Source organism: Cupressus sempervirens, chromosome 10 (assembly GCF_028749045.1).
Source record: "Cupressus sempervirens isolate cs-2001-9-10 chromosome 10, ASM2874904v1, whole genome shotgun sequence".
Taxonomy (NCBI): Eukaryota; Viridiplantae; Streptophyta; class Pinopsida; order Cupressales; family Cupressaceae; genus Cupressus; species Cupressus sempervirens.
The window spans coordinates 891,293,972-891,438,150 of record NC_143127.1 but is presented as its reverse complement, the minus strand read 5'-3'; the positions used below and the strand labels follow the sequence as shown (position 1 = coordinate 891,438,150).

Here is a 144,179-nt window from a genome sequence, read left to right as displayed (position 1 = left end):
CCTTGAACTCTTGGGGCAAGAGTTCTTTCGAAAGGCAAATGTATGGTGCAGGAGCACCTAGTGGATACTAGGACCACATGAAGACTCCATACATGGAAGAAGACATGAAGACACCTTTGAGGGTAATTGGGAATTTTTAAGGCCTATCATGGCCATTTGAAATGACAATAATGATGTAAAATCCATAAGTCCTAAAGGTCCTAATAAGGACCTTAGGACAAAATTGAATATAAGGGAGGCCAAAAGTTCCTAATGTGGTTAAGTTAGGTTATAATTGGTTTAAGGGGGTCTTAGATAGGTTAATTAATCCCTAAGATGAAAATAGAAACAAATTTTATTCAATTTGAATCAAATCAAATAAATAAATGTAAGTTAGAAATTTCAAATTTCAAATTCTAGCAGGTAGTTAGTTTTTGGAGGGAAAGTTGATTAGAGGGATTAAACACATTTCTAATGCTTTCTAATTGATTGGGATTAGTTGAGGAGGTTTAATTACATTCTATATAGCTTGTTCAAGGCATAAGGGCATGGTGTATGAAGGAACAACAAATGTATGGATTGGTTCACAAAGAGGCAACCAAAGTTCATTGTTTTGCAAATTTCTTGTGATTTGTTGATTGATTTCACATTATGTGGAATGATAATGGTTTAAGGACCTCTAAAGGTATATGTAGAAGTCATATTAATGTACTAAAGTCATTGTGAGTGTCTTCATTCATCAATTTGTTGCTACGATAAAATGAAATTGCCTTCTTTTATAACTAGTTTTGAGTTTTCAAATGTGTGGATGATCTATTCATGGATGTAGGAGCCTGATTCCCATGACTTCATCATGGATTTACTTGTATTATATTTCCCTAACAAGAAATTATAGGAAATTGAATGGATGTGTGATCATCATGAGTTTGATTATTTCAACAAACATTAAAATGGTTGGATAGGTATTGTAGTGAGATATTCTACCATTGGATGACTACATATTATGATTTAAATATTTGAATTACATGTAGGAGAATGTGAATAAACCCTTCTTGTGTTGCAAAAACATTGGGAGAAGTGACATTAAAGAAACCCTAGGTTTGTGAGGGGTCAAAGCCTAATTTGGGGTTTTGGAGTATAGGTTGCCCATAGGTCCAAATTGGTTCTAGAATCTGTTTATTATGATCATATTGAGATATTGTACCAATATCTAGAGTTAGGTGTTGAGTTTGAAGTGGGGTTCCTTTGTAAAAGTGACCTTATTTAATCCTTAAATCTGCCACAATCAGCTATTGGGTTAAGTTGGTCCAAAGTAAGACATATTGGACTTTTGATATGTTGAAGATGGAGCAAATGGGTGTCCAAATGTATAGTTTTATTTAGAAGACATTTGGAAAAAGTTGGAGATAAAATTTAATTACAATCGCTACAGGCCTAATGAAACAACATTTTGGCTTTTTCTTAAGGATTTGTTGCAGGAGCATTGAGATTGGATTTTGTGGACCTAATGGTTTGTGCAATTTGGGATGTGTTTGAGGCATATTGGGGAACCTTTTCTTAAGTGTGTGTGATGTTTGGAGTCATCGTCTTGAAGTTAGAGTCATTTTAGTAGTAGTTGGTAATGTGTTCCTATTTACTGATTGAGCTTTGGAGATTATATTTGTGAGCTTCGATCTATGGGAGTTGGCTTTTGCACTCTTGGATTTGGATAGTTGGTTGATACGTGGACCTATATCTAAGTGCACATATTATTATGTGGTATAATGAGTTAGTTATGCATTGTAAACTTGGGGCTTGTCCAAAGTATTTAATTTTATGTCATGTATTTAATGTTTGTTGCCAAGCTGACTTGTTTCTTGAAGGGTGTATTTAATGTGAGTATTTATTTAATGTCTATTATGCTAGGCCAACTTGTGGCTTGGTTTAGTATAAGTAGAGGATCTTGTGGAGTTTAGAGTCATTGTCATTCAACATGGAGAAGAAGGAGTAGCTGAGGGGAGCAAAGTGTAGCAGAGCTAGTAGCTAAGTGTGGCTTGGGAAACAAGAAGGTTGATTGGTTGCTTGCAAGCACAAGTTTAGAATTTCTTCAAGTTCTTTACCAGGTTACGGATCTAGGCTAGCTAGTGGTTTGGATCTTGAGAGATCTTGCTAAACTTTTATTATATTTATTGATGTATTTGGTTGTAACTTGGAAGGCCTTACAACCGGGCATGTTGGATGAAAATCTTATAATGAGAATTAGTATTGTGTGGATCTAAATCTCTACATTATTGTTTATATTTCATTGTGTGGTTTTTTTTGGGGGCTAGGAAATCTTCATTGGGGATTCTCCTACCTTGCACTATGTTAGATGGTATCAAAGCACAGTTATTCTTGAGCATGTAGATTGGTCACTAAAGTTGAGGTAGTTTGAACCAAGACCTTGGGTTGGAGAAGTTGATCTAAGGACTTGCAAATGGATCAATGGTTGCAAAGATGGAAAGTTGATCTTGTTGGAGCATGATCATAGAAAGTTTGTGTGAATTATGTGGCATATTTGTGTTCCTGGACTTGTGATTTATTCTTGGTTGTTCATGCAAGGTGGAAGGTTGCAATCTAACTTGCAAATAATGTAGGTTTGTCACAAGGTACATGGTAAATATTTTTTGCAAAGGGTTTATGAAGATCTTAGAAGATTCTTCTAAGAAGATTGGACCCTTGGTTGATTGCAAATATCTGTAATATAGTGGAGATGAGGATTAATAGATGATTACTCATGTGGATGATGTTGTGGATGTTTCTTTTTCTAAAAGAGTTGAAGAACCAAAGAAGAAATTTGTATGCTACTAGAGTTGGAGTCTACCAATCTAGAAGAGAGTTGTTTGGGCAATTAGAAGACTTGTTCGAGAACGAAGATGACATTGCAAGGTTGAGGTGGAGATTAGTTTTTTTGATCAATTTGTGGAGTCTGGTGTGAAACCTATAAAATTCTGGTTGTTGGTAAAGAGATTCCTGATCTTATTGATGTTGGGGTGGAGACTTGTTTTCATGATCAATTGGATGGATCTAACATGAAAATTGTAGAGCATCTTGTTGTGAGCAATGAGATCATTGGTGTTGTAAGTTTGGAATGTGTTGATGGAGATCTACATGTTAGTGTTGTGGATGTGGAGTTTGATGCTCTTGTTATTGATATGGATTTTGATTGGAAACCTTTGGTGAAGATAAAGATGGTTGCAAAACTTTCCTTGGGCATCAAAGTGTGGGACACACTTTTCTATTTACCTAGGGAGTTTGATGCATGAGCATCAAGATTGGATTTTGTGGACCTTATGGTTTGCATGATTGGGGGTGTGTTCAAGGAATATTGGGCAACCTTTCCTTAAGTGTGTGTGATGTTTGGAATCATTGTCTTGGAGTTAGAGCGATTTTAGTGATTGTTGGTAATGTGTTCCTATTTATTGGTTGAGATTTGGAGATTGTATTCGTGAGCTTCAATCCATGGGAGTCGAAGTGTGCACTCTTGGATTTGGATAGTTGGTTGGCACATGGACCTATGTTTGAGTGTGTTTATTCTTATGTGGTCTTATGAGTTATTTATGTATTGTAAACTTGGGGCTTGTCCTAAGTATTTAATTTTATGTTGTGTGTTTAATGTTTGTTGCCAAGCTAACTTGTGGCTTGAAGGGTGTATTTAATGTGAGTGTTTCTTTAATGTCTATTATGCTATATTGGCTTATAGCTTGGTTTAGTATAATTAGAGGGTATTGTAGAGTCTAGAGTCATTGTCATTCAACATTGAAAAGAAGGAGTAGCTGAGAGAAGTAAAGTGTAGTAGAGCTAGTAGCTAAGTGTGGCTTGGAAAATAGGAAGGTTGTTTATTGGCTTGTGAGCATGAGTTTATATTCTTCTAGAGTTATCTACTAGGTTTTAGATCTAGGCTAGCTAGTGGTCTGGATCTTGCGAGATCTTGCCAAAATTTTATTATATTTTTTGATGTATTTGATTGTAACTAGAAAGGCCTTACAGTCGAGCATGTTGGATGAAAATATGATTATGAGAATTGGCATTGTGTGGATCTAAATATCTGTGTTATTGTTTATATTCCATTGTTTGGTTTTTTTCTATGGGCTAGGACATTTCCATTGGAGATTCTCTAGCCTTGCACTATGTCAGGATGGGATATTGAAACTTGGTGCATCTATTGATCTGAGGAGTTTGAATTGGTAAAAGCATAACAAGCCTTAGAAGGTCATTGTGAAATAGGTTTTCATGGTTGGAATCCTTGAAGTCATTTGAAACCTTGTATAAAGGAAAGGTATTGAGGATAGGATAACACATTAATGGTAGATCTAGGGTAGGAAGTTGAACTTGTGGTATAGTTTGGTGTTAATGATATCTAAATAGTACATAAAATGGCCTTGCCAATTTAAATTGTGTTGCGCATCTATCTAACCATAAATAATACTTTTCTATTTTTATGCCTCTACTTTGCAAATATCCAAAAAATTATCTTAAAGTAATGCTTGACAAAATGTCTATCATAATCTTTATCATCACTAATGTGAAAGTGATATTTTTTGATAATGACTTGTGCTTGATATGTACTTTCAACACCGTCCATATCCAATTGTATGTGTCGATAAGACACCTAGACCATAATAGTGACCTACTTTATAAAGTGGTATTATGATTGAAGCTGTTTTTAAGAAATAAAAGAATAATTTTCTACAAATTTAACAACCAATAAAATTGTTCCAAGTGGGAAAGTTTATCTTAGTGTTTGGAACTATTTTACTTCCCACTTAGAAAAAAAGGCATGACATATATATGGTTGAATATATTTATGAAAATTTGACATAAATTCTCCAACATGTACCTCCTCCTCTACATATTTCAACCTTGGTGATTCTTTTCCAAAAAAATGTTTAAGACTTAATGTACTTGTATCCACATATTACCATCCTTGTCATGTTAGTACCTTCATCTCTAAAAGAAAATTTAGCCAAATTACCACATGTTTCATAGTTTCCTTATATGCAATCTATTTCACTTGTTGTATGATCATCTAATTTGTTACATAAGATTAATTCTACAGATTGGATTGGTCATTTAGCAAAAGCATTTTGAGAATCATCACTTTCTTCTATCATATTTTAGAAGCCTTAATAGTAGAGATAAAATTGAATATGATATCGATAACAACAATTTTAAAAATATTTATTTATCTTCACAAAATAAGGCTTTTAATCTTTCAAACATTATTAGTCCAATATTTATGTCACAATGTAAATTACAAAATGAGAGATACAGTTCATGTTGTGTGATGTCCAATAGTGTTTTTGAGTGTAGAAAATATTCCTTAGGCCCAATCCTCTTCTTGATAATATCTCTTCTATTTGGTGAATAACAATTATGATTAGTCCAAAATGTAGTAATCAAGTTTGCAATTATTTCCCCAATCCTATCAAAGCAAGGAGCTCTACACATTAGTGTTTGATTGTCTTCCAATATACTGTCATCCAAATTAATTATCCTTTCCATATAATGTGATATTATCTTCCTACTATACCCGATATGAGCTAAAAGTGAAGAGATTGATCTTCTTTGGGATATTTTATTGTTTAAAATAGATGTCAATATCACTCTTTGTGAAATGGACCTATCTATAAATCTAGTTGTTTTCCCAATGGAATGCAAGCCTTCCTTAAAACTTTTAACAATATATCTTTTTGGGTTATAAGTTCTACCATTTTTCCAACTTGTAACTTTACTCAATAGTTTAATGACTCTTTTAAATCATCTTTGAGAAGTTAAATTGATAATAGTTAGGTTTTTTCAAGTGTATCAGGATTGTCAAAATGTACAATTATTTCCTTAGACTTTTTATTTTAATTCCTTCTTCCTAGTATGTGTAGGTTGTTTAACATAAAAACTCAATTTTTCCACTTCCATTTCAATTAAATGATCCATGTTTTTAAAATTAATTTTCCTCTTCAACCTTTGAGCTAGATTAACATTCTCATTTGTTTCTTAAACTTGCACTACAACAAAAAATTTAAAAAATCTTAAGAGAGTCATAAGGAGACCTAGATGAAATAACTAGAAAAAGACTAATTATATGTAGTAATGATAAAGAGAGATGCATACTGTAAGAATTTGCCTAAGGGAAAAATTCACCCAAGAACTAAGAACTCAAACACAAGCATAATTGTAGACCAAAAATGGATATTGATCAATTAATCAGAGTATGTCCTAATACATTGCTCTGCTCAGTATATGATGTTCAAACATGCTAGGAGTGCCTGTATATAAAGGCCTCTCAAGAAGCACCTAGAATATCTCTAGAAAGAACTAGGAGATAAGATAAGCATCATGACAACTAAGCACATGTCTTATCCATCATTCTAGATGAGTGGATAAGAATGACAAGGTTGTAGACACCATGTGCTTAATTAGTGTGCTAACTCCTATGTTATAGACACCATGTGCATAAAAGAGGTGTGGACTCCTGTATTGTCAACATGACAACTCACAAGAGTAGGCATACTCCTAGGTGGCTAATAAATAAATATTAAAATAATGCATTAACCTAAGTAAACATAAGTAAGTGTAAATAGTGAATAAGTATTTACACCAACACCCCCCCTTAGGGCAACTTAGGGAAATGCCCTTAAGCTTATGAAAACTAGGATGAAATGCAGGATGGGTCCCGGCTACTAGGCCATGTTAGGTACCCATGTACATAATGAAAATGCAATCTCTCATAAAGCAGAGAAAGAGGGAAAACCTCGTGCAAAAAAACCTTCCCCTAAAAAAAGAGATGAAAGAGGATGCATGGATGGATGGAGTAATCAAGACCCCCCATTACGACACACATCTAGTTAATATATAAGAGAAAAAAAAGGAGAAGGAAAAAACCCCTTAAGAGAAAAAAGTCCCCCCCCCAAAAAGGAGAAGAAGGAGACAAGGTAGTCCCCCCCCCCCCAAATGTAGTGTGCCAATTAGTGAGAAATGCTTCGATGTAGAAGCTGATCCATGACCGTAGAATGATGTTCCGCCCCTTTGGAAGAAACAAAGGAAAGGGTACAAAGGAGATGTGTCCCCTGTATGGAGAAGGAATCTCTGTGATGAACATTATCTCTAAAACTTGTTCAAGTGTCCTTGTGTCGATGTTGATGATGGCTTCCTCCAAAACTACTAAGAAGAAGTGCAGATCAAACAAGGAGTGACGTAGAACCTATTTAAAAAAAACCAACAGTCTTCTCAAATGACAAAGAGACCTCCTGCAGAGGTTGTACATAAGTATCCACAATCACATCAGCTTGGAAAGACTGATGATGTAGAGAATGGACATGGGAGTTAGAGTGGGCCCTCGCAAAAATTGTAGAAGGATCGTTCTCAGCAAAGAGAGGCGGTAGATCATCAAAAAAGTCTTCTAAATCTATTTTGTGTGACTCCAAGAACAAAGTTGATATGTTAGACAAGAAGTCATCACCTGGAAGACAAAGTGTACCCTACTCTATTGAAGTACATGAATCTATCACTATGGAAATGAATGGAGTATTCACCTCAAAGAGAAGACGAATATCATCAATAGTATCTCCCACATCTTCAATGTGAGACTCCAAGAACAAGCCTGCAAGGGCAGGAAGGAAGTCATAGCATGAAGGTAGAGTAGGAAGACATAAAGGGTCCTGCTACACTGAATCTAAAGCATCTGTGGCTAAAACGGGATTAGTAGGAGCAACAGGAGCTTGAGGTATGATCTCATCTGAAGAGGAATCAACTACAACTTGAGGTAGAAGATCTTCTGGGAATGAAGGAATGTTTGGATCTCCATAGGTCTCCCAAAGATGCATCCAAAAAACATATGGATCAAATGACTTAATGTCGAACATTGTATCTAGAATGTTATACTCCATAAAGAGAAAGAGAGTACACCAAATGATGGCAGTCTGGTCAAGATGATAGTCAAGATCTGGTGCATAGGGCAGTACATTGTGCTAACTGAGATATCTGACAACAAGTTGACTCCATTCCTGATAGTTGTTTGGGGTCAAGTAAATCAAATATGCCTCTCCCATGATGGACCAATCAATGAAACCTCCAAAAAACAAGAATAATGAATGAAAGAACCCCCCCCTAATGTATGATTTAGGCACTTGATAGCCACTTGCCAATTTAGGGCCTATTTCTAAAAGCAATATTTATATCTACAAAACCTATAATATGATTATGGATCTAGAGAGTAGATTAAAAAAAATGCACTTTCAAAAAAAATTGAACCCGATTATGTGTCTAGATGAGCCCGTACTAAGCATTTTAAGTGGCAAAAATTGAACTTTGCAAGTTGCATAAACATTCAGGAATAGAGATCTCAAACCACCTGCACCAATGTGTAGATCATGAAATTCTACCCCAAAACAAAAAAAAATTGCTTACAAAAAGGAGTCTGTATGGGGGAGATATCACTGTTTGAAAATTGTTGTTGCTGTTATTTTTCTAAATGTCGCACGTCCAAAAAGCAAATGGCTCTAGATTTTGCCTTAGATGTCCGATTTGGATGAAACAAAATCTGATCTGGGGGTTTTTGGACCTTCTAAATGTGATGCAAATATCTAATTTGCACCAGCAAGCTCCAATCTTCACCTGCAAAAAATCTCTCCTATGGCTCTATGGCCAAAAAAAATTTAGAAAATAATGCAAATTCAAAAAAAATAGCAGAGATGCAAATAAAAAAATGTAGATCTAAAAATTAAATGTACAGATCTGAAATAATCATACCAATTCTGCAAATCAGTCCTTCGAGTGCTGATTTGCAAAAAAAATTGTCTCACGATCGACTTTGGCCTAGGGTAGGCAACTTTATAGCCGATTTTCATCGAATTAGAGTTTTGGATGCAATGGTGAGGTCAAATCTAGCTCTAGATTCTTCCAATTTCTATAGTATTCTAGATTCAAGCTGAGGTGTTAAAGCAATAATGGTCTCAAATGGCTATGTGATGAGAAAATCTCCAAGCACTCTGATACCATGTAAGAATTTTCCTAAGGGAAAAATTCACCCAAGAACTAAGAACTCAAACATAATCATAATTGTAGACCAAAAATGGATATGATCAATTAATCAGAGTATGTCCTAATACATTGCTATGTTCAGTATATGATGTTCAAACACACTAGGAGTGCCTATATATAAAGGCCTCTTAGGAAGCACCTAGAATGTCTCTAGAAAGAACCAGGAGATAAGATAAGCATCATGACAACTAAGCACATGCCTTATCCATCATTCTAGATGAGTAAATAAGAATGACAAGGTTGTAGACACCATGTGCTTAATTAGTGTGCTAACCCTTGTGTTGTAGACACCATGTGCATAAAAGAGGTGCGGACTCCTATGTTGTCAACATGACAACTCACAAGAGTACGCATACTCCTAGGTGGCTAATAAATAAATATTAAAATAATGCATTAACCTAAGTAAATTTAAGTAAGTGTAAATAGTGAATACGTATTTACACCAACACATACTTGTTTGACCTTGTGGTGACCCTTATTAAATAACCATTGCTTTAACTTCTATTTCCCCTTGTCCAACATTTTCTTCATCAAATGTTGCACAGAAAACAAAAAAAACAACTCTTAAGGGGAAAGGACTCCAAAATACATTGTAATCACAAATAGACTAAATAGAGAGAGAGAGAGAGAGAGAGAGAGAGAGGGTCACAATGCACATAAAACTAAGGGTTCTTATATCAAATTGGGTCATATTAGGTCATAATAGATCCTATTATGGAGATCTAAAAAATACATTAAAAGAGATTAAAGAGGGAGAAAGAGAGAGAAAGAGGATTTCTAAACCAACTATAATGAGAGTGAGAGCATCTCTAAAATTATTTATTTATTCATTTAGTTAGTGCAAAACTAAGGGTTCTTATATCAAAATAAGTAGAAAGAAACTAAAAGGGGGAGGAGAGAGAGAGGGATCTATGTTCAATAAGTACATCATATTAGGTCATAAAGTATTAAGGAGATTTAGAAAGATAATCTTAAGGGGATCTAGAGAGAGGGAGAGTCTTAAGGGGATGGAGAGAGAGAGAGAGAGAGAGAGAGAGAGAGAGTCTTATGGTGGTCTTGAGAGAGATAGTCTTAAGGGGATCCTTAGTTCAAATAGGTCATGTAGTGTGCAAAACTAAGGGCTCTTATATCAAATAGGGTCATATTATGTCATAATATATCCTATTATGACATGTAATAGACTTATTGTGCATAATATCTATCCTCTTATGCATAATAGGTCATATTATGTGATATAATGCAAAACAAAGGGTTGTCATGTCAAAATAGGTCATAATGTGCAAAACTAAGACTCCTTTATAATGAAAATCAGTTATCTACCCTATTATGTCATAATAAACCTTGTTATATGATAATATGCAATAATAAGGGTTGTTCATAAAAAATGTGTCATATTTTGTGGTAATGGACCCTATTATGTATCATAATACACCCCATTATGTATCATTATAGACCATGTTATACATAATAGGCCCCCTATTATACCAAAAAACACCCTATTATGCATAATAGATCATATTATGTGATAATAGACATGTATTATGTGATAATAGACCCTATTGTGCATAATACTATATGACCTAATTAGTGTTTAATAAGTAGAAAGAGACTAAAAGGTGGAAAAAGATAGATAGAGTGGGGATCCATGCTAAATAACTCAGTCATATTAGGTCACATAATATTAAGAGGATCTAAAGAAAGGGATCTTATGTTAAAATGGGTCATATTAGGTCATCATAGACCATATTATCTATCTATCTATTTATCAGACTCAGAGGTTTATTCAGCACATTTATCTCCCCATATTATTTCTATGGGGGTTTGGGGGCAACACCCCCAAGATAGGGTCAAGGGGCAACTACAAGATCTCAGGGCAGTGCCTTAGGTGTGCTCCCTGTCGTAGTATAAGGTGGGGTCGAGGGGCAACGCCCCTGTGGGGGTTTTCGGGAAAAGCACCCTCAAAGCCAAAAAAGACCTTATATTGTAAAAGGCATTAGCAACTAGTTTATTATTATTCTAGCCCTAATTTTGTAAGCAGTGAAAAGCTTGTATAAAAGGCTTAGGGTTAGGGATTTTCATAGTGTGTGATGCAAAAAATTGTTCTTGTGGTGATATTGAGTTGTAAGGGATTACGGATTGTAATCAGGTTGTAATCACTAGATCATAATAATATTGGACTTTTTGTTGGTGGATGTAGCCTAGGGATTGGGTGAACCACGTTAATCTTGGTGTCTTGTGTTATCTTCTATGTGATCTATTATTTTTTGATATTGGTTATATTTGCATGTAGCTATTACTTCTATTTGAGGTTAATCCTAACAAGTGGTATTAGAGCCAGATGGTCGTCATTTTTTTTTTAGCGATCCTCTACAGGAAAGTCTCATGGTTGAGTGGGAACGATGGCAGATGAGGGTAAATTGAAGGTTGGCAAGTTTAAAGGGCAAAACTTTCAGTTATGGAAGATACAAATGGAGGACTGTCTCTATCAAAAGGATTTATGAAATTTTTGGAAGGAAAAACTAAAAACCAAGGAACTATGATAAATGAGGAATGGGAGATTTCAGATAGAAAGGCACTTGGAAGCATTCGGTTATGCTTGGCACCATTGGTGACATTTAACATTACAAAAGTGAAGACGACAGAAGAGTTTATGGAAACCCTAGCGAAATTGTATGAAAAGCCCTCCTCTTCAAATAAGGTATTTCTCATGAAGCATTTATTTAATATGAAGATAGCAGAAGGTAGATCTGTTGCAAATCATTTAAATGAGTTTAATACTATTACTAGTCAGTTATCTTCTGTGGGTACTAATTTTGATAAAGAAATTAGGGCTCTCTTGATTTTGTGTTCTTTTCTTGAAAGCTAGAATGGCTTGGTAATGGTTGTGAGTAATTCTATTTTTTGATCTAATACCCTAAAATATGATGATGTGATCGGTGTTATTTTGAGTGAGGAAACTTGTAGGAAATCCTCAGGTGGATCTATAGCAGGAAGTGTTTTGAACATACAAAGCAGAGGTAGAACAACTGAGAGAGGAAATAATTCTAGAAATCATGGGAAATCAAGAGGAAAGTCAAAGGGGAAGAGGTCTCAATCCAGAGGACCAAGAGATTGTTGGTATTGTGGTAAACTAGGGCATAAGAAGAAAGATTGTTGGACTCAAAAGAACAATGAAGGAGATAAACCAAAAGGGAAAAAGGAGGCAAATGCGGTAAGTAACAAATTCAAAGAGGATACTTTGCTTCTTTCTTTAGAAAGTATTGATGATTCATGGGTTTTAGATTTTGGTGCTTCATCTCATTCTACACCCCATAGAGGTTATTTTATTGATTATGTCCAAGGGGATTTTGGGCTTGTTTATTTGGGGGATAATGAACCTTGTTAGATTGTTGGCAGGGGAAAAGTTAAGATTAAGTTGCAGAATGGGAATCATTGGCTACTATATGAGGTAAGACATGTTCCAAGGCTGAGTAGGAATTTAATTTTAGTAAGACAACTCAGTGATGAGGGTTGTGTAGTTACTTTTAATGATAAAAATTGGAAGGTTTCAAAAGGTTCCCTTGTAGTAGTAAAAGGTGTGAAAGTAGGCATCTTATATCTTTGTATAGGTCATATTGTTCCTTCTACTTTGATTATTTTAGAGAAAAATGAATTTTCAGGAATAGTTGCTCTAGTTGAGTAGGGAGAACAAATAGATATGGTAGATTTTGATACAATGTTGTGGTCCAATATACTTGGATACATGAGTGAGAAAGGTATGAAATTAATTCATTCAAAGCAATTTTTACCATGTCTAAAATGTGTTAATATAGATTTTTGTGAAAGTTGTGTATATGAAAAACAAAAGAGAGTGATCTTTGTGAAGATTGGGAAAGAAAATAAAAGTGAGAAATTAGAGATTTTGCATACAAATGTATGGGGACCATCTCAGGTATCTTCCCTTGGTGGCTCTCATTATTATTTTACATTTATTGATGATGCAACTAGAAAAGTATGGGTTTGTTTTCTTAGACTTTCAAACTTTTAAGAAATAGAAATGCTTGGTTGAAAATGAGACTAGTAAGAAATTAAAATGTCTCATATCTAATAATGGTGGTGACTATTTAAGTCATGAATTTGAAGATTATTGCTTTGCTAATGGTATTCATAGATAGAAAATTGTTGCAAGGACTCCACAGGAAAATGGAGTGGCTAAACACATGAACAGGACTATAATGGAGCATGCAAGAAGCATGAGATTGAATGCAAGGTTGTCCTTAAACATGTAGGTGGAGAATATCAATAATGTTGTATATTTCATTAATAGAGGTCCCTCTACTCCTTTGGGTGGTAGTATTCTAGAGGAAGCATGGATTGGTAAGAAAGTGAGTTATTCTTTTCTCAAAACCTTCGGTTGTGAAGAATTTTCTCATATAGATTCTAAAAATAGAACCAAGCTAGGAGCTAAGTCAAAGAAATGTGTATTTTTTGGATATGGCATTAATGAATTTGGTTATAGACTTTGAGATTTTTAAAATTATAATATTGTAACAAGCAGGGATGTCATATTCAATGAGAAAGTGTTGTACAAAGATTTGTTGCAGCAACATTAAAAGAAAGAAGATGATTATGTAGTGTTGGATGATACTCCAAAAATTGATGTTCTAGAAATTCCTCGTGATCTACAATAACAAATACCACACACCCCAATGAATGTTAGATAGTCGACAAGGCTAAGTAGGCCTCTAGAAAGTTTTTCTCCTTCCTTGTATTCTATTTTACTTACTGATGTTGGTGAAACTGAATGTTATGATGAACTTGTGCAGGTGGGTACAAAGATTTAGTGGGAGTATACAATGAAAGAAGAAATGGACTCTTTGCTAAAAAATAAGACATGAGATTTATGCAAGTTACCTGTAGGTAAAAACGCTTTACATAATAAATGGGTTTACAAATTAAAATAAGAGGATGGAGGTAAGAAACAATTTAAAACTAGGTTAGTGGTAAAAGGATTTGCACAGAGAAAGGGCATTGATTTTGGTGAGATATTTTCTCCTATTGTTAAAATGACTTCTATTCATACTATTTTAAGTATTGTGGCTACTAAATATTTACATTTGGAGTAGCTTGATGTTAAAATAACCTTCCTTCATGGTGATTTGGAGGAAGAGATATATATGGCATAGTCACAGGGATTTGAAGTCAAAGGTATGGAGAACTTAGTGTGCAGATTGAAGAAAAGTTTATATGGCTTGAAGCAAGCACCTCAGTAGTGGTATTTGAAATTTGATAGGTTTATGCATGAGAATGGATACAATAGGTGTGATTCAGATCATTGTGTTTATTTTAAGAGGTTGGATGATGACAACTAAATTATTTTATGTTTATATATTGATAATTTATGCTTGTAGCTGGGTCTAACATGGATCACATTAAGGGGTTAAAGGAACAGTTAGCACATTCATTTGCCATGAAAGATTTTTGGGCAGCAAAACAAATCCTTGGTATGAAGATTTATAGAGATAGGAAGAACAAGAAATTGACTTTATCTCAGGCTGATTATATTAAAAAAGAGTTGCAATGTTTCTTTATAGAGAATGCTAAAGCTATCAGCACACCTTTACATGGTCATTTGAAGTTGACTAAGGAGATGTGTCCAAAGACACAATAAGAGGAGGATAAGATGTATAAGGTACCTTATGCTTCATCTATAGGAAATTTGATGTATGCTATGGTATGTATGACGCTAGATATTTTACATGCAGTGGGAGTCATTAGCGAGTATATCAATCATCCAGGAATTGAGCATCAGAATGTAGTTAAATGGATTCTTAGATATTTGAGAGGAACATCCAATAAGTGTTTACACTTTGGGGGCTCTACTACTGATTTATAGGGCTATGTTGACTCATATTTGGCATGGGATATTAATACCAAGCGGAGTACTACAGGTTATGTATTTACTATTGGTGGGGGAGTAGTGAGTTAGGTTTCTCTGTTGCAGAAGGTTAATGTTTTATCCACTACAGAGGCAGAGTATGTTGCTGCTATAGAGGCAGCCAAGAGATGATATGGCTTTAGTTCTTCATGGAAGAGTTGGGACATCCATATAGGGATAATTATTTGCTCACAAATAGCTAGAGTGTCATTCATCTTGCAAAGAATTCAACGCTGCATTCAAAGACAAAACACATACAGTTGCAATAGCATTTCATTCAGCTAGTTTTGGATGATGGATAGTTAAAGTTGGAGAAGATACATATAGATGATAATTTAAAAAATATGTTTACCAAGGTCGTAACAAGGGAGAAGCTAAACTCCTCTCTAGCTTCAGCTGGTCTTCTAGACTAAACAAAATAAAAGAATAGCAAAGTCCAAGGTGGTTTAATATATTCCAGTGGGAGCTACAGGTTTAAGAGTGTTATGATCAATATCCAAGTGGGAGGTCATGATTGTGGAGTCTAATCAGTCTCCAAGTTATGATCAATCTCCAAGTGGGAGGTTATTATTGTGGAGTCTGATTAGTCTCCAAGTGGGAGATTGTTGTGATGTGGAGCCTAATCAGACTCGAAGATTTATTTGGTGCATTTTTGTCCCCATATTATCTCTATAGGGGTTTGGGGGTAGTGCCCCCAAGACAGGGTCAAGAGGTAGCACCCCTGTGGAGTCCTAGGACAGTGCCTTAGGTGCACTCACTATCGTAATACATGGTGAGGTTGAGGGGCAATGCCCCCGCGAGGGTGAAGCCAAAAATGACCTTATATTGTAAAAGGCATCGGCTATTATTTTTCTATTATTCTAGCCCTAATTTTGTAAGTGACAAAAAGCTTGTATAAAAAGGCTTAGCGTTAGGGATTTTCATAGTATGTGATATCGAAATTGGTTCCTTCGGCAGTATTGAGTTGTGAGGGATTATGGATTGTAATTAAGTTGTAATCACTGGATCATAATAATCTTGGACTTGCTATTGGTGGACATAGTTCAGGGATTGGGTGAACCACATTAAATCTTGGTGTCTTGTGTTCTCTTTTGTGTGATGTATTATTTTCTAATACTGGTTATATTTGCATGTAACTGTTATTTCTATCTAAGGTTAATCCTAACAATACACACAGACACACACATACACATACATACAAACATACATACATATACATATACATATACATATGTGTGTGTATACATATACATACACACACATGTGTGTGTATACATATACACACACACACACATGTGTGTGTATACATATACATGTGCATATATATATATATATATATATATATATATATATATATATATATATATATATATATATATATATATATATATATATATATATATATATATATACATATATATACATATATACATGTAAATATGTATACATATACAAATATATATACATACATGTATATATACATATACGTAGATGTGTATATTTACACACACATGTGTGTGTACATGTTTGTCTTTTATGCTTGTCTTTTGTTTGAAAAGTGCTCTTCTAAAATTTAAAAAAATAGAGAAAATACATGCCAAATGTCTTCCTTCTAAAAAAAGTGAATTAACTAGTAATTTTTAACTATATAAAATGAAAAAAAATGAATTTTTATTTATATAAGATCCCAAGTTGCCAAAAAAACATGAAATAGATTGAATTTTGCGTGATATTAAATATTTGGCTTGCTAATCATCTATGAACTCTAGAGTAGGTCGATCAGCCCTGTGATACTAATCATAGTCTGCAACTTTACTATGCCCTTGACTAACATAGTTTGAAAGATCAAGGTAGTTGATGTTGAGGCCCAAATGGATCTCAACATATGATTGTTTTTCAAAATATAGTGGATTTTGGTTGTTAAATTAGGATAATGACCATGTATTGCAAGACAATGCAAGTATATGAGCATAAGCATCTATGAATAAGCATACCTAGTAGGCCTTCACCTCAGCCTTCCCATCATAATATGAAAAAAATTCACATTTGATGATATCCTTCATGATATAGAGCTAGACCTTATCTAAGAACACATCACCCAAAATATCTACCCTCGACCTATAGAAGATATCATGTAATATTTTTAGGGTAAATGAGTTATGCACTCTCAAGCGATCTTTAAATCGCTCTAAACTAGTTAAAACTTTCTAGTAAATGGTTTTTATTTCCCATAAAAGGACTCTATGGTGAAAATTAGTTTATCAACCTTTGTATCAATGTAATGAAAAATCACATGAGTATTAGGCACATTGGACATGTCTAGTCTTGTGATATGAGCGAGATTGACCATCTAGGAGTAAGATGTTTTGTTACAAATTATGCAAGTATAATATGTGTTATGCCAATAGATGTGATATATAAAAATACATCATTAATTACTAACAATATTTAAATCTACAATTTGTACAAGTACAATTTTAAATGATGAAAACTTGCAAACTCAATCTATGGGATCCCCTTGTTGGAAATAAATTGCATAACCTAGGAGTGTGGTATACTTGGTGTAACTATTAGCAAGGGGTGAATAAATTCTATTGTAGGATTCAATTTGAACACTTTTTTGCCTGGATTGACACTAAGATATACATTTTTGAGAAAAAAAACCCACTTTCAAATGCATATTGTCATTAAACTATTACGAATGGGAAGGTGAAGCAAATTTCTCTCTCTCTCTCTCTCTCTCTCTCTCTCTCTCTCTCTCTCTCTCTCTCTCTCTCTCTCTCTCTCTCTCTCTCTCTCTCTCTCTCTCTCTCTCTCACTCACTATATATCTATTTTTTATTTCACTCTAAAATGTGTTGTTGAAAATTATTTTTTAAAGAGTGTAACTCTCTTTGTAGAGCATAATTTTTTTCCTAAATATAAAGTTAATTCTTTCAAATATAATTTTGTAACATCATATCTAATGTTTGAAATGGTTTTCATGACTATGACTTTAGTATTTCATATTTTATTAACATTTGAAGTCTACTTAACTATAATTTTGACATACATTTTGTAACTTGTAACTTGTTGTGTCTAGTTTTTTTATTTTATTTTATAGAAATAGGAATTCAATAGGTAATGCATAGATAATTTTCAAATGTTTTCTCTGATTTACTATTTTTCCATAATCTTTGTACAAAAAGGTTGATATATGGTGAATTATCTATGTTTAGTAAAACTAAAAATATGAAGTCATAAAAAACTTAATTTATATTAACATTATAATCATTGTAAATATCTTTTGTGTAGTACCATACTAAATAGATAGGTTCATTAAGAAAATTTGTTTGATCCTCCAAAAGATGAAGTCAAGGTTATTTTTTGCCAACATTTTAATAGGTGTGAAGGAAACTCTATTACATCAATGATTGAGGAGTAGAGAGGTTGTATAAAAATAAATGATCTAGGAAGTTTAAGTCTAACCATTTTTAATTGATTCCTTCAAATGGGACCTTTCAAGGTTTAAATCATCATTTTAAAAAAAAAACTTGATTTCAACAAAAATAAACATGTCTAAAAAAGTGTAACCAACTATAGTGGGGTTTGTGTAATGATTTCTTTAATTTTCACAAAGCACAAGTGGAAACTATTTAAAATTTGTTCCATGTTGTCTCTCTAATCACCACCCTATTGTAGGCGAGACTACTTAAAAGGAAGTTGTCACTTACATTAGACCTAAATCTAAGTTTTTTAAACCTTGAATGTTAAATTGTTTGAGTGTAAAGAAGTCCAAAATGTTGCCTTTATTATCAATAAACACAATTCATGGACATGAACTAAAGGCTCAACTATTGACACCTCAAACTAAAATACCCTCTCTTGGAAAGGGTCTTTCAAGTTGTAAGGAAGAATCTTTCACAAGATGGTAGATTACTCTAGTCATCCCTTCATAAGAGGATGGTGGTTGCAGGATAATGCTTGCAAAATAATACCTCTTTTATTGCTTCCATCTTAGACCTTGCTCATGCTGAGAAAAAATTTAGGACTATCTAAAATAATATGATTCATGGTACTAAAGCAAGGGCAAGAATTAACATGATTAATCATGGAGACAAATGATCTATTGTTTTTCCAATTGTTGATGAGAAAGGAGGCCAAGGAAATGATTGATAATGTCTAGAAAGATGGTATCAGATTCATTTAACATAAAGATATTGTGAAAACCTTCTTTTAATTCTATAAGAATTTGTTTAACTATGAAGATAATGGTATTAATATGGCTAATGATAGAAAAAAAATTAAGATTAGTATTCCTAAGAAAGTTAAACTAGATAAAACTAAGATGTTGGATAGAGAAATCATTGTAAAAGAAATTAACAATGCAATCATGTCCTTGGGAATGACAAAGGCCCAAGGCTTGATGAGTTGCCTAGTGAATTTTATAAACAAAGTATTCAATTGGTAAGAGAGGAAACATAGGAAGTATACAAAGAGTACTTTAAAAAAGGGTCCCTTGAAAGTAAGATAATTATAGCGATAATAAATATGATTCCTAAAGAGGGGGACACATCCCTCATACAAAAATTGAGACCTATAACTTTTTTGAATGTTTCACATAAAATATTGGCCAAGATCCTAGAAAAGAGACTAGTTGATATCCTACCCTCTATGATTAACCCCAACCAAACCAAGTTTCTCAAAGGTAGGCATATTTTGGAGGATTAAATTTTCTATTAGGAATCAATGAATTGGAAAAAAAGATTCTAAACAAGAGGCGTGCATGATGTTAATTGACTATGAGAAGACTTATATGGTAGAATTGGGTGAGAATTTGTTTTCATGATGTTGGATGGATTGGCGTTAACTAAAAAACCTTATCACATGGTGAGAACCCCTATAAAATATGCTAATCCTAAAGGTGATATAAATGGCTTCTAGATTGGTCCTATCATGATTTCTAGTTCTATTAGTCAAGTATGCATCCTAGCCCCTACTCTATTTGTCATTGCAATGAATGCTCTGTTCTACATCTTGAGGAATGACTCCATCTCCCCCAAAGTAGAATGTATTAAGTTTCCTAATGGTGAAGATAATGGAAATGTTCAATTTGTAGATGACACAACTATCCTCTTCACATTAGAGGATTTCAAACCTCAAGAGGCTTATGGATAAACTGGACTTGTTCTATCTTGCCTCAAGTGTTAATATCTCCATCTCAAAGTCCACCCTTATAGGATGAAAATACTCCCCCCTTCCTAGGTATCCAAGTACAAATTGACATGGGGAGACCCTAAATACTTAATCAAGTATTTAGGGACCCCTTTTCTATTTTCTTGGATCTAAAATATATTTTGTGTTGGGTCATGAACAAACTTGATATAATATTTAATAGAAGGAATAAGAAATTTTTATCTATAGTTGAAAGGTTTTAAATATACCAGAAGAATTTGTTATCATATAATACCTTAGTATGGATATTTGGCCCTCTCTTCCAAATGTATTTTAAAATTTATTCAAGGATCTGAGCCTTAGAAAGTCATTCTCGAGAACATTATTAGTAGGGTTAGTCCACTCAAAGGACCCTCTTGGAAAGGTCTTCATTTGAGTTATTTGGATACTAGTTCTTTCCTAGTTAAGGTGGTAGGATCAAGTGATTTTGAATCTATTTGAAAGGATTGGAAAGAGGTTAAGAATATTATAACTAAGGGTGACAATGTTTCAAATCATAACTCTTTATATGGTGAAAAGTCTATATGGTGGAACCTCACTCGCAAAGGAAAACTGCTAGCCTTGTTACGAGGATATTTTGTAAGGGTATAGGATAATAAAGGCATGAATATCATATATGTTATCATTAATAATGGATATATAATGGATTGAGATAGTACCAAAGACAAGTTTGATCCCCCCAATGATCATTTTAGGACCTATTCCAACCTTAAAGCCACTCAATGTATACTTCCCCTCCCCTTGAAGTACAAAACCATTGAAGTGATATTCCTCTCTATCTATTGGCCTAATGATGACCCTCTCACTAACATTAAGGCCAAGGACCTATAAATTTTCCTTTTTGATAATTCAATCATCCTTAATAACCTTAATCAATGGTTTTCCCTTGATCTAACCTTCCCTCAGTGGGACTCTTGCTTGGATAAGTTGTGACTAGCCTAATTATTCTAAAAAGAAATGCTTCTTTTGGAAGTTTTTATTGCATAAGCTTCATGTAAAATAATCTGATGGTAACCTCAATATTTTCTCAGTTTACAAACTTTATTATACTATTATGCATATTTTCTTTGATTGTCTAGTTATTAGGGAATATAAGCAATATTTAGCTTATTCGTGCATAAAATATTATTTATTTCTAATGTTTGGTAGTATTGCAGGTCTAAAAGAAGAGCTCAATATTGTTGAAGTTGAAAAAAACTCAACCCCATAGCTTTCAAAAATCACCTGCATGCAAACACTATTGGCAATATTACTGCTTATTCTAGCTTTGATACCACTTGTCAGAAATAGATAATACTAAGAGGGTGGGTGAATCAATATTCTACAAACTTTTGCCCATAACTAAATATTTTTAATTAATTTATAACTTGCATATGAAAGTAAACCAAAAATGTTGAAAAATAAATATAACCATGCACATAGATAAGTCATAACACCATTATTTGTTAACTAGGGAAACCCTAGTCAAGGGAAAAACCCAATAGGGATGATACCCAGTAGATGATTCTCTAGCCATTAAGATCATGTTAAGGATATTGATCCTATTAGGAGTCTATGAAGTACATATAGTGTCTCGAGTCCCTACTGAGAGACTAGGCCTTGTTAGAAGCCTCAAACCTATTAGGAGTTGGTAGAATAAATACAATGTATGCAAGAAGAGCCAACTTCCCTAACATGCAATAATATAATTCAGTTCTTCACAAGAATAGATATACATACAATACTTGTTGTTTGTTGTACTTTACACTTGTTTTGATCATACATTAGAATTCGCATCACATGGGACTCACATATCTTTCATGCAATAGTTCACATATCACTTGACACATGCTTGTCTATCATAGATAGCACACTTATCTTCACAAGATAAGATCTTTACTTATACCTCACATATTACAAAACTATGCTCAGTCAACCTTTATGTGTTCACACACTTGACATAATAATGTCCACATAGTTAGCTCATTATAACTTAGTAATTATTTAAAATAATTCCTAAGGTCTTACAATCCAATTCATTGTTAATAATGCTCTGTTCTGCATTGCTAAATACTAGCATTGGTATTTAAATCATAACTCACGTTGTACTATCCATACATATTTGTGCACTGGCATACGCCATCATGATATTTTCCTTAACTACACAAGAGCTTACTCTCAACGAGTCATCCGTACACTTAACATTTGTTCACTATGCTACTATAAGTTGTCTAACACTTAGACAATTTTCTATATCTGAATGCATAAATGAAATGTTGAATGTATGTTGCCATAAATGATAACCATTAAGAAATCTATCTAACCATATTGCCAAAAATCTCCCCCTTTGGTATTGATGAAAACATTTGGGAAAATTGGCTAAGTCCCAAAATGATGTCATGCATAAAAACAAAAATAAAGTAACTACAAAATTGCCTTCAAAACATAACAATTTTATTCATGTTTTGACAAAAATAAAGTACTAAAAAATTGCCTTGAAAACATAAAAATTTTATTCATGTTTTGATGGATCCATCAAAACATGAATAAAATTGTAATGTTTCATCAAAAGATGAATAAAATTGTTATGTTTTGAAGGCAATTTTATAGTTGCTTTATTTTTGTTTTTGTCATGTACGACATCATTTTGGGACTTAGTCAATTTTTCCAAATGTTGCCATCAATGCAAAAGGGGGAGATTGTTGGCAATATGGCTAGATAGATGTCTTAATGGTTGTCATTTATGGCAACATACATTTAGCATTTCATTTATGTATTTAGATATAGAAAATTGTCTAAGTGTTAGACAGTTTGCAACAACACAGTTAACATATGTTAAGTGTATTGACAACTCGTTGAGAGTTAACTCTTGCACAATTAAGGACAGCTTCATGATAGTATCATGATGATTTATGCTAGTGTGTAGATATGTACGGATAGTATGGTGTAAGTTATGATTTAAATACTAGTGTAGGTATTTAGTAGTACAAAACAGAGCATAGTAGTGAATTGGATTGTACAACCTTAGGAATTATTTTGGTTATGAAATTACTAAGTTATAATGAGCCAACTATGTGGACATTATTATGTCAAGCATGTGAACACATGAAGGCCAACCGAGCATAGTTTTGTAGTATGCAAGGTATAGGTAAAGATCTTACCTTGCAAAGATAAGTGTGCTATCTATGATAGACAAGCAAGTGTCAAGTAATATGCAAACTATTGTGTGAAAGATATGTGAGCCTTATGTGATACGAATTCTGATGTATGATCAGAACAAATGAAAAGTACAATAAACAACAAGTATTATATGTATATCTATTCTTGTGAAGAACCAAATTGTATTATTGCATTTTAGGGCAATGGGCTCTTCTTGCATACATTGTATTTGTTCTACCAACTCCTAATAGGTTTGAGGCTTCTAACAAGGCCTAGTCTCCTAATAGGGACTCAAGACACTATATGTACTTCATAGACTCCTAACAGGGTCAATATCCTTAACATGATCCTATTGTTTAGTGAATCATCTATTGGGTATCATCCCCACTAAGGTTTTCCCTTGGTTGGGGTTTCCCTCATTAACAAATAATGGTGTTGTGAGTTATCTATGTGTATGGTTATTGTAAGAATTTTCCTAAGGGAAAAAATTCACCCAAGAACTAAGAACTCAAACACAAGCACAAATGAAGACCAAAAATGGAGAGAGTATGATCAGAATAACAATGTATTCAATAATTGATACTTTAAGAGTACACTAGGAGTGCCTAAATATAAAGGCTACAGGAGAGCTTCTAGAATGCATAGAAGTTAGCACCATGAAGTGTCACACAACCAAGCACATGTCCACCATATATGGATTATCCTCCATTAAGCACAGAAGTAAGTGTGATGATGAGAGGATAAGCCTAGAAGGGTGGGACACGCAAAACAGTGTTGTAGACACCATGTGCTCAAATAAAGGTGCATACTCCTGTGTTGTCAACATGACAAATCACAAGGTGTGCAAACTCCTAAGTGTCTCATAATAAAAATAATAAAATAATGCAATATAATTAAATAATGAATTAACCTAAGTAAACTTAAGTAAGTGTAAATAGTAAAGTACTAATTTACACCAACACCTCCCCTTAAGTGCAAGTTAGGGGAATGTGCTTAAGCTTACGAACTAGGATGAAGATGCATAATGGGTCCCGACTACTAGGCCATATTAGGTACCCAAGTACATAATGAAAATGCAATCTCCCATAAAGCGAGGAAAGAGGGAAAACCTCATGGGAAAAACCCTCCCCCAAAAAGAGAGATAAAGGAGGATGCATTGATGGATGGAGGAATCAAGACCCCCCCATTACGACATACATCCAGTATATACAAAAGAAAATAAGAGAAGGAAAGAAGGAAGAGAGATAGAAGAGGCTCTCCCCCCAAAAGAAGAATGCCAACAAGTGAAAGCTGCTCCGATGAAGAAGCAGGTCCATGAATGTAGAATGGTGTTCCTCCCCTTAGGAAGAAACAATGCACAAGGTACTATCCTAAAGATGTATGCTGGCCCTGAAACCTGCTCGAGTATCCCTTTACTGATGGTAGAGTTCACCCCTTCCAACTGTGCTGAAAAGAATGAATGCAGATCTGGCAAGGATGTCTGTTGAACCTATTCCAATGAACTATTTGTCTCCTCTACTGATAAAGAGACCTCCACTAATTTTTGTTCATAAGGATCTACAATCATGCCAACCTGTGTAGATTGATCATGTAGAGAATGGACATGAGGGTCAGAGTGAGCCCTCGCAACAACTGTAGAAGTATCATCATCAATGAGAAGATGTGTGTCCTCGGGTCTGTCTCCCAAGTCAAATGAAGCTGGAGTTGGAAGATGAGATGTACCAAGCTGTGATGGACCTTTCACTGTGGCAATATAAGCACGTGGACTGGACTGATGTGACTTCACACTGCAACTATCAACAGAACCCCACATATCTAAACCTATTGAAGCACTATCGCTAGTGTCAGTATCAGTTTCCACTGTGTATGATGTGCGGAGAGGAGTAGAGGACAAGCTAGGAGAACTTTCCTCAAAGTGAACATCCTTCTCCACAAAAATCTCATGTGTCTCTAGATCCATTAGTCTGTAAGCCTTCACATTGTCTTCATAACCAATAAAGGTACAAGGCCTAGGTGTTGGTGCCTTGCAACTCCCGGAAGAAAGGTTTGCCCATGCTGGACAACCAAAGACTCTGAGGTGACTCACAACTGGTTTTCTCCTGCACCATGCCTCAAAAGGAGTTTTGCCATCTAAGGCTGGATGAGGAGACCTATTAAGTATGTGAGTATCACTACTAGTGGCTTCAACTTCAAGTGTAGGATCGAGAGACTTGGCCTTTATCATGCAAATTGCTATGGTCTTGAGAGTCCTAATCCTCATAGCTGCAACATCTATCTTATGCAGACTGAATGCTGGTGAGTTTTGAAGATCAATCCCCTCAATTCTACCTAAGTTCTTAAGTCTTCTGTCAACATATCTGTTCTCATTGTCCACTCTTAATACCTTGATGGCTTTCCTTGACTTGTGTTCAACATGAGTCTTGAAGTCTTGAAGCTTATGAACTACTTCATTCTTATGATGAAGGAAAAAGACCCAAGTGAATCTTGAAAAGTTATCAACAAATGTGAGTATGTAGCAGCCTTGGCTGACTGAAGTCACTGCAACCGGTCCTGCTAATACCATGTGAACTAGCTGAAGAACAACTGGAGCTCGAGAAGACTTCCCTTTATCATACTTCTCCTTGAGATGCATATCCACTGAACAAGATGAACACTCTCCCTTAGAAAAGCTAATGTTGGGTAGACCTTTGACCATGTGTTTTCAGCAAAGTTGCTGAAGAGAGCGGAAGTCAAGGTGACCAAACTGCTCATGCCATAAGTTGTTGTTTGAATGTGAGTGAGTTAACAAGGCTTGAGAAGAACTCTTAGGCACAAAGTGGGAGAAGGAATAAAGCCTCCTGTCATCATTAACTTTCCCAACTGCTACCAATGAATCATCTTTGAGACTTCACACCATCACTGAATTGGGAAGGAACTCAACCTCATGACCATCTCCAAGGTGAGTGATTTGGTAAATTGATAGTAGATTGGAGCTTAGATTTGGAACATAGAGAACATCTTTGAATTCCCCATCTTCCATTTCAACATGTCCTTTCCCTTCAACTTCCATCTTTGCATCATCTCCCATGAAGATGTGTGGTACCTTTGACTGCTTCAATGAAGAAAAGTCTTGCTTTGAAGAACCCATGTGGTAAGAGGCACCTGAGTCAAGTATCCATTCCAAAGAAGAATTTGAGTTGGCCATAAGTGCTTGACCTTTACCCTTTGAAGAGTTAGGAGTAGAATCCTTGGAAGTACCTGGCACTTGAATCTTGTTCTTCTTGAGTAGATTTTCTAACTCATCGATTCTTTTTGTTTTGCAATGATGCTCGTCATGATTTGGCTTTTTGCAATATGCACAAAAGAGTTTGTCCTTCTTTTCATTAGTTCCTTTCTTATTTGAAGAAGAACTGCCTTGTTGAGAGGAGTCATGTTGTGTCTCAGATTGTGTTTTCTGCTTCCACTGCTTCTTCTTCTTGTTGCTTTTTCCCCCTTGAGTTGATTTGTGATCATCACTAGCTACTAAGGCTTTGGTCTTAGATGTCTTGAGAAGTCCAAAATCCACCAAGTGAGATTGTTCAACAATCAACATGTCTGCAAATCCATCAAAGGAAGGCTTCTAGTAAGCAGATCCCATGGTCAACTTGTGAGTATTGAAGCTCGAAACAAAGTTGGCGTACTCAGTAGGTAGCTTTTTCAGGATGTGATGTATCAACCTATCATCCTTTATGGGATTTCCACAATCATTTAGAAGTGCCCTATACTCATTGATCTTGATGATATAATCCTGAATTGTGTCATAATTCTTAGGATCTAAGAGAAGTAGATCATCCTCAATCTGAAATCCCTTTTCTTCATCCACTTTACCATACAACTATTCAAGTTTATCCCAAGCTTCCTTAGATTCTAAACAATTTTTAATGTGGAAGAGAAGATCGCTATGTACACAACTTCTGATTACACCTAAAGCTTGTCGGTCATGAATTGTCCAATCAATGAGTTCTTTAGCATCAGTAGGTTTGGTAATTGTACCATCTACATAAAGACTATATCATTTTTCCATTAATCTACTCCATGCAATATCTTTCCATGTAGAATAGTTGCATGAAGTTAAAGGAGGACATTTAAAACCCATGATGCAGAATTGAAAGAGCACAAAAAAGAGACACAAGAACACAGTACACACCCCCCCTTTTCACTCAATCAAAAGACCCCCCCAAAAGAGATGATTTGGCACTTTATAATTAGTGCGTTTACAATGGGCCACTTATCAAAATGTACAAAGTGGACTTTCTGATTTGGCTTTTACAACTGCCTTATGAGGCTAAAATCTATCACTTAAGCATTGTAGCTTAGTTTTACAACAATTTTGAAAAGAATCAAAGCATTACAATGCCAAAGAAGGCCTAATTCTGAAAGTGAGAAATTGGTCCACACAACCCTATAATCTGACTTTAGATCTGGAAAGTAGACAAAAAAATACACACTTTCAAAAAAAAAAGAACCTGAAAAGGTGACCAAATGTGCCTGTACGGAGCTTCTGAAGTTGCAAAAGGCAGGATTATGTAGGTACAGTCACCAAAAAATGCAATTTCTACAAAATTAGTGCACCAAAACCAAAAAAAAATACCACCACTAGAAAATTCAGAAAATTCTACCTGATTTCAAAAAAAATTGCACCTGAATCGAAGTCCAGATGACCAAGATACGAGCTCGCAAAGTTAGGCTGCCAAACTGAAAAGCAATCTGGAGGAGAAACTGTGAGTCTAAATTTGACGTCCAAACAGCCGTCACAACAATTTAAAACTATCTTGGAATGACGGTCATACGATCGTCAAATTTAGGCTATGGTTTTGCTGACGTCAACAAAAACTGCGGCATTTGATGACATCACCTTGTACGGATGATGACGTCACTTGTAAGGAATGTATGAACAAAATGACGTGTCACCCGCGTGGATGCTTACATGGCGCATGAAGCAGTTCTGACGGGGCAATGATGTAGGCGCAGTTCCGTCGCTGACTGGGCGCTGACATGTCCTGTCCACTAGGCACCGACTGAGCTGGTAGCCAATGACGTGGCGGGGTGAACTACTATCGTCGGCAGTTAGCGCAGAGGTGCCAGAAGAAATTTTTTTCACCGAATTTGGTGTTATTTAGTCCCACATATGTGGGATTAGCGCTTTTAGCGTTGTATATAATGAAACTGTCACAAAATGTAAATAAACATGTGGCAGTGGCAAGAGTTCCTGTCGGTGTTGACGAACTCGCCTTGTTTGTATCTGCCGATGGACTGTTGGAATTTCGTCGAGTTTTGATTGTCAGCGGTTGCCTGAAAGTAAGGCCGCTGGTTGGTGAAAATTAATAGCCGCCAATCGGTATCTCGCCAGTGTTTAAACAGCTGTCTAGCCTGAAGTTTGAATGGTCGGTGCGTAATTTCGCAGGGTCTAGGCCGCAACTTATCCCGCAAAAATTATAAATAATTATGAGATAATAAAAACCTTGAATAAACCTACAAGATAAATAACAAATACTTCCACCAACAATACAGATCCGGTATTTGATCACCCGGGTCTGTAAAAAAAAAAAATTCTCTGTCTAAATTCGAAAAAAAAATTTGAGAAATAAATTGCAGAGAACAAATAATGTTCAGATCTGGAAAATAAATTCAATGGATCCGAAAAATCATACTCAAATTTGCAAATCGGTGCCTTCGGGTGCCGGTTTACAAAAAAATTTTTTTGCCTCAGAGTCGACTATGGGCCAAAGTGGGCGTGCTTATAGTTGATTTTCACCGGTTCAGCGTTTCGGATGCAATGGAGAGGTCAGATCTGATGTTGGACGCTCCCAATTTCTGCAGCACTCCAGATTCAGGCTGAGGTGATGAAGCATGCAAGAGGTCTCAAACAGCTCGTGATGAGAAAGTCTCCAAGCTCTGATACCATGTAAGAATTTGCCTAAGGGCAAAATTCACCCAAGAACTAAGAACTCAAACACAAGCACAAATGAAGACCAAAAATGGAGAGAGTATGATCAGAATAACAATGTATTCAATAATTGATACTTTAAGAGTACACTAGGAATGCCTGAATATAAAGGCTACAGGAGAGCTTCTAGAATGCATAGAAGTTAGCACCATGAAGTGTCACACAACCAAGAACATGTCCACCAGATATGGATTATCCTCCATTAAGCACAGAAGTAAGTGCGATGATGACAAGATAAGCCTAGAAGGGTGGGACATGCAAAACAGTGTTGTAGACACCATGTGCTCAAATAAAGGTGCATACTCATGTGTTGTCAACATGACAAATCACAAGGTGTGCAAACTCCTAAGTGTCTCATAATAAAAATAATAAAATAATGAAATATAATTAAATAATGCATTAACCTAAGTAAACTTAAGTAAGTGTAAATAGTAAAGTACTAATTTACACCAGTAATTATATTTATTGTTCGACATTGTTGGTTTATTTTCATATGCAAGTTATAAAATAATTAACAAGATTTAGTTGTGGGAAAAAGTTTGTAGAATACCAAGTCACCCCCACACCCCAGTATTATCTATTTCTAACAAACACTTGTCACAGAAAGAGAGAAGCAAAAGCTATGGAGGCTAAAATTTACAAATCCAAATAGGAGACATTCTTGATGAGAAAAAGGATAAATTGCTATTATAAGAAGTGAATTGATTATTACAAAGAAAGGTCATCCTTATGAAAGGAGATCAAAACCCTAAAAGGTAAAACCTAGGTTGCATGATAATAATTAATAAAAGAATTAATTATTATATGCCTAACATTTAGCTTAAGTAAAATAGAGTTAATTATAAAATATCTAATTACTCTAAAGCCCTCCTTCAAATAAACTTAGGGAGTAGCTAAAAAGTTAGTAACTACTACTAAAAGTAAATTTGGGTCTTGACAACAAAGCTCAATGAATTACCCAAGCACAACCAAATCTTTGTAAAGAGGAGAACTAGAGAAAACCACATGAGAAAACCCTTCTCCAAAAAGAGATGGAAAGAATGTCCCAGAAGATAGGAACAAAAGGATGATCATGAAGAACACCACTAAAGAATGTAGAAGTTGAAAAGCTCTGTTGAAAAGTAACTGCCAATGTGAAGAACCTCCACTAAAATAGAAGTGACCAGGTAGAGAATACTATAATCTACATGAGTGCTCTTAGAAGACACTACTTAGACTAGGAGGTACAAAAGGCAAACAACTGAACTTGAAGATATAGATGACATGAAACACCAAAGCCTGAAGAGCTAATTAATTGAACATGGAAGGTTGAAACCAAAGTAGGAATGAAAAAGATGAGTGTTTATATGGTAAATGATTCATCTCACCAAAATGCATAGGTACCCAGTGAGTGCATCTACCTAGTACATAGGAATAAACAGTGAATACATAGCTCGCTCTATTAAACCAAGGAAGCATAAAAAACAACATAAGAACCCCCCCTCCCCCCTCCCCCAATGAAGATAAGGGTGAGGTGATGGGTAATTGGAAAAGTGGGCCAAAAGAACTACATGTCAAGGAACCATGATCAAGATGCATAAAAGAATGCATATGTGTGTACTGAGATGATTAGTCTTAGACATGTCATGAGCCTAATGTCATAGAAGGGCCACTCACTAGATAAAGGAAGATGACAAACAAAGGAAAAAAATCAACCCCCATGGCACTTTAATCAAAGTAGTGCATGTACAATAAGGAACAAGATATAGTGAATCCCATGAATACATTAATCTATATGAGTGTCCTCAGATAGCATTGCTTGAATCAAAAGGAAAAACAAGGCAAAACAATTGAAATAAAAAAAGGAGGTTGTGTCTTTTTTTCAAAGGATTAAAGGAATACAAGAGGTTGTAGATGATGAGGGCTTATATGAGGTTCTAGAATGTATTCCACAAAAAGAATCCTTAGAACCAAATAATATGTTGTATGCTGAAGTTTCAAAATAGGAAGTGTTTCAAGCTTTGAAAGGGTTGGGTAGGGACTAAATTTTGAGTTTGGATGGGTTCCCTACAAGGTTTTTTAGAGCCTTTTGCGATTTTTTGGCCCTGGAGGTATGGGGGTGGTGGAGGAGTCTAGAAGGGGAGGTTTTATGTTAACATATTTGAATAATATTTTTATTGCTCTTATGCCAAAGAAGGATGAGGTAAAGAATTTTGAAGATTTTAGACCTATTACATTGTGAAATACTATATATAAGATAATCTCAAAATTCATTTCTAATCAATTCAAAAGGGTTATTGATGTGGTGATATCCTCAGAGCAAAGTGGCTCTCCTTGGGAAGGTCTATTTATGAAGGGGTAATAATTTCTCATGAAATGATTCATTCTATCAGGTTAAAAAAGTTGGAAAAAATGATGGTAAAATTAGACATTAAGTGGGATTACACTGAAAAGGATAGAGATTTTTTGGTAAATGTTATGGAGAAGTTTGGTTTTGATCCTAGATTGATTAAATGGGTTAAGAGTTACATCTCAATAGCGCATTTTTGTGTTTTGGTAAATGGAAGTCCTCAAGGTTTTTTTTAATTAGGGAAAGGTTTAAGATAGGGGGATTCCTTATTCCCATTTCTCTTCATCATTTTGGCAAAGGTTGTGGGAAGACTAATTGGTAAAAGAAGGGATGGCTATGGAAAGGAGTGAAGATTGTTGAAGGGGTGGAAGTTATCTCTCATCTTCAGTTTGTGGATGACACTTTCTTAACTAGGGAAGCTTTAGAAAGAGAAGCTAGGTTAATGAAAAAAATGCTTGATCTATATGGTAAGGTTTCAGGCCAGAAGTTAAAGTGGAATAAATTAGAAATTTTCTTCCTCCCAGAGTAAGCAAAGAGCTATTTGCAGGATCTTGATATTCGATATGGGACCTTGCCAAGTAAATGTCTTGGGATTCCTTTGTTTCAAGAAAGAAATAAGGCTGATCTATGGAAAGTTTTGATAAAGAAATGTTTACAAAGGATGGAGGGATGGAAAGGGAGATGGTTAACCTCAGTAGGTAAAATTTTGATGTTGAAGCCAGTTGTCTCTTTGGCTCCTATTTTCTCAATGATGTGTCTAAACATACCTAGAAAAGTTATTTGGAGTATTGACCAAAAAATGAGGAAATTCTTTTGGAATGACTCTCTAGAGAGTGACAAGATTCCTTTGCTAAGTTGGGATAAAATATTCCAACCTAACAAGTGGGGTGGTGCATGGTTAAGGGATTGGAATTTGATGAATTTAGCCCTTGGGGCTAAACTTGTTTGGCAGATTTATAGATACTCTAATCAATTATGGATTAAAATCTTAAAAGCCAGATGTTTAGATTCAAATGATAGGGAAATGGTTCTCGCAATTCAAAACACTATTAAAGGGTTAGCTATCTAGTATTTTATTATTTCCTATAAAGATGTGATCTCTGATCATGTCACATGGAGAATAGGGGATAGAAGGAAGTCTCTCTTTTGGGATGACTCTTAAAATGGTTATGCAATTCTCAAAGAGGAGTGTCAAGATGAGAATTTGAAGAGAGTTTTGAGTGAAAATAGGGTATTACAGTTAGAGATTATATGTTTGAAGTTGAAGGTCCCCTTGGGATAGAATGGAAGTAAAAGGATTGGAGAGTCAATGGGTTATCTTCTCAACAACAAGACTATTTGAATGCTTTGTTCTTGTCAAGAAAAGTTTGTCTACTTAATGGGGAGGACAAAGTTAAATAGTGTGCTTCATCTTTAGGGGAGTACTTAGTTAAACTTAGTTATGAAATGTTGGCACAAAGAAGGTTGGCTACCTTTGAGGTAAACAATTTATGTTGGCATAAAAATTATCTTCCAAAAGTTGGTTCCTTTGCTTGGCTTGTGGTGCAAGGAAGGATTTTAACAAGGGAAAGGAGGAAAATACTAGGCTTTTATGGCCTATCTATATGCTCTATGTGCCAAAAAGGAGAAGCATATGTGCAAAAAAGGAGAAGCATATGTGGATCACCTATTGCTAAATTGTGAGGTTGCTTCAGTGTGCTAGAGGTCTGTGCAAAGTAAGTTGTGTGACAGGGACCTTGGATGACTACTTTGCAAGATTTTTTTTTAATCTTGGACACAAATTAGACAAGGTGATATGCTATGAAGTGTGTGGAGGCTATGCCCTTCAATAGTGATTTGGGATATATGGAAGGAACAAAATAGACACATCTTTTAGGATAAGAGTGAGTTTGTAGAGGGGTTAGTTTGGAGAATTTATCATGCTATCAAGGAGGTTTTGGGGTAAGGCCACAATAATAGTTCCCACTTTTCATCACGAAGAAATTAGATGAAAAGTGGGAAAACTTTCTTCTAGGGGAAATGAAGCCGATGCTTCGAATGAAGCCCCCTAGGGCTTCATTCAAAGTCATGGCCCTAGGGGCTTGGTTCGAAGCCCCTTTTTGCCAACCACTTCAGGGGCTTCGAATGAAGCCTTAGGGCTTCGAGGGAAGCCCCTAGGGCCAATAGGTTGCTGAAAAGTGGGTTAGGAGGCTTCGTTTGAACCCCTAGGGCCAATAGGTGGTCGAAAAGTGGGCTAGGGGGCTTTGTTTGAACCTCCCCCCCTGGGGCCACTAGGTGGCCAAAAAGTGGGCCAGGGGACTTCATTTGGACACCCCTAGGGCCACCCAAATAACCCTTTAGGGGGCTTCAAATGAAGCCCCTTCATTCGAAGCCTCTCTGAGGGCTTCATTCAAAGGTTCCAAAATTGGAAATTTTACAAACTTACTCAAATTTCTATCAATTTTTTCCCTTTTGAGAGCTTAATCAAGGGCTAAACAGGTCCATATTCTAAAACTAAATATAGAAAATTATTATACTCTAAATAAGATTTCCAATGACTATTTTTAGTATATATTATGTTTATCATGATGTTTAATTTTTAGTTTTATTAAATATAGGTTGTCTATCCATTTCACAAATTTAGATTTGAAGCTTCCGGAAAAATAGATAATGAGAAAATTTAAAATTTTAAAAATATGTCCATCAAATATATGTGTGTTACCTTTCTAGAAAATCAATAAAAAATTCATTTTGATAAATACAACTCAAATTATATTGATAAAAAACAAGCCATGTCTAAGTTATCGTTAGCGTCACTTTGCCACTAAATAAAATCTATATTTTTTAATGAAATTGAATGAAACCAACTATAATTGCTAGATATTGATGTTATTATTCTATCTTTGAGAGAATTTTGTTGTTATCATTTTTAAAAAAATTATCTTGATCAAACAACTCGTCACTCTTAGAAAGGAGATGGAAAAATGAAAAAATGGACTCCAACTGAATTTAAAAATCAAAATAAAAATACTTTTAGAAACTAGATAGAAAATGTTAAAAATCACTAGTTTACATCATCATCAAATTATTTCCGATTTTGTAGCAATACGCATTTGAAAATCAAGTTTTTATTGAAAATATCTACTTTAGTGCAAACTTAGTCAAAAAGTGGGAACCATTAGCATGGCCTTAACCTTCGAGTGCAGCGGTTTGTATAATGGAATCGAAAAAGTGTGGTTTCTTAAAAGAGGGTAGAGAGATTAGAAAAAGATGGCTAGGGATAAAGATTAGGATGGTAGGGTGTAGAGAGGCAGATAAAGTAAAAACAAATGCTAGAAGGTGTACTCGGTGGGAAGCCCCAAAAGAGTGATGGATCAAAGTAAACTTTGATGGAGCAACAAAAAGAAACTAGGGTCCTTCAGGGTCAAAATTTATAGTGAGAGATCAGAAGGGAGCACCTGTGGCATTTGGGGGAGCAATATTAATGGAAGGATCAAATAATTTTGCAGAGTTTCAGAATTCTTTAATAACAATCAAAGGTGCTAATAGGTTCATTGGGCATAAGATCCACTTAGAGGGTGACTCTTTAATTGTGATAAAAGCAATTAGACATAACTAGATAGTGACATGGCATTTGTAAAATTATGTGATGACTATTAGAAGGGAGTTAGAGAGTTTGGAAAATTTTAAAATAAGCCATATAAATTGGGAAGACAATGTAGAAACAGACAAGCTTTCAAATTGGGTCGTGTTGTCACAAAAGTTTGCACCCCTATCCAAAGTTTTTACCTAAGGACAACCTTGTGAAACATGGAAACAACCTTTAAGCTATGGAACTTGAATTGTGAGTTGATTCTTTGGAGAAGGCCAATTTCCTATACTATTAGGGTGTACCTAACTACACTTGGAGAGGAAAAGGGAGAAGGAATGCATGAAAGAAGATCTACCTACTCTAACCTAAGGGGCGATGCACCAAAATGGAGTGTTTAACCTTATCTCTACCCATAAATGCACATTTAACCAATTATAACCTCAAAGAATACAAATTCAGACTTTGCTTAATTCAACAACCACATGTAGATCAGACAACAACAAAATGCTATAGGAAGAACCTTCACTTAATATCATTCAAATGTCAAAAGTCGATACAATCATGTAAATTGTAGAATATAGACAAGAACATTAACCAAAGGTAAAGAAATCTTACACAGTGTGTTAATGGCTAAAAAGAGACTCGATAGAGGATTACAATGGCTCGGAGGCATGGAAAAATACAATAGTACGCATAGAAGTAATACTAGAGAATCAGAGAAAAGATCAAACCTTACAAAGATTACAAAATTTGCCTTTATAGCTCAAGCATAATTGAGATATTTCTAACTAAAGTTACTCCATAACCACTATCATTAAATGCTCAGAGAATAATCAAGATGATCTAAACAATAGATTTTATTTGGTACACTTATAGAGGCATGAAAATCATGGAAACCTTGATAGAAGCAAACCCTATAGTGATTGAAACAATGCCACTCAATGCTAAAACTCCTCAAAATGGATGATTAGATGGTGGGAAGAGTGTCCATTGCATCATTTATAACCCAACATTAACTTGGAGTGGTTGAGATCGATTAGAAAGATTAGATCATGCAAGAAACCCAATTTTTCTTCATTTATGGCTTACAAATCAGCAAGGTCAATAGTCAAACAAAGTTCTACAACCAAGATGAGCCATGTGGATCAATATCATTATTTCCTTTCACCACCTCGTAAGGTCTTCATAAGTTTGACTAACCCCATTGGCCAACTAACCGCGCCGACGGCTTATGGAATTGTGACCTAACTGCGATGTGACTACAATGTTATTTCCTTAACTGGGCCCGCTGGGACAGTGGCCATTTGTCACTTGCCTGCATTACCTAATTTTTGAGGAAGTCCATAATGTGGGCAAGTGATGATCGTCGATCACCAAACTATCAATGATCAGAAAAGACTCCATTTATTACTGTGCTTTTTCTTAAAACTTTTAGGCCTACTAAATACTCGACATCCACCTCTATAAACACATAAATCCTTAACCAATTAGGAAGAAGTAGCTAATACATATTTTCCACTTGGCAACTACCTAACATTCCCTTCCAACCCTGGCAGGCCACACAGAAGAATAGACACACATGTCCACATGTCAAAACTTCGCTTTCCCTCGTTGTTAAAGAATCTGACAAAATACAAAATGTGGGAAAGTGACTACCAATAGAATTCTAGCCGTATTTCAACTCACATTGGCATGTTAGCATAGTCAAAAGATAACCCACAAACAAGATGCAAGGCCCCACCCTGGACGCATGGCAAAAGGTCGCTTCCCTACATTCATAAAAAACCTTGCATCTCGATAAAGTGGGAAAGTGCCCGTCGTTGACCTAGGAGATCTGACGATGAATGAAAACATGTGGGGGCTGAAAATAACTTAGGAAAAAATTGAAATATTATAACATTTTTATTTAATTTATTTTGCATTTCCATGGCATTTTTTAATATTAAAGGTTGGATGTGATTGTTTAACATTTGAATTCAAATATGGCAGTTTTGGTGGGAAGGCAAATTTGGCCAACAATTATGGCTACTTAAGGGGGATGCAACCCAGCTATGCATAAGACTAGTGGCCTTTAGCATCCATAGAGCTATAGAGCCGTAAAAATGTGAGTCTTGTGTGTTATGAAACCCTAAACCTACCTCTATGATAGCAAAACACTAAAAAATCTTGCCTCTGACTGCAAAACAAGAACTTTGTAACTGAAACCAGGAATCAAAACCCTCTGCAACCTCTACAAAATGCATGTACTTATGCACTTCTTAAAAAATAGGAAACCACAGGAAGGAAACTAACCTAATTATATACATGAAATACTCATCTTTTATTAGAAGCAAGATTTAAGATATATTCTATTAACTAAAATAGGTAGAATTTCACCATTAGGCTTGCTTAATTGAAAAGCATTGGCCTGTTTGCAACTGATAACCACACAAGGACCAGTCCATAGTATATCAAATTTTGAGTGCCTCCATGGTTTTTCCCTATCTGCATCCCATTTTAACACCAAATCACCTTCTCTGAAGGTTCTGACCCTGGCCTTCCTATCAAAGCTCTTTTTCATTTGTTGTTGATGTGCCTCCAAGGTCTGCATGACCTGGTTTCTTTTCTCTTCTAGCTCCATCAACTCTGCCATTCTTGTTGTTATGGCATCACTTTCCATTAGCTCCAGTTGATGAGCCAGTTCCAAATATGGGAATTCTAATGAAATTGGAAGCCTTACTTCCCTACCATATACCAACACAAAGGGTGAATTTCTTATTGCCCTCTTAGGTGTTATTCTATCAGCCCACAATGTTGTCTTCAACTTTTGATGCCAACACCTCCAATTATCCTCTATAGTCCTTTTCATAATCCTGATTAGGTTTTTGTTAGATGATTCAACCAACCTGAGGATAATAGTTTGAGGATGTGCTCAAGTAAATATTATGGTCAACTGCCCATGCACAAATTTGAGCTCCTACAAAAGATTTTGCATTATCTGAGATAATGGTTGAAGGGACACCAAACTTGGTCACAATTCCATCACGAAATTCAACAATTAAAGGTTTTGTGGCATCCTTTTAAAATTTTATTGCCTTTATCCTTCTAGTAAAGTAATCTGTAGCAACTAGGATCCATTTGTGACCAGAGCTGGAAGGAGGATTGATGGGGCCTATGAAGTCTAATCCCCACTGAGCAAACGACTAGTCCACCTGAATGGGATGAAGAGGAAGAGTTGTAAGTTTTTGCTTACCAGAGAAGAAGGCATATTTTTCACACTTCCTCACATACTTATGACAATCATGGAACAAGGATGACCAATAGTAACCAACTCTCATAATCTTCTTTATAGTTGTCCTCACTAAAAAGTGGCCACCATCAAGACCATCATGAAGCTCTTTGATCATTCTTTCAGCTTGGTCTATATCAATGTATCTCAATAGGGCTCCATTGAAATCTCTCCTTAAAAAGATACCATTGACTATGGCATAAGGAATTGACTACAACCTATATTGTCTCCTTTTAGTCTTATCCAACCCTTGAGGATATCCATTGCCTGACAAGAAGGTCATCATGTCATCCATCCAATTCCTTGGATTATCATTTCTTATTTCTTGTTGTTCTGTCTATATCAAGACAACTTCCTCATTTGACCCCTAAGATGAGATCATATGTTTGCACAATCCCTTCCCTCTTACCAACTTGGTAATATGGATGTCAACATCATACTCCATTACCTTAGTGATCCATCCAGCTCTCTTCTCACTAATATCTTTGCTTAAAAGAAAGTCCTTCACACTAGCATGGGGTACCAACAAATGGATCTTGTTATGAGATAGAAGGTGTCTGAATTTCTTATAAGCTCTTATGATTTCAAGGGCTTGCTTTTCTACATAACTGTATTTGTCTTCATATTCCTTAAGCCCTTCACTAAAGAAGGTAATAGGTTACTCCTCATCCTTATCATTTGCTTGAGTCAAAACAACAGAAATACTTGACTCACCACCTAAGTTATAAACGATGAAATCCTTCTCAAAATTTAGATTGATGAGAGTAGGGGTTGAGGCTATGGCTACTTTGATCTCTTCAAAACTTACCTTCCCTTCCTTGGTGCATGTAAACATTGTATTCATTTTAAGCATGGTTGTAAGAGGTTTCACCATGGTAGCTAAATTAGGGATAAATCTCCTTACAAAATTTAATCTACCAAGAAAACTTTGCAGACCTTTCTTATGACTAAGAAGGGAGAGAGCAAGTATTGCATTTGTTCTTTCTAGATCAATGGTTAAACCATCCTTTGATACAATGTGTCCTAATAATTTTCCTTGATTGGTGGCAAAGACACACTTTCTTGGGCTAAGGGATACCCCAAACTCTCTACACCTTATAAACACTTGTCTGAGATAACCAAAATGTTATGTTATATCCTTTGAATACACTATGATATCAAGGTAAACCAATACAAGCCTTTCAATCATGTTTTTGAAGGCCATCTCCATTTCCGTTTGAAATGTGGCACCTACATTTGTTAGCACAAAAAGAATTTTATTATAAGCATAGGTGCCCCAATTGATGGTGAATGTAATCTTGTATCTATCAGACTCTTTGACCAGTACTTGATTGTAACCAGAGAATCCATCAAGAAATGAGAACCTCTCTAAACCACTAACCTTGGAGAATATTCATTCCATGGAAGGGAGGGGATGATGATCTTTAAGGGAAGCTTGGTTAAGATCCCTAAAATCCATACATAATCTAATTTATCCATTCTTCTTCCTAACAGAGACGAGGTTTGCTACCCATGATGAGTACTTGATAGGGAAAACTATATTAGCCTCAATCAGCTAGGATAGCTCTTTTCTCTTTAATGGTTCAATTTTAGGATTCACTAGCCTATGTTTTTGTCTTACTAGTTTAACATTATCAATTAAGTCTATGGTATGCTAAAACAAACTTGGGTTAAAACCCTTTAAATCATCATATGTCCAAGCAAATATATCATTAAATTCTTGACATAGATGAATGAAATTTTCTTGCTCAATTTTAGAACATACCTTCCCCATGTTTAAGGTTCTCCCATTAGCAACCACAACTAGTATATAATCATCTTTGTCAGCAACTAGGTTCATGCCTCTATCTCTTGCTTGGTCATTAGGGTTGAAGGCACTCTCTAAGGTAATGAGACTCTTAAGCAACTTGTTGGAACTAAGATTGATGATTTGATCTCCATATTGGTCATGCAACGTAGATTGGTTTCTCTTTGAGAATTCAGCCTCATTCTGCAAGAAAATTACAATTTGTGCATCAAATTCAAAGACTTGCCAATTGGTGTTGTTGTCAAGAATTGCGAGTCTAACTACCACTCTGATTTGTTGCTTCTTCTCTTCCTCAAGATTCCCTGGCACATCGTAAGATGCACCAATGACTACAAGTCTATCAACATATATATTCTCCTTCTCAAGGATGCTCTGAATATTAAATGCATTGAAACCTTCAAGAAAATCCCATACACTATGCTTATAAGACTTGAGCAAGCCATTCTTAGTGATATTTTAGTTTCTTACCTGATTGACCACTAACTCACTATCTCCATATACACTCAATGTTTGAATTCCTCTTTTTTGAGCAAGTAGAAGACCTTGAATCAAGGACTCATACTTGACCACATTATCGATACAACTGAATTGGAGCCTAAAGTAGAAGTAGTACCTTAGTTGTGCAGGAAAAATCAACATCACCCCCACCCCTGATCCATTCTTGATCTATCAAAATACATACTTCATATCCAACTCATATCTTCTTTGGTCTTTACAAGGTTAGAGAAAAGAGCATCCTTCTCTGACATACAATATGTACCAAGACCTATCTCAAGGGTTTTTGATATGGGATCAAATTGATATGCATTAGCCCATTCATCTAAGAGAAAATTGGCTATATCTACTAGAGAAATGGTAGGCTCATTTACTATGTCATCCTCATCCATTTCTAGGATAGTGCAATTTATATTGATGAGATTAGGGGTGTAGGGCTCAATATGATGGAGGGATAGAGGCTCTACTCTGGTTGAAGCCTTGGTCCCATATCTTGTTCTAAAAAACATATATGACCAATCAGAAGATACGTAACCACCTATTTGGGCAATGAAGTCTATTGAAAGACAAATGGCAAAGTGTGGCTTGACCTCAACAATTGATATATCTTGAGTTGCAATACAACCAGGGTATGCATGTAGGGCCATTTCAATATTTCTAAGGATCCCTATAGTCTTGATAGTACTACCATCCAACTATAATACATCCCTAACAATGGGCTCATATTTCATTCCTAAAGCATCAGCAACACACTTAGGCATCACTGAACTACTAGCCCTTGAATCAATCATGCAATTGTGGACTAGTTTATCCCCTATAATTAGAGAAACATAAAATGGAGAAGGTCTAACCTTTTTAGTTTTTTCTACCTCCCTTGATGGTTGTACTAGGCTTTTGGAACTTTCCATGCTAGGTGGCTAATCCTTCGGTTCAATAATTTCTAATTCTTGTTGCAACGACCTCTTTTGCATGGGTATAGTAGCAACAACATCTCACGTGGAAATATTTAGATTTGTCTTCTTCATCTACTCTACCACACTGAATGAGGCATAAGGTGCTTTAGTAGAAGCCTTGGGAACTGCATGTGTAGGGGGTTGAGTTGGAATAACTTGGAGGCCATTCATATCTCCTTCATTATTATTCTATCTTTGTTGTTGAGGGGCATTGGCTTGATCATTCACCGTTTGTGCATGAGGTACTACATTTGATGTTGAAGCTTGATTAGGAGGAGGAGGGGTAGCATCTTCAATAGCTCTTCTTTTTCTCCTAGTGATGTCAGAAATGAAGTCTCGGTTTACATTACAATATTCCTCCACCTGATGATTCATGAAAGAGCAATCACCCTATCTTTGCATATGTGAGACATCTTTGGGTTGGTTCTCATTATATGATTGTCCTACTATAGACTCTTGGGTGGTCAAAGATAGATAGGATTCAGCCTTTTGACACATGCAATAGACCTAGGAGTAGTTGCAGGAGGGACAAAAGTCTTGATCTTGAGCCATATTGTTTTGAGGGACTATAGCCCTACTTTGATTTGCATTTGAGGTAGAAGCATGACTATTATGCCTACTCTAATCAAAAGAATTATTTCCATAATTATGATTTGGAGGCCTGCCATTATTCAAAGTTTAATATTACAGTTGAGGAGCCTTATTACCTTGATCTTGTTGTCTCTCCAAAGTCACCACTTTGTTGCTCACTTTCTACATCATAGAGAAGCTATCTTCCAACTTCTTCTCTTGGATTTGCAATCTCTTATCTATGTTCAACATCATAGACTACATCATCTCCTTGATTTCATCCATTCCATTCGAAGATGCGAAAGTTTGAGGGGCTAAAGCAAGGGGTTGTGATATGGAAGTTGTGGGAATAGGGGCTATTGTTGGTTGGTGATTTGGGATATCAGGGAAGAAAGGCATAGGAGGCCATAGAGCTAACTTTCCTCCTTGTATCAATATGTTTTTTTCCCTTATTGCTATTTCATAAGCATCAAGTAAGGTGTCTCCTCCCATGGTTTGGACTGCAACGACAATATCATTGTTAAAATCTCTAAGGTAATTTAGGAAGGCATTACTAGGGGCAGGTTTCACTGAAGTAGGTATTTTATCCCATGTCTCTTGAAATCTATAGTTGAAATTGGTCATACATTCATGGGGGGCTCTTTTTATGGTAGTTAGTTGTTCCAAAAGTGACAAGTAGTCACTTTTATCCTCAAAGTGTTTACATAGTCCTACTCCTAACCCATCCCAATCCATTATAGACAATGTGATAGACCCTTATACCATTGTAGGGCTTTCCCTTTTAAAGATGAAGCTAGGAATCTAATGATCACATCATCTTCTATAATACTACAGATATTGCAGACATTTGCAACCTCTTGAATGTGTTCTAAGGGAGAGATAGAAGTTTCACCAATAAAATTAGGTATACTTTTAAGTGCAGCTACTGGTATGTCATGTCTTTGGGCCAATAAAAGAGGACTTCCACCATTAAAGGTGGCAAAAACATGAGCTCTATTCATATAAGCAAGTAATCTACTAATATGAGCTGATGGCTTTCTAGGTTGAGATCTCACAACATGAGGAGTGGAGATTAATCTTGCAGGGGTATGTATTTCCTCTCTACTCCTAACTGGTGATAGAGACAATCTAGACTTTCTTTTTCTAGGATTTGAAAATGAAAGCTCTTGATGCTAAAATTTACCTCTAGAAGATGCCCTTGTTTCAGCTTTTGGCATGAATCACAACAACTTTGGTCTGGAACCAGAGATGAAGGGTGTAGAGTTACCAAGTTCTTTATGGAAAAGAAGGCTCTTAAAGGCCTAAAATACTGAGAGAAACACTATCTTCTCAGCATCAACTTTAAATTCTTCTCTCTTGACACCATTAGGCTTTGAAATCTTCTAAATATCGTCCCATCGGGCGTGCCAAAAATTGTTGTCACAAAAGTTTGCACCCTTGTGCAAAGTTTTTAAGTAAGGACAACCTTATGAAATATGGAAACAACCTCCAAGCCATGAGACTTGAACTGTGAGGTTGAGTCTCTGGAGAAGGCTATCTTCCTTTACTATTGGGGTGCACCTAACTACACTTGGAGAGGAAAAGGGAGAAGGAATGCATGAAAGCAGATCTACCTACTCTAACCTAAGGGGTGATGCACCAAAATAGAGTGTTTGACCTTATCTCTACCCATAAATGCATAGTCAACCAATTATAACCTCAAAGAATACATATTTAGACTTTGCTTAATTCAACAACCACATGTAGATCATATAACAAAAGAATGCTATAGGAAGAACCTTCACTTAATATCATTCAAATGTCAAAAGTAGATACAATCATGTAAATTGCAAAATATAGACAAGAACATTAACCAGAGGCAAAGAAAACTTGCAAAGTGTGTTAGAGGCTAAAAAGAGACTCAACAAAGGATTACAATGGCTTAGAGGCATGAAAAAATATATTAGTATGTGTAGAAGTAATACTAGAGAATCAAAGAAAAGATTAACCGTTACAAAGATTACAAAACTTTCCTTTATAGCTTAGACATAACAGAGATATTTCTAACTAAAGTTACTCCATACACACTACCATTAAATGCTCAAAGAATAATCAAGATGATCTAAATAATAGATTTTATTTGGTACACTTGTAGAGGCATGAAAATTATAGAAACCCTGACTAGAGAAAACCTTGAAGTGATGGAAACGACGCCAATCAATGCTAAAACTCCTCAAAATAGATGATCAAATGGTAGGAAGAGTGTCCATCACATTGTTTAAAACCCAACATTAACTTGGAGTGGTTGGGATCGATCAAAAAGATCAGATTGTGCAAGAAACCCAATTGTCCTTCGTTTCTAGCTTACAAATTAGCAAGGTTAGTAGTCAAATAAAGTTCTACAACCAAGATGAGCCATGTGGATCAATAGAATTATTTCTTTTTACCACCTCGCAAGGTCTTCATAAGTTTGATTGCCCCATTGGCCAACTAACCGTGTCACCTTCTAACCTTGACTGTGACGGCTTATGGAACCATGACCTAACTGCGATGTGACTGCAGTGTTATTTCCTTAATTGGGTCTGTTGAGACACATGGTCATTTGTTGCTTGCCTACATTTCCTAATTTCCAAGCAAGTCCATAATGTGGGCAAGCGATGATCATCGATCACCAAACAATTAACAATCATGAAAGACTCTAGTTATTACTGTGCTTGCTCTTAAAACTTTTAGGCCCACTGAATACTCAACATCCACCTCTGCAGACACATAAACCCTTGACCAATGAGGACAAAGTAGCTGACACATATTTTCCACCTAGCAATCCAACCCTAATAGTCCAAATAGAAGAATGGACCCACATGTCCACATGTCGAAACTTCACTTTCCCACATTGTTAGAGAATTTGACAAAATATAAAATGTAGGAAAGCGACTACTAATAGAATTCTAGTCATATTCCAACTCACATTGGCATATCAGAGTAGTCAAAAGATGACCCACAAATAAGAAGCAAGGCCCCACCCTAGACGCGTGGCAAAAGGTTGCTTCTCGCATTTGTAAACAACCTTACATCTTGATAAAGTGGGAAAGTGCCCGCCATTGATCCTGGGAGATCTGATAATGAATGGAAACATGCAGACGCCAAAAATAACTTAGGAAAATACAAAAATATTATAAGGTTTTTATTTAATTTATTTGTATTTCCATGGCATTGTTTAATAATAAAGGTTGTACATGACTATTTAACATTTGAATTCAATATGGTAATTTTGGCAGGAAGGCAAATTTGGCCAACAAGTAGTAAATCTCAAAGGAGAAAGGGATTTTTTTTTTGAATTATGTAGCCATTGGGAGGTTGATTTTGATAACTCAGTTATGACCACTATTTGGTTGAAGAGTTAGGTTGCCTTTAATAGAAAGACGAGTTTGAAAGGTGGAAATTTAATGAAAGATTGAGTGCATCAAAACATGTCATGTTTGGCGGTGGTGACAATAATTTTTCAATCACCCTAGGAGTAAATGAGTAGATTTGAGGTGTGTGAGTAGTTGTCTTGATAGACAGGTGACATGCTTTATGAAAGGACAAACTGTCACCTCATAAATGAAAGATAGTGTGGGGTGGCATGTGATGGAAGTATAATACTTTCCTTTAAAGGATTAAATAAATTGAAAAGGTTTAAATAATGCAAATAAAATTTGATAATTAACATTGGAAAGAAAGTGAAGTTGTTGTAATGGAGGCTACCTTCACGTTCAAGAAAAAGAAGCATCAAAAAACTTTTTATCGCCCAGTCAAAGATCATCACCTGAAACAATTGCTTCATTGCCCTTCAAAGGAGATTATAGATGCAGTGAAAGGAATGATGGGGATTGTTTCCAGATGCGACTCACCATTGGAAGATCACTATAGATATTGTAGCTATGGTCACGACTCGGGGTTTAGAATTGGGAACTCTGGAAGCTAATGTGAAGTAGGTAATGGAAGCCTTATTCTCAAAGGATTTGATAGTGGGTTTATATGGGATACTAGAATGGGTGTGGCTAGTGTTCAGATTTGATTATAGTGAATGTTTTGTGAATGTTTGGATTTGATTATAGGTGTGGATAGAAAAACCTACAAGGAAACGATTCTGGTAGAGTGAAGTAAATTGGTGGAAGAGATTGGAAGCTTCCAAGAGAGGCAAGGGCAATGAGTGTGTGGTTTAAATGTAGCACATCCTCATAGGTGACAGTCTACTAGACTTCATCGACATTAGATGGCGGTGAAGGTGGGATTTCTTGGAAGGGATTAAAGGGGTCGACTTGGTGCTGTAAAATTTTGGCATTGTTGAAATTCTTGGGTTAATGAATGCCAGAAGAATAGAGTCTTTTTGGAAACTAGCCTAATGAACATAGATGAATTTTTGACTAAAGGTTGTCAGGGATAGAGTTTGATGGAGGAATGAAGGTAAATCCAATGAATGCAGTTAGGAGAAAGACAAGACGATGTAGGATGAATGAAAATTATGGAATATGCTTGGGTTTCTTGTGGAACAAGTTGGCTGGGTGACTTTGAAAATCTGATATGACAAAATGACAACAAAGGTGATGGTTTTTGGCAAAAATAGAATCAATGAATAGTAAGCAGGAAAGTGAAGGCTAGAGAACTCAAATTGTGGTGGGTCTCCTTTTTCTTTGATGACGTCATGTGAATGACTATTCATGTATGGGCTTATAATCCCTATGTATAAAAATGAAGGGTGGTATATGGAGGTTGTTTATGATATGTAAAGGGAATTTGATATAAGTTGTAGGTTTAGATAGTTTGTTCAAGTCATGGGATGTAATGCCCAATTTTGATGATCTTTATATGTAATGCTCTCTTTTAAGATGAATAAAAATAACTCTTATTACCGACCAAAAAAATCCAACAATTAAAAACTTAAAAAATCAAACATATGTAAATAAATTCAAAACTTGATAAGAAACACAAAAATCTAAAAATACACAACATACATGTGTTATCATTGAACTAGGGTTTAGTGATTTTCTTAATTTTAAAAAAGATTTTGTAATAATTTTCTAAAATTATGTTATTTTATGTGTCTAATAATACAACTAGACACTACAAAAAAAAACCATATATACTTCCATAAATTTATTTAAAACCTCATAAGAGACTAGTAAAAAAAAAAAACACGCACCATAGAATAAAAAATAACAAAGAAAAGATAAATTTAGTACATACTTGGTATAGTAGTGCTAACATATAAGGTGATGTAGCACAATCAAAGTCGAAAATAGCCTCCTTAGCTAATGGGGGCTCACTAGAAGCACTATGGAGCCCATAAACTATAGTTAAAAGTGACGAAAGAATTGTCACCTCGGGGCTTTTATACCTTCCTCAAAAATGACAGTTAAAAGGGGTTTCTATCGAACACTCCCTTTGATCAAAGCTCCCCACATCATAGGCTTCAATCAAACCTACATGATAACATATGTTCAATCCTAGCCTATGATGCAGGGAGCTTCGATTGAAGGGAACCCTTTGATTGAAGGTTGTGTTTATATGACTTAAACGATCACATAATTTTTGTTTGTACGGCTTAAATGATCAGCTTAAACCCACTACTATAGGATCACCTAGATATACTATTGTGTATCATAAAGACTAGGTTGTATAAGATTGAGGGTGTTATTCAACCTTTTACGAGCACTAGAGAAAGAGAAAGAGGGACCTTCAAACATAACCTTCAAGAGAACTCAAATTAGGTTAGCACAACCCAAAATGGATGCAGGGGTGCCAATACCAAATTGAAGTCCTTTTGAATGTGTACACAAAAAATATCTTCTAGTGGTTGTTCTTTCCTCTTATTGTAACATAGATTAGTTATTTGTGTTTAGCAAAGTGATCTAATGCAAGTTGTTTGACTAATTAAAATGCAAGTTTTGTAAAAGCACATATGATAACCAAACACATAAAGAGATCTAATCCAATATGTCAAAGTAAGTGCTATGAGATGAAAAAAAAAAAGGAATCAAACTCACCTTGAGGGATAGTTGACGGTTCCAATTCAAATATGAAATTGGGTTGTCAAAGTGTAGAAGAATTTGGAACCAAGCAAGATCTGGAATCATGAAGTTGAAATCTATAGACCCTAAAAATATTGAAGCCTCAAGACAAGGTCAACTTGGAGGTAAAGGTTGACTTGGTGAGGTCAAGGTCAACTTGTACAAAGTCTTCACAAAATTCTACAAATTTGAAGCTCTGACATAAACATAGCCCTAGATCTACAATCCTTAATTTGTCAATCCATAAATCTACAAATATGCTCCTACCCACAAGAAAAATGGAAATTAATGGAGGGGGAGGGGGGTTTCCTTAGTCAAGCCCCCATTTAGGAATTAATCTTCAAATGAGAAAACATGCAAAAGTAAGACAAATGTAAATATTTACCTTATTTTTCAAACCTCTATGGATGGCTCTGAATCCACTATCCATAAAGATGTATGAATTCTTGCATGTAAACGTATGTATGACATCTCAATGGATCTACAAGTGCCAAATCATAGATCCACAGATATAAGTATGTTCCAATGTTCGAAGAGATGAATGCTTGAATACTTGTGCAATGTTGATGAATGCAAATCTCCTTCCTTAATGACCAACTCCATTATCTCCAATGAAGAAATAAGTTAAAACTATAGAAGGAAATGCATGATTGATGACATGAAATGAGGGCCTCTAATAAATCCTTGCTTGGTTGGCTTGAACTCCTTGAATGCACCTTGAAAGATTGCCTACAAATGATGGTTTGAATGCAAAATCACTTTAATTGAATTGTTCTCCAAAAAGTTTTCTTAAAATAATGGATGAAGTGAGAAAGCCCCTTTTTGTATTGATTTTGGGCATCAAAATCGAAAGGGGTGAGCACATTTGGGTGGGAAATAAATTAAAAGCTTCGAAATGGGCTTGAGATCCCAAGGCAAAACACCTTGGGTAGAGGTTGATCTCGATCTCAATCTTTGTTTCCTACATTGGGATACCCTCCAAGATCTCGAGGGTAGAGAAGAAATAATCATAAATAGACAAACATTTGCAGAAAAAGTAATAATTTGAGCATAAATGCATCCATGTTCTATGAGGTTGATAAAATGCACAAGAAAACTTTAGAGCTATCAAATTAATGGGTGCTAACTTTAAAGATGGTGCAGTTTGAACATCAATCCCTATACACATAAATCACCATCAAATTGGTGTCCCATTTTTCTTAGAGATTTCAACTCAATCCTTTTGTTTCTTATATATATCCCATCTTTTTGTTTTCACCCTCAAAATCAAAACATTGAAGACAAACAAGATCCAAAGTTCTTTCATAAATATGATTAATAGTATTTGGGTATGCATAATAATTATTTATGAATTAAAGATATTTCAATAGACTGTGTCTTGTAATAGTAGACACAATCCCACAAAGAGATTACATAGTAAACCTTTTACTAAAGTTGCTAAGAACACAATTCTTGCCTCATCTTTTATATTGTTAATAACCTTGCATGATCCCTATAGTACCTTTTATTTTATCGAGAACCTCATATAAGCCCCACCTCATTCTTTTTAGTGTCAAGAGTCTTGCACTAAACAAAATTGATTTTTGATGGCTCATTTCAAACCATTAATTTCATCAACCAAGAAAAGTCCCTATTAACTACATATTACTCCCTTGAAATAAATATCTTTAATAAATATAATAATACAATAAAATAAAATAATTTACGGGCGCAAAACCAAATAAAATCCTTTATTTATTTAATTATTACGTAAACTGCTTGAAAAATAAAAATAAATCCCAAGCGTAGTTGATATAGCGATTTAATTGAAATTTCAAAATCGACCACTTCAGGCTTCTTAACCCGCTTTCTTGCCATTGAAGGAGGACAAAAAGGGCCTCGTCTCCTTAGGAACTCAGTGACAAACAGAAGCAATGCCAAGTATACCAGCCATTGGGGAAGTCACAATCTGTGAAATTAATCGCGAACTCTGTGAGGATTTTTTAATACTCTTGATATTTTTCAGCACTATTCATTTTTAGTTACATTATCAACATGCTTACTAACTGTGTTTCTGATGCGCCACAGTTACTGCAAAGCATGACTCGGATTGCCAGCCCACTGATGCCTATGCAAAGATTTTGGTAATCTATTTACATTCATACATTTGTATTCACACTCATTGTAGATTTTGAATACTTTATATTGTCCTATTTTTGATATGTGTATTAAACGTGTATATTTATTCAATTACATATTGCAGATTCTATGTTTCTTTTGCAAGAGTTTTCAATACATTTCGATTTTTTTTAATCAAATACCCATTACAGGTTTTCTTGTTTATATTACAAGTGTATTATGTGTTCAATTTGACCAATTTAAACGATCATTGCGGATCCCCCCCCCCTTGTTTCATTCAGATACCATTGCAGATGTTTGTCTTTTATTACAGGAATTTTTTAATGTTTTTGGGTTATGTTTTAATTAGAAGAACCGTTATTTGCGTTTGTTGGTACTCTCCCAAGTCATTTTCCAAGGGTTTATTGGTACTTTCATATTTTTATTACCATTGTTTTTGGATTTCTTTATCTTCACCAGGGAGCACATTTTTCAATATTTGTTTTTGTTCAGAGAATTCTTCTTGCTGGGCGGATAGCCACTTGTCTTGAGTTTACTTTCATTCATGGAGTGTTGAGGGTTTTTAATTTAACAAATATGGTGAAATGGACTTTGGAAGGTTTATTTTGTTTTTATTTATAATTTCTGATAGAGCATAGTTATTCGGAAGTGACATTTCCAAATGAGCAATATATATTTTCTGCGATGTTTTTCAAATAACTTTGATGTTGTTTTCTGATATATAGAAAAAAATTTCAAGGCATGGCATGTCTGTTACCAAATAATGACCAATCTACGTATGCTTTTTGATTTTGAACTCGTTAGGGTTAGGGCAGAAATGCACATCCATGCTTATTATGATGCCCAAGTTCAAAGCTCAGCTGTCGAGAAATCCTCTACGTCCTGTCTACTATACCCGATTTTCTGAGAAACCAGCCCAGCATCAAAAATGAGGAAAAGCCAATAGTGTGTTTGTTCTATTTCGTATGTCCAGCAAGAGGATTCACCATACCCAATAGGATGTTGACTCCAAGAATTGTCATCTGGCCTATTTATTGATGTAGATATTTTCTGTTTTTTCTTATATGTTTGGGTGCGTTGGTACTCTCATCATCCATTCTCCATGTTTTAATTAGATAATCTTTGCTTCATGTTCATATCACCATTACTTTTGTATTGATTTATCTTCATCCTTAATACATTTTTCAAAATTTCTTTTCTTTTAGGGAATTCTCTTTGCAGGGTGGATACCCATTTGTCCGGCGTTTTCTATTCATTCTTCGAGTGTTGAGGGTTTTTAATTTAACAAATGCAGTCAATTCGAAGTGAAAAAACTCATTTTGTTTGCATTTATAATTTTTTTAAGAGCATAGTGATCTAACAGTAACATTTTTGGATGAGGAATATATATTTTTGGTAATAATTTTCAAATAACTTTGATATTATTCTCCAATATTTTGAAAAGCTTTGTAAGCATGCTCTGTTACCAAATAATGACCAATCTACGTATGCTTTTTGATTTTGAACTCGTTAGGATTAGGGCAGAAATGCACATCCATGCTTATTATGATGCCCAAGTTCAAAGCTCAGCTGTCGAGAAATCCTATACATCCTGTCTACTATACCCAATTTTCTGAGAAACCAGCCCAGCATCAAAAATGAGGAAAAGCCAATAGTGTGTCTGTTCTATTTCATATGTCTAGCAAGAGGATTCACCATACCCAATAGGATGTTGACTCCAAGAATTGTCATCTGGCCTATTTATTGATGTAGATATTTTCTGTTTTTTCTTATATGTTTGGGTGCGTTGGTACTCTCATCATCCATTTTCCATGTTTTAATTAGATAATCTTTGCTTCATGTTCATATCACCATTACTTTTGTATTGATTTATCTTCATCCTTAATACATTTTTCAAAATTTCTTTTCTTTTAGGGAATTCTCTTTGCAGGGTGGATACCCATTTGTCCGGCGTTTTCTATTCATTCTTTGAGTGTTGAGGGTTTTTAATTTAACAAATGCAGTCAATTCGAAGTGAAAAAACTCATTTTGTTTGCATTTATAATTTTTTTAAGAGCATAGTGATCTGACAGTAACATTTTTGGATGAGGAATATATATTTTTGGTAATAATTTTCAAATAACTTTGATATTATTCTCCAATATTTTGAAAAGCTTTGTAAGCATGCTCTGTTACCAAATAATGACCAATCTACGTATGCTTTTTGATTTTGAACTCGTTAGGGTTAGGGCAGAAATGCACATCCATGCTTATTATTGTTGATGCGAGTTTTGTGTCACTACATAACATATTAGTAATTGGATGCTTGATACAGAATATCAAATACACAATTCCTCTCTTGAAAAGTTATCTCTCATGGGTCATGAGTATAACTCCAATGTTCCTTACACCGTTGGATACTCGCTCAGTTTTATCAATGTGATTTGCTGGTAATCACGTAGGCGGCCTTACGTTTTCTTGTTTGAGAAAAATTTGGATCTTGGTGAGAAAATGGAGATGGTGGTTCGGTGTGAATGCTAGATGATGTTGATGGCGCGATGATGGCAATGTAGGGTGAATGGCGATGGAAGGTGAGAATGCCGATGTTTTGGTTTACTTCTCTAACTAACCTCTTCTAAGCATGAAATTTGGCTACTCAACTACTCCTACTCCTAAGAATGGAAGGTTAGCAGATGGACGGGGATCGAATCTAATGAAGGCTAACCAGCGGCCCTACCTTCATAGATGCAACGCTTCAAAGGAAAGTAAACTAGATCACCACACAAAGCCTCCCAACCAGCCGCTAGGATGCTAGTGGCCTAGTGTTGACCCCTATCAAACATCTACCAAAGCTACCATGCAACTATCCATTTTATTTTACTCTTACTCTAACAACTTGAAATGAAATTGCTTCAACTTGAAAAGAAAATTTAACTATGTGGAAGTAGAAAACATGCAATAACACCCAATGTTCTTAGTCAACATGCAATGAAAAAGAGAGCACTTTGGTATTATTTTCGCAACAATTTCTCCAACCCCTCCCTTTACAAATGAGAGCCAATGGCCTTATATAGAGGTCCAAAATACAATGGACGGTAGAGATCAAAACAAGATCGACGATCCAGATTGGATCGAAAACCCTAATTAGGGTTGCCATCCCATCGGCCAATGAGAAGATGCCACCTCATCAATGGACCAATGAAAAAAGTGCAAAAGTGGCAACCAATGAGAAGGCACCAAAATGGTGGCCAATCAGAAACAAACACTTGTCCCATTCTAGAAGAAAGAGAAAGTTGCCACTTGGGCTTACATAAGATGATCTTCTAATATAATTCTTCCTTTCTCTTTTGTTCTTTTAGCTAAGGCAATGAACTTAGCTAGCCTTTCGTTAACTTCTTCCATAGGAGGACAAGGTGTGTGCTTCGCTCGGAGTTCTGCTGACTTTGCCACGCTGTTTGCTGCTTGTAGTATCCTTTCGTGATCCTTCTCATATTCCTTTGCAAACCCAATAAAAGCATTGAGTGAGGAAAGGGTGTTCAGATGTTTCCTTTTGACGGCAGCCTTTCCGAACTCATCCAATCTCGATCCAAATCCTGTCTCACTAACATCCTCCTCTCTAATACCCTCAAAATCAAGCGCCACCCCAACGTCGCTCATCATGGTCGAAATGGAAGTGTCGACGCTTGGGCCATGTTGTGCAATCTCATCATGAATTTCTTCAAGTGTTCTGAATCTGGTAGTCAATGCGACATACCAAGATTCAACTATGCTCAATCCTCTCTCATCAACCAACCAGGCTCTTTCCAAATATGCCTCCGGTAGTCTAATGAACGCCTGCAGCCTAGGAATAACCAAATCCTTGATGGGAAGAAAATTCTTCCATTCCTCTTCAAATAATCTGAATTTGTTTCTAACAGTCACCCATGACTGGAATGTTGAGATGAAGGAGGGCAAGAAATTTCGCCCATCTTGGATTGTATCATAGATCCAACCCCTTACTTCATGTAACTGAGCTGATACCTCTTCTGAATTGCTCCCGCTGTCTTGAGGAAGGGCTGCCTGATGCAGCTGTTGGATTGGCTGGCAATCTCTCCAATATTTGTTTTCGGCCTCCAACTTTACTATCTTTTCGTTTGCCTTCCTCAATCTTTCTCTGATTGATGCTATGCCTTCCTGAACCTCCTCACATTCCATATCATCTGTATTTCTTCCCAAATTATGTTCTACTATTTCGTACTCCTGGGCTGCAATCTCATCCGCTGCCTTATTGACTGTTGGTATAGCAATCTGAACTCTTCGGTGACCATCGCTGTCGCTTCTGATTACCCTTGCCACCGTATTTGCCATCTGTTTTTGGTTCTCGCTATCATCCTTTTCTATTAGTCCTTGGATATCATCAACTGCGTGAGCCATTACCACCTCGCCTCTCGGCATAAGCATTCGCCTTAACCATAGTGGTGCAGTGCATCTCCCCAAATCCGGATTCGGTTCGACCAACAAAGCATCACCAACGGCCTTAGACGCCTGACTTATCTCTTCAATATCAATCGGCCCATCTTCTTCTCTACTAGTTTCTGCCATATTTCCTTGCTGGTTCTCCGAGAGAGGGGAGTACTCCGTACTTTCACTGTAGCCACTTGATTCCGAATCAGAGCTCACCTCCACTGCGGCCCCTTTATCACTCGAATTGACCTCTTGGCTTCTAGCCTTAGTTATACTCTCCCTTGATGGCGCTGCCCGTTGTCTCTTGGCTGGAGGTTCCGAACGTTCCTGGCTTTTCTCTACCTCCAAAGCCTTCTTCTTGCTATTTCTAACTGTCTCTGATTGCCGGCCACTTCCTTCACCCTTCTGTCCGATTGATTCTACTAGACCTTCCTTCGGTTTCATCATCTCATAAGTAAGGAGAACCTTTTGTCTTTGTAGCTTTCTCAACTTGGCATTATACCACGACTCGGTATGCAAATCTACTGTCCTTGTGACTGCCTCCAAGGAAGGATCCTGATGATCGTCCCAATCCACTGGATTCAACTCTGTTCCAACTACTGTCTCATAGTCTTCTCTCAACACACTACGATCATCCTCCAATTGATCGGGAATATCAAGGCCTCTCCATCTGATATCTCTCATCATGTTCACCGACAATCTCGAGAAAGCTAGCTTTCTCACGTGAAAATCATCCTTTGCATTGGCCCAAAAGTCCTCTATAGTGGGAACATGCTTAAATTCGCTTCCATGAGATGCCTTGATAAGACCAACAGGGTCGAATCCTTGCCTTGCTCTGTACCATCCTAGATGATACCACTCCAATTCCTTTTTCGCAGCCTCAAAGGTGGCCCGATTTGGGCAACTATCATTGCCAATTATAATTGAGAAGGAAACGCCTGTTTTCCCCTCATTCCTCATTACTCTATCATAGTGCTCAAGCTGCCTAGCCAATTCCATCAAAACTACCTTGTCGGGCGGGTATCTTGGAAGCCTCTTGGGACGAACTGTACTTCCTGCCACTCTAATGTATGTGAATTGCGGGAATTGGATGAACCAACTCCCAAACTTCTTAATCCTTGCTTCTGCTTCCGATGAAAGTCTCTTAGCAGGCGCCCCTTGTAATACCCTTACTGTCTTCATGGCGAATGCATCGCAAAACATCTTGTAATCCTTGTTATTGTGCAAATGAAGCTGCGGATAGCATTCATGCACCAAATATTGCCCCGGCCCATTACCAATCTCTCCTAAGGCCCTAAGTCCCGGACTCTCATACAATCTAGCAATTAAGTAAAACAGATAGGATCCCATGTAGAATTGCCTTTGGTTTTGAACTGTTCTAAGTTGCACCTCTAAATTTTCACTTATGATCCTAGCCCAATCAAATTTTCCTTTTCCCTTTTCAATTTCATCAATGAAGAAGTACATCCAGTTTTCGAATTGCATAGCTTGAGCTAGGCCCATGATCCAGCTGAGAAGAACAATGAGATCATCATATTCCGGCTTGAAATCTGCCACTGTAAGCCTTGTTGATTTGTTAACTCCTTTCCTTCCTTCGTGTATCCAATTCCGCTTTAGATGTGAGAAGTAGGCCTCTTAGTTACCTTGAAATGATTTGGCCGCCTGATCCACCATTACAACTGTCATGCCCTTGCTCTGGGGAATATTAAATGTCTCTTCAATTGCTTGTTCGCCAATGTTGGCCAACACTCTCTTCCCTTCGCCAAAAATGATGGATTTACTGTCTAGATCAAATCTGGATGCACACTCCATAATCAATTCCGGACAAGGCAAAGTAGGAGGAAAAGCTGTTGCATGTACAATTCCGCTCTTGTATATCCTCTTTGCCAAGGGGGATTGTCCTTCCTTTAGTTTGTCCCTCATCCGTATCATGTCCACTGTAGCGATATTAGTATCGGTTATTTTCTTCATTTTCGAGAAGAAGGAAGTTTTGGGCGTCATATCCTCTTTGTCTTTCTTAGCGTTTGCCCGCTTGGGATTCTTACTTGCACTATCATCCTCCATGCTCGTCGCCCTATTACGGGATGGTAGAGTGGTGGACCAAAAGGCAAGAAGAACCAAGTAGTGCAATTCTTAGAAAAGAGCGAAAGAATGGATGTCAGCTTAAGCACTCCTTGCAACTCTAGATGATGACTTTCACCTTAACTAATAATCTTACAGCAACTTTTCGGAACCCGGGATATGACATCAAAGAATTACAAATCCCTTTGCAAATTAGAAAACAAAGCCTCTAAGCTTATCCAACACTTGCCTTCTATGCAAAAATCAAACTTTCATATGTATCTCTTCTCCCAACAAAATTGCCCAAATCTGATATAAAAATTGCAGCCCCTCTAGAAAATCAGAATTTTGTCTTCCACAAATTTCGGCCCCCACAAAATCCGGCTCCCACAAAATTCGGCTAAGCATGAAAAAAAAATCTGCCCTTCCACAAAATTCGCCCAAGCAAAGAAGGAGCAAAATCTGTAAAATCTGCCACCTAGGGCACAAATCGCAGCCCACAAAGTGGAGCAAAAATCTCCAAAAACGCAAAAAATCTGGCCCTTAGACAAATCGCCCAACAATGGCAATGGAGAAATTGCCCAAAAATCACCAAAAAACTGCCTTCCACCAATTTCGGCCAAGTTTGGAAATCTGCCCTTGCTTCAAATTCGCCCAAGCATGAGGAGCAAATGAATTGATGAAAATGAAATGGGAGGGGACTCCCTTTATAGCAGCTTTCACCTTCCTCCCAGGCTGGCCGACTTGGTCCTATAGAGGAAAAAAAAAACAAAATTAAAGCTAAGTTAGTGGCCCACTTTAAATACTTTGCCAAAATTTTAATTTTTCTAAAATGAAAACTGCACTTTTAATTTACTAATTAACCACAAATTGCAAAACGAAATTGAATGGTGCCTTGGGGATGCTAAAAATTTCTATTTAATGAGGGTTTGCTAATTAATACATCTTTGAAGTTGAATTTTGGCTAACCAAAAGCCATTTCTTAATATTAATTTACCAATTTCATTAAATACCAAAAGCTTTCAAGGCAAATTTAATCTATTAAAGCCAATTTTTGCAATTTTCCTCTAAATCGATTTTGCTAAATAATTAAAATTTTATGACAAAAAATAAAATTGCCTCTAGAGTAAAAATCGATTTTGCAATTTAACTTCATCTTACAAAATTAAATTCTATTTCACCAAAAAAAAAAAGATTTTCCAAGAACCTAAGTCTAACGAAAAATTTCCTTATTTGAAAATCATTCAAATTTACAATTAAATCCAAATTTTCAAAAGAAATCGTCTAAGTACAAAATTCACAATCTTATCCTGCCAAGTTGAAATCAATTTTGAACTTATTCGGCCTAAGGATAGAACTGATAGCTCTGGAAAATCAAGTTGAAACCGGGCGAAAAATACATCTAACCTTCTCCACTGGCCCTAAAGGCGATTAAAAAGGGGGTCCCCAAGATTTTGGGGCGATGTGTGAAAACCTCACAACAATTATGATGCCCAAGTTCAAAGCTCAGCTGTTGAGAAATCCTCTACGTCCTGTCTACTATACCCGATTTTCTGAGAAACCAGCCCAGCATAAAAAATGAGGAAAAGCCAATAGCGTGTCTGTTCTATTTTGTATGTCCAGCAAGAGGATTCACCATACCCAATAGGATGTTGACTCCAAGAATTGTCATCTGGCCTATTTATTGATGTAGATATTTTCTGTTTTTTCTTATATGTTTGGGTACGTTGGTACTCTCATCATCCATTTTCCATGTTTTAATTAGATAATCTTTGCTTCATGTTCATATCACCATTACTTTTGTATTGATTTATCTTCATCCTTAATACATTTTTCAAAATTTCTTTTCTTTTAGGGAATTCTCTTTGCAGTGTGGATACCCATTTGTCTGGCGTTTTCTATTCATTCTTCGAGTGTTGAGGGTTTTTAATTTAACAAATGCAGTCAATTCGAAGTGAAAAAACTCATTTTGTTTGCATTTATAATTTTTTTAAGAGCATAGTGATCTGACAGTAACATTTTTGGATGAGGAATATATATTTTTGGTAATAATTTTCAAATAACTTTGATATTATTCTCCAATATTTTGAAAAGCTTTGTAAGCATGTCATGTCTTTTACTAAACTAAACAATCTACTTACATGTTTTGATTTTGAGTTTGTGAGGGATAGGGTAGAAATGCAAGTCCGTGCTTATTATGGTGTCTAAATGCAAAGCTCAGCTGTTGAGAAATTCTCAACAACCTGTCTAGTACATGTGACTGTTGGAAAAAAGTTGTCATTGATTTCAAAAGGAGTATGGGGTAAACCATTAAGGCAAAAAACATCAGTATGTGAAGAGTATTTAATATAAATCTTAGCTCACTTTATTATCTTGGCATTGGAATTCAGTAAACAATAAAGAAATTGTTATCATCATTGGGCCAACTCCTTGAAGGGGAGTTGCTTCTCATTTTGTCCTACTATTACGGAACTGCTACATTTGTGAAATTTAAGCAAATAAATAAAATAAATCAGATTTAGTCAACCACCTTTGGTGTCCAAGACAAAGCCATATAAATGATTAAATTCCTCAAGTTTATGAATAAATATATGTAGCATCAATGTGATAAAGGCAGCATTTTAGTCTGTAAAGGAACAGCAATTAAGATTAAGGAATCAACAAATAAAGTTTGTAAAGGCAGCGATTCATTATCAAAGACATCATTTATATTTATAAGGGCAGTGATCATGTTTAATCTTAAAAAGCAGTGATCAAGAGACATGACTACTTAATTGGAGATCTCTTTCTAAAGAGATGCATATCCTTAATTAGATATGAAGATATGAATGAAATAAGAAGAATATATAGGAATGAAATAAGAAGAATATGGAAATGTGTGAGGAGTAATATTGAAGATCTATATTGAAGGAATGTTGGAGAGTTATGACAAGATTTTGAACAGTCATTGAGAACTGAATTACAATGACGTATCAGTTCAATTAAGAGCAGACCTAAGAGCATAAAATTATGAAGAGTCTTTCAGATCCATATTAAAGAATATATGCAGCCCTTGTATGAAAAACATATACCAATACTTGTGAAGAATTCATTGCAGATTTATAACAGACAATGACTGATTTGGAGCCGGTTTGGGTCAGAATTTGGATCAGAAATTGCACTATTTTTGAAAAGACTTTAATGCAGATCTTGAATACAGATATAATGCAGATTTTGAGCAGAGATATGAGGTGAACTTGAGCAGAGAGGGCAGGTTTTGAGCAAAGATCAAAGTAGAGTTGGAGCAGAAATATGTGATGTTTTGGAGCAGATATTAGACAGGTTGGTGCCTTTAAATTTAGAGGTAATTGGTGTTTCTTGCTGAGTTGGTACTTAGTTGTGGGATTTGGTGACTAGGTTGGTGCCTATGAATTGTGGGGACTAGTGCTCCAGTAGATTGGTGCATATGAAGTTGTAAAGAGATTTATTTAGGCAATATTTTGCTGTATTTCTCCTGTAAGGGTTTTCGTGTAAAACTTGTGTTCTTGTGTTGCATAATTGTTAGATCTTATGTGAATGTTATTGTGTAATTGATGTTACTATTATTGTTAATTTGAAAAAGGTAAAAGATTGTTTTATATCGATTCACCGCCCTGCCATTCCTCTCAGTATAAGTGTGTGCTCATTACTGTTTGCGGGAGAAACCACCCCAGCACCAAAAATTGTGCAAAATCAATAGTCTTTTCTGTATGTCCAGCAAGATAATTCACCATACCCAATTGCTTGTTGGCTCCAAGAATTGTCATCTGGCTTAAGTGTTGTTAATTGTATTGATGCAGATGTTTTCTGTATTTATTAGAGGAGCTTTTTGTATGATTATGTTAAGAGTGTAAGTTGGTAATTTGATAATTTGCTTTCCATGTTTTAATTAGAAAAACCTTGCTTCATATTCTTATCAACATCATTTTTTGGATTCATTTATGTTCATCCCTAAATACATCTTTTTAATAATTCTTTTCATTTAGAGAATTGCCTTTGTAGGTTTGATAGCCATTTCCTCTTCAATTTGCTTTCATTCATATAATAAATGGAAGTGGGAAGAATTTTTTTGTTTGCATTTGTAATTTCTTGTAGAACACAATGGTCTGGAAATGGCATGTTGAATTTTCAGATGAGCAATACACATTCTTATCTATATTTTTAAAATAATTTGATCATATTTTGCAATATTAGAAAAGCTCTGTAAGCAGGGCATGTCTTTTACTGAACAATAAACAATCTAATTATGCTTTTTGATTTTGAGCTTGTGAGGTTTAGGGCAGAAATGCAAATTCATGCTTATAATGATGCCCAAGTGCAAAGCTCAACTATCGGAATTTCTCTAGACCTAACTGTGTGAAGAACCATCCAGCACCAAAAATACTGAAAAGTTAGTAGTCTCTCTGTTTCATTTCTGTATGTCCAGCAAGTGGATTTACCTTACTCAATTGGGTGTTGGCTCCAGGAATTATCATCTGGCCCAAACATTGTTAGTTGTACTAATGTGCAGAAATTTCTATAAGGGTTTATTTATTGTTTGTAGCCCTCATGAGATGTAAAAGTATATGCAGCAAAATCATTGCGGCCTGGGGGCAAAGTGCTGCATTGGTCAACTACGTAGTGTAGAGTTGTACCTTTGTAATGGGGGGTTGTTGTTAAACTCTGTTAAAACTAGAAGTCCTGAATTTGGTTACTTTTATATTAGCACCCGACATTATTTTCTTTTACTCTTGTACTTATATGTTGCTGCTATTTGGTACTCATCTAAGTGTTCTGAGTAATCAAATATAACCTATAGTGGAAAGTTTTATTTTTTAAACGTAAGGAAATTACTTATCATCAATGAAAATGGTGTAACAGAATAGCTGCAAAAGTAGGAGGAAGAGTGTAGGGCATAATAAAACAATGGTGTAATTAAAGATAGTTAGTATTGGGGTTGAGTAGTTAGGTAGTGAGGGGGATGTGTTGGTTGGTCTTCCTAACCAACTGACCTCTATCTAAGAACATTGAAATATGAATGACATACTCATTATTTTTGGTAATCAACAAAGCATTTACTGCCAATATCACACATACCAAAGTTGGCGAGGGAAACCAGTATACTTTATTGATTACCAAAAATAATGAGTACATCATTCATATTCCGATGTTTTTAAAAAGGGGATGTGTCGGTTGGTCTTCCTAACCAACCGACCTCTATTTGAGAACATTGGAATATGAATGATGTACTCATTATTTTTGGTAATCAATAAAGTATACTGGTTTCCCTCGCCAACTTTGATATATGTGATATTGGTAGTAAATGCTTTGTTGATTACCAAAAATAATGAATACATCATTCATAGTCCAATGTTCTTAAATAGAAGTTAGGAAGACCAACTGACACATCCTACCCAACCCCAAGACTATCTTTAACATCATTGTTTTCTTACACCCTACAAAGAGCTTCATTGATAACCTAGATGATTAAGACAAAAATATATAAGACAAACATCATTGTTCTAATGCCCATCGAAATTGAGAGCTTGACCTATGGCAATTCTGAAAGGTATAAAGCAAGTATCACATACAAGCCAATAGCATTGATGGAAGTATTTATTTTCAAAAGCCAGAAAAATGCAAATTTTTCTTCACTTGACGTGGTGGAAGTCTGACACATTTGCCATGATTGTTTTCAGTATTCCTTCTAGTTTTTGTTTATCCTGCATATTTGCTTTCAGCTGTTGTTTATATCTCCTCCATCTGCAGAGAGATCTGATCTGTTTTAACTTTTGTGCTTTGCTCATGATAAATCATCATGCCATTGCCTATTTGTGTTCTCCGTTGTCACAGGAAACTCTTGATGCCTGATTCTGAAACTAAGTAATAGTCTTCAGCAGGTCCTTTTTTGGTTCTTGTTAGAGTTTTAGGTGACTCTACAACACTCCCAGCATCAAATGAAAGACCAAGATAACTTCCACAAGAGAATTACAAGACAATTGCAACAAGATGCAAGAATGATATTATTGATAATGAAAAATGCACATCAAGTGGATTACAATACCATAACTGATGGATTGATGCAACTGGAATGATTTACAATGTAGATGTGCTTGCTCATGTAGGAAAAACAATAAGAGACTATGATAAGAAGAAGATGAGCTATCACCCACTCAAGGTGGAATTGCATGTCCACAAAGTTGGATCATCCTCTATTATCTAGTGAAACAGGTGCAACATGTGGAGGATGATCATGTGATAATGACACTAAAGGTGGATCTCACACATAAAGTGGAATGTGATAACAACTATGATCACTTAAAGTGGAATTTCTTCCACACCATGTGCAAATAAGGTGCAAACTCATAGTTGTCTCATATGCAAACTACTATGCAATGGATTATCCTAAGTAAGATGAAGTAAAGTGTAATTAGCAAATACTTAATTACACCAACAGTTTTGAATCCTTATTCTTTGTGTTTTTAAATATGTCCTTGTACACTCCATCTTCATGCCAGTTACATGCCTCACTGAAGTTGTCATATAGTCTACCTTTACTCATTTCAGCTGATGTGGCAAATTGTTCTCTAATGCATGAAGGAATGAGAGATAACAGATAAGGCATAAATGAACACAAAGAAATGCAATGCATGTCTTCAAATACTCAATGCCAAAAACCCTATTCTTGGTGCACGTCATATTTATGGGAAATAAGTAGTTTTTGATTAATGCGGGAACATGCTTTGACAGGGCCTCAAAACCCATTACAATCAGATTCTGAGGGGTATCTGGAACTCCTCTAAGATGAGACCTTGCAATATAGAAAGCAATTAGAGAGCAACAACCCAAAGCCAACCCAAAGCTAGCAAACAATTGGCAGCCAAGAAGGAGGATTGTGAACTCTATAAAGTCCCCACTCAGAAGATTGTCACAGCCAACCTCCTCAAGCAAACCAACAAACAAATGCTTCTCACCCGTCACCAACTAACAAGGCAATATGCATTACATCCAACAAAGAGACAAGGAAAGAAAGGGGGAGACACAGCAAAGCCCAACCTCTCAAAACACTCCACCTTGACCACAACCAAAGTCTCCTCACCCATAAATTCACCATCTGAAGCCAAGAAAATTTGAAAGCTAGAAGACACCATCCACATGAAGGAGCAGAGAGCCATATGCACAAGAAATTACTCTCTTGAAAATCATACAACCTACCACACCTGGAAAAGTAGTCTTGAAACAATGGTACTCGGAGAAATCAGCTCAAGAGTGAGAGGTCTCTTGCGGAGAAGGGAGGCAGAAGAAGGGCCAAAATCGTCAAAGCACCCTGTCTTATGAAATTCAGCACACCACTGAAAGAGAGAAAAATTGCTGAAAAATCCCAAAACGTAGAGGGGAGGAAGAGGGGGTTGAGATTATCAAGGCACCCTTCTAAAAGAACTTCAACACCCCCAAACCTAAACAATTCTAAAGTCAAGAAATCCCCAACAAGAAATGCAACACCAACACCAGTGGAACGAAAAATCCCAAGAGAAAACTTCTCTGAAAAGAAGCCTTTTTCAGAAGGAAGGAGGCAGAAAGGCCAAGATCATCAAAGCCTCTAAACTTAGAAAATCACCACCGACCACCACCATACTCCAACCAAAAAAACATCCCTTTGAGAGAAGAAGAGTCCAAGAACAATAGATCCAAAACTCGCTTCTAAGAAGAAGCATCTCTTCCATCTAAAAGAGATAGTTAGCAAAACATAGAGAGAGACCAAAACCAAAATAGCAGTGGAGCAGAAGAGCTTCCAGGCAGCAAACTCCCACAGCAAAGAGGGGACAAAAGAGGGTTGATATCATGAAAGCTCATCCCTGAAAGAAAACCAACACCCTCAAGCACCAACAATTCCAAGTATGAAGAGTATAAAGCTTAGAGGCCTAACAATGACAACTAAAAAGGAGCATCTTTCCCATCCAAAAGAATCTGATTGAAAAGCCCAGAGAGAGACCAAAACCTTCAAGGCCACAGACCCGCAGTAGAAGAGCATTCACCAAACCAAGAAAACAACACCTCCAAAGAGACAACTGCTCCCCCATCCAAATATATCAGCACGCTCAGGAGGAGGGCCACCTTGTTGAACCAAGCTGCATAGAGAAAATGAAGCAAAGAGAACCACTGCTGCCCCCCGGAATCACCACGATATCAAGCAAATGAACAGGGAAGACCAAACATCATTCCTCTCCAGAAGCCATAACAAATGAAGCAAAGAACCAGGACTTCCATCTGCACCAATCAAATAAGACCCCCACCAACACTTGGATGAAAAAGCCCATCTACACTCGTAAGCACAGCAGTGGGCCTCCAGCTCACAACCAAGTGGAGAGATGCAGAAAATATTGCACAAAGCAAATCTGAGAGAACCATCCACAGAATCGGGCATTAAAGAATGGGGGCATAACCAAAGTAGACCACAGACAAGCCATAACGTCTGTAGGCATCAAAGACAACCTCGTCACCACACCTAAGAGAAATGGTTCAACCTCCCAATTGATGAAGAGCCCAGACAGGGCAAAAAATCCATTGTGAGACAGAAGAACAAGAACCAGTTCCATAAAGGGGAAGAACAGGCAACTCCAAAAGAAAATCTGCAACCCACACACTAAAGCCCAAAAAACACTGGGCCATAGAGAAGACCCAATGATAACAAAAAGGGAAAACCTCAGCCTAGACAAGACCGAGGTGACAGAGGAAAGGCTGCAAATCTAAGAAAACAGTAAAAAAGTTGATCCTCCATTGTATCAGTAGCAGACAAAAGAGGCTCCACATGAGCCCTTTGCCAACAATACACAAACACTCCTTGGAAAAGGGGGGAAAAACCATCCCTTTAGCTCCACCATAGACCACACCCTCCGCATCGTCCTCTGTTGCTTCATTTACCTCTTCCCCATCTGGCATACCCTCAGATTTTCTCCTGCGATTGCCTAAAGCCCTTAGTTTCAAACTCCCACTGCTCCCGCCCATTCTCAACTCATCAATGGCTACATGGAATATAAGCAGTTGCTAACATCATTGTTGTATGAATTTTTAACTTTCTTTTGTTGAATTCCAAGCTCAAAGATTGCCATACTAGCAGGTGCTTTCCCGAAAAGGTTAGTAGTTAACCACACGAGTGTCCTCTATCATGGGCAATGGGGCCATTCCTGTAGTCATTTTATGAGCTTGTCTCTTCCCTCATTCAGGTGTGTAGTGAATGATCTGCTTTCAATTAAAGAACTGTCTGTGTATAGCATTGTATTGATATGTGCCTAATAACACTAACCAAAACACATTTGAAAAGTTTCAGTGAGTGGCTTTTTGAATTCCAAGTTCTCTAATCTTCAAATCATAATCCCAACTACTTTGTTAAATGTATAATATGGCAGTGTTTGGAACATAGGTCTAACACATGACAACCAATTTTTTTGACTTGGGGAATAAAATAAAGAAATAAATACAGAAAATCTAAATAAACTCAATAGTTTATGAGAGGCACGAAAATGAATATAGAGAACACAATAATAGCATTAGTTTGAATAAGGATTGAATTGACATACCAAAATTGTAAGTTTAATACAATTATTTGGGATTTAATCTGGAGACCAAAAATAAGTGAGGGGAAAAAATGATGTTTTTGTTATTTGAGTCCAAATAAAAGGAAGTACTGTGCTTTTCTTTCTGAAGTAGCCCATTTTGTATATGATTTATTGTTGTTGTGCTTTTTAGAACAAAAGTGGAGTTTGAGAGGCAGCACCATTTATGTGTTATAAGGCAGTGTGGAGGGGTAGACCTCCCTGCATCAGGCCCAAATAAGGTCTTTGAGGTGAGCGGGCTTTTTCATATTTTTATTGCTTTCAACCAGCTGTGGTCAAATGATAAATCCCTTCAATCAGTTGACAAATGATTCAGCCCATTGAGATCTTAGTCATTTAAGATTGAAATGACAAAGAAAGAAACAGGCTTGTCAAGGATATTCAATCTTGAAGAATTTTTCAGGTGAATCTTGTCAAGAAACTCTTATGTTTCTCTGCAGAAGTTGGTGTGTGAGTCTCCAGCAAGTTATTCCCCAGCAGAAAAACTTGAGCTCAGTGAGTTGTTGCCAAGTGTGCAATTTATTGTTTGGATATAACATTTACAACAATTACAGCAATACACTTATTTGTAGTGCTGTCAGAAAAGATTGTTTGTGACAATAATTGGATTTTTTTCAATGCAGTGTTGTAAATTACCACTGGCATTTTATCCTAATATAAGTATTTGAGGATTTTAGTAATATTAAGCTTATTATTTTTTTGGGCCCTGGGTATGAGCAAAGTATAATGTGAATAATTGCCGTAAGATAATGCCATTAAGGGAGGGTTTTGCATATTGACATGTTAGAATATCACAATTGAAATAATTCATAAAAAAGAAACTTGGAAGCACCTTGAAATATGTTTTTCTGTTACTTTCAAGACAGCTTCACATTTGTAATGTAACAATTTATGTATGCAGGTGATACCCTTGATTTTAGAATAAAATAGAGCTGAGTACATGTGTTATAGTTCCCGTATAAAAGTTGTTTGATAAAACTTAATGCATGTAGCAAGTAAAATTATTAAATACTGTCACGCATGTTTGGGTTTGTGATATATCCTTTTTAAATATGCTTCTTGCAGGGTCTTGTTCCCGTATAAAAGTTGTTTGATAAAACTTAATGCATGTAGCAAGTAAAATTATTAAATACTGTCACGCATGTTTGGGTTTGTCATATATCCTTTTTAAATATGCTTCTTGCAGGGTCTTGTTTTCCATCCTATTCATTTTCAGATAGAGGAGGGTTTTAACTGTGCTCATTTTGATCAAGAATCGGACAATAAAATTCCTGATGTGATACCGAGCGCAAATGCGGACACAGATTCTGTACAGGAAGGTGGTATTCTTTCTAGGAAGTTCGCTACAGTGAAAAATATCTTGGCTTATTCATTTGGACCCATATTTCACCCTTATGTTGTAAGTTATCTTGAACAACTGAATCTGTGTCATGTTTTATCTTGTAGTGCATTGTCATTGACTGAGAAGCTATTCCTTGCTAACATCTGTGGGCCTGTCATGTATAATATATAATTATGGTTTTTCATATCATCTTTACTAGTAAGTAGAAGTGCATGGCACATGCCTTAAAGGTCATAGTTACAATACATCATTGGGAAAAATGTATCTTAGCCTTTAAACACAATGGAAGAATTGATGGAATATTAGAAATAACTTTAAAATATAACAGTATCAAGAGCAAATTCTTTACTAAGTAGCTTGGATTAAAGAATAGCCAAAAGGGAAACAACTGAAGGATAGCCAAGCAAACAAGTATTTCTGGTCTCTCTGTTTTTGCATTATTTTTCTTGATCACTGAAGCATTGACTAGGCATTTATTACCCTTTATATTTAAAAATTAAAAGAAGAAGAAGTGAATACATAGTTTGCTTCCACCCTTCAGCAGGGTAGCTTTAAAAGAAAAACTGGATTTCATAAATGTTCACCCAAGGACCCATAATTTATTTCAATCAAGATTCCAAAACTTCTATTTGCCTATGTCAATTACCACTTGCAGCCTGCTTTTCTTTTTTGTATGCATGTAATTGATTCTATTCATAAATACTGATGTCCAGTATAGTATCTTGAGCATAATATTATTTAAATACAGGAAATGGCATGTCTGAATGTACGAGAAGCTGACAAACCATTTTCTGCAATCCCTTCAACCAGGTATGTTAATCCTTTGAGCTGAAACTCCACCCAGCCCCTATACTACTTAATGTTAAAACTTGAGCTCAGAAATCAATGAAGACAAACAGCAATAAGGAGTTAAAACTGAAACAATGAACACCAAAAAATATCCGGGGAAAATCCTTGTAGAATGAAGGGAAAAACCCAGCCACACAACATAAAATATCATTTTATTGATCATAAAAGGTCAAGTGTACAATGCCTATCGCCTGATGCAATATATACAACTCAAGGAGAGACTCTTCACATTCCAACCGAAGATCTTTCCAAATTCTCAAAATGAGACTCTTTATTACAATTACAATAACAACTCTTTGAATTTCCATTCCTCAATGCATGTCGATTGATACATGTCATTACATTTAATATTACAATTTAAACATAAGTGTCCTTTTCAGCTGAAGGTAACAATAATGGTAATAATTTCCATATTTCCAGAGATAAAGATCTCTATCGCAGCTACCATCTTCAACACTTAAAATCTTGTTGAGGCTTTCATCTGTTCCATTGCATTTGTTGAAGTTATGTAACAATGTATTAATGCTCTATGCCTTCCATGGTAAGGGTGATGTATTAAGGATCAATTCCTTTTCATGTTCAATGGCATAGTTTGCCGATTAATCTGCTTACACATTGTCCTATCTATAGCAGTACTTAATTTCAAATTTGTTAAGGGAATCTATTAACTAATATGGGCCAGACCCCTATCAGTATATTGTTTACTTCCCAATTCGGAGAGAATCGCCTCCTATCACATTGACAATCAAATATAGGATCCCCTATGATTTTCACTTCCTTTGTTCGATTTTCTTCGCAAACCTGAAGGCCTCATTGTTTGTGCCAATCATTAACTTCTTAGCTGCAACACATATTCATTCTACTTTTGATTTCCATTTGTAGCCCTATTGAAGTTGAGTTTTAGGCCTCCTTGATATGGAAGAGTCCATTTGATCATTGATCTATTAGCACGAGGGAGCTTACCTCCAATAACCCTATGTATGGGGGCAAGCTTACGACGTTCCGTAGTTAAATGCGCTCAAACTGGAGTAGTACTGGGATGGGGACCTTCTGGGAAGTCCTGGTGCTTCAACTCTATGAGCATCACCTAGATCCAATGAGTGCTAAGTGTTCCATTTATTCTCACGAGAGATGGATTCGATTTGAATTACTGCCATGAAATCTGGAAATGAGTTTGATTCAAAAACTACACAATTAAATCCTGATAGCAATATCACAGTTTTGTTCTTCTTTGATTGCTCAATGACCCAACCAACAACTATTTCTCTACTTGCAATTTCCAATTTTTAGAGAAAGGCTTAATTCATAAGCGATCTCTTGAGAAAGATCCTTCTATTTCATTACTTTTGGATTTGCTTGATTGTCATTGAATGTCTTAGTATTTAAATATGTTACATCCCAATTTTTGACCTAATTTAAAATATAGCTGTTGAGGTTCACATGAATTTAGTTGACAGTTAAATTGGTTATAATCCTGTGAAATGATAAGATGGTTAGTCGTTATAATTTTAGATAACAAGCTAGTTGATCATTTATTACGAATTCATGGAATTGAGAAGACGGTTAACCATTATGATTATTTATGATTAAATAATTTATTATGATAATATAATTTAATTACAGAGAATTTCCTTGCAGGAAACACGTTGAAGGGGTGGAAGCATTGTTATGAAAGAATTAGGCACAGGAGCATCACCATCACTGGGTAGATGGGTTGAGGACCTAACAACTTGAAATAGGATACATCTATAGGACGTGCATGAGCTACTTAAATAAATAATTTGAGAAACATAAATAATTGAGTTAAAATATAAAACGTACCTCAAGGGATTTTAATTGATCTTTCATCATATATTTATTATAATAAATATTTAAATACGTGCTTATAAATATAAAAATGAAATGGCACCATTATATTATAATAACTTAATATAATGATGTCACCCTATTGATATATTTACATGAACGTATGAAAGTATATATTATAGTAATAATATTCGAATTATAATCTTCCAACTCTATTCTTTCTTTTAAATATTCTTTGTTTTTAACCGATTAACACTTGGCATGATAAATTGGCAATAATCAAACTATAATATTTCCAACTTCTCTTCCGACCTTTTTATTTTTTCCCCCTCTCTTTTCTCAATCGATTTAATACTTGGAATTTGAATGGGCAAATAATCTTTTTTAAATCGATGGGAGCCAAGAAGTCACGATTTGTTTCTTTTTATTGGAAGTCGTGAAGAGGCGGAATATATATATATATATATATATATATATATATATATATATATATTTCAAACGCTGACTATTTTTTTGCTACGTTTTTATTTCTTCTGCTTTCCCTTAACACCCAACTTCATATTGATTTTTGGTGTCAATTCTCTGCTACTTCCAATCTGTAATTTACATTCATAAGTATGATCGTTCTGAACTCCCTGTCGGTACCTTGCCATTAACGATTTATACTCTGAGCAAATAGAACTATATCTGCCCTTGCTGTGTAGGTGATCCGGCTAAGAATTGGAGGTAGTCTGCATTGAAGGTGACGTCTCTAGCAACTGGAAAGAGTCGAGCATATTTCAAGATTATCAAAGCATTTCAAAATCCTTGTCAAGTCATGAGTTACCATTCTATTATGTTTGATTTCAATAGCAGCTGGCTAGGTATGGAAATCTCTTGCTTGTGATCATGCTATTTCCTTTACTGGTTGAGTAATCCCTATAAGTTATGATGAACTATCTTCTTAACTCTCATGGTTTCTAGAATCATAATAAAGAGTGTTGAATTGTATCTCTTAAAGAGGGGTTTCCTAAGTGTAATAAACCCGAATGAAATATTCTGTTTGGAAATCAGAATTCGTTAATATTTTCGACTGGTTTCAAGAACATAATTTTCTGGTCACAGTTTCTTTGCATAGAGCAGATTTCAGCAAGTTTCAATATTATCATGATGATATCTTGTTTGATATTTTGGTTTTATAGATTGAACTTCTTTAATTAGCCTTGTTCATGGCAGGTGATAGCCAAGTAACCATAGTATGGAATATGGATCCTTATGTCACTGGATAATAGAATTAAACATTCAATTCTGAAATCTTTAAAGAACATAATCATGTAATCACAGATTGTGAAATGTTGGATGTATGTAATCTTCTTGAATAATTGACAGAGCCGTCTACTCTGAGAATTATAAACACTTGGGACTCACCCGGCTGTGTAGCCAAGGAAATGGGTGATGAGGTGAGAGAAAGGAGTTCGCAATAACATGAAAAATATTAGTTATGACATAACAATGTTTATCATTTTTAAAAAGGAATTATTTAATAGCTCATGCATGAATGCTGTTATTGTAATCTCCTGCTGTCAAGTCAAGGGGTGTGGTTAAACACCAGGATGCTCAGTGGATGACAAGATGATCCTTGTCTATTTCGGGTAGGGAGGGCCTATTTCGTTAGAGATTGTATGGGGATAAAGTTTGGTCTGAGGTTGGGTGGTTAAGCCCTGACAATATTTCACCTCTCCCCAAGTTGTCGGATGTACAATAGACAAAGACAAGCTATACATTCAATTGTTGTTGGAAACAGGTTTTGTGACTTTTATGATGTACATGCAAGATGAAGGTAAGAATAATTGAGTTATATCATTGTTATAGTTATTTTACATTTAGATGCGAGGGATAGATTTATTTGATGAATCGATACATCAAACTTTAATTTATATGAATAATAAATATGAGCATATCTTCTAATCTTGAGTTATTGCCATAGTTAAGCTATCAGAAGGAAAGGAATGATACAGTGGTATATGGAGTTGTAAATGATACAGTGGTATTTGAAGCCCTAATTGATACAATGGTATCTGATGCCCTGAATGATCCAGTGGTAATTAAAGCCCTAAGTGATACAATGGTATCTGAAGCCCTGAATGATCCGATGGTAATCAATGCCCTAATTGATATAGTGGTTTGTGATGCCCTAATTTTATATAGTGGTTTTAAATAGTAATCGTCATTTGATTTTGATATAGCGGTATTGGATGGTAGTCGTTATGTGATTTTGTTATAGTGGTATTTGTGGACTAATCTGGGTGATTGCAGAAGCCTTCTTACAACGATTTATCGGTTCAAATTCCATGGTATGTGGATTTTAGTTTCTATGGTAAATTCATTGATGGTGTTTTAAGTTCTTAGTTAACAAATTTTGTCTAACTGATTTTAACGGTAAATCTCATTCACATGAACATGACTGATATAACTGTCTTACTATGAAATTGAAGTAAAAACTGTATTCTATGAGTATGTTAGTTGTTAATTAAGACACAGGAAAAGTGGGAGAAACAAAAAATCTATTGTATTTTTGACCTTCACTGTTGTGCAGTAGATCTTGTAGGTTATGTCTATGGTGGCATACTTGTCTACAGGTTTCATAATGTCTAAGCTTCGACTATCACATGTTGCCCTTTTTATTTTTGTGATCTCTAAATTTTTGGTTTGCTATTTGGGGAGAACCTCACCTTGGTCATATAGAGCAATTATTCCTCGTATGGTCTCTTTAGTGATTCTGTAGGGTTTGTCTAGCTACAAATATTTGTCGTGGACCTGTTTTGAAGATGATTTGGATCCACCCTCCTTTGTAAAATCCAGGATTTCCTTCTAGACATCCAACTTCTTCTGTTGATAATGGTTGTCTTGTGGGTTATAGTTCCATGTCCCTAATTGTAGTTGGTTAGTCATAGGGCTTCAATTTTTGTGGGGTCTATTTTTTTTAATGACACATGGAGACAACTACCAATATCTTCTTTTGAAAATGACATCTACAAGCACTTTAGAGATTGCTCTGTCTAGATTTTCTTCCATCACCTTGTATGTGAACTTCTTATATCTGGGTTGAGGCTTTTGGCAGATGTCTTCGAGAGTAAGGGCAACCATTGCTTGGATGTGGGAGAAGATGCACTTGGTAGGGTTTTTTAGTTGAGAATTTCTAGTTGTGTAGGAATAAGATGTTGGCATAACTGCTTTAGTTGGTTGATTTATTTTGCTAGTTAGAACATGATTGATAACATCATAATCAGTTATATTGTTTGTCATTAATGTCAAACTATTTGGCATGGTGTTTTGACTTGTTACCATATATTTCAGAAGGAAAATATTATTGTTGCAATGAGATGTTAAGTGATGTAAAGGATATGTCGACATGAATCTTATTAGGTAACAGTAGAGACAACCAATGGTGGACAAAAGAATGATTTGATTGCTAATGAGTTAGTTGATTTTATTGATGGATGCTATTCATGAAGACGTTGGTTAGGAAATGAGTAAAGGAGGTAATTTGGTTAGCTGAAGGACAGTAAAGAACAAGATATTTATCGATAAACTATTTTTTTATTGGTAAATTGGAATGGAATCTTATTGGTACAAAGAATGTCTTATCAAAGATAGTGGAGACTTAAAGGCGAGTGAGGAACAATTGATGATGTGTCAAGATGTAGCTATAAAATTAGAAGCTGGATGACTCCGGCGTAATTTAAGGCAAAAGGTGATGACACAAGGATTGAGGTATTATGTTTAAAGAAGATTCTTCTTGAAGTTTCTACAAGGTCAAAACGGATTATGGAAAAGATGATATAGCAAGCCGATCAAATGATTAGATTTTGATCATTGGATCTAGGTTTAGGGTTTGTGATCAAGATTTTCTACTTAAGGAGAAATTTGGTATTGCAATCCTATCGTGACAAAGGAAAACAAGAAGAAGATTGTGGCGAAGTTTATTGTGGCTGGATATCGGTGAAACAAAGAAGATAATCAGCGAAGTTTGTTATGATCACAGAGGATGATATAGATCAAAGCTGAGGATGTGAGGCCTCGCCCCCGACTCATTGTAGCATAGTGATACATTACCCTTATTTTGTTATTCACGACTCGAGATGTCGAGATATTACCTGATGCTTAGAACATATTTTATTATTTCATGTTGTGTGATGTTATTTCCAGATATATTTGATGATTGTCATTTAATGTTCATGTGCTTCGGTATGCTAGTTAGGGTTAATTGTTTAACCTTTGGATTCAAGTTGGTTCAAGTTAGTGTCATTTTTCTGTTAGGTTCTTAATTAGGGTTAGTCATCCCTAATTCGGATTAGTGCCTAATTTGCAAGTTAGAGTAGTTAGATGGACCTATTTTATTTCTAGATTTTATTGGTCTCTAAACCTCTTTCCTAAGGCTTTTAACTTGTTTTTATTCTAACCAAAGGGTATGGGTATGGGTTAGGGGTCTTTTCCAACCCCTAAGCCCCTTTTTTTGACTTTTGAGGTCACTCAAAAAGTCCCTTTTTGCCTTTGTGCGAAAATTGACCATGGTTATCTTGAGTCACCTCACCTCATCTCCACTTGGGGTTTAACCATGGTGTAGGTTGGGTTAGGAGTTTCTAGATTTGTTAGTAGGTGGAGATAGTTATTGCTCCTTTTGGGTGGTTGGAATTGGAGGCTTATTTAGAGGCCTTCCTTGGACTAGTGGGGTGGTTACCCAATCTCTACATTTAGAGAAGATTTCTTGAAGCTTGAAGGAAGGAGGGATACTCTACTCAAATTTGTTCATTGCCATTACCTCTTTGAGAAGGTAGGAAACTCCCATCTCCCTTATTCAGTTTTTATGTTTTGTTTCATGTTCTTGTTACTTTGTTGTTGTTTCACTGTTGTATGGTTGTGGGTATGTTGGGAAGATTTGTAAACCATGTCATTTTGGTTGTTTTCCTTTCTGATTTATGTTTGAAATTTTGAGTTTTCCTTGCATGGGTGTTTTGGTATTACTCACCCTAGGAGAGGGCAGAAGTGACCAATTTTGGGAGAGGTCTGTTTAGTTGGACTCCAACCTGTGTAGAGTCTTTTCTCAGGATGAGAAGAGGGATAAAGGGTAGGGTGTTATGGGCCCCTACCCGTCAGCACAAACCTAGTATGAGTATGGCAAGTTTAAATGGAAGAACGGAAGTTCTTGGTTATTGGCCCCGATTGGGCATCTGAATTGGTGTTGTGCTTGACTTCTCCAGTTGGAAGAATCCACCTCTCCCTAGTCTTGATTCATTGTGAATCCTATTGTGTAAACCATGTATGATTATGCATGCTTGATGTTCTTTTGGTTCTGCTTGGTTGTCACCCAATCAAATATTGGTTTCCTCCAGGGTTCTTGAAATGAGATTTAGAAAACATTACAAACTCCTTGATTTTTGATCATGAAGAAAATTGGATAAAATTGTTGAAATTTAGGATTGAGATCCTATTGTAAATTGTGTTTTAAACCTTATTGTAAATGGCAACGAAGCTGGGTTTTCTTCCTGATTCTTTCCCGGTTGAGCCTTTGAATCAGGTTTACCAATAAAATTGGTGTTGAGCATATTTGGTTATCATGTGATTTAAATTGTGTATGGTTGCACATTAAAAATAAATAATTAAGAATAACGGATAATGTTATGAATTATGATATTTCAAGTTTTTAAATTGTTATAGAAGAACAATTTGATTGAATGGATTCCAAGTTGATGTATAAGTATTAGATGTATCAGGATCCCTACATGGAGAATTCAAATTATCTCTTCCTTGTTAAATTTCCTTTTGAACGAATCAATTGGACTAAGAGATTATGTATCTCCTTAAATGTTAAAGCATAAATCTGTTAGTTCTCTTTAACCTTGCTATGGATTGTTTTTCGGCTGCATTAAGTTTTGTTAGCCGATTGGATGGTTCCGGCGGTATTTTGTATGCTGTAGCCGACGGTCCGGCGATGTTTCTGTAGCCGACGGTCCGGCGGTGTTTCGGTATTCCGTAGCCGACAGTCCGGCGGTAAATAGTTTGTAATGGATAGAATAATTGTGGCCGACGGACTCCTTCGGGAAGGTTCGGCAGTAGTATTTATATCCCGTCTGGGATCATTGTAAATCATCATTCACTTACTATTGCGAATATTATGCTACTGTTCTGCTGTTACTTTCTGTATGCGTTCATTTACTTTACCTGTACGGTAAACAAGTTTTATGTTGATTGTTATATGAATTATCACCCTAAACTTAACTTAGTCCAATGAATAACTCACATTATCAATTGTAATATCTTATCATGAGGAACTTAGACTACTGGAGTAGGAAACCAAATAGGAAGAAACCAATGATGTTAAATTTGGCAAATTTTCCAAGCTTTCATATATGATGGAACGAAGACTATGATCATGCATGCAGTTTCATTTTTCTTTTATGATTGTTAGATCCTCATGATAAAGCATTGCATTATTGAATGGAACGAATAAGTCAACTCTTGATAGATTCTGGATGTACCAAGTCATTATAGATTTGTCTATAAAGGAAATTAATAACGTATTTAACCCTTGAATCAATCCATTTTAGAAGTGATAGAAATTGCATTGAATCCTATCTTAATCATCGAATAGATTTAAAGAAGCACTATTAATTTTGCAAGCCATAAGAAACGTTAAGAATTAATACTTGGGATAGCATTAGCAATATGTTAACCTTTCAAATTTTGATCTAAAAAAAAAAAAAGAGATTAAATCTACTTCTCACACCATCCTTAAAAAAATAAAAAATAAAAAAAAATTTCAAAACATCCACCTACAGGATGCTGGAAAATGTATGGAGGAATACCTTATTCTCTTGTTAAACAGAGAATATACCATCCTGATTCTCTCTTTCAAATTTAATGAATAATCAATAAAGAAATTAGGACTAACTAAATTAACTTATAATGGTTCTTAAATATAACCTAATATCTTTTATTTCACCCATAAAACTTTATCCCATTAATGCCTTATCTTCCTCCTCTTGTTGGGCGTCAGACTTCAAGGCAGGGACTTGATGGGTTTTATTTAAAAAAAATAAAAAAAATCAATGGGTCAATGCCTTGTTGTGGGGTGACGTCACCCACCACCATTTCCTTCTGATTGGGTGCGTACGTCCCAAGTGGGATGGGATGACAGCATTTAACCTTGCTTTAATTTATAAATTTTGTTGTTGCCTCCCTCATGTCTTTTCCTCCAATCACAATGGAGGGGAGGTCTCTATTGGCTGGCCTGCTGACCCACGTACTTGGGCCAGGTCATCCTAGGGCTGCGAATTTGCAGGCCCTCGTTCCCCGCGAACTGCCTTGGGCAGTGTGGAGGACGCATGGGGGTCCGTGGGGGGGGCTAGGTTAGTGGGGAGTTAGGGGAGTAGGAGCTAGCTTAGGCTAGCTTAGGTTAGCATAGGATGTTAGTAATAGTGTTAGGTTAATTTAATTTTTTTGTAGTTAGTTTTATCTTAAGATAGTAATTAAAATATTTAATGTAGGATTGTTTTTTTTAGTTTTTAAAGATCAGTTATTGAAATTAGTTTAGTTTAATAAATTTCTACATGTAGTTACTTTGTAAATTGATAATACTTGAAATTAGTTAGTATTTAACGTAATTAAGTTGTTAGTATTGTTTTAAGTTCTTTTAGTTATTAGTTAAATTTGTTAATTATAAATTAGACTATAGTTCCAAATAAATTGTCCTTAAAATGTTATCTCAATCTTTCCAAACTTAGAGCACGTTTATTATTAATTATTAAAAAAAAAGATTTGTGTGTTTTCTTTTTTTTTTTTGGTTTTGCCCACGTAGTTTGGGCATGACAGAGGATTAGATTGATATGTTATTGTATTAAGAAGCTTTATTGGATCTGATTAAGCAAGTTTAGTGCAAACTACAAATCATTTGAAGTCGTTACTCTCTAAAAATTGTGATAGTAAAATATCTCAATTGGGTGACCCTAACAGGTCTATGGCAAATCTTTTAACAGGGTGGCATTGTCAAAACAATTTCTAAAATCCTCTAACTAGAGCACTCCTAACAGGGTATAAGACTTTAATAGGTCTCCAAGGAAATCGCTTAACCAGGTAGCATTTAATAGTGCTTTTGTAACCCTTAACCGGGTAGGCTCCTAACTAGGTGTATTCTAGAAGAGTACAAATATTTGTGGACATTGATCTTACATTGTAGTTTTCACCCTAATTGGGTTTCCACGAGATAAATATTGGTGTTATTATTGTGTGGATAGTTTCTATGTGTTGCATGAATGTTTAATGATTTCATAACCAATAATGCTGTTATAGGCCAAATAAGTTTTAATCGGTAAAATATTGAAGAAATTGTGGGACTGTGAATTTTTCATTGGATTGGTGATTATAGATTCATCCCCACTCCCCGCTTGTCTCAGTAATCTTTCCTATACCTACATAAGAGTGAGTTTAGTGATATAGTTGTGTCCTATTTATAGAACTTTGTTGGGTAGGGGTATTAAATGTTTTTGCCTTTTCTCATCTTGCATTTTACTCGGTACTTTTCTTACCACTATTGTGGTGGGTAAGGTTATCATGTACTTATGATACACTTATCATACAATTAGAATACAATTGTAATTCATTGTGTTTATTCATGTCACCCTATAGGTTCGTAGTGGGAGTGTATTGATAGGAGTTGGATTAACTCGAGGAAATAGCTCTTCAAAATCTGTCCTAACTGTTGTCATCATCTTCTTTAGGAAGTTATTATACAAATCAAGAGTTTGTGGGGCTTTCCATGGTCTTTTTTGTTTTGTTTGTCCATATGTTATTGAGTTATAATGTGAAATGTGGCCTCAGTTTTTGCAACTTCTGTAGTTTTGGCTTGTATGAATTTCTCGTGCTATATTGATTAAGCACATCAGATGCATTAAAGGTTTTGATGTTTTGCAGTGCAAGTTTCCTTTTTGTGGTAATATGTAGTTTGTTTTTAGGTCTTGTTTGTATCATAAAAGCTCTCCGAAACCCATATACTTTTAGGGATTTCAGTTCTGGTTCTTCTTGCATAATGCAGTTAGCACTTCATTGTTGTGTGTACTATCCTCTTCTGTTTCTAATTTAATTTATCCATCACTATTTGCTTCTTCTTCTTCATCTGTGTTGGGAATTCAGAAATTGATTACATTAATCTTTAGTTGTCTTCTTCCTTCTCTTTTGGAGCAATCTCTTCTACACATGAGCTTTATTTGTCCTCTCCAAGTGGAATATGAACAACTTAATATTATCTGCAAACGAGATCTCTTTTGTTTTGGGATCTGCTATTCTATTTGCATCGACAAACCATTTGAGGTCTAGTAATGCTTAGAATATATTCAATGTTTCTTTCATTTCTAACACTTCAAAGTCTACAATCAGTTAGAGGCTCTGCACATTAACTTCAACATTCTTCCAAGTGACAATTGTTTGCATCTCAGATCTATTTGCTAAACAGACATTGAATTGAGTTTTTACTTGTTCAGGCCTTTCCGATTTCTCCCAAGTGACAATTGTTTGCATCTCAGATCTATTCGCTAAACTGACATTGAATTGAGATTTTACTTGTTCAGGGCTTCCTGATTTCTCCCAAGTTGTCGCTGATATGATGTGTGGTTATCATTAGGGGTCTGTTCTTGCAATCCTTATCTCTTGTTATTATACAACTTTGCAGCTAATTGTATACTTGCTTATTTGTGTATTATTCTAATTGCTTGAAATTGACCATCGAATTTTTTTATTGTGCCCAAGAAGCCAACTTCTTCAATGTGATCTCTTTTTCATCTGAAAAGAAATTGATTTCTTCAAATTGCTGTTAAATTATTGCTTTCTTGGTGCTTTCCACTATTCTGTCGTGCTGTTGGTTTGTGGGCTGGAGGTATCTGCAATTGTCTTCTTTTGGATTGGATATTTCACTTGTGTCCTTTATTGTCATCTTATTCTTTGTGACATTAATCCACTTTTCCTAAGCCTTCTATGTTGAGTGAAAAGTGGGTGAGCCATTAGCTATGACTTTCAAAGGACCAAATGAAATGTCTAAGGAATGAGGGCCATTCTGGCCGAATTTCCCCGAAGGAGTTCTTGAAGCAATATTATGTAATGGTTAACAACATCTTCAAAGGCTGCTCATTTACTAAAGCCTTTTCATTTAACAACTAGAGAAACCCCTGTTATGGTAAATCAATGTTGTAGTTGTTGTATTAAACAAAGGAGATAAAAACTTCTTATATAGATTTACAAAGACTAACTAGGATGACCATTAAAGAAACAATTTAATATTCTAGTACCCTCCCTTACTGGTCATTGTCTAACTACTGTCTTTGGGTCACAAAATCTTCAAAACATTTTGCTGCTGCTGAGACCCTCCCTGGATCTGCAAAATGTTAATGACCAAGAAGCCAAAACCCATCTAAAAAATCGAAATAGATAGGTTTGTAACAAGAGACAAGACCCTGCCACTGACTCTGCCATTGAGACAAGTCTGCCACTAATCCAAAATCAGCTAAACATCTGACTCGAAATCATCACAAAATATCCAACCTGATGTTGGATAATAAAGCTGCTCTTCCTTGAAGCTAGAGACAAAGACTGAGAACAACTAGCACAATTTTGTGCAAAAATCATCAAACCCTTCAAACTTTGCAGGTAAGCATAATGCTCTAAAACAAACTGCAAAAAACCATGATTTTTGAGGAGAAAAAATGTCGAAAACCCAACACAATTTTTGAGGTGAAAAATTGATGAAAATCCTGTGTGATTTCTGAGGTGAAAAATCAATCAAAACTAAACAAAATCCAAGACACAGATAATAGAATACAAAACTTTGTTTTTAGGAAAAACGGTAAAACCGAATGTTTAATTTTTGAGGAAAAACTTACAAACCTATAAAGGAATCTCACACAACTTAACGAATTACAGAATCATAATTTTTTTTTGAAGGAGAAATAATGAAAACCCATTAGAAATTTTTTAAGGGAAAAAATTCTGAAAATCCAATAGAATTTTTTTTGAGGATGGAAAACATGAGACTTTGCATGGTAAACCAGCACATGCAAGCAACATGCAAGCACATACAAGTGCATGCAAGCAACATGGAAGCAACATGCAATCACATGCAAGCAACATACAAGCACATGCAAGCAACATGCAAGCACATACAAGTACATGCAACCCTAAAAAAATAGAGACTTTTGCTACAACTAAGAAATTGCAGGATCAAAACCCTTAACTAGGCTTGCGATTTCCAGCAAAAAATCCTTGAAGGTGAATCACAAAAATTTCATAAAATAACGATTTTTATATCTAAAAATCGAAAAGCAAATTTCAGGAAAAAAATCTATATCAAAAGAGGCTCGAATTTTCTTTAAAAATTTCTCCAAATTTTATGAAATCCGATCAACTTTCTCTGATACTATGTTATGGTAAATCAATATTGTTGTAATAGTTGTATTTAACAAAGGAGATGAAAGCTTCTTATACATATTTACAAAGACGATTTATGTGATTGACATGAGACAACCAAGAAAGTCAGGAAGAAGAGTTTAAATAGTTTATGGACAATAGTTTCTGAGACATCTGGAATCTGTCTGCTAGGGAGAGATGGCCCTGTCATGCAGAAACATTTTTGGCAACTTTATCCATCACCAAGTGCCACATATACTTAAAAGATAGAAGCATGGCAAAAGGTAATCGTAATGCTACTATTCCTACATGAAATCAACTTCAAAGGGAAGCTTAGCATGCTTGTTGAATGCTAGGGTATTGAATTGGTGTTATATTGCAAAGAAGAACAGAACTAATAGCAATGAAAACATCCACAAGATTTAAACACAATCAATTTTACCATGGAAACTAAGTACTGATCTTGGTACTTGTTTGGGTTAGGGTTGGGGTTTGGTTCATAAGAAATTCAGGGTTGGGTTCATTTTGGGTAGATGCATTCAAAAACATATAAAGATCATATATATTAATATATGTGTGTTTAGGTGTGTGGGTGGGTATAGGTGTGTGTGTATCAAGTTTCTTATTGTTCATATATTTAATAAATTAATTATCAAGGAATTGCCATTTAAATAATAGACACTTGAAAGGTATAATGAGAAATAGTGAGAATTTGGATCAAAATAAAGATCAAACCTGTGAGAGTTACCAATTCTTAAATCTTTTGTATATTACAGCTCAATTTATCTCTTTTCCAAGAAGAAATTATTGAAGCTTTACTAGAAGTAATGCTCAAGGTCACGTTCCTGAGCATGTGTGCTTCTAGTGAACTATAAATAGGGGCTTTGCTGTGTGTGCAAGATATATGTTCCACAGGAAATGAATCTACTGCATAATCTTAGATTTACCACTTATTTTGTGCTCTACAAACACAGAGAGATCTCTTCTTTCTAAATCTAGTAGTTTAGATTTAGAATGAAGAAATTACTTGACACTATTTTATCCTTAGCTCAAACATTAGAACCATAAGAAGTTAAAAGGTGTTTTGTAGTATATCTGTGGTTTTCTAGGGTGTCAGCATGACACATCGAACAAAATGTTGAATCTTAACCTGATGTTTCATCCACATTAACATTCCACGTCTCATTTTCTGCAGGTAAAGAGACTTAACAAGGTCGAACTATTTCAAGGAGTCAGTTGGCACAAGCACAAGCATATTTTAGCATTTATATCAGGCCCCAATCAAGTTACAGTGCATGATTTTGAAGATTCAGGTAAGAACATGAATATTCTGTCCTTTTAATCTAGGCAATTCTGTTCCTATTTGTTGATACATTTCTCCTTGTTTTTTCTTGGGCACCTACATAAGATGCTGCTTGTTTTTATACTTGTGTGTCCTGGAATATTTTAATTTAATTCGTATCATTTTTAGTGTCTGGTTCTACGTCTTGTGTATTTTGACCAGATTGGCAAGGGTCATCTATCTTGACTAATGAGTCTCAAAGAGGAGTTGAGGCAATTGAATGGCGACCAAATAGTGGGACAACATTGTCTATAGCTTGCAGGTGTGACACTTGATTTTTTTGGAAACAGTGCAGTGATAAGGACCTTGTTTTCCTGGGCTTTATTATCTTACTGTTGGTTGTTTGTACTTTGTAGAGCTTTTATTTTTCTTGATTTCTTTCAATTTGATGTGATAATGTTCCTATAGGGGTGGAATCTGCATTTGGACTGCCTCATTTCCTGGGAGTGTAGCACCTGCAAGGTCAGGGGTTGTTTCTTTCATTGGAACTACTTCTCGAGGAACTGGTCTAAGATGGACACTAACAGACTTTCTTAAAAGCCCTGGCAGTGAAACTGTCACCACACTCTCATGGAGTCCCACTGGGAGATATCCTTTTACATTTTTAATGAGAATAAGTTTCATTTCCTTCTAATATAAGGTATAACAGTTGAAACTACATATAATTTGGTTTCTATAGGATTGGACTTTTCAGGGCTGTTCCTATTCATCAGGTTTTACGGTTAGCATTCTATATTTTAAGTAATGTATGTGCTTGTTAATTTTGGTTTTTTGGATTGTTTGCAAAATAATCATTGGTTTGTACAGTCATTTTCCATATATGTTGTAATGTGGTCGAGCAGTTCGTTGATCTAAAAATAGTTTAAAAGCTGGAAATATAGTTTTGTTCTTAATAATGATCATATTGCTAGCATCAGCATCTCGGGAGGACTCATCAATTACTATCTGGGATGTTGCTCAAGGTAATTGTAAGCAGTTTCTCGTGTATTATCTTTTTTCTTTTAGCATGTACATCTAATAGTAGCTGATATATATCTCCTTGCCATATTTTATTATATATTACTTCTCTATAATTGGAGGCATTAGTTTATTTGTAATACTTCAAAAGATGCCACCTGAATAGTAATCATACCTTGTATTTTATATGAATTCTTGATAGGAAAGGTAATCTAGATATGAGTCTAAACCATATGATCTAGATATTCCATTGAACTGGAACACAGATGAAGCACACAGTTTGAGACCAAAACTAGAAGGGTTGTTACTCACTTCTGGCAAGGTTGACTGCTGGAGAAACCATGACAACATTATCTACCACTGCGAGAGGCCAACAACATTATCTACCACTGCGAGAGGCCAATAGGTGATCTGAGGATGTAACAAAAACTTACTAGGCTAGATAATGCAAGGAAGAAAGGAACTGCTATTAGAACCTCTTTACATTTAATGATGATTAACCTTGCATAGAAAAGAAGCTTGTGATTTGTACCTGTCCTCTTTGATCCATGTGTGGGTTTGGAGCACTTGAACACTCTTAATGATGAACCAAAGTAGATTCATTGTGCCTAACATAGGGAAAGGTACTGTTGGGGCGAACCAGTATTACTAAATGAAGAGGAATGCCATTTTATTGTGTTTGCAATGGGGGAACAGAGAGGGTTGGGGTGAGCTAGTGCTGGATACAAAAAGAAATGCTGTTTCATTGATATGTCTCCTTTTGTGCATGGATTGACAATATTGAAGGGGTACTTAATGTTTAGTGTTTCTGTTTTTTGTGGACCATAAAAGGAATGCAATTACCTTGGTAGATATGTGTCCCTCATAACTATCTACATCTAAGAGTTAGAAACTCTTGATATAAGTGGCTTGGTGGTTTTAATTAGGAGAACGAAAGAAGTGGATTGCAAATCCCCTGGATTTTAAGGTACTTCATTCATATCTCATTGTAAACGTTACACTTGAAAATAAAACTCTCATGTATTTCCACTTCTTGTAATGTATCTCCACATAGAATCCTTTGGTCACTCTTAATATGTAACTCGTGGGATTGCATCCTCTAGTAATGATATGAATTATGGTGGGTAACTAGAAGGAATGTTGATGCTCAAAACACTTGACATAGAATATCATCTTAGGGTTGCATGGTTGTAAAAGAGAAATCAAAATAACACGGATGTTTTAATGGTAACTAACATAGATTCATGAGAAAATGCCTCAGTTGAGAAATTTAACCGTTTACTTGCCTCTGTTGAGTTTTACTGAGCTTAGTTTTACTGAGTTAATGAATTTAATTTTTTAAATTTGTAGTCACCGAGTTTGAGTCCAAATCAGCTCTGCCAAGTATTGAGTTTTAAAATTATCGGAAGTATCCTTTCTAAGGAAATAAGGACATTTGAGGAATATTTGAGTGGAGAAATTTGATCATATAGATGTTGATAACAAAGTAGTGATCTGGTTTGAGAGTATCTATTGCATTAATGCTAAATGGGATATAAAGAGGATTTCTTCTTTGTCATGTCCCCCTTTTGTAAATAGAGCCATGTAGAAGACTACTAGTCTATTCCGGTTTCCCATAGGCTGAAGGGTAAAGCAGGGGATACAAATTGTAATATTAATCAAAGTTGGGCTTGGTAAATTTTAATTTTAATGGCAACTTAAATAACATTTTTAAAAGAAAATGTTGTTTTAAACACTGATATTTAAGATTTTTATTTTAAATTCTGAAAAATAAATAAAATAAGAAGTATATTAATATACTTTGGAGGGAAATGATTAGTCAAGGGCCAACTTTGGAAAAGTATAAAGAGAGGCACTTAGCCTTATTTGGTATCTAGTATACAGTTTGGGCCTTGGCATAGATTGAGCAATTCATTCATTCTACTCATTGAAGAACAAAATCCCTTGGCTATTTTTAGAGATTTTTGAGGATGGAAATCCTCTTGGATCTCTATCTTGGAGGTGAGGACAAAAACCTTCATTCTCTAGCGTTGGTAAGTCCACATAGGAGACGCATAGTGTGTTGAATTTAAAGTATTGTTGCATAACTTCAGGCTGGGTGATTATTTTTGTGAGCAAGTTGGGAGATTGGCATTTGGAAATCTTTATTGTTGAATTTTTAAAACTTATTGTTGCTGTTCATCTCTATTTTTGGCTAGATTTGGAGTGCCAACTTTGTAGAGGGGACCATCAGACCATTTCCATCCAGTACTTCATCCAAGGTTACTGATAAATCAGAGATTTTTGCACATTCATTTGCTGATACTGGTAAATTATTTGGAGCACCTGCCCAAGGACTGTTCCACACCACTTTTCACATTTGTTGCTGATATCATCCCTGCTTGAGTATGATCTGCAGGCCGGAGGTTCTGAAGATTCAATGCATGTTGGTTCAGATTTGTATGAGTCTGTAGAGGCTGCAGTACCACTTGCAAAGGAGGGTAAACAGCACATTTGTTGTCTTTGGGATAAGCAGCCAGCGTTCGACACCTTGTAAGGATTGTGAGTAGCTTTTGGAATGATTTTATGACATCTATTAGTTTAGTTGAGGACACGATTGAATCAACATAGAAAATATAACAATATTGAATCAACGGATTACAAATTTGTTTTAAATTGAAGACCACAAATTTGGACAATGTGCATACTCCCAGCGAAATTGCAATTGCTAGGCTAAGGAAGGGCTTGTACGTTTGAAACAACATACCAGAAAAACTAATTCCAACGCGGAACACAAATACACAAGAAATAGATAACTCCATGATGATCAACACAATGTCTAACAATGACCTTATAAAGGGCTCCAAAGTGGCTAAAATTTTACAATGGGTCACAGAACGACAACTATTATTTTGCCCCTTTAATTTTGTAACTAAATTAATTAATTCAGAAAATTCTGTATGATATTGTTTAAATATTGGGACAACTAAATTAATTAATTTATCTAATTTTCCTTCCATCAATTTGGGAACATTACACCTTATATATACATCTGCATACCAGTGGTCTAGTATTTTATTGCTGACTCATGAATGTTGTATAATAGAGTTTATGTTTTCTGTCTGCTACAACTAGCCATGGTAGGGGAAATGAGGGGATCAAAGGTGGGAAAATGGTGCTGAGGTCACCTTCTAAGCATGGCAACTCATGCTAACTTGGGAGTCCAATGGGCCAAAGGTGGACTACCTTTGGGCTTAGGAAGGAGGGACTTTCTAAGCACCTTCTTATGAATGTACCTCACAATTACTATCATGGTAAATGGGTGTTCAATCATTTGGAGCAGTATAGGAGTGGCAAGATGGAGCCAAATGGTGATAGGACATCACACTAGGTACACCAACTCATATGTATGGCATGGGCTGTTAAAACTAGAGCCCAAAAATCTATGGAGATAACCACCAATAAGAAAGAGAGAAAACAGAAACAAAGAATACCGGAATTATCCTGGGAAAACCCTTTGAGAATGAAGGGAAAAACCCAAACACACAACACAAAAATATCTTTATTGATAATGAAATGTTCAAGTATACAATGGCTATCGCTTAATGCGATATATATAACAATAGGAGAGACTCTTCACATAAAAGGTCTCTTGATATTCTCATAACTCTTATAATTAAATATGACTCTTCGAATATTCATGCGTCAATGCATGTGAATGACACGTCATTTACATTTAATATTACAAATTAAGCTTAAGTGTCCTATTCAGCTGAAGATGACAATAACGGTAATAACATATAGATTTCGAGAGATAAAGATCTCTTAACGCAGCTACAAACTTTAACACTCCCTCTTAGCAAGAGAGAGATCTTTAGTTGAACAGTCACACAAAGCTGCAACCAAAAATCTCAATGATAAATTCTGATCATACGAATTTAAAACATAATTCATGGAGTTACTCAACATGAAAACCTGTAACAATTACTCATATTCATAGAATCACTCAACACGAAAACCTATAACAATTACTCATATTCATGGAATCACTCAACTTGAAAAGATTTGCAAGACTCACAACTAAGCCTTTATTCACATACTCTCTCAACGTGAACTGTCATGGAATCTCTCAACATGACATCTAACTCCCATCATGAAATCTCTCAACATGATGACGTCATGGACTCTCATCATGATGTTCACTATCACATAGTGAGAGAATTATCATAGCTGATCTTACAATCTCATTTGTTCACACAAGAATAGAAATATGCAAAGATAATACTTAGGTCCATTTAAATCAAATTTTACAAATACCATAAGCATTACAAGCATATATGACAATGTCCCTCTTAATTATAAAGCCTCCCTCTAAAGCTAATATCTCCCTTTAAAGCTCAACATCTCCCAAAGCAACCTATTGCCTTTCTTGTTGCATCCTGCAACGAAGAGAGATTAAATGAATTTATCATAGAGATTAATTGAGGACTATTTTGATCATTAGAAAACATCAAAAGAAATCTCCCTCTCAAGCTGAAACATTTCCCTCTAGATGCAAAGCAACACTCTCATCTTGTTGCATCTTGCAACCAAGAGAGGAAAATCAACATACAAAAAATAAATTATGATCTATATAAAAATATATATCCTCTATGTTGGTGAGAAACCATTATTTTTTTTCTGCAGCTTCATAATTATAAAATAACCTACACTAATCAGATCAATATTCAAAGAAGAAAAGCTTAGCTCTTTGATTTTATCCAATTTTATTATTAGCTTTATCAATTTTTGTCAGGCCTTCCTCTGCAACTTTATTCAGTTCATCAAAATCAAGACATAAGACACATATTGCAGACTTCAATGGCTTTTATACAGATTCTTCATTTTAATCCCAATTCTTTACTTGATGTCTTTCAAACAAATTTGCTTTCAAAATCATGCAGATCATGCATGTCCCAAAACATTAAGAACAATAGTCATATTATGAACAAGAGTCTCAAATAATACCATCACCATTAAAAAACATATATAGGAAAGGCAGAGATATTATAAAGACTCCCTCTCTGTAACATCTACTACTTGGTAGTCAAAGTTTACAATCACTAGCTTGTCAATTACCATACAACTGAATACATAGAATGCCACGTGATCTTTCCTCATGAATGACAACACTCACAGTATTTGAAAATAAGGAAGAATCCACACTCCATTGCGATTTTTTTATATATTTTAGATAAGTCCAAACCTCTAAAATTAAAACCCAATAATCTTTCCTCAAGCAACTAAGACAACTAATGCAAAAAGAAGAGACAAAAAACTGCCACGCAGACACACACGACACCTCAATGTAATTGATGTGCTGCACGCAAAAGACAAAAAACTTACCAAAACATACAACACGACTATTAAAATTGTAGCAACCATACTTCCTGACAAGATCTCCAAAAAAAAAAGACTGATAGTAAATATGATGCCATGTCATTGTATGTCCAATACTCACAAAATAGACAGGAGAGAAAGAAGGTGAAAAAAACTGTTGCCAGAAAGACAAAATATCGATAATCATAACTGACGAAGACAAAAAAAATGTCAACCTCTACAAACAATTGTCAAGGATGCCATGAAAGACATTAAAACGCGAACAATAATATAGAAATAATAACAAATACAAAAAAAAAACTGACACACAAACCCGGCAAGACGTTAGATGACAACAAATAGCTCACAATACAATCATCTCTTCCGCATCCCTATGATGAGAATGCAGGAACATATCTAAATGAAAAGTCTACCATGCTCGAAGAATTTTTGAATTACTTCACCAATTGAGTAGATAGATGCAAATCAGAATAAGAGGTATTCAAAATTAGCACTCTGGCTTTTCTCCACAATGAAATAGTTTCCAGAGGGAGTTCTAAGTAAGGAAAACACCGATAGCTATCAAAGATTATCAAAGACTCAGGATGATAATTTCATATCATTGGCGCAATCCAATAAAACACATGATCCTGCAGCTTCAAATCTAGATTTAATAAGCTAAATCACCAAAATGATATTTATGTTCTCACCTAACTATGCGATCATGATCAAGGTAAACATTCAAAAGAAGCAGTTACCATGCACACAAACAATGGGTGGCATGGATTTTACAGAAGCACCTTGGCTATCATTACTGCCATTTGATAGCCTCATCAATTGATAGCGGCACATGTCTCACAGGTTTGACCAAAACAACATGCAAGAACCCATAAAACTTTCAATCGTGCCTGACCAATAAAGATCTGAAGACATAATAAAGAAAAGAACATTAACCTTTCTAAGTTGTTATCTAAGCTAGCTTTGATACCATGTTAAAACTAGAGCCCAGAAATCTATGGAGATAACCACCAATAAGAAAGAGAGAAAACAGAAACAAATAACACCAAAATTATCTTGGGAAAACCCTTCGAGAATGAAGGGAAAAACCTAGCCACACAACACAAAAATATCCTTATTGATAATGAAATGTTCAAGTGTACAATGGTTGTCACTTAATGCGATATATATAACAATAGGAGAGACTCTTCACATAATAACCGAAGGTCTCTTGAAATTCTCGTAACTCCTATATTTAAATATGACTCTTCGAATATTCATGCCTCCATGCATGTGAATGACACGTCATTTACATTTAATATTACAAATTAAACTTAAGTGTCCTATTTAGCCGAAGATGACAATAATGGTAATAACATCTAGATTTTGAGAGATAAAAATCTCTTAATGCAGCTACAAACTTTAACATGGGACATATGAAGCCTTGAGGGATGGTATACTCGCTCTTGGGCCTAGGGTATAGGGTAGGGGTTTTCTAGGGCACTTCATCAAGTCATCCTACTTTGTCATTTCTATGGTTGAGTCATCTTAAAAGTAATTCTTGCAATCTATTGGTTTGACCTACATTCCTCATATATGTTTATTCCTAATTAAAGAAAATCTAGCTCAACCCAACTGAAACACCAACTCTGTCAACACCTGAGTCCCCATCAAACTGATGGTCACACCCAACTGCACTCTGGAGATGTTAACAACTACAGGTACCTAAAACACTACCACCAACTCCAACCTTTGCTAAGTTGCCCTTGGGGTGTTGATATTGTCAGTGTTCTAACTTGTAGGTGTTGATACGATCTGCAAAAGTTGGTGCTAATCCATACCATAGAGGATGGTACGAAAATGAAACCAACCCTCACTTGTACGAAACCAAATCCTCTACCTGTGGGTCAAAAGTGAAATGATGAGAACTCATTGGGTAATGCTAGTGAAATGCCCCAATCACTGTCAGTGGCTCATCACTACCAAACCGTGAATCAATAGATGACTCTAATCTCAGACTCCAAACTACTGGTCGGGTAGGATCTTGGGCAACCCTCAGCAAAATTGACCACAAATTCCTTGTGGGGAAGCATTGCAGCCAAGGTCTTTACAATCTTTGCCACCAATCTTTGTATACTGTGAGAGCCACAGATGAGAGTACCCTTAGTTGCCTTGTATGGTCCCTCTTGCAAATTTGTACTCTCCAATAGATACTCCACAAAAGACTCTATACAATAGAAATTATGTGTGGAAGCGTTAATCTACTCCCCTGCGACCCACAACCAATCTCTCTGAAATTGTGGTACTGCCAACTGTCCAATGCTACCAATTGTATGACATTAAGCAATAGCTTTGCTTCCAGCAAAAAGAAACAAATCCCCATGTGAACATGCCTTCACATTATGTGATCCTTTATGCAAATCTTGTGAAGAAGAGGGAGTAGTGTTAGGAACTGGCACACGTCCCTTCGAAGAGTCCACCACTACAAATGCTAACTAGTGGAGAACCAGACACAACAAGAATCACTCAGTAACCCTCCATTGATGCTCTCTTCTCCTCTGTGTCCACTACACACATATCTCGAATTTTTTTATCCGCCTCATCACCACATCCATCCTTCCTACCTGTGGAAGTAAACTCACCACCAACCACCATTATGTGAAATTGAACTGGATTTGGGGATGTTGTAGGCTGAATACACTCCAACTCCACAGTTACCTCATCCAAGACTAGTATCACCGTGCACATCTGACATAGGAGCACCCCAACTAGATGCAACTAACATCTGAAGAATGACATCATAATGCTTAAGAACTGAAGAGATGTCTCTATCAGTGACCTTTAGTTGACTAGTCACATGATGCCTCTATAACCCTTGACTCTTATGCAAGCCCTCTGCCACACTAACTGCACTGTGATAGGAGACAATCTAAATTGCTCACCCCATGATCACTAACATCATGTGCGCTTCCATCCTCGCACACATCAATAATTGAGGTACAATTGCTCGATACCTCTACCAACTCCAATCTAAAGAAGTGGAAGCCCTTGCAGTATCAAACTCTTTGCATGTCTCAACTTCCCCCTCAATAGTAAGTCACTGTAAACATTGATCTTGGGACCCATCCAAAAACTTCTTAGAATCATCACCTAACATCTGACAAGGAATATTAAACCCACAACAACTCATAACATCCTTAAACAAGTCATTTGGATTGTCCATACTATTCGTATCCAAAACTCATGATTAAACATCCATTATTGTCATTTGACAGCATACATGACTCAATGTCATGCTGTGAATCCATAATGCCAGTGTCTAAACCAACCTTTGCTGACTCCACCATAACACTTAGATCACTCACATCACAACTGGGTGACTCCATACATGCATTAGACCCACCTGAGGAAGCCATTGCCTCCGGCACTGAATCATCACTATGACAACTATAATAGACATCAGTGCTCACACTCTCTGCACAGTCTCCAATAACAATTCTCTCAAAAGAGTCTAAACTATCAGTTGTAACAACTGTCTCAATAGCCTTTGCACTATTTGCAGCAACAACGCTCGACTCCTCAAACTGTTGAAGCTCAATGCTGCTGTCCACCAATGACACTGACAAGTCCTCATGTCTCAATGCAAAAAGTCCACCATCAAGACTAAACACGGGTACATCTACATCACGAACACCTACTAGGGAAAATTCAAGCCATCTTCCTTTCAGCCTCGGTACCGGTCTTCTAAAAAAGGAAACCACATACCTCGCTGCCTTATTTATTGTCATTAGATCTGACAATCTTGCCTCCAACCTTTTTTGATGTAGCTTAAGTCTTTCCATACTCTCCCTCAGAGCATTAACTTTCTTGCTATTTTCCTCACTACTCTGCCGGTTCCCAAAACTACTAGTCCTCTCGTGTCTGTCCATAGCTAGAAAATGCTAGAGTGCTAGAAAATGCTAGAGTGCTGGTCACTCCAAATGTACAGCAGATCTGAAATAATAATAAATTTCCTACCCCATAGGAATGTAGGAAATTGCTTTAATACCATTGTAAAGAACCCAAGCATTTGTAATTCAATTCTAGTGGTTTTACATTTTGTCAAACACATATCATGCAAGCTATAATACAACTGTAATGAGCCCAAGCTGGCTCTAGTTGACAATGCCGGTTGATAAGAACAAGTTTTTTGGAATTTTGTGTTTTCTAGTTTCCTTTTGGTTTTTTGAATTATATATTTAGCATGAGAACCTGAAATGGTTAAGTTCGTTGCACAAATGGATGCCCAGCTTCCTTCAAGGAAATCACAACCCAATGATTGCAGCTGCAACAGCTAGTATTAACACCAGAATTCTCATTTGATAGCAGTAAGAAGAATGCTTGAGAGGTGGCCCTGAAACAGACCTAAATGCCACCAGAAATCCCTTCAAAATGAGATATCAATTTGTAGACGTGTAAGCCTAGAATTTCTCTCCTTAAATCACTTTATATGCAAAGGGAAAACACACAATTTGCAGGTAATTGAGACTCTTAAATACACAGATTTAATATGCTTGATGGAACTGAAAATTCCCAGCTAACACTCAACACCAACTACATAACTCGATGCCAATATTGAGGATAGAAATTCAATGATAAGGAAACCCCAATTTGCACTTGCATATGAAATATATATGTCTAACATAATCCAAAGTCTAGAATTGTCAAATTCTAAATCAGAATTACAAACTACTGGTAATCAGAGATATAAATTACCAAACTCTCCGGGATAGATTTGTTCTCTCAGCCACAATCAATACAGTAAGAGAAGACTCCTTAGTGCCCATAAACAAATAGGATCTATCTCACTATACTTTGGTAGTGGATTGATTGCACAACTTCTATCTTCAAACCCTCATATCAAAACCATATATCTCAACAATAGCATTGATTTCACCGAATTCAAACCCTCACAAGAAGCAATAAGAAGCAAATAGATGATTTGATAAACTCCCCTCACAATGGGCTCATATTTATAATACCAAATGGAACTTAGCTTCTTCATCACACCTTTCACTTAAGAAGCTTCATCTTCACAATTTCATTTTATAGAACATAAAGTGCCTTAATAATAATAAATATGAGCCCCATCAATAAATAACTCCATCCAATGCAGGTGATGACCACTTGCCATCGCCACCAATTGCATTGCCAAATATGATAACTACCCAAAATAGAGTTACTAAAAATAGCAAGTCCATAACTGAGACCCTCAAATCTTAGTGTCAGCTCATTAGGGCAGTGATGGTGAATTGGCCTAGCCAACTATAGACTTGCTAAAAATAGGGACAATACAGTAACTGTGTTGTAGGGCCTAAATCAAAGCGAAAGGATTCTCTAACTCCTTGTTTTGATAAAAAAATGGAATTTAGAGAAAATTTGGATACTCGTAATATGAAGACATTACAAATGGAACCTTCTTCCCTTTGTATCTTCCAATGTAAGTTAGAAGTCACATTTCTCCATAATTTTTGCCCTTTGAATGGTCACAACCTTTCACAATTAGCACCCTTTGTGTAATGTTCCCTTTCTAAAATTGCCCTAAAAATCTCAATTCTAACAAATTAGGGTTAGGGTTAAATCTCACCAATTAAATATCTTTATGATAGTGCACCTTGAGACTTGAATCATGTAACCAAAAACTATATTTACAAATATCCACATATACTCATATATACAATTAGGGTTAGGCACTAAATTATATTCATAGATATCAGTGATACTCCACAACATATTATGGCATGGAAGAACATACATGATGAGTTTGGCATAAGCCATTTCTACACAAAGTCCAAGCCTTGTACATGCTTTCCCTAGCCTACCTCATCTTTTAGAAAACACATACCATGTTGTGGTATTGTGTGGAGGTGACAGGCTTAGTTAGAGAGCTCGCCAAAGGAAAAAAGCTCACCAAGGCCTGACAAAAACTTGGCCAGTTTTTGGAAAAAATCTTGGCAAGAAATCGGGGAACGTAGAAAATAGATTTAATTTAATTTGAAATATGGTTTGCTTGCAAAATTCAATAAGAAGATGCATCCAATGAGCCATTTAATGAGAACACAAAAGAAACAAGCTTGAGTCTAGATATATTTAACTGCAAAGTGGGTACAAAATTACATTCTCATGAGGAATATAGATGGCAGAAAGCAAAATAATTAATAGTTTCTATAAAACTAAAAGTAAATACATCGTTACAATTACATCTTCCTCTTCCCAAATTTAGTAAAAACTAAGGGAGAGGTACAACTAGAGGCTCTAATCATAGAAGCATGCACAAGGTGTGACCGTGTTGTTATATGGAGTCTAATCAGAATTGGAGAAATTTTTTTCCCCACATTTATTAGCCTGGTTTCCCCTCAAACTTTTTCAACAAGGGTTTGGGGGTAGCACCCCCAAGACAAGGTCAAGGGACAATGCCCCTTGCGAGTTCCAAAGGAGCTGGGAGTTATTTTTCCGCCTCAACAAAAATCAGTGAAGAAATCAGAAATGAAATTTACTGGGGCCATGTTTTTGTCTTTAAACATTGATTTTGGACTGTTTTTGGCAAAAATTTGGCGAGTAATTGATGAGTTTTTGGCGGGAGTAAAAGTCACAAAAAATTGCCAAATCCAAAAACATAGCAAGTTTTTGCAACTTGCTGAGTACTCTACGAGTGTGCCATCTCTGGTGGTGGGTGGGTTCCTCAACTCTCCAATGTAAAGGCTCTCTAGTCCATTCTAGGATGGTGTACTTACATAGCTTTGGCAACCTCCTTTGTTTACACTTGAGGCCCTCACTATTGCAAGGTGGGTTTAAGACAACATGCATAACTACTCTTTATTCCATATTGTGGAGCTGGACAGTGGTCATAAATTGGTTTATCAACTCTCCTATGTAAGGGTCCTCCGGTCCATTCTTGGATGGCCTACTTATGTAGCCTTGGAAACCCCCTTTTCTTACACCTTATACCCTAGCTCCGAGATGGGTTTTAGACAATGAAGCATGTCCTATATTCTACTACGAGCATTCATTGAAGCATCATCTATTATTCATATGCACATAGATATAATTATACCACAAATACTTCTAAGGAGGAAGGATGCTGAAGATGGCTGATTTGATGTAACATCAGTTTTCTGATATACGAGATGGGTTGTAGACAATCAAGCACATGCTATATTCTACTATGAGCATTCATTGAAGCATAATCTATTATTGATATGCACATAGATATAATTATACAAAAAATACCTGTAAGAAGGAAGGACAACAAATACCTGTAAGAAGGAAGGATGCTTATGATGGTTGATCTGACATAACATCAGTTTGCTGATCCAAAGATTATTTCTTGGTTGTAAACGCTGACCATTGTTTTTGAATCAATCTTAGTCCTTTTGTGTGCTCTTTGTTATGATTGCTTAGATAATCCTTGATTGTATTTGCGGATGCAAGGGACTGCTGAATGTATTAATTGTTGGATGATCTGCTCATTTCTTATTCTTTGATCTGCCCTTTAATGAGCAGAAATTGGTGATTGAGTGCTCAATATTAATGCCTTGATTCTTAGTACAATGTATCCTCTTTAATGCTTGAATGAATCCTCCTTTATAGTTTATTGGTGGAATGGTCACCACCTTTTATAAGGATTTTGTCACCAGTTTTCATTGTTACCTTTTAAGAATAACAAATATATTATTTCTCCAAATTGATCTTCATTGGACATCCTCCTGAAATGAAACCTTCTTCCATTTACATCCTCGAATGTGTGGGAGAGTCACACCTATTCATAATGGTCTCAACCTTTCACAATGACGACCCTTTGAAAGGGTCACAACTCTTCATCATTGCTGCTCTTTTGAAAGAGTCATTTCCTTCTCTTCTTCCCATTCCTTTCTTCCTTAATTCCTTTTGCTTGCTTATTTCTTTTTTTATCCTTGTCCTTTCAAATGAACTCTCGTCCCCTTTATATCTTATGTTGAAGGGGTCACAACTCTTCATTATGTATTTCTTGACTATGCATTAACTTAATTAACTTGTAATTATATATTATATTATTATTTATCTATCTATTTATTTTTATATTTCAATATAATAATAATAATAATTTATTAAATTCCATTTCAGAAAGGGAACATTACACTTTGAAAGAGTTCAACTCTTCATAATTTCTGTGCTTTTGAAATAGTCCCTTTCTTATTTGCTTCCCACTCCTTTATTAATCCTTCCTTGATTCTCATGCTCCTTTCTTTACTCCTTTCTTCATCCCTTAATTCTTTCTTAATTCACATCTTCCAACTATGTCTTCTCTTAATACTAATCTCTTACTTTCCTCCTCAATATGCATCAGCATATTCTTTTATATCTGCATATATTTTTCTTTTATATCTGCATATACTCTTCTTATAATTCTGGTATAAACTCTTCTTACAGTTATTCCTTCAGCCTTTCTTTGATGATTTCTGCTTTTATCTTCTCATTTGCAGATCAGATAAACTCTGATTCCTCACGCTCGCTTCAAATTGACTTCACAACTCGATATATTTTCCTACGGAGGGTGTCTTAATGAATGAACACACCTATTGTGATGAGAGGTAATGTTTCATAATTATGCGTCTTCTGCTAACAATGAAACCCTTTAACCTTGACCACTGCATTACAATAATTAAGATGGCTGTTCTTGATGAATGGATAAATGGCTTCCATAGTATAATCGTTGCACATTACTATATCACTGCTTACTTAACCTTTTTCTCTGATCATTAATTTGTCATTGCTGCTTGTTGCTTGTATCTGCTTATATGTCTGCTGTTACATAAAAAAATGATACTTCATTCCCTTCACACATATCCTTTGAAATGAACTCTCCTCCCTTTTATATCTTCTGTTGAACAAGTCACAACTCTACATAGTATGCCTTTTGACCTTTCATTGATCTTAATTGACTTGTAATTATACTATATTATATTATTTGTTTTTATATTTTAATTTTATTATTATTATTTATCACTAAATCCTATTTCAGAAAGGGGACATGACAAAGGCAACAATGCCAAATGTTCACTGCTATATCTGATAAAGTAAATACATGAAGTAATACTAAATATGACAGTCCATATCAGGTATAGGAGTAAAATATGTCTTTATTCGTACATAAAATTATTCTAGAGAAGAACAGTTGAGATGATGAGTCAAGGTTTGGAGTTGTTTAATATCCCTAACCGGATATTTGCTGATTTCTCTTATAAACAAAATAATCAGACCTAAAACCTTGCAAATGTATTCCAGCACAAACAAATCCAGTACAATGGCCGATAGATGTTTAACCAACTTCTTCTTAAGTATGATATTCAAACTCAGATATAGGCAATTGGAATACAATACGTTGTTTAAACCAGAAGATTCTTCACAAATTAATAACCAATTCCTTTTAGAATAATTCTCAGGATTTCAGGCATATAGAAATGCATTACAAACTTATAATGTTAAAACCAAAAACTTTCATAAAACTCTGCAAATACGTTGTTGCATTATACAACGACAATACAATAACCAGTACAAAAACCCAATCCTAAATACAGATTTAATTGTCAAATTGGAATGCTAGGATAAAAACTTGTAAGCGCGAATGAAACACTTGAAATGATGTTTCCTGGGACAATGGGTTTGCGTCCACTGTTTGCTAGCATGAGGTGCTACGTCCTCCAACTAGCTGAAAGTTGAAGCTTTCTGAAACTCTTACAAGAGAGAAAACTGAACTGAATAATAAAATCAGGCATTGTCCAACAATGAACCTCTTTCCCTTTTTTAATACACAAACCAAGACTCTTTGGCTCCTCTCTGGCTTTTTTCTTATTCCCTGGTGGCTCTTCAACTTTCTTAAGGCATCTCGTCTTGTTCCTCCTTGGCCCTTTGTCCTTTGTATAACATTAAATTGACCTTTTAATATTTTGAGTCTTTGTCTCAGAGTCAATTTTAATATTATATATAGAATAAGACTTCAATTTTCCTAATGTCCCAAAAGGGAACATTACAAATCTCTCCTTAAGATTGCTTGTCCCCAAGCAATCAATACCAGGATCCCATATGAGTCTGCAAGCAGCCCTGTAGTCCAAACTGAAAACAATTCCGGCTACACTGCAAAGCCAGATGACTCTCTGCAATCTATCTCTCAATCGAATTCCTGGATCCCATATAATTGTCTGCAAAAACTCAGCGCCTATAAACTGATCAACATTGATCATCACTATATTCAACCTCAAATTGAATAGGACCACAATAAAATCGTTGTCCAACCATAGATACCATCTACTAACACCTGGATCCCAAACTCTATTACGCTACCTCACTGCTATGATGAGATAAAAATATATCCAGGGTCCATGTATAATCCATTAGAATGTGAAGACCTGACCTAAATGGATGATGTGAAAAATGAGCTGCTCAAAAGTTAAAACCACCATCCCATGGGCATCAAAATTCATATTTCGACATAAACTTGGAGAATTCCCAAATGCATAGGTGCTATGAGTATGAAAGATGCTGATAATCTATCCACAAACCTCAAATAAATACTCCACCAAGAATTGTTCAGAGGCTAATGAAGAAAATTCACCCAATTCCTGAATGGGGTGAAATTAGAAAATATGTTGGGGCTGATCAAATGATAAGCGACAGAAGTTGATTCATCATTACCATGCCGAGATCCGGATTCACTGCTAGGATCTGAGCCAGGATCCCAAAGTTTGAAATCAAACTCTTCCTCTTTGTGGCAAATAAGAGATGATCCCTCATTTAACACAAAAAGAGGATTGTTGGACGTCCAATCAGCAACAACTTCAAACAAAGGGTTGTTAACAAGCTGAAAGTGTTCTGAAGTTTTGCTACTTAACCGTTTGGGGCAGCTATCCAAGTCATACATCTGCTGAATGCTCTCAAGTTCATCAATGACTTTTTGGAAGAACTCCTGCCTCATTCTATTCTCATGTTCTTGAGAGTGTTCCATGAGCTTGATTTGATTTTCTGCTCCTTGTAGAGATAATTGAGTTTCACGTAGTGCCTCCCGAACATACTTAAGCGTCTTGTAGAGATCCTCAATCTCATCTTTTTCCCTACTTGACTGTGCTGCATAAATCGCAGCAACCTTAAGAATATAATCCCTGTCAGATAGCAGATATAAGTAATTTGATTTCATAGTCTCGAGGGCTGTTTTGACCTTCTATAGATCGATCACATGCCAGTACCTCCCCCTTCCCTTGGGATCTTCCTGTAGAGCTCCTCAACCAACTCGTGGGTACTGTCATATTACACCAAGGATGCTACGACCATGTCTATACTAACCTTCAGTTGATCCTGTAAGGTATGTATTTCATTATTCACCCTGCTGAAACTGTTCATTATCTTGCAGTGTCATCCTAGGTTGTTCCGCTAAATTCACGTTTTGAGTATCATGAATATATGGTTCATGATGCCAAGGTCCCAAACTGTTATTACCTTGTGTGCAATCTACTTCATTATTTTGCTTGACAAAGCTCACCTCCAAGTTACCAACAAAGAAACCTGTACCTCGTGTAACATCTTCTATGTGATTGCGAGAAGGCTGCCCATTTTTGGTAGTTGTCTGCTCTTCTATTTCAAGATCATCCAAATGATAATTTTGCTCTAACAGAATTTCTTCGTACACCCCTGTGTGCTGTTCGTTTGCAAAGAGATCCTCGGCCAACTCCATATAATTTCATTTTGCCATATCAGTCATATTAAGCTGCCCTAGATAAACATCCAAGTAGTCATTGAATGATAAATCATTTTCGATTCGGGTAGGAAGTCCTTTGTACTCTCCATAAATGTCAAATATTTCAACTTTTATAATGGAATCTGAATTCTGGACTAACTGCTCTTGTGGCTTCATAGAAGCTTTCTTGATATTATCCAAATCCTTTCCCCTGGCTGAAAGTTGTTATCCTGTTACCATGGGACTGATAAACAGCTATATTCTGTTCTATTCTTCGTAATATGAATTCTACAACTTAGAATCACAGTGACCCTTATGAAATCCCAAACTGTTCAAATGGATGTTCTTTTAATAAAATAGAAACTAATGTGCAGGGATTTTCAGTCAATGTTGCTGTTGTAATACATCTCTGATGCCTAAATAGACTCTTGGGGGTATTTTATCTTGTCACATTCAACAACATTGTGAATAACCACAATTTGATCTCTTCATAATTAATTGAGCAATTTAATACCCGCAATTTTAGCAATTGATACTCTGTGTTTTTCTATATTATGCTGATTCATAGCAGCAAGATCATTCATTTTTGCTCTTGTAGCATTACACTCAGTCTTAGATCTGTTTGTAGTGTAAGGCCACTTTCCAGGTCTTCTGAACTTCGCTAAATAAAAGAAGAGCTTGATTATCTGCCTCTTTGAGATGTTTCTTCAAACTCTGTTCCCAAACTCCTAACAATTGCTTGCTGTTAATTAATCAATACAAATCTATCACTCCAATTCCACTAACTGCTTAGTTTGGAACTGTTGTTATTTGGCATCGAAATTAACACTCACTGCTTATCTTTAATGATTTGAGGCAGTTATAACCCAATATTCCTTGTTTGGATGTAAGGTATTTTGTTAAACAGTTAGCATGCAAACCATGACTTTAGTGAAAATATGATTATTCTTCCATTCACTGTCACTCCAAATTAACTCAAGGGAAAAGAGTCCAAATGATTTAACTCAGAATTTAAAGTAAACATACATCAGCATCCTATGACTTGTTGAGTGAGCTGATAAGGTGGTCCGGTTCTGTAGTGATGGATGTATTCCACCTTCATCCACAATACTCCAACATAGCTGCCAACAACTCTATATCTTCTTCTTTGGATTTGTCCGCTATAGACTCTCTGTGGTGCCTTCTAACTTCCTGCAACTACAATCACACTGCTATCATGGCCTGGAAAATGATGAGGGAAGCATGTCTTCAGCTCATTGTAATACCCGACTGTAGTAACTGGTGAATCTCACAACTGACTAGTTGCTATACTTTGCGTGAGTTGGCTGAGATTGACTACCTCCCTTGCAAATCCAGTCTTTAGATGCCGGCGTTGTAATGTGTTCTGCTCACGTTTTGTTGCCAATGGAATGTCCAACTCAACCCGGCTATAATGGAGTCTCGTTTGGAAGGGTATAGGAGTTTGGATCAACCACAGACAATACTGCTCTTGCTAACATTTAATCTTCTTACTTCTTATTCCAAACTCAACTCTAACTTACCTGGACATGTGTCTTGGAGATTAGCCAATATGATCTTCTTACACCTGGCACCTTTGCATAGCATAAGTCTTTTAAATTCTATGCATTCATCCACGATAAAGAATCTTTCTCAAACTATTCTGGCCACTAACATTGCCTTTATCGATGGACATTTCAAATACCGTGTGCGTTTATTGACAAGGAATAACTTAATACCATCAATTGATTATTGTAACAGCCGGGTCTAGTAATGCGTTACACTTCAGAACTTTCAACAATTATAAAAAAAAGGTGAAATTAATGGTGCCTCCACGTTAGCCTGTTCTTGATAACTGCTGCTACTTTCAGGAAGAGTGTATTAACACGGCAATAGAACTTACCGCCTCTACCTAGACATAGACCGATTTTCCGTGAGTGGTTTGGATAATTCTCGTGGCTCTTGAGTCTCCTGTTCCTGGTCACAAGGCCCGTTACTGCCAACAATCCGTTTATTGGATGTCGAGACTAACACCCCCAGATTTCTCACGTTACATACTATTCCGGAAATGATGTTGATTGCGGGAGGGTGTGCACTGGTTAGAATCGTCAAGAACATTGCCTTAGGACTCGTTAAGTCACTCGTATCTAGTCACTGCCTTTGTTCCTAGCACTGTGTACGTGGCGTCGCCCAAGCCACTTGCCGCATCTTAGTGATTAGGCCTGAGCTACCTTTTGAACACATCTTCTATCTGTTTGTACTGCAGACTTCCTTGCCGTTCACTATTGACTATCAATGTCTTCAGCCCGTGTAATCCAATTGGTTTCCATTGTGGTGACTACAGGCCCTGTTGGGATATTGCAAACCCGCAAATTAATCTCTAATAATTTGTTTTCTATTATCTCCACAATGCAGACTCTACAACGCCCATCATTTGCCTAGAACTCTTTCACAGAAAATAAATTGGTTTCACAATATTCAATTCCGCAAATTTGTCAGTGATTCTCGTGAATGATTGACATGGTTGTTCAAGATTTAGTTTGTTTCTTTTAATTTCTTGGCTACTTTTTCTAGTCACAGAAAATAATATCCCCCACGCCAATTATTAGACTCATGGCTAAATAAACAATAAATTAAAATTTATTACTCCACCAAATTTGAATCTTAGAATATGCAGATAACTCTGGTCATAGAACTTTCCATGAAATTTCCCTGATTAAAAAAACTTTGCAGACTGGCAGCTCTAATAAAACCTATTGAGAATTTTCTGTATAAGCTTTATAGGTTGGTAAGAAAACCAACTTTGATACCATTGTAATATCCCTAACCAGATATTTGCTGATTTCTCTTATAAACAAAATAATTAGAACTAAAACCTTGCAAATGTATTCCAGCACAAACGAATCCAGTACAATGGCCGACAGATGTTTAACTAGCTTCTTCTTAAGTATGATATTCAAACTCAGATATAGGCAATTGGAATACAATACGTTGTTTAAACTAGAAGATTCTTCACAAATTAATAACCAGTCCTTTCAGATTAATACTTAGGATTTGAGGCATATAGAAATGCATTACAGACTTATAATGTTAAAACCAGAAACTTCCATACAACTCTGCAAATACGTTATTGCATTATACAACAGCAATACAATAACTAGTACAAAAACCCAATCCTAAATACAGATTTAATAGTCAGATTGGAATGCTAGTATAAGAACCTGTAAGCGCGAATGAAACATTTGAAATGATATTTCTCGGGACAATGGGTTTGCGTCCCTATCAGCTAGCACAAGGGGCTAGGTCCTCCAACTAGCTGAAAGCTGAAGCTTTTTGAGACTCAAAAGAGAGAAAACTGAATTGAATAATAAAATCAAGCATTGTCCAACAATGAGCCTCTTTCTCCTTTTAATACACAAACCAAGACTCTTCGGCTCCTCTTTGGCTTTAGCCTTTCGTCTTATTCCCTGGTGGCTCTTCAACTTCCTTAAGGCATTTCGTCTTGTTCCTCCTTGACCCTTTGTCCTTTGTATAACATTAAATTGACCTTTTAATATTTTGAGTCTTTGTCTCAGAGTCAATTTTAATATTATATATAGAATAAGACTTCAATTTTTCTAATGTCCCAAAAGGGAACATTACAAGTTGATCCAACTACATATTACTTCTCTTGACGATACACAATATATTTAAAGGACCTGACGGTTGCCAAGAGGAACAGAATTGCTAATCATCTGATGCTTATAACTACCGGAGAATGACCTATTGACATAGACAAATTACGAATATTATTGAACATAACAATAGAAATTGGATGCTGAATACACCCTAGTTCTGAGTTTTAAAAGCTAGATACATTTTTTTTGAGTGTTGCAATAGAAGAAAAATAAAAGTTTCCCCTCAATTTGATTTTTCTCTTTTTTATACTTCTGGTTTGCTAAGTCAATCACAATATGAAATTCAAAAGTTTTAATGACGTCCGTGAGACCATTGGTCTAAGGGACCAAAAGAAGAGCCAGTTAAGCAGCCTGCTGTAATTTCTCCAGGTTGTCCCTTTTGTCTCCTCAAAAAGTTCATTCATGCTGTCCCTTTTGAAGAATGCCACTATGCTCATCATAGTATTATGTGTTTTGCTAACTCAATTTTGTTGCTTCAATACAATTTTTTGGGTCTCATTATGTAGATTTTGTGTTGAGCATCAGAGTCTCGAGTCCAAGTTGGGCTGCTGAGTCCATGCTGAATCTGAGTTTTCCAAGCAGAAGAGGACTACTTGGCAGAAGATGCCAATAAGGGGAATTCATAGTTGAATATTTTAGTATTACCTATCTCATTTCCATTTAATTATAATAACGCTCTTTCAAGTGGAGTGATTAAGCAAATGATAGCATTTGAACAACTAAAGTTCACCGTAAGCTAAATTTCAGTTCTAGTCACTGCAATTTACAAGAACCTCTATAGTTGTTTTCAATCTGTTTGGGCAAGTGATTGGATGTGTTAATTGAAGAACACTTCAACATTTAATTTTTTGAGTGTATTCAAGAAAATTTATCATCAAGCTTTTTAATTCATATCCAAGATGGCAGGATAAACCTGAGTATTCTAGGAATATTCTATTCTTGAAATAAGAAAGGGCTGGCTTTAGAAAAAAATATCTTAGATATAATTTGATTTCTAGGATGACATTATGTGTATTTTCTGAAGCTCATTTAGAAAACTCGTTGGTAATAGCTTATGCAGTAGGTATAAGTTATCTTCTTCTTGTGCTAAAACCCAATAAAGTCATAATCAACTAATTTTCTTTGATCTCTTATAATTATGAATCTTCTGAATACAAAACATTAAGCTGTTGTTTAGTTGGTTGATTTTCTTAGGACTGTGCTTTTGTATTCACGTGCTTGTTTTGAAAAGGTTTCTATAATTTGGTTATAAAAATCAAGTAAAAGAAACTTTAGGTGGTCTTATCATCTAGTTTTTAAGTTCCATTAATTGTAAAACAATGCCCAATAATGCTAACATAGAAGCTTTGCAGGTGTTGGAACACCACTTCGTCGAGGATTAGGAGGAGTATCATTACTAAAGTGGTCTCCAACAGGGGACTATTTGTTCTCGGCAAAGCCGTATGCACCCTCGTTTTTAACACTTGCCAAGGATGAAAAATTATATAGCTTTTCTCAATGTTCTTTTTAAGATTAGAAACAATGTGTTATGAGGTTGTGTGGCTATTTTTCTTGAAGGTATTTAATTCTCTCTTTGTCAGAAATCACCTCACATGTAATTTCATCTGACAGCAATGGAACATTTTACCTATGGGAAACAAACACATGGACTTCAGAGCCATGGTCATCATCTGGCGGTTCGGTCATTGTAAGCATTCTTTTTAAATATGCATCCATAGGGTCTTCCTCTTAAATCACAAGCATCATGGCTGAATGTAGATTTACCGTAACGGTTGTTTGTAAGAGGCTCTTTTTTTGAGTAGAGAATGAAATTGAGTATTTTGGTCATTTGTGGCCTGTAATATAGCTCTTAATTTTTTGTTTGTATTAAGTAGCAGAGCTTATCTGAAAGTATTGTATCCGTTATGCAGGCATTAGTTGGTTTATTAACCTGAATGGGATCTTTCCTATTTTTCAACAGATAGATAACTATCGTAACTGAGTCCAATAACTGTCAGTCTTTTGCTACAATAATGTGCAGACGTGCCTGCAAACATTTTATATTTAGGAGAAATTTCTTTCAAATATCTTATCTGATAATTATCTTAGATTCTGACCTTCTGAAGTATTGGATCTTTTCTATGACAGAGTGCAGCATGGGGTCCTGATGGCCGTATGCTTTTTATGGCCTTTTCGGAATCCATAACATTGGGATCATTACACTTTTCTGGAAGACCTCCATCGCTGGGTAAATTCACAACTTTTGGGACATGAAATTGTATCTGTGTTGGTTGTTTGCAATTTTCTAATCTTATGCTTTACATTTCCTTTTTATTTAAAGTATTTTATGAAGTTTATCCTGAGGCAATTTATTTTAACCTTCAATTTGAAAAACTATCCAAATTTTACTACATACAAAATGAACCTTAATTAGTTTTTGACTGGATTCTATTTATAATATGCTGATGTAGTACTGTAAGTGTGCACATATTTAAGTAGTGATTGGGTTTAATTTTTTTTGTGCAGCTTTAGTAGTATTCCTTTGCACTTGCTGCAAAGTTTGTTGGGTGGTTGGTGCCTCCGTCCCCTCTAGGTGAAGTTACCTTTCAGCATAGACTGATGGATTTGTGACATGTGCTTAACTGCCTCCTATGGATCCTTGTCTCTGGCTGTTGTGACGTTCATTAACAGCTCGAGCTTTTCATCCAACGACAATGGTGATTCCAACAAGTGGTATCGGAGCATTGGGTTATGGGGTCAAATTCCTCGGGTCATGCTGAGGGTGGGATTGTTGGGTGGTTGGTGCCTCTGTCCCCTCTAGGTGAAGATACCTTTCAGCAACGACAACGGTGATTCCAACAAGTGGTATTGGAGCATTGGGTTACGGGTTCAAATCCCTCGGGTCATGCTGAGGGGGGGATTATTGGGTGGTTGGTGCCTCCGTCCCTTCTAAGTAAAGACACCTTTCACCATAGACTGATGGATTTGTGATATGTGCTTAACTAGCTTCTGTGGATCCTTGTCTCTAGCTGTTGTGCCGTTCATTGACAGCTCGAGCTTTTGGTGCAACGACAACGGTGATTCCAATAGAGTTGTCCATATTGCAAGAAATACATAATTGATGACAAGTGAACATTGAAAATGAATATTTAGCAACTCCAACATGCGTAAACACGTGATATACAAAGTTCTAGGTGTTAATGTTAGATTCTAGTAGGATAAACATAAATTGTAAATTTAAATAAAATATAATATACTCTATATTATCTGTATTTGAAATTATATGATTTCACACACACACACACACACACACACACACACACACACACACACACACACACACACACACACATCTTATTTACTTTATTAACGATACACAATTTGCGTAATGTCAAATCGTTTTAAAAATATCAAGCAACCGAATTCAATCCGGAGACGACATAATCAAGTGTGTAATTGAATGCAACTTATGAAGGGGATATATTTCTCTTATGACTTTGGATGCATTCAACGCAGGGAGACATGTCCATTCGTGGACAGGTGTCCACATCACCTTTTATGTCCCATATAAATCTCAGTCGACGAGTATCCAAATGCATTGAACACATTGAAAATTCCAAGTCTTTAGTCATTACTTACTGGTTGACCTCGCCTTCTTTACTAGTCAAACACATTTAGTATTTTCAATACCGAGTACCATCTGTCAAGTCGGACAAAATTCTGACATCATGTAGAAGGATAGATTACATCAACACATCAACATCTATATATATATATATATATATATATTGATTTCAAGTGGTTCAAAGGTTCATTAATATATAAATTATATATAGAAATCTATATTTCAGTAATTTAAATTGAATTTAAATAATTTTGATTACCAAAATTAACACTAGGGATGAGTATGGAAGGAAATGGGGAATGCATTCCTCATATAGTAGGGGACATGAGAGATTTTTTAGGGGATGGCAATAAAAAATTAGGGGAAATTTAAAAACATAGGAATTTCAATTTTTCATATACCGTTGGTTTGGTAGATATCCTGGTCGTCACAGAGACACATGAGAGTCACATACATCCTCTTCTAGGTTATGCTAGGTATTAGTGGTTATCTATTAGTAGAGAGGAGGTGCGTGCTTCGGGAGGCTTTTGGGGTTTTGGGGGTGTGGGTTGTTTGGTTAGAGATGATCTCATTGTCACGTCGTTGATCTATTCTGATGTCTATGCTAGATTCTTGTGGATCTGTATTAGTCCTACTAGTTAGCATCAGAGGGACATCTATATTGTTGTGCGCTACTTTCCACTTGCCTCTTCTCTGTATGCCATTCATAGTGCTGAGGATGGGGACCCGTTCTTGGACTTGCTCGAGGGCATCCCCAAGTTTGCAGCCACTGGCAATGTCATTTTATTAGGGGATTTTAATGCTTGTACTAGAGATTTTAGACTACTATACATGACCACCATTTTGATTGGACTTGTACTTCTGAGACGAATCCTACTAGCCTGGGGCTTTAGTGCACCTCAGAGGATAGTCAAGGGCCACTCTCTCTATTTATGGCCATCATCTCCTCCATCTTTGTGAGTCCTCCGACCTGGTGATTCTGAACGGCCTCTCATGCTTCCACGGTTCTAAGTTGTTCACTTGGTGGCCCCATTTTGGTGGTGCAAGTGTTGTGGACTATGCCCTCACTTGTGCTTCCTTCATTTCGTTCATTCACAGTTTCACTGTCACCCGCCTTCCCTTGGTTGACCATGCTCTCCTTAGCCTTGTGCTTCACTTCTCTAGCTGTTCACCTCCCCTTTCCCACCCCCTGCTAGTGGCTATCCACACCCCTATCCGCTTCTGCTTCCTCGAGAGTGATGGTGATCTTTTCCTCATCCATCTCCGATGTCTTCTTCCCCCTGGTGGTTTCTCTGGATCTGACCTGGTCTCCTCCTTGTTTGACCTTTTAGTTGTTGCGACCTAGGAGTTTTCTCTCCTCTCCATCCCCCATTGCCACCGCTACCACTCCTTACGCCATAACACTTTCCTTGTGAACCGTTGGTTCAATGACGACTATAAATCCTTCCATTGCCACTTGCGCTCTGCATTCATGTCTCACTTAGATGATTTCACTAGCATGTGTTGCTTGTACAATCATTTCCTTTTCTAAAAGAAACAATCGTTCTTTTCTTCCTAGTGTCATTTCCTTTGTGACACGTTATCCCGCAACCTGAAGCTCTTCTAGTGCACTTTATTCCCTCGCTGCCTTCCCCCGCCCTCCACCCTCGATCTCCACTCCCTCACCTCCCATGCCTCCACTCTCTATGACATTCTTGGCCAACCTCCTCTCCACCTCACCTTGCCTCCTAGCTGCCACCTTTTCACCTCGTCCAACATCCATAAGGCTCATTAGATTCATGAGCTCCAACAGGGCGGTTGATGAGGAGGGTTTTTAGGCTGAGCTCCTTAAGCTTGATGTTCTTATCTTGGTATTCTTTGTTCCAGTGCTCTTCAATAGAGTTGTCTGCACTGGTTTTCTTAATTCATGGTCGAGACACATCATATATCCGATTCACAAGATTGACTTGGCTTCGGACCCGAGCAACTACAAAACTATCATGATTGGGCACACCTTTGCCAAGCTCTATGCTACATCGTTGAACATTATTCTTTCCATTGAGCTTGACAAGAGAGCTTGCAGAGCCAAAGGCCAGGTTGGCTTTCGGGCGAATTGCTAGACCATGGACCACATGTTGACTGTACGGGCCATCATCGAGGAGGCTCGTCACTACTCTGTGAAAGTCTACTATTGTTTTGTGGACTTTCATAAGGCCTTTGATACCATCCTGTGGGTGTCCATTTTCTAGAGACGGAGAGACATCGGGATTTCAAAGATCTTAATGACAGCTATTATGAGGTTATATGATAGTGTGATTGGTAGATTCAGGTTGCTGGTGGGTTTCAAGTCTCCCATTTAGAGCATTATTGGGGTGAAATAGGGTTTCCCTCTTTCCCCACCTTGTTTTGCATTTATTTTAATGAGCTTGAGTCCTTTATGAGGAACTCCTCGCTCCCTGTTGATGGTTGCTACTTACATCAGGTCTTGATCTCCATTCTCATGTTTGCCGATGATGTGATCCTTCTGGCCTCTTCTCCAGAGGCTTCTCAATGGCTTGGCTTCCTTTTGTGACCTTCAGCAACTTTACGTGAACTTGAGCAAGACTCGGGTTATGGTCTTCAACTGTTTCTAGGGTCAAGAAATCAAGATTACCACATCCTATGTCTACCTTGGGGTCAAGTTCTTTGGACTTCACTTCAATTTGAGACCTGTTATTGAGTCTAGAGTTAGTAAGGGGATGGGCTCCCTTGCAATGCTCGAAAGACAATGCTTCAAACATCACTTCCAGGACACTTTGTCAAAGTTGTCCCTTTGAGGCTCTCTGGTCAAACCGACTGTTCTTTATGGCTCGGTGGTTTGGGGGCCCTCTCTCCTTGACTCGGATTGGGCCTCCATCGAGCACGTCTAGACTCTGCTACTTCGATGTATTATTAGATGTCATTAGCTCACCACTCACAACATTATTCTAGCCGAGTTCAGAGCCCATCCTTTTAGGCTAGCCGTCATTTTTCATCTGATTTGGTTTCTTCACCATATTCGTGGCTTTGTAGACTCAATGGGCGACAAACATAGATACTCATACTTGGCTTATTGTTCCCGAGTCACAGTTGCGGAGTCCAATCTGGTCTCCTGTGTCTGTTGGTTTGCATAGGCTTCTTTTTTATTGGGCTTGATTAGGATCGATATTGACTACCTCCTTCCCTATCAGTTCTCGCTTGATGCTCCCGCTCACCTCCTCCCCTCATAATAGGGGTTGAACGAGCATGTCAGACTTGACATTTATAAACAGTACATCACCATGATGTGGTGTAATCTTGTTGGGGGGTTACGTTCGAAGGTGGCCTTTTATGCTAAGCACTTGCTTGATATTCGAGATGGTATTATTGTGCGCCCTAAGTACCTGTCTCGGTGTTGGTGTCATGCCTTACGCATCTCCCTTGGGTTCTTAAGAGTTGGCTCCCACTGGCTTTGGATCCAAACAGACCATCACATTGTTTGAGAGGAATGTGGACCGGACTTGCCATATGTGCACCTTGGCTACGGTTGAGATGGAGATCCATTTCATTTTTCACTACCCCGCCTATTACGAGATTCAAGGGAGATTCTATTGCTTATTCAAAGAATGTTACTCCCTTGCAGCCTTTTTTAGCTATACGGACTAGAGGTGCCTTGCACTGTACTATAGAGAGACTATGCAGTTCCATGAACACACTTTGTAGCTCTTATTCTCCCAAAGAGAGTCTTGGTTCAGCTCATCACCACTTTCTTTTCTCCCTCATCTTCGGCTTGTGGGATGAAGCAACCATCCTATGCCATCGCCACCAGTCATTCCAGATCTGCGAGGCCTCGCACCCCACCAATAGTTATTGGCAGCGGCTAGGGGCCCTTGCTTGCTTTAGTTTGTACCCTTCGGTGCTTGACTTCTTTCGGTTGAGGAAGGACCCCTAGTCCCTGCCTTGTTGGATTGTTGCTACTTGCTTCTTTTATTTCATGTTTTCTCTTTCCTAGGCACCGTTTGTTACTCTTGTAGCTGGCTGTCTTTCTTCTTGTACACTTTTCACTCCCATAGACCCTTGGGTGATCTTTTGTTGGACATTAATAAATTTGTCTTATCTTATACAAGTCATTCTTGAAATAAATTGCAGAACAATATTATGAAACATTAGAGCTGAATTGAGAATTTACGTACCTTGAAATATAAGGTGTCAAAATTTCAATGTTTAATCAGTTCAATTTGATTTTTTATTTACTGATGTGCATATACATATAACAACAAAATGAATAGGCCAAATAGGTACAAGTACTAAAAGACAAAATGCAGGCAATGTAAGATCTACTTTTACTCATCCTTTGTCTCATGCTCACCTAAAGTTGACTTTAAATATGATTCTTTGCTAGTTGCTAGAATCACTTTACTCCATGCAATAGTTATCTAGAATCACATTGTTTAGAAACACACTGTTTATCACAGATTTGTTTTTCCACAATGGTAATAGTAAACAATATCCTACTTTGACTTGTAATACATGTATAGAAGAAAAGGGTAGCACACATTTTCCACCAACTAGATATAATGGAAAAATACCCCTCATATTCGATAATAGTTATTCTACCCATTTTAGGGAAACTCAACAAAAAATTAGGCACATCTAGAGCAAGTAGATCGTCTGTACAAAATAAGACTTTACATTGTTCACACCGTCATATCATGGTAGCCTAACTTCATATTATCATCCGATACAAGCTTTTAAATTTCTTTAACTTATCTATATCCATGTCATGGCCTATTTTATCATATGCTTATTTAAAGAGCAGACTTTGCTAGTTCTTGAAGATAACTTATATCCTCCCATACTAGTTAATGATCCAAGACACGCGACCCTAGTTTTCAACAATAAAACTCAAATTACTTTTAGTTCATATAATATTAGGATCATTTTCACCTCTGCACATAGAGTTAGACAATGATGACTACGACTCTAAAAGCTCCCTCAAGATTTTGGAGTAATTATTGGAAAATCAAACATAATTGACCTGAGAGTAGACAGGCTTGATGATGATAGCTTGCGTTTCATTGGGTCTCTCCTATATAGTGAGGACATATCAATTGAAAGGTAAGATCACTACCATCCATGCAAATTTGGCCTTAAGTTGAAGCACATGAAACCACAAACCTTGGATTTATCGCCTAAACCCTTCCCTACAGATTTGGGTCACATGAGCATGCTTCCCCCAAGGATTGCCTACATACTTGCTTCCAAATGGGATTGAGGCCTCACGTAGTTCTCTCCTTAATCTCTCAAGTAACATACACTTCGGTCTTTATACCCAAGTTTTAGTTAATGATTTACATTAATCAATAATTCTTAATGGTAGGTAGGAAAATATAACTAAGTTCACGATATAACAAATCTGTACTAAGAAACTTCCAACATTGACATTGGTTATAAACTTATAAATGGGAATCTTCAAAGTGCTATGTGAGGTTACAAATTAGTATCTTTTCTTGATACAAGTTTTAGTAACTCGTATGAGTCGTGTTTTGCTTGGCATGCCTTCTGACATAGGTTATATCCATTGACAGTGATTGCAAACAATGGGAAGGTAGTTATTTCTGACTTAAAGGAGTCAAGTTTACAGATCAAAATATTGTGCTCACAATATAAACTACCATAATTAAAAAGCTTTTTAATTGTATCATGATCTCAACTTCCAATTGAAATTTTTCCATTTCAGAGCTATAGGAAGCAATGGTGGCTGGATCACAAGATTCAAGCAACAGATGGTTGAGGTTAAACTACTAGATATGGCATGCCATATCTGGTAGTTTACACTGTGAGCAAAATATTTTGATCTGTGAACTTTAGTCTATTATTAATAAGTTGGTGTTCTTTCAGTAACTTGCCCAGATTATCAATAGTAAGGATTTTGGGTATCTGATTTCTTACATGCTTGATTTGGCAGATGCACACTTACTGCCCGTGGATTTACCAGAAATTGGGTCCATAACTGGAGGGTGAGATATATGATTGTGTTTCAGTCTGATGTTATCACAGGACTATTTGCAAAGAGAGTGTTCCAACATGCTATATGTTTGAGCTTAGTTAGAGAAGTAAATGTGAGTTGGAATAACTGTCTACCATGATTCTAAATATATTTCAACTTCTCCAAACTTTTGCTGTCTAGGTTTGGCAACATTGAAAAGATGGCCTGGGATGTTTCTGGAGAGAGATTAGCTTTGTCATATCGTGGGGGAGATTCGATGTATGAAGGTCTTATCGCAATCTATGATACAAGAAGAACACCATTCATATCAGCATCACTCATGTAAGTTTTTTTTATTGCTTTCTAGTCTTATATTTATTTTAAGGATTTCCTTTTCAATTGTATTGATTTATTCACGGAAAGTTCTTCATTTTGGATATGTCAAATGCAATTTACCAACATAAAAATCTGTTTGTTTTCCTTTTGTCCTTTTTCTTTGGCTATGAAACATAGAGGATTTATACGAGGGCCAGGAGAACAAGTTAAGCCCCTTGCATTTGCCTTCCATGATAAGTTCAAGCAAGGACCTCTATTGTCAGTGGTAATATTTAATTATATTGTTAACATTATTTTCATTTTTAATTTTTTTTTCCCTTTATTATACAAGGATTTTAGTTTGGCAGGATATAATGTGTTGTTATTGCTTTCTCAGTGCTGGAGCAGTGGTGTGTGCTGCACATACCCTTTTATATTTCGGTCAAACTGATTGTTAAAGAGAAACTATACTGCAAATGTAGTCCAGATGTTTTGGATTATATTTCAATTTAAATGTATTCGGTTTCATATATATTTATATGTATTGATCTCTTTGTGCATTTATCTTCTCTAGCTCTTTTCATCTTGATGATGGATCACTAAGTGCAATTCAAAATGTTGATGCAAAAATATGGCACACAATCGAATCCAAAATATGCATCTCTCTAATGTTGATTGTTTCTAGGGTAACCTTTTGCTTTTATAAGGACAATTTTTTTTTCCAACATTATAGAACATATTTTAAAATTTCTCCTGTGGAATGATGTTATAGAGGATTTCATTCCCAATCTCCTTAATCAACAAGTCATGCTTTTCTGTGAGTTTGAAGAAATAGACCAAATTCTCTACAAAAAGGCTTTTATCCTTTATATTGTGTTGTGCCAAAGGCATCCTTTTCTAAAGCTGAAGAAATTGACGTAGTTTTCTGCAAAGATGTTTTAATCCTTCATATTTTATCATGCTCAGCTATAGCTAGCAGAAGCAGTTGACCTTTTGTCCTAATGATGTTTCTTGCTTATTGCTGCCTGAAGTAATACTCTTCATGCTCCAAAAGATTGTCTTATGTTCCAAAACTTCATAGCATGAATTTGTTGAGAAGCAATTGTTTCCCTTGTGCCATTGCCTAATGGAAATGTTGTACAAAGAAAAGCCAAATTCCATGCACTACTTTTTAAATTTGAATAATTTCTATATGCTCATTATATTTTTTACTTTTAATATATTAGATATTGTTTAGGGTGTTGGAATAAATGAAATGTAAAAGCATAATAGAGGATTCTAGAAATTCCTATATTGATGAATAGGGTTATGTAAAATTCTAGAAATTGTTTATGTTTGATAGTTCAAGAAATATCTATTTCTCCGATAATTTAGACGTTTCTAGAAATAATCAAAGACCTCTATAAATAGAGGCATTATGTAATGTTATTGATATGGACAAAATGGTTAATGAAATATATTAGTGCCGCATCACATTGAGTATTTTTCCATTTTAATTTATTTTGTCCGTCCACCTTCCACAAGGTGTATTAGAGCTGTCGTGGGTTTCTACAAGTGGCATTAGAGCTAGGGTAAGAAAATCTTGTCACCATTTGTAACATACAAATTAGAGCCAGATTAATTGGGAGAATCCTGTCACATTTTTTGACAGAAGCAATTAATCAAGCGATAGCTGAATAAGGAAGGAATTTGTTTGTCATCATTTGTGATAGCAAAGAGTTTTAAAAAAAAATTTAGCAGCAAGGTTATTTGGAGAACCTTGTCACCATTTGTGACAGATGAAGCTATCAAGGGGTAGTTGAAAGCAGACATGAATTTGATCAAGGTTATTAATGAATCTTGTCACCGACATATTTGACAGATGAGGCAAGATTATCAGTGGATCTTGTGAAAAGAGGAAATCGTTGGCAACCAATTGCTGAAAAAATGTTTGTAGAAATTATAGGTCGTAGCCTTGGAAGACACTTCGTGCATTAACAGATATGAAGATTATTGGAAAATAACATTTTGGTATCAGGCAAAAGAAAGGATTTGGATTTGTATGCAACAACATTTGAGGTTGAAATTAGGGGTGTGTGTTGGAATGTTTAATTTCCCCTCAAATGAAATGTAAAAGCATAATAGAGGATTCTAGAAATTCCTAGATTGATGAATAGGGTTAGGTAAATTTCTAGAAGGTGTTTATGTTTAGATAGTTTAAGAAATGTCTATTTGATCGATAATTTAGATGTTTCCAAAAATAATCAAAGACCTATAAATAGAGGCATTATGTAATGTTATTGATATGGACAAAATGATTAATGAAATATATTAGTGCCACAACACATTGAGTATTTTTCCATTCACCTTTTACAAAGTGTATTAGAGCTGTCATGGGTTTCTACATAGGGAGCATCTTAATGGGGCATGTGTTTTGTTGAATGTGTGTGTGTGTGTGTGTGTGTGTGTGTGTGTGTGTGTGATTACAAAGTAGGAGAATCAAGAAAATTCACATGGCTTGGAAATAGACAATCAGTAAGAGAAGGAAATCACTGAAGCCTGTAGATAGGGCATAAACGTAATAAAATTAGCCATGGTGGAATTAATAGGAAGACCATCATAATTATTTATAGTGTTTTCAATATTTTCAAACATGTCTCATATGCATGCCAAAAATAGACAGTTGAATGTTAAGAAGAAATATTTAGCTTGAAAATGGAATCTATACTATAGCTAGTGTTGAAGGTGGAGGTGTGGGTTGGTTAATACAATAAATTTATTTTCAATTTTTTTTTACGAAGTTGATTTTTGAAAACTTATTGCCAAGTTATAGCTGTATACTATTTGTGGTAGAGGTACATATTTATCCATTGATTTATTAAAAGTTATATGGCTATTAATTTATTTTTAATATAAAATTTTCCTCTTAGTTAAATAAGAACCATGGAAACCATGAATGTAGTTTTGATAAGGTAAACTCAATTAGTTGATAGGAGACAATGAAAAATCATAATAACTCGGGGGTTGCATCTGCATGTGATGATTCAGGTGATCTTTATAAAGATAAAAAGTTCTTTGAATTAGTAAAGGACTCTTCACAAACATGTTATTTGGCGGGGCTTAATGATAGTTGAAGGGGTTCAACATCTACTTCAAACAATACAAGCTATCTATTGGCAAGGATGTGCCATCATTAAAGTGGCAAGATGATCTTGGTTATAATATCACAATCTTACTATGTCTGTTAGCTATCTTTGGCATCACATGTAGCCATTAGCTCAACAATGGTAATTGTACGACAAAACATGGAGACACAAAACTATAAAATTGTCCAAGGTAATAAGGAGTGCTTAAAAAATATATAAAACATTAAAGTTGGGAGAGGTGATGCCATTAACATAGAGCTCTATAGATTATATGAAGTGGGGTATAACAAATGTTGATTTGTGAATATGGATTCATTTCTTTTAGAATTCATGAGTCTTGGAAATCGTTGAGACTATGGGTTCATGTTATTTTGGACCTTGGTTTGTCCATTGGTACGACAAATGTGTTTGATATTTCACTACGTTTGGATATGTATATATGTTATGTATTGCAATTAGAGCTTTTGTGCTAGGCAATAGGATAGAAGTGTTATTCACCACACTATGGTTTTTCATGACTATTACTTAAACTATCTACACAAACAAACTCTCGACAAGCTATGGTCAACAAAGGTATGCAAGAAATAACCATGGCTTTGAGAATTAATGTTAAAGAAGTCAATTGTTACAGAGAAAAAAAATGTGTTTTGTCCATGTCATTTTTAGTGTGGTTTCATTTCAATAAAATGCATTGAAGATATTTGTATATAGTATACTTTGTATATATATGAGTTATATACTTACTACATACATACATAGAAGTCAATATCTTACTCTTTATCATGACCATAAGCAAATGTTATTGATAACTAATGAGAGTTAAAGGGACATCTCTCTACGGAGACATGCCTCTTAAAATCATATACATATGCTTTGAGAAAGCAATTTGACACAAAAAATAAACCTACAAGTGTTATTACAAGTTTCAGAAAAGATAAAGATTATCCTATTCTAACATGGTATCGGAATGGGTAACAATCTTGGTGGAGCAATCTTATAGGCTATCGCTGTAATACCCCTAAATTGGCACGTTGGTATGCTGAACGAATTTTAGTCTATCAATCTTTCCCAAAGTCCTATTGTACTAGATAATTTTGAGTTTGATATTCTCTACATGACCTAAGTGTCAAATGCAAAACATCATTAATCTGTATTAATTACTTGCTTTATTTAATTTCTAAATCAAGATTGAATTAGCAAAGGTAAACCTATTAATTGAATTTATTTAATTAAAAGTCCTAGTACTTTTATTAAATTACATTCACCCCTTTTAACTAATACACATGAGGAACTAAACATATTTGATTTAATTAATACACCCTCATTCTAATTATTGAATTTAATTATTCAATTAATTAGATTATTCAATTATGAGGTCATATTTAACCTTTTAAAATCAAATAGCTTCTATTTTATTCTCTCTTTTCAGTTTAGAATTAGAAATATTGAGTGGACACAGATTAGGAAAGGAATTAGATTAGTGAACTTCTTACTACACTAAGAAGCGATCAACTAACTTCCTTTTCATATGAAAATTTGCTATTCTAATTGAATCTCATCTTCAATCTCAACCATTCATTCACTTTGATCTCAATCGTTGAGCAAATTCTAGGATTCTATTTAAGAAACCTTTAATTCTTCATTTGTAATGTTCCCGTTATAAAATAAATCATTTATCAAACTATTGTTACTAGGCCGATTGATTTGATATATCTTGGACCCATTTTTATTTTTGTTTTCGTAGTTTGTGTCGTCGTCTACTATCTTTGTACACCCTCAAAAATTTTCCTGACGGGTATTTAAGCACGACTTGTAGGTAGTCTTTAGGTAGGTATTTTGGATTATTTCTTTGTACTACGAATTCCAGTTGGGATTCTCTATTGTTTGTCATTTCGGAAGTGAAAGATCTTCCCTACTTGGCTATTTCAGTTTCGGTGGAATTCAACCCTCACCCTATTTCATTGCCTGTAACACTTCGCTCAGATTTGGCAAGTCAGAGCTTCATTCTTGTTGCAAGCTATATATATATATATATATATATATATATATATATATATATATATATATATATATATATATATATATATATATATATATATTTATGTGTTTTGGTCACTTCAAGTTGGCAGTATCTGTGCATTGGTTTCGTGTGTTGGATTCGTTTCTCTCTCTCTGGCATCAGAACATCTCCGTACCTCTCTCCATCGTCTGTATAGCCTCCTGTCTCTATCCATACCTCCACCCCTTCACATCTCTGACATCTTACTTCAACATTGTCACCCTCCTAATCACCCTTCATATGACTTGCAATTGCTAAGTGTACGGTCTGCATTATCCCCACTGTACGACCTCTAGGATAGTTCCTACCCTTGTCAACTTGGCTTCCCTTTCACACTGTACGATCTCAACTATCTGTATCTCTTTCCTTCTCCCCTTACCGTACGATACCTTGCATTCACCGTACTCCTCACCTCCACATCTTCTACCACACAGTGCCCACATTCCCTAGTGTATGACCCTGATCACTAACTCTCTGTACAAGCTTTCAAATGAACCCATATTATCCCCACTGTATGACATTCCTGGAGGTCTTTCTCATGGTCATTCCATACTTGTGACGGGTCATCTAGGTAACCCCAAATAAATGACCATTATAGTGGTATTAGAGTGCTTCGATCCTGCCAGCCTGTGAACAATGAATGAGAGTTTATAGCTGGAAGATGACACATTCCATTGATAGAATGGCTGCCAAACCGGAACCGACAGCTACTGAACTCATGACAGTACTAAGAGGACTTCCCAGGAATTAGGCACAGATCATTGATACCAACCTTTAAAGAGATGCAAGAACAACGGAGAGAAGACTAGAAGAATGCGAATTTTGAGGAAGATATATCCTACAAAGATTATGCGGATTTGAGAATAAGATATTTAAGAGGCAAAAATTGAGGATATTTTAATGATGATCTCTGGAGAAAGTTGATGGATTCAGATCCATATCTATGCAAGTGTGGGTAATGAAGGCCGATACTTACTTCTAGCTTAATCCCATGCCAGAAGAAGGAGCAATCAAATTTGCGGCATTGCACTTGGAGGGAGTTGCACATGAATGGTGGCATCATGATACCATCACACTATGTATCAAATAAATACTTACGCATAATTCAGTGAGAGATTGATAGATCCATTTGATGGTAAAGATCTAGAAGTCAATTTCAAAGATTTGGCACAACTAAGGCAAACTGGATCGGTCGAGTAGTACATTGCAGAATTTTAGAAACTCTCTGTTTTGGTCACGAACATTTATGAAAGAAGACAGATAGTGCTCTTCATGGATGGATTGATAGAACCACTGAAAGGTTGGGTAAAGGGGTTCAATCCTACTACCCTGTTCGAAGCTGTTAAGAAGGCACGGAGCATGGCATCATCATCGATGTCATCCTCTCGAAGTTACTCACACCCCAAACCATCAATGTTTTTGAGGGACAAAGATAATAAACCTCTGCCCAGGAAGCCGTCATTGGACGAAGCTATCAAACAGGAACTCTGAAGGAATAAATTATCTTTCAATTGCAAGGGACCTTGGGAACCTGGCCATAGATGCCTTAGAAAAGGGAAAATACACTACATTGAGGTCATGTCCAATGATGAGGACGAATAGGAAGAAACACTTGTCAAAGACAACCAACATCATGATGACACCAACATGGTTAGTTTGAACAGTACAAAAAGGATTGCACCGTTGGTACGACACGGAGGAACTATTGCCCTAGCTGGTAGCCCAATGTGTACAGTGTTTCGTGTATGGGGAACCCTTCAAGTACAAAGGGTTATGGTGATGCTCGATAGAGGAGCTACGCTAAACTTCATAAACTCCTCTTTGGTGAAACGAAGAGGTCTACCTATGAAGACGCATGCAGGATTTCAGGTCAAGGTTTCCAGAGAGAAGCTCCTGCCCTGCACACACCTTGTTCCTCAGCTAAGTATAACAATGGTGAATCACACGGTGACTGAGGATTTCTTCATAGTGGACCTTGATGATATGGAGGTTATTCTAGGCATATAGTGGATGAAGACACTTTCAAAAGAATGGACTTCACTTTTGTTGTCGAGGGAAAGAAGGTTGTTCTTCACGAAATGGAAAATGAAGGTCCAAAGGAAGTTTTTGCACATTAGATGGAGGCAATTTTCGGCATGATGATGTTGCGTGGGCTGCACATTGTTTTGTCTTGGTGGAACCTATAAAAGGAAAATGGACACCTCCCTAGGATGAGGATCTCTAGAATATTTTGAGTGAACATGATAAAGTTTTCATTGACATTCCTCTTGGCATATCGCCTCATCGAGGGTTTGAACATACTATCAAGTTGGAAGCTGGAGCCAAGCCGGTCATAACTACACCCTACCGTCATCCCAAGAAATTCAAAGATGAGATCGAAAAGATTATTCAGTAACTACTGGAGAAAGAATGGATCCGTCTTAGTTCTAGCCCCTTTACGTGATTAGTAGTATTGGTCAAGAAGGATGGGACAATGCACATGTGTGTGGACTACCGTGCGTTGAACAAAAAAGAAGAAGAATAGATATCCCATTTCAAGGATAAGTGAGTTGCTGGATGAATTACATGGTGCAGTCTATTTTTCAAAAATAGATCTTCATTCCGGATACCATTAGATCCACATGAAGGAGGAAGACGTAGAAAAGATGACCTTCTATTGTCACTACGGGTATTATGAATTTTTGGTCATGCTGTTCGGATTGACAAATGCACCTGCTACATTTCAATCATGCATGAATCACATCTTCAACAAACAATTGCATAAGTACTTATTGGTATTTTTTTGATGATCTTATTTATAGCACGACACGGGAGAAGCACTTGAAGCATCTGGATGAAGTACTAAGGATCATGGGGGGGCAGTCTTTGTTCACCAAGCAATCCAAGTGTGAATTCGATATGACATAAGTATTGTACCTAGGGCATGTTGTCAGTAAATATGGAGTTCAAGTTCATTCGGAGAAGATTTAGGCTATCCTTGATTGGCCTCCCCCAAAATAACTCACGAATTTTTGAGAGTTTTTCGAACTGTACAGTTATTACCAGAGGTTTGTTAAAGGATTCTCTCAGCTCAGCACACCCTTAACGAATTTGACAAAGAAGGGGTCTTTTTAGTGGAATGAAAAGACACAGCTCACTTTTGAAAAGCTGAAAGAGGCAATGAGCACTTGTCCCATACTTGCATTACCTAATTTTACTCAATCGTTCATTCTGGAGTGCAACCCATTCAGAGAAGGCATTGGTGCAATACTCATGCAAGATATACACCCCATAGCTTATGAGAGCAGGAAGCTTACATAAATGAAACATTTATATTCCATCTACGACAAAGAAATGTTGGCCATCATACATGCACTAACCAAGTTTCAACAGTATTTGGTGGGCGCCAAATTTTTCGTCCATATGGATCACAACAGTTTGAAATGTTTTTTGAAGCAATGAGACTTGAACAAAAGACAACAAAAATGGGTAAGCAAGGTTCAGGCTTTTGATTTTGACATTAAATATGTAAAAGGAAAGAACAATGTGATTTTAGATGCCTTGTACAGGAAACCCACCATTTGTTCACTAAATTAGATTTCAGTTGACTGGAAGGCACATTTGTTGGTAGAATATTCCAAAAGCACATTTTCTTGTGAGCTAATGGATGGCAACACTTAGGACGATTTTGGTACAGAGTGGTGGATGACATTATCTACTATAAGAATCATATATTTTTAGTCTCAGAATCCAAATTGAAGTAGAAAATCTTGAAGCAAATACACGACTCTCCCTTGATAGAAAACCCACATTTCCTCAAAACTTATAGAAGTCTTTGGGAGAGGTTTTCATGGAAAGGACTTAAAGGAGACGTGTTGCAGTATGTAAGAGAATGTGGTCAAATCCGAACATACTCTGCCTGCTGATTTACTACAACCTCTACCAATTCCAGAACATAAGTGGGAAAGTATCTTGATGAATTTTGTAACAGGGCTACCCAAGGTGCACGAAAAGGATTGCATTTTTGTGGTGGTTGATAGATTGAAAAAGTACACACATTTCTTTGCCATCCCCTCAGATTTTCAGGCCACACAAGTTACCAATCTATTTTTTAAAGAAGTCTTTCATCTGCATAGGTTACTCTGAAACATTGTCAGTGAGTGGTATGGGTGATTCATCAGTACCTTCTGGACAGAACTGTTTCGATTGACAAGGACATAATTGTCACCAAGTAGTTGTTTCCACCCTTAGACAAATAGACAAATGAAGATTGTGAACAAGTGGCTCGAAAGTTACCTTTGAAACTATGTTTTGGCACAACAACGGGCATGGTTCAAGTGGATACACCTAGGAGAATATTGTTACAATACCACATATCACATGTCCATCAAGATGACACCATTCAAAGCTCTATATGGGTAGGAACCCCTCTCCTTCATCGACATAGTGCTGGAAGATAGTCGCGCACGAAGGGTGAGGGACTAGCTTCAGGAGGGACAAGACATCCTAAGATATCTGAAGGAAAACTTGCAACAGGCACAAAATCAACAAAAGATGTACGCCAACAGAAACCAAATGGAGAGGAGTTTCAAAGTAGGGGACTTGGTTTATCTTAGGCTCCAACCATGTCGAAAATTCTCATTGAAGGAAAAGGGAAGAGAAAAATTGAAGCCACAATTTTATGGCCCCTATCGCATAGTTCGTTGCATTGGTGAAGTCACTTATGAGTTGGAACTCTCGGAGGGAAGCCATATTCATAATGTCTTTAATGTTTCATGCTTGAAGAAGGCCGTGGGGTAGAACATCACGGTAGCCACAAACCTTCCACCACTCAATAAAGAAGGAAAGCTCATATTGGAACCAACCGAGATCACCGAAGTACGTGATAAGACCCTGCAAAACTACATAGTGAAGGAATATTTGGTGCGTTGGAAACACATGCCATTGGATGATGTGACATGGGAGGCTGAGCACATTCTCCAACACTTGGCATTGCATTTGTTTGAGAACAAGCAACATTTGGGATGGGAGGACTGTAATGTTCCCGTTATAAAATAAATCATTTATCAAATTATTGTTATTGGGCCGATTGATTTAATATATCTCGGACCCATTTTTATTTTTGTTTCCATAGTTTGTGTTGCCGTCAGCTATTTTTGTACACCCTCAGAATGTTTTCTAACGACTAGTTAAGCATGAATTTTAGGTAGTCTTTAGGTAGACATTTTGGATTATTTCTTTATACTATGAATTCCAGTTGGGATCTCTATTGTTCGCCATTTTGAAAGTGAAAGATCTTCCCTACTTGGCTATTTCAATTTCGGTGAGATTCAACCCTCACCCTATTCCGTTGCTTGTAACACTTTGCTCAGATCTGGTAGGTCGAAGCTTCATTCTTGTTGCAAGCTATTTATTATCTTATATATCTATATATGTTTTGGTCACTTCAAGTTGGAAGTATCTATGCATTGGTTTCCTATGTTGGATTCATTTCTCTCTCTGGCATCACAACATCTTCGTACCTCTCTCCATCGTCCATATAGCCTCCTGTCTCTATCCATACCTCCACCCCTTCACATCTCTAGCATCTCACTTCAACATTGTCACCCTCATAATCACCCTTCGTATGAATTGGAATTGCTAAGTGTACGGTTTGCATTATCCTCACCATACTACCTCTAGGATATTCCGTACGACTGTCAACTTGGCCTCCCTTTCACATTGTACAGCCTCAATTGTCCATACCTCCTTCCTTCCGCCCTTACCATACGGTGCCTTGCATTCACTGTACTCCTCACCTCCACATGTTCAATCGTACAATGTCCACATTCCCTACAGTATGGAGTACACTCCCTATCATACGACCCTGATCACTAACTCTCTGTACAAGCTTTTAGACCCTGTATGAACCCATATTATCCCTACTGTATGAATGTCTTGTAGGTCTTGCTCGTAGTCATTTTGTGCTTGTGACGTGTCATTAGGTAACCTCGACAAAAGCAACATTACATCATTTTAGAGGATGCACATGAAAGGTATCAAACTAATGCCAATTTGTTTACTCAAGCATTTGCATTCACAACTCATTGCTTTCACATACTTTCTCATATAGATTACAATGCATCCATTTAGATTAATTTTTTAAATCTTATTCTTAGATTAATATGCTCATCATTTATCTTAATCTTACATACATCAAGATTAAATCCTTCATACTAGGTGGTCTAGTTGCCGATCTCTCAATTTTGAGAGTGAACAACAAAATCCATCTAGTTAGAAGGCAATAGATCGATTTGGTGGATCATAGCGAATGGACAATCCCATGTTCATTTTGGAATGTTTCTAGCATGTAAAGATCATGTTGAAGTGTGTGAGGATTTAGAGGCCCATAATTAACACATACATTTCTGGTGGCCACCGTGGGGCAGAAAAATCAATTTTTTGGTCTCCAGTTTTCATCATTTTTCAATATTCAGATATTTTGGCAGTTTTGTGCATAAAATTCAGTGAATTCCTGCATGATAAGATTAATCCTCGCATGAAGAAACTTAATTCTTGCCTATAGTTTTGTACTTTCTTGTGCGAAAAGTGTATCCTCGCACATGAGAAAGCCATTTCTTGTGCGGTACACATCATATTCTCATGCGAGATCGTGTAGAAGCTTGCGAAAACTCGGTACTAGTAAAAACAAATTGCAATTTCCAGATTCTATTTTTCATAATTTTGATTAATTTGACACTTGTTTCTAAAGGATTTGTTTTGATTTTTGATTTATGAAACAACCTAACAGTGGTGTTCAGATCGTTTGTTGAAGATACCTTATCATGAACATACAAACAGTACTGACGGTTTGATTGTAGGACATTCAGTTGAAGATTTGCTTGTCAAATAATGTATTCAAACCCACTCAAACAATGTTTGTGTTTTAATGCTTTTTTATACATAGTTTAATAGGGCTTGCGAACTTTGTAGGGCTCTAGACAAAGGAATAGAGGAGTATGCTCTTTACTATTTGGAAGTGATGCCCAAAAGTAAATAAAAAACCTAGATGCCTTTGGAAGATGGTACTCGAGGGAGGCAAGAAAGTTAGTAGTTCTCCTAAACAAAGCTTTTTATGAAGAGATGATGACTTCCTTTTAGGAAAATCAAAATCTTGGAAAAAGACAAATTGGGTTTGATAAACTAACTCGGTTATAAACATGTTTTGTGTGTTTGGGTAAGGTGACAAGATAGAGGAGTATGCTCTTTTCCCTTTGGAAAAATTAGAAATATTTGACCCTTGAATCCAAGCTATAGTCTGAGTCAGCTTTTAGAGGGCCTGCCAGAGCGATCCAACCTCCAAGAACGACCCCAGTGAGCACACACCTTTTGCCGGCGATTCCAACTCACTATAATAAAGAAGCTTTATAGAGCCAAAGACTTCAAAGCCATGTTAATTTACTCTTCTTCATTCTTATATCGCATGTCAAGAAGAGGCTCTGTTTGTTGCACTGGGTGACACCGCCGCCAGGCTTGCTTGTCAAGTGTGTGCACTTACAAATGCTGGTGTGGGCTGCTGGCCTCAACGTCATTCGTGAAGCCACCAAGGATTAATATGAACAGAAGCCAAGTAAAAACTTTTAGATAGTTGCTACCTGAGTCACCTCCGAAAGGGGGCATAATCTTTGTGCAAGGAGGGGAAAGAATCTCTCTTGAAGATAATCACCATAGGCATGTACTTGGATGTTGAAAGGTGGTATACACCCTTGACACCTTCCACTAGGGTATTCATTAAGCATATATGTTATTGAGTCCTTGGAATACACCAAAAAAATGAGTGCCCTCTAGTGGGTGACACGACTATGTGAGGTGAACGCATACACATAAGTTGTGAGACAAAGGTTTTTCTTCCTCTACCATTTTTGGTTATAAGGATAAAAAGTGTCTTTTTCGAGTCTATAAACTGTCCAAATCATCCAAACAACAAAAGGTCAAGACTTCCCCATCCTTTCGAATTGCTTTGTCCTCGATTGGATTGTTTGCGACTATTGCTTGCATCCCTTGTCTGAGAAACAACTATTTACTTTCAAATGAACATGATGTCCAAAATCTGAAATGATGCCCATATCTGCCTGAAAGTTGCAAATACTGTCAGTTCTCTATTCATAAATTATCAAAATCATCAGAAATCTCTTCAATTACACTCCAAACCTGTCAGTTTTGTCATTTTCTTGTCCCCAGTTCTGCAATACTTCGCACGAGAAAACACCTTTACAATTGTCCGTCTACATTTCCTCGTGTGGTTTTCTACTTTTCCTCACATGGTTGTCTATATTTCCTTGCACAAAAGTTGGCCAAAAAACTAAAATTTTGAGTCAAAACTTGTCTTTTCAGTCAAATTGTCAAATCCCTGTGCGACTTTGTCCACATTCTCGCACAAGAAAATAGCTGCAAAATTGTTGTTCCAAATTCTCACATGGTTCATTGTACTTCTTCGTGCCGCTTTGTGTGAATCTTCGCATGAGCTTTTGTCCTAAAACTATCAAAATTGCTCTGCTAGAGGTGTTTTCTCGCCTAGTTGTTTGTATTTCCTTGCATGGGAGTCATTTCCTCATGTGAGTCTGTCCAAATTTGTCCAAAAATAATGAGCTATTTTGAGCTCCCTCATAAAAAATTGATCCAAATCTAATCTGTGTTTGAAAACATTTAGTCATTTCTTTGTTTGCAATAATGTCAAACTTTGATTTCTTGCTTAGTTGATCACTTATGATTTGCACATGAACTAGTCTCCTTACTTGGTTGTCCTAGTTTGTTCTCTTGTGTTTGTTATACCTTGTGTCATGATAGTCAAAACTCTCGGCTATGCTAGCCATTTCTTAGACTATTCGTACCTAGATATACAACACACTTACTCACTTTGAGACAATGTTCTAGTGTGATATCCTTGTTTAAAATTTGTTTTTAGTCATTGTTTATGACTATTGTCACAAGGAGTGGAAACTTGTTTGCTCCTAATAGAACACAACGTGGTAGAGCTAGAGGTAGAAATCATGATACAGGTCGCTCCCAAGTTTACATAGTCTAAATTCAGTGAAGGGTCATCACAATCTCTTTCACCTATTAGTCCACCTAGTGTTTGAAGAACATTTTCCATAAACTTTCAACAAACTAGGAATCCATTATTTCAAGAGAATCCTAAATTTGACAACACACCTACATCTTTTAATGAAACAACTGAATTCTTGTTCAAAACACCTTTACAACAGACACATACTAAAACCTTCTAGACTCCTAAAATGGCTGATCAAGATCAAGAAACATGAGACCATAGTAGGAGACAATATCACCAAGACTACCAAAGAACTGAACATTTGAAAGAACCTTACAACTATACTAATAAGTATGGGGATACTAAAGAGATACCCCCCGAAGATATATAGAAATGTTGTAAAGGATAAAAACTTTCAGAAAATGATGGAGATCTTGCTCAATGATGAGAAAGAGAAATATTTTCTCAAGTTTGCTCGAGGAGAAAAACTACCTCAACATTTTAATGTAAAAAAAATTGTCACAAAGGAAGAAGAAACTAAAACATCCAAGTTACAAAAACAACTTCAGGCCATGCAAGAAAAATTGGCCCAAATGATGCGTGACAAGGATAAACCAATGAAAACATACACTTTGGACATCATTTGTCCATTTCCTTTCGACAAGGGTTTGGATATGCCTTCTTTTCCAAGAGGAGTTGAGTTACCCAAATACAACAAATACTTTAGAACATTTGATCCCCAAGATCATTTGAGGGAATTTAGTGCTTTGTCTATGAAATTCATGCACAATCAAACGTATCTTATGCATTTATTCCCATGAAGCTTAGCTGATAAAGCCAATGGAATGGTTTTCAAGGTTACCTACTGGTATTAAAACATTTGACAAGATTGCTAATATGTTTGTTCAACAATACTCACACAACATACAACATCCAATAACATACACAATTTTTGTAATCTCAAACAAAAGGTTGGAGAACATTTCCTCATGTTTCTTCAAAGGTGGTGACAATTGTATACAAAATATTCATGAAAAATTCTTGAAATAGAAAAACTCTATATCTTCATGATCTTTTGCCTAATTTTGGGTATAAAGTACAACTTCAAGGTCCACACAACTTTGAAGACATGATTACACAAGCTATCTGAATAGAGGAGTTTATGGTCAAAAAGGGTGAAATAACCCTTCAAAAGGACATTAAGCAAGGACCTACCTCTAGTAAGGATAAATCCAAGTATATAAACAAGAATTGAGAGGTAGTCCATGATGGAGTGGTTGATAACATTACTCCCAAACCTCCTAAAACAACTTTCAATCTCACAAACAATATCAATGCGTTTAAAAATGCTGACAAATCTACTCCCGATAACAAGACACTTGGGAACAAAATGAAGAACTCATCATGACCAAAATGAGAGTACACACCTCTTGGTGAACCTTTGGATATGGTCTATTAGAGCTTGCTTCAAAACAAGATCATTACTCCATTGGTTAATTATCGTCCTTATGATCCACAACCACGACCCCTATAGTGGAATGAGAGTGCATTTTGTGAATACCATCAAAACAAGGGTCACAAAACAAACAATTGCATCAACCTATGTCATAAAGTTCAAGACTTAATTGATAATGGTGAAATCGTTGTGGATGGACATAATAAGAATTCAGACCACAAGGCTTTTAAGGAGCCATTTCCACATTATGAGAAAGGAGAAAACTCTAAACAAAAAACCAATAACAAGGTCAATTATACATACACCAAGGACGATGATGTGATCAACATGATTGAACCTGTGGACTTTGAACATTGTGATGTTATCATGATTAAAGGAAAACGTGACAATATGAAATCGAAAATATGTTTCTCTTAAGAGGTGCTACATCTCTTGCATTTGATAAAGAACAATCACAATCTTGTGCCAATGTTGTTACGCATTCTTGTACCAAGATAGTACTTAAAGGCCCTGTGCCTTCTACTCCTGAGGTAGATCAACATAAAGATAAACATATTGCTGGTCCATCTGACAAAGGTACGAAAATTGCAACATCCTCCACGGTTACCAATTATAGTATCCTTGACCAATTGCAACAGTCAAACACTCAAAAAATGCAAAAATTGACCAAAACACATAAATTTTTCAATGACAGGAATGATATTCGACTACTCACTGGAGGCTCGTAGTCGGCTAGTCAGCTATGTCGCTTCGAGTGCTCGAATCAATGAAGATGCATGAGAACCACCATGTTATCTCCTCAGAGCTCTTTTATCCACAAAAGACAAAATACACAAATGAATTGAAAATGACCTTTTGGGCCCTTATATAGGTTTTGACCTAATTTATCAAAGTGGTTCGATTGATGTGGAAATTACCTCGTTAGCTAATCTGGCTGCTCTGAACTCATTTTCAGGATCAAAATCGAGATCTGACACACTTAAACAACTAAAAAATACACTTTAAATTTTGGGACCGACGTGATCGAACATTTGTGCAGTCCATTTTGCTAACACTTTGTGAATCTTGGAATATTTTCAAATCACATATTTCTTCAAAATTTTCAAAATTTTCTAGAAAAGTTAGCTCAAGTTAACCCTGGTCAATCTTGGTCAAACTTGGTCTTTTGGACCTTGAAATCACTCCAAATCAACTCCAAATTTTCTTCATGCTCTTCTGGTCTATCCTACACTCTTTTGAATCTCTGATCACTTCACTGTCTTCCAATCTATAGCTCCACATCGCTGTTCTAGTGTGTCATCTTTCAATTTTTCTCTCAAGGGGGTAGGATGATTACATCATTTGAAACTTTCAAAACTGGTTTCAACTTAATTTGAATATTATGTCCTGATCGCTAGGGGTATCTCATCACTCGAGGGATCTTTGTTCCCTCTATCTGGCATCATACATCATATATCCCATCTTTCGATTAGTTGATCAACCTTATAATAGTCCTTTTCATAGTTTGATGGACACGTATCAGGGCATTCTAACCTTGACTCCTGAGAATTAAGCCTCGTTATAGGGATGATTCTACGACTCATGACTAGGTATTGTTAGCTTTTTATGGACCAATATTCTACTGTTCTATCTAGACTCTGGAGGATTAAGCTCTGTTCTGGAGACGATTCTATTTCTTGCTAAGGATTAAGTTCCATTCTAGAGATAATTCTAAATTCTTACTTTCAATCACTATTTAATGGATAGGTATCAGGGAAATCTAACCCCGACTCCTGAGGATTAAGCCTTGTTCTGAGGATAATTCTATGAATCGTGATTAATCTTGTCATCTTCTAATAGATAGGTATCAAGACAATCTAACCTTGGCTCCTGAGAATTGAGTCTTATTCTATGAACAATTATGTGAAGTTTGATAATCTTTGTTATTTCATATTGGTATCTAGGCGTTTTATCTGGATTCCCTAAGGCTAAGCTTTGTGCTAGAGACAACTTAAAAAATCTCATCAATTGGTCTCTGTGTCATCAATTTCAAAACCAATCTCACTTCTTGGTCTATATTCTTAGACTTCTGATTTCTTTGAATCAACATGCTGCTCGCACATTCATTCAAAAAGGGGCAAATGTAATACCCCTAAATTGGCACATTGGTATGTTGAACCAATTTTGGTCTACCAATCTTACCTAAAGTCCTACTGTACTAGGCAATTCTGATTTTGATAATCTCTACTCAACTTAAGTGTCAAATGTATAAAATCATTAATCTATATTAATCACCTACTTTATTTAATTCCTAAATCAAGATTTAATTAGCAAAGGTAAATCTATTAATTGAATCGATTTAATTACAATTCATAGTACTTTTTATTAAATTAAATTCACCCCTTTTAGCTAATACACATGAAAAATTAAATATATTTGATTTAGTTAATACACCCTCATTCTAATTATTGAATTTAATTATTCGATTAATTAGATTATTCAATTATGAGGTCATATTTAACCTTTTTAAATCAAATATCTTCTACTTTATTCTCTCTTCAGTTCAAAATTGGGAATATTGAATGGACTGAAATTAAAAAAAGAATTAGATTAGTTAACTCCTTATTACACTCAAAAGTGATCAATTAACTTTCTTTTCATATGGGAATTTGCTATTCTGATTGAATCTAATCTTCAATCTCAACTGTTCATTCAATTTGATCTCTACCGTTGATCAAATTCTAAGATTCTATTTAAGAAACCTTCAACTCCTCATTTCAGAGGATGCACATGAAAGGTATCAAATTAATGCCAATTTGTTTACTCAAGCATTTGCATTCACAACTTCATTGCTTTCAGATGCTTTCTCACATAGATTATAATGCATCAATTTAGATTAATTTGTTTTATCTTATTCTTAGATTAATATGCTCATCATTTAGCTTAATCTTACATTCATCTAGATTAAATCCTTTGTACTAGGTGGTCTAGTTGCTGATCTCTCAATTCTAAGAGTGAACAGCAAAATCCGTCCAGTTAGAAGGCAACAGAGCAATTTATTGGATCATACCAAATGGACAATTCCATGTTCATTTCAGAATGTTTCTAGCATGTAAAGATAATGTTGAAGTGTTTGTGGATTCAGAGGCCCATAATTAGCACATATGATAGCCATCAGAAATATTGTGGAAGATCTTTTCATGTTCTGAGAGCATGGGAGACATCAAAGGAGGAATAACTTTGAGAGTCTTCAGCAACAATGGGTGGATAGAATAGAGAATTACTCTCGACATTGTAGGGACTGTCCTCTGCTCCATACATCATTTCCAAGTAGGAGAAATTGTAATGTTTTGTTTAAGGTTATCTCTGAAAGACTATTTGAATTTGGAAAGTCTCCTATGGAGATGAATTTAGAATGAAATTCAAACATATATAGTATCATACTTAGATACTATACCAAATATGATATAACAATCATATCATGAACACAATATATCATTTCCCTTGTCCAGTTGTAAGGATCAGGCAACCTATGCATAGAACCGTGTTCATGACAGAGGCAACCTTCATCAACGCATTGACAATGACAACAATCGACATTATGCATTCATACTGATCAGCTAGCTTGGGTATGCCTTTGTGGAGGAGATTGTTGCACTCAATGTGATTGATGGATCAATTCAATTTGTTAGTGTCCAAAACTAATTTTAGAGTGTGTTATAGAATCATATCCATTGTGCGACCCTCTGCATTTTCGATTGATCTACTCACTAGTTTCCTGCAGATTGGGTAGGGTTTTATCCTCTGCAGATTTCATCTACTAATTGTAGGAGATGTTTTTTTCTTTTTACAACCTCTATATGTCCTTTGGTTTGGCTTCACAACAACAACCTGAAGATTGTCTTAGACTAATGAGTGCTGAAAATATCATCCCAAGATGGATATTAATATTTGCTAAGGAAGCTAATCATCACACAGAGTATCGAATAGTTGAGAAGAACAAAGTCGCCATCAAGCAATCATTCAAGTCGTTCCTATCATCCATGTTCACATTGAAGATGGAACAACTATTTTATAGCCCATAAGGATCGAAGGGAGCAAGAGAATTAAAATGACATCAATTGTCCAGTGATAGAAAATAATGAATGGGCATTCATCAGATATGTTTGTGAATGTGAACACAGTGAATGATAAAATTATTATTGTATGATGGGCCATGATTGTTGATCCCATAGAAGGGATTTGGTGAAAGCATTTTAGAACCATTTAATTAATGTTCACCAACACCTTCACCACTTGCAACAAAAGCCTCAGAACAATATTAAGAAAACCCATCAAAACATAGAGATGAAAGATACTATTATCTGCCTGATGAAAACCTAAGTCACTGTGGGACCGTGAGGAGACATGGTTCCGCATCGCCATTTTGGCTAGCCAGGTTTTCAGTCAAATCATTTGAAACTGCAAATATGCAAGAGACATTCTTTCCTCTACTTCTTCGTTTGTGAGGTTGGGAACACACGATCTGCTATGGCAAGTAAGCATGTTTCAAATAGATTGGAGAGAGCAGTCTGTAAATCAAATGAAGTGCACAAAATATATAAACATTGAGTGTATTATGCAAAAGAGAGGAATCGATACTCAACACTCACAGATCCATTTGTCTCAGGAAGTAGACACCACAATATATTTCTTAGCACTATCAGAATTCTATAACTTAGAATGTCGTGTATGTGTAGAAGAGAGTGCATTATGGAGAAATTCCATAATGGTGAGCATGTTGTTATGCGTTTGAAGATAGTTTTTAAATCTATATAAGCTTTGAGCAAAGCTGCAGACATATACCAGGAATTAAGAACACAATGGAATCGTGGGTACATTTTAGAGCATTTCAATTGGGTGAAGAGTTCTCATGTGATCTCATTTACTAGTCATCGCTACGTGGTTGTTATTCCTATGATCTAAGATTTCTTTCCTGTGATCTAAGATTGAATCTATCTTATGTGGGCAGGAGCTCGAGAAGATAACCAAATGACATGTTCCTAAGAGTTTTCTTGCTTTATATAAGTATTCAATGGATAAAAGATTATCCATCCTTTGGGGACTGGTTATAATGTTGTGCAGAAGAAAATTTATGTTCAAGGTTGAGTCTAAGAATAGTTTGTTTAGAACTCTTCACCACAAAGTCTTTGAGGGGACATATACAGTTTGCATGGTTGTCTTAGCAACCATTTATTATATGACAGTGACTCTACAGTTAGCATGGTTGTCTTGTTGGGGACATGAACTTGAGAAGGATTATTGCCTTCATCCTTATCACAATTTAAGAGCCACCACTTCCAAATTTTGTAGAATCTTTCTCAGATTATATTTTTATTTTTCTGATTGCAAGAGGGTCAACATTTCCATATTTTGAATCATTTGCAAAAGTTGAACAAAGTAATCTATACTGCCACAAAATTATACTTATCAAGTCTTAATTTAAGGAATAATATTTCCCTTATAGTACTATAAGTACAAGTCGGGAGTATGAGATTGTAGTTCATAATATGAAGACATCTTATAGCTTTACTATAGAAGAGAGTACCAGTGTTGGAAAAAGATGAACTAAAAGAAGTTTACCATATTTGATGTAATGCAAAACTATTCAAATGACATAAGAATATGAATTTCACATTGTGGGGGATTAATAATCAATGTTCCATTCTCAAATCAAACCATCTTTAGAGGGGAGATGTTAGAGAAGAGACATTATCAGAGTTCAAATTTGAATCATACTTAGTGAGATGATTCAAAAGAGGAGATGTCTCTCATATAATCTAAGACGACACTTTTTGGATATGGACCTTCATTAAAAAAATTCGTATCAAGGATGTGCAGATAAGTATTCATTATTTTGAGTATTACATTTATTCAATTGTATTTCTATACGTACTATAAGAGTTAATTGCCTAGATCTTTTCCTTTGTCTTTGAGGATAATGTTGCATGAAAAGAAGAATGGTACATTAGGCATGCTACCATATATTGTGCAAGACTCAATCTTATGACAATAGCTCCAAAGAAGTTTTGATCTATGATTCATTGGTCATATGATGTTCATGCCAGATAAAGTGAGGTTGTTGGAGCATGATACCATGTTATTACCGGAATCATGAGTATCCTTCTATAACAAGAGGGAGTCTGACACTTTGTTAGAGACAACTTTGGAAAGAGAGAGAGCATATACAGGATAGATATTAGTCAAATTTTGATGATCTTGGTTGTATTGATTTAGAGGGAGTGAACCATGTCAAGATGGATTCTCTAGTGATCAGAAACTATAGTAGTTAAATGACTATGATTCATGGGATAAAGTTTCATGTGTGTGTGTGTGTGTGTGTGTGTGTGTGTGTTGGAAGGCCTTATCCTATTAGGACACCTATTGAGCTAGGGAAGCATGACACAACTTGTTGCCAGGAGGTTAGAAGGATGATAAAAAATTCAAAGGGAGTTAGATGCTTGATTAGAGACAACCTTGTACTAAGAGGTCTAAAAAGTTGGTATTAGACTGAGAGGGAGTTTTGACACTTTATTAGTAACTTTGACAAGGAGGTCAAAAGGTTAGCATTTCTTCATGAACAAGAATCTCCAAGTGCAATCCCTTGTAACACATTCTTGTCTATGATAGATAAGTTTGAGGTGAAAACCTCGTTCTTTGATATATTTCATGGTGGATGTCATGATAACATCACATGACAATATCTGTGATGACTTCATGTGAACTTTTGATATATATGTGTATGGGCCTACCCCCTATGTACATCATGAAGAATTGATGACTTCCAAATGATTATCACTAGTATTTGTAGAAGTTATTTGAAGGTGACGACCTTACAATAACTTAAATCATGATATACATATTATTTAAATGTTGAAATAGATCATGAAAGACTTTATCTTGTAAACCAACAACTAAGTGTTAGATGTCATCAAATTGATGGTCCATAAGTTGTTTGTATAGATATATGAGAGCTATTTGGTGAATATCTTGCCTTGATATCCTGATAGGCCATTACCATATTGAGTACTTGGTGGATATCAATGATTGATGTTTTGATAGGCCATTACTCAGAGTCATTGGTGAATAATATGTGTTGATATTTTGATAGGACAATACTCATATGATATCATATAATGGAAATCTTTTGATCAAATATATCCTTCATGTGTCACTCCTAAATATTACCAATGGTGTAATATTTGCCTATATGTTTATCCTCTCTAACTGAGAGGGAGTGTTAATGTTAGTGTAGTTTCAGTTGGATAAAATACACTGAAGATATTTTTATATACATGAGATATATACTTAATATATATACATACATACATACATACATGCATACATACATACACGCATACAAGTCAATATCTTACTCTTTATCATGACAATAAGAAAATACTATTGATAACTAATGAGAGTTAAGAGACATGTCTCTACAGAGACATGCCTCTTAAAATCTTATACATATTCTTTGAGAAGGTAACTTGAAACACACAAAAATCTATAAATTGTAACAAGTTACAAAAACATAAAACTATCCTATCCTAACAGTCCACACAATAATTAAAGAAGGCTCTCCTATGTCATAAAGGTATTTCTATTTGGTGGAGGGCCGCAAGTACTGACCAGTTGACAATTTAAACTTTTGATTCCCTCTTTAATCATTCCTTTGAGGATTCTTAGTCTATTGATAAAGACAAGACCCTTGCAATTGTTTTGATGCTACTCATGTTGCTGATCAAAGTTAGGGTTTTGTGACTCTTCTAAATATTGCTTGTGCTACAAATCTAGATGTTTCCCTTTTCCCTTTGGGTGTAACCCCTCCTAGCATTATGGTTCATTTTGATCCTACTACTTTTGCTTATGTTCTACAAGTTTAAGTTGATATTGCTAAATCTCTTCAGCACTTCGACCATTGTGCTACCAACTTCCCTAGTGGGGATTCATTGGAGAACTTAAGGATATTATTACCTAGACAATTGTCCAATGATGTAGGCATTTTTCTTCAAACTCCCGCCCATCTTCTCTTGTAGTGTGAGTTTGACATTTCCTTTGAAGGGCTTCTAACCTTTGTGCTATTTGTTTTGTCTTTCTAGCCAACACCTACTGAGCTATCTATGTGCTAATGATGGCATGATTTCTCACCTTCGGCCCTTGTTTATTTAAGGGTCATTCCCCTTTTTAGATAGATTAATTTAAAAAAAAACTAATTAAGGCAACATTGTATAATACTATGGCTTTGTGATTAATGGGGATTTGTATATATTTTTCTCATGATCACCAATTTTTTTTTTTTTTTTTGAAAGCACCAAAGTTTATTTTGTTTGTGATGCATTTACAAAAGGTATCATGGTACGAGATCTTAATTATACTAATGCCTTCAATAGTATTTGGGCATTGAATCATGGGTAATAAGCCAGGTGCTTAGTTTAGGCTCAAAGACAAATGCTTTAGATTGTCTTTTCATGACTATCAAATCCTTTTTGTGTGATAGTTTTGTTTAGTTAATTTTTATTTGGACAATTATAAAATATAAAATGACCCTTTTTTATTTGGTCTTACATGTTACTATATCTACTTTACATTCCTTGAGATGTGCTTGGCCCTATCTATAGTGATGCAAAGAACCTCCTATATCTCAAGGTGCAAGAAAGTTTCCAAAATAAATCTTGCACTATTGGGTCTTCTCCCTTAATTATTTCATCTCATTAACTCCCTTACATAACTTGCCTAAAAATTGACATTTTTCAAACATAAAATCATCTAATTTTGTTATTACAACTCCATTAATTATTTCAATTAACTTGTCATTCTTCCTTTTGATATTCCACTTTGTTCTAGTTACTAGTTATGTTACTAAGAGGGCAGAGTGGGGTGAATCAGTATCTATTGACTATGGAAATTTTCAACCACTTGAATCCTTATAAAAACATAAGCTTAATACCAAAAAATAAAAGTATTAAACATTTAAACACATCTAGAAAAAATACAACACTCAACACATATTTTGGTCTTATGGAAAGCCATCTTGGGTGAAAACCATAGTGGGAATTAGTATCCAAAAATTGTGTACTCTTTTGAATTATACCCTATTAGAAGAGATTACACAAACATAGTAAAGTGTCATTTGTTCAAGGGATTTTTTGGTCCACAGAATACTGGTTATACTAAGGGGGATGAATTGATATAATATTGGTCAATTCAAACTTTCACCTTTTAACAATTTGTGATATTCTTACTTGCAGCCTAAACATTTATTAGATAAATTATATGACATGCAAAATAGAAATACATTTACATATAACATTAGTATATCTCGTTGAAACCTAATTTGGGTGATTACCTCGATTTGAGATTATGGTCACAAATTTGTACCCTTCTAGAGTGTGTCATGATCAAGAGCTTATCTTGGTTTGAAGATTGCAAAGATACTGTCAAGTGCCACCCAACTGTGGATTTTGAGAAAGACCAGTTAAAGTCTTTATCTAGTTAGAAGTAGCCTGGTCAGAGGGCTTATAATACAAGTGAATGTGTTACCCAGTCAAGGGATTTAAAACATGAGACTTGTTAGAGTTCACCCACAATGGGATTTTCTATTGTAATTGTAAGAGAACAACATGAAGTTTGACTTGTGAAAGATAACTACTTATCTCGATTTAGATCACTTTGATGTTAATACACTGATCTACAACTTTCTCGACTCTCCTTGGCTTTGCAATTCAGACTTCACCTCTATTGTGCTCAACTCTTCTATGCTTCACCACTCTGCTCACTGTGTGTTTAACTTCCCTGGCTTCATTCAACACACTTCATCTCAACTCTTGACACCTTCTCCTTTATCTTCTTCTCAACTCTTCTATGCTTCACCACTTTTTCTCACTATGTGATTGGTTTCCCTATTTTTATTCAATACACTTCATCTCAACTCTTGACACCTCCTTTCTCTTCTTCTCTCCTATAATTGCAATGAATTTGCACTTTGGCATAATTGATTTTTAAAGTGAAATCCACTTGTTCATTCAAATGTGAATGACTATATAACATTCCTATGCAATTACCTTCAAAACCTAATGTGAGAATTCAAAACTTGAATTCTCCTACCTCTATCATGTGTTATTTTTTACAAGTTGTGTGTGCCAGGAACACTATCCCAAAATGGAAAGTCATGAGTTTTGAGCAATTCCTATTTTCTCATTGACAAGAATTCAAATTTAAATTCTCCTGCCTATCATCTCCTTGGAGCTTGATGTGATAGATTCCTCTCCATTCTTCGAGTTGTTAGTTGAATTTTACTTGACCCATGTCATGTCCAATCACATGTTCCTTTGCTTTGCTCTTTGGCCTTGATGCTACCTCAATCTAACCAATGGTTAGATCAATCCTTGATCGTCGCTGAAGACTCCTTTTCATCTTATTTTTTTTAATACTAATTTTTGCTTCTTGTCCACCTATCCAAACTTATACCCAATATCAACTTACACTTAGCACACTTTTTCTAAGTATGTTGTGAATATTAACTATCTTCACCTATCCATTTTTACCATACTCTAGTCCCTTTATAACTAGGATTGTACTAGTGTTCTTCCTTGCCTCACTAGTTTCCTTTCCTATATCGGTTGATACTTTAACTTTTTCTTGAAATCAATGAGAGCTCTATTATAATTGGTCATATTGGTACTCTTTACTGATTTTACAATTATGCCAACAATCTCCCCCTTTGGAATTGATGGAAACCTCAACACCATGATTTAACACCTTAGTACAATCTTTACAATGTTTAATGAAAATTCTCTGATGAGTTTTGTCACTGATACATATTTAGCAAATAATAGCATGTTACATTACCTTTCTCTTTCAGTTGTGCTCTTCTTTATCTTCAACATTTTTTCCTAAGATAGTTGGCGCTCCATCATATATATCTTTGTGTGTGTGTGTGTGTGTTACTTCTCTCCAAACTTTCTTAGTGTAGGAGGTTTTCTTATTTCCCCTCCTTTCTCTTCTCACTTGCTAGTGCTCACTTACCCCTACTTGAAAACAATGCCAAAGGTGCAATCTATCACCTTTATTTCTATGATTTCTCCCCTTATGGAGTAGTCTCCTTTTGATCATTAATCTAGTGTAAGTTTTAATCTTGGAAGATCATGGATTGATGCTTTTTCTTTCTACTCTACCCTAGGCATGATAGGGGTATGACCCCTAAATTCCCTCAAGGATACTCAAATGTATCATTTTGAAGAGGTTTTATAAATATATTTGATAGCTATTCTCTAGTTGGAACATATTCCAACCTAACCTCTTTCTCTTATACTTGGTCTCTCAAGAAGTGATACTTAATGACAAAGTGCTTTGTGTTCAAATGCATTATCTAGATCCTTGATATATTGATGACACTTGTATTGTCACAATTTATTACCATAAGTTGCATTACCCTTTCCTAAATACCTTCTAGCAATTGATTGATCCATAGTACTTGGGTGTAGTTTACTACTATAGATAAATATTCAACTGTTGTGGTTGACTGGAAAATGCAATTTTTCTTTTTGTTGTCTCATGCTACCAACCTCTCTCCAAGAAAGAATGTCCCACCATTCATTCTCTTTTTGTCATCAACATTTCTTGCCTATTCAACATCTATGAAGATGCTAAGTTCACAGATTCCTTGGTGAGGATACCATAATCCACATCCTTCAGTACCCTTCAAGCATATGAAGACTCTCTTTATGCCAACCATGTGCGATTCTTTAGGATTGGTAGAGAATCTTTCCACTATCCATATTTCCCATGCAATTTTTGGTCTACTGTGCACAACATATTGTAGTTTACTAATTATGGAGTGCTTAAGTGTTTCATTCAATTCTAGGATCTCATCTTCCTTTGATAGTTTGCAAGCAATCACCATTAGAGTGCCCACTAGTTTAGACTCCTCTAGTCCAAAGGTCTTTCGAATCTCCCTTTTATACTTCAAATTTGACTTATGATGATTTCATCTTTTAATTGAGACAATCATAGTCTAATGAAGAAATTTTCCTCTCCAATCATGGACATCTCAACAGTTTTCTTGATCTCCTCAAAAAAGTCCTTTCTCATTTTATCATCATGTCTAAAGATGATATCATCTACAAATATTTATGCTATTAGCATCCCTACTCATATTTCTCCCTTCAGATAGATGTTGCTATTGTCAATTGTTCTCACACACCCAATGTTAATTAGATATAAGTGAAGTTTCTCATACTACACGTAGGATGCCTGTTTCAATCTGTGCATGGCTTTCTTTAGATTGCATATTTTGTCCTTTCGATCTTCTGAAACAAACCCCTCAGGTTGATCTATGTATGCCACTTTGTTTAGGCCTCCATTAGGTAATGTAGACTTTACATCCATTTGATATACTTTAAATTTATTATATTTCACAATTTTTGAGTACCAAAATTTTCTCCATATTCAATTCCTTCTTCTTATGCATATCCCTTGCATACAAGTTTGGCCTTGTTCTTTATCACTTCATCATCTTTATCTCCAATAATTTGATCATTTGAGTGGTTTCTCCTTATGTATTTTCCTAGCACCATCTCTTCTCTTGGTGCTTCTTTCACTAACTATTTAGACCAAACTACTTTTGTTTGTGCTTGTTCATGTGTGACTTCAATAGGTTCTTTTTCTATTGGTGCATTGAAAGGTGTCTACAAAAAATACTTGTAGTCTTCTAGTTCTTGATTTCTTCCTTCATCATTTTTCCCTAAGAACTTATCTACTTTTACATTTGTAGAATCCACTATATTGTTTGTTCCAGTATTCAAGAGTTGATAAGCTTTTCTCTTTGTCGAGTATCCTAAGAATATTCCCTCATCACTTTTAGGTTCAAAATTTCCTTGGTACTTATCACTTTTGATGTGGAATTTGCTTCCACAAACATTAAATAACTCATTGATGTCGAGTGTCCAAACCATAGTTCATAGGGAGTTTTGTGTACCTTTTTTTATTTGTACCCTATTTAGGGTATATACTGCTATGCTTACTGCTTCTCTCTAATAATCTTCTATACATATCATGAGAGTTCTGTCATAATCTATGATTGTGCTATTTCTTTTCTCAACAACGCCATTCTATTGAGGTTTTATGGGGGAAAACATATGCCTTTTGGTGCCACACTCCTTTATAGTAGCTTATGAATTATTGTGAGGTGAAATCACCTTCCTTGTATAATATTAGAAATTTCAAAGCTTTGCATGTTTCTCTTTCCACTTTGTCCTTGAACACCTTGAAATATGGAATACCTTAGACTTTTCTTTCAAGTAGAATTCCTACATCATTCTAGAAAAGTCTCTATGAACAACATGAAATATCTACCACCAACTACACTCTCAGTCCTTATGTGATCACATAGATCAGAGTGTACTATTTCTAGAACATGTTTAGAATACAAATATTTACTAGAAAAATTTGAGCTATTTATTTTACCTAGTAATCTTTTATACAAATCATGAGAGTTCTGTCACAGTCTATGATTGTCTCATTTCTTTTCTCAACAATGCCATTCTATTGAGGTTTTATGGGGGAAAATATATGCCTTTTGATGCTACACTCCTTTATATTAGCTTATGAGTTCTTGTGAGATGAAATCACCTTCCTTATCTGATC

General features: G+C 35.9%; 1 protein-coding gene across 2 annotated transcripts; it reads left to right on the top strand.

Annotated features, from left to right (window-relative positions):
• Positions 1–50,091: 50,091 nt before the first annotated feature.
• On the top strand, positions 50,092–115,430 carry LOC149536852 (Transducin/WD40 repeat-like superfamily protein). Of its 2 annotated transcripts, XM_089805254.1 has the most exons (14): positions 50,093–50,265; positions 50,362–50,417; positions 67,693–67,905; positions 83,129–83,246; positions 83,438–83,537; positions 83,684–83,865; positions 84,181–84,237; positions 106,339–106,426; positions 106,598–106,673; positions 107,114–107,213; positions 114,535–114,586; positions 114,757–114,897; positions 115,069–115,156; positions 115,268–115,430. In XM_089805254.1, the coding sequence occupies exons 1-14, from the start codon at positions 50,208–50,210 to the stop codon at positions 115,319–115,321; spliced, it is 1,383 nt and encodes a 460-aa protein (XP_089661380.1). In that variant the 5' UTR covers positions 50,093–50,207; the 3' UTR covers positions 115,322–115,430. The 2 variants fall into 2 exon arrangements, with proteins under 2 accessions (XP_089661381.1, XP_089661380.1); XM_089805255.1 differs by lacking the exon at positions 67,693–67,905 and having other exon boundaries at positions 50,092–50,265.
• The last annotated feature ends 28,749 nt before the right edge of the window (positions 115,431–144,179 follow it).

Excerpts from the sequence above, each read along its gene's own strand:
- LOC149536852 (XM_089805254.1), top strand. The coding sequence starts at position 50,208 with ATGCCAAGTATACCAGCCATTGGGGAAGTCACAATCTGTGAAATTAAT. Across the intron at positions 84,238-106,338 it reads TATCTGGGATGTTGCTCAAG|GTGTTGGAACACCACTTCGT; the intron begins GTAATTGTAAGC and ends GAAGCTTTGCAG. Across the intron at positions 115,157-115,267 it reads AAGGACCTCTATTGTCAGTG|TGCTGGAGCAGTGGTGTGTG; the intron begins GTAATATTTAAT and ends TTGCTTTCTCAG.